The sequence below is a fragment of the Thunnus albacares genome, chromosome 15, assembly GCF_914725855.1.
Source record: "Thunnus albacares chromosome 15, fThuAlb1.1, whole genome shotgun sequence".
Classification (NCBI taxonomy): Eukaryota; Metazoa; Chordata; class Actinopteri; order Scombriformes; family Scombridae; genus Thunnus; species Thunnus albacares.
In genome coordinates, this window is record NC_058120.1 from 19,686,425 (window position 1) to 19,796,226 (window position 109,802).

The 109,802-nt window shown below is 39.3% G+C and overlaps 7 protein-coding genes across 8 annotated transcripts; 5 read left to right on the forward strand and 2 right to left on the reverse strand.

Annotated features, from left to right (window-relative positions):
• Positions 1–5,053: 5,053 nt before the first annotated feature.
• LOC122998160 (inositol-3-phosphate synthase 1-A-like) lies at positions 5,054–11,877 on the forward strand. The gene is made up of 11 exons (XM_044374888.1): positions 5,054–5,296; positions 5,626–5,750; positions 5,870–6,031; positions 6,670–6,799; positions 7,157–7,350; positions 7,469–7,618; positions 8,609–8,824; positions 9,132–9,296; positions 9,405–9,518; positions 10,454–10,671; positions 10,859–11,877. Exons 2-11 carry the CDS (start codon positions 5,637–5,639, stop codon positions 11,061–11,063), a joined length of 1,668 nt encoding a protein of 555 aa, XP_044230823.1. The 5' UTR covers positions 5,054–5,296; positions 5,626–5,636; the 3' UTR covers positions 11,064–11,877.
• Positions 11,878–13,747: 1,870 nt separating this feature from the next.
• Positions 13,748–17,037, forward strand: tpgs1 (tubulin polyglutamylase complex subunit 1). The gene is made up of 3 exons (XM_044374910.1): positions 13,748–13,842; positions 14,740–15,153; positions 16,146–17,037. Exons 2-3 carry the CDS (start codon positions 14,810–14,812, stop codon positions 16,789–16,791), a joined length of 990 nt encoding a protein of 329 aa, XP_044230845.1. The 5' UTR covers positions 13,748–13,842; positions 14,740–14,809; the 3' UTR covers positions 16,792–17,037.
• Positions 17,038–18,684: 1,647 nt separating this feature from the next.
• On the forward strand, positions 18,685–24,091 carry LOC122998166 (protein ALP1-like). Its single transcript, XM_044374898.1, has 4 exons — positions 18,685–19,110; positions 20,172–20,720; positions 20,810–20,970; positions 22,467–24,091. The coding sequence occupies exons 1-4, from the start codon at positions 18,946–18,948 to the stop codon at positions 22,897–22,899; spliced, it is 1,308 nt and encodes a 435-aa protein (XP_044230833.1). The 5' UTR covers positions 18,685–18,945; the 3' UTR covers positions 22,900–24,091.
• A 772-nt stretch (positions 24,092–24,863) lies between these two features.
• gna11b (guanine nucleotide binding protein (G protein), alpha 11b (Gq class)) lies at positions 24,864–52,994 on the forward strand. 2 transcript variants are annotated; one of them, XM_044374901.1, is made up of 8 exons: positions 24,864–25,836; positions 36,845–37,029; positions 39,437–39,591; positions 41,801–41,929; positions 42,936–43,064; positions 45,623–45,752; positions 46,035–46,188; positions 47,494–52,994. In XM_044374901.1, the coding sequence occupies exons 1-8, from the start codon at positions 25,701–25,703 to the stop codon at positions 47,682–47,684; spliced, it is 1,209 nt and encodes a 402-aa protein (XP_044230836.1). In that variant the 5' UTR covers positions 24,864–25,700; the 3' UTR covers positions 47,685–52,994. The 2 variants fall into 2 exon arrangements, with proteins under 2 accessions (XP_044230836.1, XP_044230835.1); XM_044374900.1 differs by lacking the exon at positions 41,801–41,929 and having other exon boundaries at positions 24,945–25,836.
• A 4,626-nt stretch (positions 52,995–57,620) lies between these two features.
• On the forward strand, positions 57,621–67,969 carry LOC122998181 (TLE family member 5-like). The gene is made up of 8 exons (XM_044374915.1): positions 57,621–58,055; positions 60,632–60,729; positions 61,689–61,752; positions 62,235–62,279; positions 62,384–62,446; positions 62,709–62,783; positions 63,674–63,931; positions 65,128–67,969. Exons 1-7 carry the CDS (start codon positions 58,029–58,031, stop codon positions 63,911–63,913), a joined length of 612 nt encoding a protein of 203 aa, XP_044230850.1. The 5' UTR covers positions 57,621–58,028; the 3' UTR covers positions 63,914–63,931; positions 65,128–67,969.
• A 1,784-nt stretch (positions 67,970–69,753) lies between these two features.
• LOC122998173 (phospholipid phosphatase 2-like) lies at positions 69,754–89,584 on the reverse strand. The gene is made up of 6 exons (XM_044374911.1): positions 89,246–89,584; positions 74,348–74,499; positions 73,987–74,249; positions 73,599–73,656; positions 72,463–72,639; positions 69,754–71,018 (listed from the first exon to the last, which is right to left on the reverse strand). Exons 1-6 carry the CDS (start codon positions 89,304–89,306, stop codon positions 70,869–70,871), a joined length of 861 nt encoding a protein of 286 aa, XP_044230846.1. The 5' UTR covers positions 89,307–89,584; the 3' UTR covers positions 69,754–70,868.
• A 2,247-nt stretch (positions 89,585–91,831) lies between these two features.
• LOC122998157 (interleukin-31 receptor subunit alpha) lies at positions 91,832–109,420 on the reverse strand. The gene is made up of 15 exons (XM_044374885.1): positions 108,237–109,420; positions 105,840–105,981; positions 104,094–104,253; positions 102,687–102,844; positions 102,439–102,602; positions 101,871–102,036; positions 99,750–99,832; positions 99,148–99,379; positions 98,588–98,776; positions 98,340–98,444; positions 97,369–97,515; positions 96,054–96,185; positions 95,851–95,947; positions 95,594–95,675; positions 91,832–94,125 (listed from the first exon to the last, which is right to left on the reverse strand). The coding sequence occupies exons 2-15, from the start codon at positions 105,895–105,897 to the stop codon at positions 93,400–93,402; spliced, it is 2,499 nt and encodes an 832-aa protein (XP_044230820.1). The 5' UTR covers positions 105,898–105,981; positions 108,237–109,420; the 3' UTR covers positions 91,832–93,399.
• Positions 109,421–109,802: the final 382 nt, after the last annotated feature.

Here is a 109,802-nt window from a genome sequence, read left to right on the forward strand (position 1 = left end):
AATGTCTTTAAAAGTTCTATGTTTTATATTAAAAAAATACTCTGAAAATTAATTAAGATAGTGTCATGAAACAAAACCCAAAATTAAAAGGAATAAGACTAATCAACTCAAATTGCAATTGATTAGACATGAAGTGAGACATTTGGTCAATTAGTTAGTTACAGCCAATCAGAGAAAATTCATCAAGAGCGATTTTGATACTCGATTAATAATTGAAATTATTTTTTAGATGTTTCAGTTTTTCAAATGCAAGGGTTTGCTGCTTGTCTTTGTCTTATATGATGCATGGTAACTTTGATATATTTGGCTTTTGGACTAAAAAAAAACAAGTATTGTGCATATATCACATTGGGCTATGGGAAACTGTGGTTGTTGCTTTTTTTACATTTCATACACCAGTAGATGAATCAATTAAGTAGGATAAAATCAATTATAAAGATAGATTGTTAGTTGGAGGCCCAGATTAGACCAAATGTCTAAAGAGGTGCTCCTTTATTTGGATGTATTACTCTGAAATGAAATGTCTTTTGTGGCTCTGGAGGGAGCTTTCCGTCTGTCTGAGAAAATGACCCCTGATGATGTCACCGTGTGTTATCTCAGCTTACCATATTGTACTAGACAGAAAGCATCTACTGTGGTTTACTCATATGGGAGTTACCATAATTCCCAGTTTCTGACTCATAAGCACAACTTGAACACTCAAACCTCTCCAAAAACTCTAATATATGCAACTTTGCGCCTGGAAATGTCTGAATACACAAACAAATATGGATACCTCACATCAGCCAAAAGACATGTAATTCAAAGTAATTAAAATCCAATTAAACCCCACTTCCATGAATAGAATGCTACATTATGAATGCATACAACCAACCATGTGAATGAATCTGAATATTTTCTATACCATGCATCCCAGAAGACATGAATGCAGCATAATGAAAGATGTTGTCAAGTTGCATTAAGGGAATTGTGAACCAGAGTGTTTGGAGCGTGACTCATGTTAGGGAATAAATGTGAATATCCCAGCCTCTACTGCACCAATTTTGATTGTTCTGTTTACTATTTACTATTTTTTTCATATATTTTGTGTGAGTCAGGTGTGAAAAACTGTTAAGACAAGTCAGTGGCTTAATATGTAATGAAAATATTAGCTGCAGCCCTAAACAACAGCTTTAATCCAAAAAGCAGAACTATATTACCTATATTACCAGCCTCTTTTGCCTCTTTTAGCAGGTCACCCTTAATTTTATCATGAATTTTTCATCAGGGATACACTCTATAATAATAACTGATGCCATATCTCTCCTCTACATCTTTTTAATAAAGCTGATAGGACACTAGTATTTTTTCTGTGCCTCCATGACCATTATCTCCATCATCTAAATACATTCTACACATGTTGAGGGGTCAAAGGTCAAATATCTTATGTCAGAAGAATGCAAAGGTCATGTTGCCAGTTCAGTTATCTTGTTAGTGTCACTCTGATAAGTTAGAGGAGCTCAGGCTCCAAGTGGCTGAAGCCCTCAGGCGAATGTCTAACAACATACCAGAGATAAAATGTTCTCTGTTTTTCTATGGTCTGGTCCGTAAAGGTCTGTCAAAGAGTGGAAACATACACACAGGATTCTTTTAAGCAGTCAGTTCTGTTGATATCAATATGAGTGTTCATATGAGTGTTATTTCCCTGCTCCAACTGAACTGATATTAAACAAATTATGTTGTTTTTGAAGAGAAGTTGATAATCTAAATGTCCCTGGATTATAAAATGACAATACAATGATTTCCCCTACACGCATTTTGAAACTGTTCATCTTACTAGAGCAAAACACATAAACACAAATGTTTTGGTTGTAATTGTATTCAGTGGTTAAAAAAAAATAAGTTCACCAACACAACAAAAGTTATCATAATACATCAGGTTTTTCCCACTTTTATACTCCAACATCGCAAAAACATACATGAACATTTTTGCGCTTATTATGTCTTCTGTTTGTCCTCTATCAGTTGTAATGTTCTTTTGTTGTAATCTGCACTCATGGGTGATTATATTGCACATAGTACACTGTAGGTGCTGACATGGCGACTGCTCCCCCTGTTAGTTCACCTTCATATCAGTCTGTATTTTGTGCTTAATAACCTTACTCCTTCTCCATTGAATAGTCCCAGGAAATTTAAATCCTTAGATTAAGATTATGTTGTCATTTCACCTGTCGCCCCTAGTTGAGTTTCTGTTTCCAGTCACCTGATGTTTCCACCTGCCTGCTTATGCCCATCAGCCAATCAGCTTCTCCTTGTACTGTAGGAAGTAAATTCTCTACTGCCAGTGTGCCAGATCTTCTTCTATAGACGTAGGAGTTCATGCATTTCCAGCAAGTTGTCAGTTACATGATTATTCCTATCAGCTTGTTGCTGTTTGTGAATGTGTGGCATCAAGAATAAATCAGCTTTTATTCCATCTGTCTTTCTACCGCCAGTCCTACACTTTGCTTTCCACTGTGCATACATGGAGTATAACAAACTATACAGGATAGGATTAATTAATAGGACTGCTATGTTCAGTAAAAAGTGTATTTGAAATGTTAAAGGAATATTACAGTATCAATAGAGATTTCACCTATAAAGTTCATGAGGATGTTGTAACAAATAACAAAATTGTCAAATTAATGGAAATGAGAAGTTTAAAAGAAGTTGTTGCTGACATATTAATGGAAAGCAAAGTATGTATTAAGTATCTATACAGTATTTAACATGTATACTACTACGGATTACCAGTGACCATCAGGTACCGAGCTACCAATAATGACATAATATTTCAACCATATCACCTTAATATAACTACAGTGTCAACACTCAGCTGTGCTTTTGGATGGAAACATTTGGCTCCCATATCATGAATGAAATGCTGTAGACATTGTATGCATGTCTTTTTGTCGTCCTTTCCATATGAAGAGTGGAGTCTCTAAATACATTTTTTTAGTTGTGTTGCTTCTGTATTACTCTGACATCTGCTATATATTAAGGGTGTTCACATCAGTGTTACATGAACTGTGTAATCTCTAATTTTAGGGGACCAAAAGTAGCTGGACAAATGAACATAAACCAAACCTGTGTACTACTTGGTCACAAATAATGTGTAATCAGTTGTTGTAATCTACAACCCATTGACATCAACCATCAGCCTTTTGCTTGCTTTGGGGGCTTTTTGCCTTCAGTCTGGTCTTCATCAAGTGAAACACAAGCTCAGTTGGACTGAGGTCAGATCTGATTTTTTGGCCCTAAAAACTCATTGATTGAATTGATTGCTTTGTCTGTATGTTTGAGAATGCCATTGATGCATGATCCTAAAGTTGATGGAACTATATATAAAGATGCTTGATTTCCTGCAGTGTTATCCCATTAAAGCTTAATTAAAGCATCTCCCCATCCCCTGAAGTCTGCAACCTCCTTCCAGTCACACATTAAATCCGTCACCAAATCCACCTTTTTCCACCTCGAGAACATCTCCCGACTCTGGCTGTCACTCTCTAACACTGTTGCTCACACCCTGATCCATAGCCTCATTTCAAATCGTCTGGACTACGCAATGGAGTCCTGTTCGGGGTTCCCAGTAAAACCCTGGACAGGCTCCAATATGTCCAGAACTCCGCTGCCAGGGTTCTCACCCACACCAAACCCTGGCAGCACATCACCCCCACTCTCATTCACCTACACTGGCTCCCATCTCCTACAAACTCCTCCCCCTCACCTACAAATCTCTCCACTCCCTGGCCCACCAGTACCTCTCTGACCTCCTCCACCGGCTCACACTTTTCCTCGGACTCAGGACTGCTCTCTGTCCCCCGCACCTACCAACACACTTTTGGAGACAGAGCTTTCAGCGTAGCAGCCCCCACCCTCTGGAACTCTCTCCCCTCCAAAATACGCAATGCTCCTACCCTGGTATCTTTCAAATCAGCCCTCAAAACCTACCTGTTTACTCAGGCTTTTGGCCCACAGTTGACCTGTTAACCTCTCAGTTGTTTATTATTTAAGCTCGGCTTAGTTTTCTTTTTTCTCTTCCTTTTTCTGTAAAGCGTCCTTGGGTGTTTTGAAAGGCGCTATATGAATCTAATTTATTATTATTATTATGTTCTTCACTGGAAGGGCATTTCACCATGTTTTTCTGCTATACAGCGCACCCTATAGGCACTTCACCATGTTTTTTATTCGTTAAAAGAGCACTCTTCAGGGCATCATGTTTTCTCACACCTGGGGGCGCCCTAGAGGGCATTGAATCCCTTTTTTGTCATAGAAGGAGAACCCAATTCTGCACTTCAGTATGTTAGACTTAGGGGAACCCTAAGTCACTTGAAGGGCACCCATACAGAACCTCTATCTCACCCCATCACAACAGCAACTCACAGGGCACTGCATTACATCTTGTGGAAGTTCTTTACAGGGCACTATCACATCTTCCACTGACATATAGTGGCACTGTATAGGGCACTTCATCCTGATTTATCCATAATTAACACAGTGATTACAGTACTTTGATATGTTTTCTCCTTCGTGTGGGCACCTTAGAGCAGTGGTTCTTAAACCTTTTCACATCATGGACCCCTAAACTGACAGAAACTAGACCATGGACCCCTATTTGATAAGATTTTCTCCCAGGTTCCCTCATCTGATAAGATTTTTGCTATTAGATGTTTTATTACAGAAAATGCATGAAACCCATGACCAAAAGAGTCATACATGCTGTCATTGTGTTACTTATGGATGGAATTATAGTAAAAATAAATTATTCCCCTTTTTGCTGGAGACCCCCTGGAACACCCTCAAGGTCCCCTGGGAGTCCCTGGAGCCCACTTTGAGAACCACTGCCTTAGAGGGCACCTTCGCGGTATGTTTTCCGCCAGTGTCCTGTATCATTCAGTCGAATTTAATGATTTGAACCAGAACTATCCAGGATGGAATATTTTTGTAGGACGGCCATCCCGCCCATAAGAAACCTGACGGGTCACATATAAGCCCATAACCTGCTGTTACCACGCGGCTTCAAACCTCTGCATCCTCGCGGGTTACATAAGAGGGACGAGGCACCTCATTGGCTCTTTCGACTGAAACCATCACACGAGGGAGGATAATCGTTTGTGCGCTGTCGGACCAGTCGGACGAGCAGAGTCAGAGCACCCGGTACATTTTAGACGAAAAGGACTGGATTTTCCTTATCACACAGGCCAGCACCGGTCAGCGAGACACACCAAGACTATCTTCATTCAAACGAAGTGACAAACAGACATCTTTGTACCAAAAGGTGGGGGCGTTTCCGGGTTTAGTTTTGGTTCAGAAGAGCGCGTCATTCATTTGTCAACGTATCTATTTCTCTGTATTTAATGGGATGAAATAACACTTGATGGTTTGACAGGAATTGCTAAGAAATGTTTTTTTTCAGTGAGGCATGACAAAGTTATCTCTTCCTATTTCAACATGGCATGCCGGTAGCTATTAGTTAAGTTGTGACGTGTTAGGAAATGAGCTTTACCCATCGTGCCATGTTGACATCATGGTTCACACACAGGAACTGAAAGGCAGAGGAGACAAATTTAAATATATTCTTTGTGTTTCTCTCCTATCTTGTTGCAGACTCCGCCAACATGTCAGTGAACGTTCATATCAACAGCCCTAATGTGAACTACACCGATACACATATTGTGTCTCAGTATTCCTACCAGACCACATCAGTGCACAGAGATGAGAACAAAGTCACAGTAAGTCAGTCTCTCTCACATTTTGTCTCCTAAAGCTTTGTGGAACTGTGTACACACAGGTCTATAAATGTGCTATCAGCATAATCACCCACTGACTCTGCTCCTTATGGGGATAACAGGTGACCCCCCGCACCACTGAGATGACATTTCGCACCGAGAGGCATGTGCCCCGACTGGGTGTAATGCTGGTTGGCTGGGGAGGCAACAACGGCACCACTGTCACAGCAGCTGTACTGGCGAACAAGCTCGGCATCACCTGGAAAACCAAGACTGGAGTGAAGGTGAGAAGAGACATGCCTGTACACATACAGACAGATTTCATTCATTCCAGTATGGTGTGGAAAAACAATGTGCATAGACTTGAAATTCGTGGTATTTGGGATGGTGAGTCTACATAAGAAAACCACTGGCTTCCATATAGCCACCACTTACTGTTAAGAGTACCTTTGTAGTGAAGAAGCTAAAACATGCAAAACAATGACTCTTTTTTTATAAAAAGTGCAAACTGTGTGGGGAAAAAAAGGGTCTAGATAGTGAATGAATTCATAACCAATACTATAATAGGATTTGAAAACCTGAGGCTACTATTAGGGCACTAATAGAGAATGTTCTTGTCCTATTTTATAAATAGAGCCTACTGTATATCCCCTGATACAGTGGTCGAGCCTCATTATAAGCTGGTTATGCTGACATGTTCAGTAGAGTGTTAAGAGCTTACCTAACTCTGGTCTTGAAGATTTCCCCTTATACGGATATTGTACTTTCTTACACTTCTTTGCAACTTGCACCTTCTTCTTTTCAGTTTATAGGATTTAATAGACTTATGTACTTTGTAATAAATCTGATAACTAGTAAATTCCTTAGTATTTAAAGGGAATGAAATGTGTTTTTTCTCTCCTTTCTCTCCCACATTCTTTAGAAAGCAAACTACTTCGGCTCCTTCCTTCAGGCGTCTACTGTTTGTCTAGGATCAGGGCCTGAAGGCGAGGTCAATGTGCCCTTCCGTGACCTCCTACCCATGGTGCACCCTAATGATATCATCTTTGACGGTATGGACAATTGCTACTCAGCTCAAGGTCTAACCTCCACTGAGAAGTGTGTGTATGTGGACCAGATATTATGTGAGTGCAAGTGGGAAAATGAGGTAACCGCAAGGAAATCTGACTCCAGGGCAGTTTTAGAGGGTAGAGAGTTCTTCCATAAGGAGAGGATGGTCAGAGATGGACCCTTGGGTGGCCTCTAATGCAATCTAGTCTGTTGCTTCATAAGGGAAGTGCTGTAACAGATATAAAGCTGCTACAGTCTATTCACACTATTCTAGTCACTGCCTGTTTAGTTCTGGAAGTTGAGAGATATCTCAGGATTACAGCACATTTTTTAAACTTGGAGTGTGTATGTGTTTTTAGGCTGGGATATCTCCTCAATGGATCTTGGCAGTGCGATGGAGAGAGCCCAGGTGCTCGACTGGCAGTTACAAGAGCAGCTTCAACCACACATGAGCCGCATGAAACCTAGACCGTCCATCTACAAACCAGAATTCATTGCTGCTAACCAGGAGAGTCGAGCTGACAACGTCCTCACGGGGACAATGGAAGAGCAGGTGCTGGTTAGGGTTATGACTACTGATGTCTCTCCTCTTTGTAAATGTATTCTGATTTAGATTGTGTCTTTTTTCAGATGTTATTTGTAATTTGACTGAAGAGTAAATTGTCCTGCAGGTGGAGCAGATCAGAGCTGACATAAGGGACTTCCATCAGTCGAGTGGCGTGGACAAAGTCATTGTTCTGTGGACGGCCAATACTGAGCGCTTCTGTGATATCATACCCGGGGTCAACGACACTGCAAAGAACCTGCTAGCTGCAATCAAGGTGAGAGCAGAAGCATGAAGAGCACTAAACATGCACTAAAGTAGAGCTGCAATGATTAGTCAATTAATTGATTAGTTGATTGACAGAAAATGAATCGGCAACTATTTTGATAACTGACTAATTGTTTAAGTCATTTTTACGTAAAAAAATTCAAACAATCTCTCGTTTAAAGTTCTCAAATGTGAAAATTTTCTGCTTTTCGTTGTTGGTTTTTAAATTGCTGATTGAACAAAACAAGACATTTGATGACGTCAGTTTGGGCTCCAGGAAATTGCAACAGGCATTTTTTTTTTTACTGTTATCCGAAGTTATATGGGCCAAACGAATTGATTAATTGATATAATAATCGGCAGATTAATCATCAATGAAAATAATCATTAGTTGCAGCCCTACACTAAAGTGCAAGATTTAAAGGCACAAATCCATACCTTTCAGTAGAAATCGTTTAACAAAAAGCTTTAACTGTCTTTGAAACCAACCTAACTTGTGTTGGTGGCTGGTAGTCATGAATCCCACCCTTCAACTTTAATTTCTCACTAATGCTTAGGACCAAACAGTAATCCTCCATCACATTTTGTGATTAATAAAGCTTAGAGGATGAAAAGATTAGTTCTGCAAACACACACTATGGATTTGTAAATGAAATGCCATAATGAGTCTGAAACAGTCTTAAAAAAAAAAAGCAGTTCCTTTTATATCAGAAAATTGAGCTTTGCCCCTCTTGGGTGGGTTTTTACTTTATCTACTGTCTTCAGCATGCTTGCACTGCTGTCAGCAATGATAATAGTCTATTTCACAGACCTGTGATCTTCAGCAAATAGCTCAATTTTAGATAGTCGTGAAGCCGACAGTAGAGTTGTGCTACAGGGAGATGATGTAAAGAAAGTCTTGGGGGAAATGTTGCCTTGCAAGTCAAGCTTTCTCCCTCAGTGTTATATGATGATACACTTTGTAACTGTCATTATTTCTTTTTTTCTTAACGTCCATCAGGCTGGCGCAGAGGTTTCTCCCTCCACTTTGTTTGCAGTGGCCAGTATACTGGAAGGTTGCGCCTATATCAACGGCTCTCCTCAGAACACCTTCGTCCCAGGGGCCATTGAGCTGGCTGTGGAGAAGGGGGTATTCATCGGAGGAGACGACTTCAAGTCCGGTCAGACTAAGATCAAGTCAGTGCTGGTGGACTTTCTGGTCAGCGCGGGTATCAAGGTGAGAGACCGAATGCATGGGCAGAAGGGATGGGGATCACTGAAGCAATTAACTGATATGAATTAGATTTTGTGTTATGGTTATAATATACATGAGGTCACATGAAAAGCCAAGAATAGTGACACATCAGAGCAAATGTGATGTCAAAATGGAAAAAAATGTCATCTTGCCAGTCTGTTAATTCACCAATCTATGTTGAAAGCATAAATTGGGAGTGTATTTAACAACTTGATGCGATGACAACCCTACAGTACCCTTTATTTTTCTGAGCAATGAGATTTTATTAAGCCCTCTTTCTACTTGACAGCCGACTTCCATTGTCAGCTACAATCACCTTGGAAACAACGATGGGATGAACCTGTCGGCTCCGCAGCAGTTCCGCTCCAAAGAGATCTCAAAGAGCAACGTAGTGGATGACATGGTGCAGTCCAACCCCATCCTATACCAACCTGGAGAAAAACCTGACCACTGTGTGAGTGAGAGAGAGAGAGATGCAAACACAGAAAGAGAACGAGCTCTGGATGTTCACAGAAAACAGCTGATCAGACTTCTTAATGTGTCTTCATGTGTTTTATTCCAGGTGGTGATTAAATACGTCCCCTATGTGGGTGACAGCAAGCGTGCCATGGATGAATACACCTCTGAAATAATGATGGGAGGGACCAATACAATTGCACTTCACAACACCTGTGAGGTAAGTGGACATTTAATCTGGTGCTGTAAAACATGTATTAGAAATGAGCAAAACTACTATATTAGGACAGTTTCCAATGTGAGAGTACAATCTGCTGACTGTCAGCTACAGACAACAATCAGAGCTATTGAGCTTTATCTGACAGTAGTTGTGGAGGAGGGAGGCTCAGGAGTGCCGGAGCTTACTCTTAATCCTTCTTTACATGTCTTGGAGCTAATTCAAAGAGACGCATGCGGATCGTTGACATACTTATGTCATGGCATACCTGCTTTAGCCCACCACTATTTTTACACACAAATGAACTACTATTGTGTTTATGTTTACATGCTTAATCCATAATATGGTAAATTTTGAATTAGGAAATGTCTGACTTTGGCGCCTCCTAGTTGTAGCATTAAAAAATACACAGTGGCAGACTGCAATGCGAGCCACTGAGTTGAATGGGCTGAATGCTACATAGACCACCAATTTGTGCTAATATTCACTGGGATTGTCTCATTAATCTACAAACAAAAACGTAGGCCATCAGATTCTATAATCACACAAAAAATCTACAAATAGTGTCTTTAAATAATAAATTGGGTAAATTTTGTCTTTACAGCTTCTTATTTTTCAGATGTACTATTCTAGTGATTGATGCCTCAATTTACAGTTAACTGACTACTTATTTAGTTGGTACATGGATCCAATATCAGTCAAATACTTTTATGCCACTGTGCATGTATCACTGTAGTTGGCATTAAAACCCTTTCAGGTAGGATTAGACAATGTCTGATTTATGCAATTTCTAGTAGTAGTAGTAAAAAAGACACTACCACACACTGCAATACAATTCATGCATGGGCAGAAAAACCACGTTCTAAAAATGGCATATTGTGTCTATGTCTTTAACTCCCCCCTCCTGTACTTACCACATCTTTCTTTCTTTGCAACAGGACTCTCTACTAGCCAGCCCAATCATCCTGGACCTGGTGATCCTGACAGAGCTTTGTCAGCGTGTGACTGTCCGGCCTCAGGGGGAGGAGGACTTCCAGTCCTTCCACAGCGTCTTAGCTCTGCTCTCCTTCCTCTGCAAGGCCCCACTGGTCCCATCAGGGACCCCGGTCATCAATGCCTTCTTCCGCCAGAGAGCCTCCATAGAAAACATCATGAGGTATCCAGCAGTTTCAATACAAAACAGGGGTTTCCTTTCCTTTGTATTTCTGCTATTCCCCCAAAACTTTCATTTTACATGTAACAAAAGAGCGGTGCTTTTAAGGCGGTGGACTCTACGCGTGTGAAATTCTTGTGCGTTTGCTTTAGTGACAGAGGTTGACTATGTCCCGGCTTGTCTTTTTCAGAGCGTGCCTCGGCCTTCCTCCCCAGAACCATATGCTACTGGAACACAAACTGCAGAGAGACTTCCACACAAGTACTCCACACAGTACGTACATCAACGGCAACGTACCTTCTTTGAAAAAAGTCGCCCTCACCAACGGGAACCATATATCTCTAACAAATGGCATTTGTGCACATGTCGGTGATGCGCATGTGCATTATGACTGAAAATACACTACAGCCCAAAATAGAACTGAGAAGTCATACATTTGTGAACTTGAAACCTTATAGCCGTGTTAAAAAAAACCAAAGGTCCTCATTGATCAAGCTGTCTTTGCAAAAAAACCCAATATAAAACATAGATTCCAGTGGTTTGAAAACTTTGCAGTCAACATATCATTTGCAGCGAGTGTCAATCTGTTACAAAAAGGCATCGTACAGAAAAATGTGCATGTTATAATTACAATAATGAACGGAGCAAGAGATTTACTACAGTTACCGGCCTATGTGAAGCCCATAGACAATCAGTCTCCAAATGCCATGACTTTGTATGAGGCAGGCTATTGATTTAAAATGTATTTCACAGTTTTTGTTTTTGCAAAATTAACTATGTATGAAATATTTTAAAAGATAATGCAGTTATTCCCCTTTGTGGTGCTTGTATCTTTGTATCTTCAGTTACTTTTCTATGTGCAATGCAAATGTACAGTAAGAATGTACAGTATAGTTCTTTTGATGGGTCCATATGTTTTTTAAGCAAATGTGATCTTGACCTTGCAGCTGTGAAAATGTAACGGGGAAACTACTTTATTTCTGTGAATATACAATACTCTAGCTTGATAAGTGAGGGGCATCTTCTTCAGTCACTGTTACCGTTACTATTTTGTGTTGTCACTGCCTTTTTATAGCCATGCAATGATGTGTTTGTGTGAAGCTAAATGACAGAAAAATAGGGATGTTCTAGGTTTGACTATTTTGTTATAGAGTATTATGGGCTATTTATATAGTATAATAAAACTTAACTATTGTTGTTTGACCTTAACATATCTGAGTTTGTCTATTTTAAACCTCCCTCTCCTCCTATCAAGCAATCTCATCTTCAAATATACTATATTTGCCCAAATGGGTAATAGTGGATAATATCTCTCATGCACTCATACACACAAACACTCACACACATAAAGTATTGAACCTCAGTACTTTTTTGCACCAACTGAAATGTGTCCCTATCACCAAGTAAGTCATAAAAGTGAGTTGAGTTTTCAAAATTTCTAGAGCTGCAAGTAACGATTCTGAGAGCCCACAGTGATGCCTTCAATCTGCTTGTTTTGTCTGACTTAACAGTTTAAAACCTTGTATTAGTAGTATTCAATTTACTGTCATATATGACAAATAAAAACAGAAAATCGTCACATTTGAGAAGCTAGTACCAGAGCATGGTTGCCATTTTAGCTTGAAAAAATGACTGAAACAATAAATAGATTCCCACAATATTGAATTTTCTTTCCATTGATTAATCCACTAATTGTTGCAGCTCTAATAATTTCTTCAATTATTTGACAAATTGTTGTTTCATTTATACATTTTACACAATATATTCATGTGATTATTTATTTCATAATATTGAATTATCTAATATTGAACACTGGGGTTGCATTGCCATCACACACAATTAAAACAGTCACAAACATCAAAGACTATATCAGCATGTCAAATGAATAATAAAAGGTGGAGAAGACGTACAAAACAACCAGTTGGATTACTTTTAATCTAAAAATGAAAAAAAAGAAGAAGAAATCACACTAATTTTCACCCAGTTTGGGTCAATATAGCACCAACACAATACTGGGTTAAAGTTACCCAGAAGGCCACTCAAGACAAGGGGTAGTTTGACCCAGTTATAGTGTTATTTCTACTACTTCTTCTAATCTCATTCTAAATTTACATGTCAGTTTGTTATTGTTACTTGTGTATCCTTTGAATGTCATATGCACATTGTTTTGTACAAGAAACAATACATTTGTGACAGATTTTTAGCTAAAGATCCCTGCCCCCTAAGCTCCAGACTTATGTACTTACTGTGTGACAATTTCTTTGGAAGTATGCACCACAAAAGAACATATACTAATATGTGAAAAACGTAGTGATAGTTTTAATCAATATGTGATTATAGGCATGATATGGATGTTATACAGTAACTCACAATAACACATATGCTGCCTACTTTGACCAAAACAGGCAATTCTGTGATGCACTGTATACTGTAGGCTATAATTTTATAGACAACGGCAATGATAAAGTGCAACATTCAGCATTTATTCTGCATTTAACAGAGCAGTTCTATGAGAAAACAGAACCTTTCCAGTTAAAATGTCTGCAGCAAGGGAAAAAATAAATCTGTGCCTTTAGAAATAACTCTTATCTTAATTTCTTAATCTTAACTGTGTAAACTTAAGGTTTATCCAAATTACAAAGAGATATTTCTGGCCTCTAGTGCTGTGTAGCCATACAGACAGTATTAGTTTGGGGCTCACAGCATTGAAAAATGACATTTAAAAGATTCAACAGCAATATCTCCTTCCAGAGTCATCATTACTCTCACCATTGAATAATAAATTAATGCAAAAATAGCAAATGACAACGTAATATACGTCATACCTTTATCAAAAACTGAGACCCTTTGTATTGTAATGTATTGACTACATATCCGTTAGGTGGAGTGGAGCAGAAGGACCCAAATACAGGAGATTGTAGGCAGACCAAAGCTGAAGAATAATGTCTTTATTCTAGGCTCAGGTACAGGCAAAGTAAAACTGGATAAACAGAGCAGAACAAAGTAGAGAAAACTGAACAAAGGATCCAACAAAACTGAACCGAAAACCAGGACTTAAATACAAACTGAACTAATGAAACAACAAGGAACAGGTGGCAAGATGCAAGGGCAGGCTGGGAGCTGATTGGCTGGGGAAGACACAGGGAGCAGGGCAGATCTGGAGGGAAGAGCAGGCAAACACAAAAGGCAATAGCTGCTCTGGGCTTAGTACACATCAAAAACAGAACTTCATCCATGAGCCAAAGAAAAGTCCACAATATAACCATGCACAATCCTCTTCATATATAAACTGTCATTCATTAAACTGTCTTGGAATTACATAAATATAACTTAAAGTGCACAAGTCACACTGAGCAAACACAGCAAAACAACCTCAGCACTACATCACCTACTACAAGGACTAGAAGACAGCTGCAGCTCTGAATAACATAAGTGTTTCAGTTCACTTGAAGACTTAGTTCTAATGAGAATCAAAGTAGAAAGTTTCTCAAGTGGTCCTTAAATATAATTTATAACTTCTTATCTGTCCTACTTCCTATTCAGTCCAGTCTTAAATGGGCAGAAATGTCTGAAGGCATCTAGTGGACTGGTGGAGTGACATAGAGCCATACTGGGACAGAACCATAAGTAGTGTGGAGATTGTACTGATATATTGCCATATCACCCTCCCCCTGATTGTGATGATTTACTGACATGATAAGAGCCTTAAAGTAGAGGCCCTGTTTTGAAGATAGTTTTAATTTTTTTAAATTAATTCAGTTTTGTGCTGAGGCGATATGTTGTATATTCTTGTATTCATTTGTTTTACTACACAACAAAGTATTATAGGTAGTATAATAGCATAGAAAACTGCAGACAGTACATAGATTGGGAGGAACTGGGTCATGGGGCCCATCATCTGTTTCTGCCTGGGGTACTGAGCTGTCTCCATAGCAACCAGAAAGACCCGCATAGGGGAGTGGTGCTGGTGCAGGTTTTGGAGGAAAGTCTTTTGTTTTGGGTGTTTTCAAATCTTTTTTCCCACTTTAATAACCGCATAGCTAGATAACGTTAGATCATAAATAAAAACACCGTTTCCTGTTTCCCGACCGGTCGGTAATCACTTCCGCTGCCGTTGCTGCGACACGGGACATCAACAGGAATGGCGGACAAGGAGAAACGCCGGACCGGGGTGACTCCTCCAGGGTTGCCCGAGGGGAAAGCCACAAAATCGGACAGCGACAGGGAGTTTCTGTCGCAGGCCGGTGTCGGAGAGCTGCTCCGCGGGGCGATCCTGAAGATGGTCGAGGCCAGGTCTGATGATCCCATCGGGTTCCTGGCCGACCACTTCTGCAACCTCGCCTCCGTGACAGAGACCACCGGCGGCACAGCTGGATGCGGCGATGGAGAGCATCTGATCAACGGCCCGATGAGCGCAGGCGCGCCGGAGCAGCAGCATCTCAACCGGGCTCTGTGGCACCTGCGGCTGGCGCACCACTCTCAGAGGTCTGGGTGCATTTCAGAGCCAAACCCTTTCGATACCCATATTAATATATATATAAAAACTATCAAATCCTCCTATATGAGATAATACATATATTCTTTCACCGTGCTAACCTAGTCACTTAAATAATCCAGGCTTAATTATTCAACTACTCATTATTTTGCTTATTAATGCAAATGAATGTCTGTTTTACTGAAGCTCATTCTCTCTGTTACTTTGTTGCAGCCTCCTTTTCTTGTCACTGTGAAAAACATAGTGATAGTTTTAATCAATATATGATTATAGGCACGATATGTATGCCATACAGTAACTCAGATTGTAGGCCTACATTGACCGAAACAGGCAATTCTGTAATGCACTGTGTACTGTATAATTGTATAGACAATGGCAATGATAAAGTGCAACATTCAGCATTTATTCTGCATTCAACAGAGTAGTTCTATGAGAAAGCAGAATCTTTCCAGTTAAAATGTCTGCAGCAAGGGCAACAATAACTCTGTGCCTTTAGAAATAACTCTTATCTTAATATCTTAATCTTAACTGAACTAAATTTAAGGTTTATCCAAATTACAAAAAGAGATATTTCTGGCCTCTAGTGCTGTTTAGCCATACAGACATTATTGGTTTGGGGCTCACAGCATTGAAAAATGACATTTAAAAGATTCAACAGCAACATCTCCTTCCAGAGTCATCATTTCTTTCACCATTGAATAATAAATTAACGCAAAAATAGCAAATGACAATGTAATATATGTCATACCTTTATGAAACTGAGACACTTTGTACTATAGTGTATTGACTACATATCACAGTATTATACTAGTGTGGAGACTGTACTGATAGATTGCCATATCATCCCTCCCCTGTTAAAATGTACCCATTAGTACAATGTAGTTGAGCCCACCAGAAATTAATGGGAATATAATGGAAGATGAAGTTTTCCCTGCTACACACTAACCAATGACTTGCTTTTCCTTCCTCACTCTAAACCCAGATCTGCCTTCAGCAACAACGTCCGTGTAGCCTATGACCTCCTAAACCTCACTGGCCCGCGTAGACGTCCAGATGACGTTCCTGATGGCCCCTGCACTGACAGCCCCACAGGAGGAGGAGGTGGAGGGGTAAGAGGAGGCCTCTATACACAGACTCTGCAGTGCCTGTGCAGTGAGGGCGGAGTCCCTGCCTCCACCTCCGCTCCGCTCCTCCGTCGCCTGAATTGCCAAGACCACGAGGCCGTCCCTTATGATGTCTTCCGTCACGGTGTGCTCACATGTGCGGTTTTCTCAGACTACATCCGGCAGGCTCAGAGGCTTTACGCTGAGGTGTGCTGCCCAGACGAAGGGCCTGCCTTGCGGGCACTGTGCCTGGCCGTGCTGGGGACCCTAAAGGAAGCACTGGAGACTTCACAGGGTTGTGATGCAAACTGCTGTGTTAATGCTAATACCAAAGCCAATTCCTGTCTGGAGGCCAACGTGAAGGCTATTCGCTACCTGGAGGCCAGTGCCAAGATCTCTCCCTACCAGCTGGCTCAGGCCATGTCTGGAGCACAGACGCGGGGCCTGGGTGGCAACATGGACGCAAAGGAGTTTGAGAATGCAGCAGCAGAGCTCTTCATCACTCGAGTAAAAGTCGTGTCCTAGCTTTCCTCTTTGTTTTCTCATAATTTTTGAAAGTACAGCACACTACAATATATCCTAGAATAAATAATTACCTTATGTGCACCTTCTCTTACCTCTAACTCAAATCTACTGTTGCCCAAATGAAAAGTTGCCACAAAACACTTATTGAACCCAATAATTCCATTATTTGAAGAATGGCACTCATGTAAAACATATTGTTTGTTGTCTGTTATTGAACTTATTAAAGTGGAAAAGATGAGAAATCGACATCTGCTGTGACTTAGCAAGCAGTTACTGTGCTGTGTGAAGGACAAAGAGTTCCTTGTGTAGACTCTATTTATTAGAGATAGTTTCCATTGCTGTTCAGCCCTTTGCCATGAAATGCTCTGATTAGAAAGTAACACCCTGTCCTAAATACAACAGCCCTGCAATAAATCCTACTTTTTAATCTTATAAATTTCAGGTTTTGTTGAGACTCACAGAGAGGTACTGATTCAACTCTGTGGTCTTGGATTGTATTGCATTATACCAATGGTGTTTCTCATGTTAGGTCCACCTGATAACATAAATAGTTGCCCAGTTGTATTTGAAAATCAGATACTAACCCTGTACTATCCTGATCCTGACATGTTGGGAAGCCCAATGTGAGTTTTACTTATTTCAGCTGTCTTGCATTTGTATGCCTTTATGGCTTTGCACCTCACCGTATGTTCGCTTTCTGTAGCCTATATAAGAATATTTTGAACACCAGCCATGTATTGAACATTATTTTTTAAATTTGTCATGCTATTATACGCTGCAGTTACTTGTTAGCTCTGCAAACTAATCTCAAACACTGAGCAGTTTTTGTTATTCCAAAGAATAACTGATTTTTTATGGCAATTGATAACACTGAGTACAACAAAAAATATATATTAACAAAAATCAATAGTGTATGTAAGCATATATTTGCTTTAGCAGTTTGTACATGCTGATAGTTTGTGTTTTAAGTCTTGGCAGTGCTGGTATATTTGCAACTGATTGTCCACAAACAAAGCAAAGAGCACAGTAGGCTTAATTTTCAACTACTTGAGTTTATGAGTCATGGTCATATGAGTTTAAGAGGGATGTGAATAATTAAACATGTCTGACATGTAAAACTGTGCCCGAAACATTATCTCAACCACTACTTATACTCAACTATCTTCACTACTTGTAACCACTAGATGGCAGCATCATTCTTGGTGGTTACTAAAGAGCAGACACAGACCCAAGGAACTCAGAGAGGGTGGAGTACTGGAGTTTAATATAAAAACATGAATGAACCTGTCAAATTATACAGTAGAATATAATTTTTTTGAGTTTATCAAACAGACAGGATTAAAGGATGAGTTCACAATTTTTCAAGTTTGTCTAAAAACAACGGTCAGGCTCCCACATGAACGCTGAAACAGTTTTTTCTTGCAGTAATCATTCCTCCTGTTCATACCGGCCATTAGGAGATCCTTTCATAATGCACTTACAGTGTAAGTGATGGGGGCAAAATCCACAAGCCTCATTCTGTGTATATTTAAAAGTTTATCTGAAGCTATTATGAAGCTTCAGATTTTAGTGCCAAAGTTTTTGTTTTTTTTACTACCACTGCAGCTCAACAGGGAAACCCTGTCCAAGGAAACACAAAGAGAGAATTTGATGCTAAAAAGACCATAAATGTGGCAGACGTCCACTTGATGAGACTAACTCAGACTGCTGAAGCCTCATATAAGCTTCAGATAAACTTTTAAATGCATTTTTGCACAAAATGACTGTGGACACACTGTGGATTTTATTTGTCCCCCATCACTTACACTGAAAGAGCATTTGAAGGGGATCTCTTTGTAGCCAGTATGAACAGGAGGAATGATTACAGCGAAAAAAAACTCTTTCAGTGTCCGTATGGGCACCTGACTGTTGTTTTAAGACACACTTGAAAATTTGTGAACGTATCTTTTAATGGCTTCAATCTCTGGTCAACACTCCGAAGCAAAAGGTGGCGGTAATGCGCCTAATAACGCTGGATGGCAACAACCTTTAAAGTCAAATAGAAGAAGAAGAACCCGGAAGTAGTTGGACATGGACACCAGGGTTGTTTTGAAGCATTTTTCTTCCACTATAACTTAATGTCTAGCTTGCTGCCTCCTGGTTGAACTTGTCAAAATGGAGGAAGAGGAGCAGCTGCGGTCTGTCATGTTCCTGATGACATATATGCTGCTGAAGCGCAGGAGAGACATAAACAACGCCCACATTCAGAGGCGCAGTGAGATTCAAAGACGCATCCGACATCGGCAGTACTTCTTCCAAAGGCAGAGGAGGATGCTGATGGTCAGTCCCTCCTTCTCTGTCTCACATCTGCATCTCCCCCCCAAAAAAACTTTAGACAGCTGTGATCACAGTCATATGACCAATGCTGTCTACAGCTATACATATTGCTGTTTATATTATATTAACATACAACATGCATAGAGGTTATAGTAAGAACACTTTCTGCGCGTATAATATCTAATCGCTATATTTTTGGATTGCAAAACAACATTTTCCGCTAGACTTATTCATTTTTGTCAGTCAGAGGCCTCCTAAAAATGTACATCATGTTAACACAGCTTGACCAGGTGCATTTTTACTAAGAAACAGTAAAGATAAAGTAAAGCCAAGACATAGGATTTACAGCTCTTTCCAAAAAGGGACTGATAGAATAAAAATAGCAAAAGACATGCAAATATGTTTGGACAGCTTTCCTGTTTGCACTGTGAGCAATAATAGAGATATCGTTCAGAGCTGCAACAATTAATCGATTAGTCGATTTTGATAATGTTTCACTAATGTGTCATTTTTAAAAAATAAAAAATACCAAAAATCTCTGGTTCCAGCTCCTTAAATTTGAATATTTATGGATTTATTTAGTCTGCTGTGACAATAAACTGAATATCTTTGGGTCTTTGGGTTATGGACTGTTGATTGGGAACAAAAAAGATATTTGAGGTTGCACTTTGTGCTGTGGGGAAATAGTGATTGACATTTTTCACCATTTTCTAATATTTTATAGGCCAAACAACCAATCTGTCGATTTAATTGTTAGTTGCAGTGCTAATATCATTTATTATAAGGTTATATTTTAAGGTTTATTGCATTTACATGGGTGGATCACTATGATAAAAAATGATCAGGTAGAATTTGTCCTCATAATATCTGCTGTGGCCAGAGAAATCAAACAATATTTTCCCATATAAGAGAAAACGTGTGAAATGCTGGAAATGACAAAAGCATTGTAATAAAGTCGAACAGTGGTTTTAACAAATTTTGTGAGAGTGACTAGAGGGATAAAAATTAGTGAATTAACCTAAAGAAAATCAGTTTTATTTTATTCTGGATCATCTTCTCCCCAGATGATGATAGCAGGAGGCACCCACTCCAACGTCCGCATCCGCACACGTCCCTGGACCACAACTCCAAGCACCGATTGGTGGGAGCGGGTGGTGATGACAGAATTCCAGCCCTCTGATTGGCTGGATAAGTTCCGGATGAGCCGGGAGACGTTCTTCTACCTCTGTGACAAGCTGCGGCCACGTCTGGCTCGCCAGGACACCAGCTTCCGCCTGGCGCTGCCGGTGGAGAAACGTGTAGCTGTGGCTCTGTGGCGTCTAGCATCGAACATCGAGTACCGCACCATCAGCACCCTCTTTGGTGTGGGGAAGTCCACTGTGTGCAGGTGTGTTAGAGACATGTGTCATGCCATCGTGGCGCTCCTCAGCGCTGTCTACCTGCGGCCCCCCAATGAGCAGGAGCTGGAGGATTCAGCCCAGCTATTCTTGTCCCACTGGGGCTTCCCTCACTGCGCCGCTGCTATAGTAACGCTCCACACGGCTATCATCACCCCATCAAGCAACGCGTCCGACTATGCCAACCCTGCTGGCTGGCTCTCAGTGCTGTCTCAGGTGGAGGAGGCACCTATGTATGCTTGTGTAAATACATGCCCGTTAGTTGTCCCACATCACATTTTGACTGTTTGTCTTTGGTGTTTCAGGTGGCTGTTAGTGGGCGGGGGCAATTCTGGGATGTATGTGCCAGTTTCCCAGGAGGGACGGACCCAGCTGACATCTTACAGAACTCATCCCTGTGGGCCACAGCTGCGGAAGGTGGACTGTCACCTGCCCCACCACCTATCTTCATGGGAAAACCACTTGGGTAAAGTTAAGCCAAATGCATGACAGTTTACTTACAGTAAATAACATATTTCAGACATTTAAAGATCAAGGAGAAGAACTTTTGTACACTTATAGATCGACAGGTGCGTTGGAGAAGACCATGGGCCGACTAAAGTAGAACAAAGAACTCCCGCACACTGTCTTCTTCGCTTGCAGTTATAAAAGATTTTTTGGGAATGTTTGGGGGAGTTTCTTATTTTTTATCTTCAATGTCTTCACTTACAATTAAAGATTTATTGAGAATGTTTCGGTACACAGACCTTCATCAGATGAAAGTCGGTGTACCGAAATGTTGTTCCCAATAAATCTTTAATTGTAAGTGAAGAATATATTTAAAGATAATGAGAACAACTCCCCGACACTGTCTCGCTCACAGTTGGAATATTCATTTTTATACAATGTTTCGATCTGTTTGACCTTCATCAGGTATAATACCTATTATGTTGCTTATTCCAGCAGTAAGGGAGACAATGTGTGGCCATTTTTCTAATTTTTATTCAAGTTGTGCTTTCCTCCGATGCACCTGTCTTATATTCAGGTATGCAGAGACTTTTTTCAGTTTTTAAGGATACAATATACTAATTTCTACCTTAAGGGAAGAAGTGTAGTCTTTTCCCTCCTTTCCATTTGTTTGTCGGGTTTGCATCCAGCCTTTGTCACTCATCTGTCTACCTGAAATAGCATCTAACTTAAAGGCTAGGTAACCACCATCAGTTAAATCTCTACAGTTGTTAAAGAGGACTGTAACATGATGGCTTGATGCACATAAGGTTTGAACAAGTGGGTGGTGAAAGTTAAATCTGGGACTGATATCTATTTACCATCTGTTCAAAAGGAGCAAAGTGGCGATTTAAAAGCTGTGTCATGTTTTATGGAAATGGTGTTTTGAAAGCCTTGATAATTTTGTTCATCTTGCTTAGAAATTCTCATTATAGGGAACAAATTGATATATTTTTGGATGTAATTAAACAGCTTATATTCCTGTAGTATTATAAATTTGCACACCAGACAATTTCAGCATTGATATTTCATAGGGAAACATCTTTCTCATGTTTTTTTTAATCAACAAAAAGAACAGACTATGGAAAGCTGAGGTGAAATGGCAGTTATGTTAAGTCAATCAGAAGGACTTCACATGCCTGAGTATAACAGACATTGTACCTTCATTTATTTCCAATTATACATTTAGGACATCCACACACTACACAGTTTTAAGCCTGATTATAACCCTGTTTTGCCAGTTTTTCAAAATCTTGTGGACTCTGCAATGACAAAAGGAATGAGCACACATCTTGTGGTGTACAGGCATTTGGGAATCAAATCTCTGCCTCTTAATTGAACATAAAGCCTGCGGTTGCTGTCACAATCCTATCAAACATGTTTAATTTTTACATATCTATCTACACTATCTATTCAATCTGAAAGTCTTAGTGTGTTATTTTACTCAAGTGACTGAAAACCATCTGTTGTGTGCAGGTATGTGCTGCTCGGGGAGGCCTGCTACCCGCTCCAGAGCTGGCTGATGAAGGCCTATCCTGAAGAGAAAGGCAGAAGGGCAAGTCACGCAGCGCTGACGGAGCCACAGCGCCTTTTTAATCGGCGGCTCGCCAGAGCGCTTCGTGTGTCCGAGGAGGCGCTGCTGAGGCTGAGGGCACGCTGGCAGTGCCTGAGCAAAAGGAATGACTGTGGGCTGGATGTGGTACCCACGATGATCCTGGCCTGCTGCATTCTGCACAACATGTGCGAGTCTCACGGGGACACCTTCAAGGCAGAGTGGCAGGTGGAGGTAGCCGAGGCAGAGAGCCCTCAACCCAGCCACAAGCCGCTCATCTCAACCAACATGGACCAAAGTCATGCTGAGGAGATCCGACGCCTCTTCTGTGACTACTTTGAGCAGCAGACTAATTGAGAATGGTTCTTAAACATGAGGACTAATGTTACTGAAATTCTTGTAAACATTTGTACTTGTACTATTATATTTTAGCCCCACAAGTAGCATGGCTGTCCCTTTGGGATGGCAACATAACTCTGTCGTTCAGTTATTCCAGTATTAACCAGTATCTTAATGCTAACTGTAGTCATGGCAATGTTAACATTAAATATCAAGGCATATGTAAGCCTAAATGCACCTAAAATTGAAAATGTAAAGCTTAGACTAATCCAAAAATAGAGAAAAATACACCACTCACCCAGTATCAGATTAGCTGAGGTGCTGGAGCTAAAAAATATCAAACTGAATGAAAAAAAAAAAGCATTTGCACCCTCAAATCTGTGCAAGAATCTTTTTAATTTGCGAGACCTTCTTCAAGGCATGAACAGGTATCAAGTGAACACAGCAGAATGAAGGGCTGAGCTCTCGCTGGCATAACCTCCTGTTAACATCACCCCCTCTATGAAGAGCAATCTGCTCTATGCCCTGGAACCTAAGGGAGGAAATGGGGTGTGAATGGTTATTAAAGTGACATGCTAAGGGACAGTTCATATCTTTGCGTCTTATGGAACTTTTGTGTTCAGTTGGCACAGGGGTAATTTCCATGTTTAAGAGGAGCCAGAACAGTCCATTTATGAATTAGACAATATGTTGGCTCTAACCAATTTATTATGCACGTTAGGTCCTCTTTTATAAACAAGCAGATACTGTAAAATTTGTGTATTCGATGTGCTTAGTGTGTCTTGGCTGTCTCTATAGACACTGCTGCATTCACTTGCTACCTGTTTATGCCTTGAGGAGGATATCTAACTGAAAGCTTACGCTAATAAAGATAGGCCATATCTGACCATGTAGACCTCTGCCTGTTAGGCTGAGTGAGATGTATTAAAATCATAATACATCAATAGAAAAACACATCTGATTTAGGGGGGACTATGTCAGTACTCTGCTGCCACCATCTGGTCAAATATTACATGTTTTACCCCACTTGTGGTAAGAATTAAAGAGTAGCTATATTGCCCTTTTCCCAATTTTGTATTCATCAAACAATTTTGTTTTCAATTATGTAATAACAGGCTGCTTTTTCTATTTATCATGACCCTGTGCTTGTTTTTTTGTACATTATTTGTGTAATGCACCACTGCATAAAGCTCCAAGTTTTATTTAAAGTAAGATTGGTGTACATGGTTTTCTTTTATTGATGTTTTTTATTTCCTAGTTCTTGAGCTTGTATTAGTTTCTGCATGCAACTGTAATCTAAGAGTATGACCACAAGATGTCACTGGTATCACAGTCCAAGTGCGGCCACAGACCTCGTTTATCATTCCTCTTGGTCTGATGCTTCATGCATTATACTGCAGGTTATTGATGGAGTGATGGAGAGTGCTCATTTCAACCTATTCTGCCTTGATGGACAGTTGATATTGTTGAAAGATCTTCTTCTGCAATGCAGATTATTAATTTAGCACTGATCTCAAATCCAGTGCTTAGGATTTATAGAGAAGTACAAAAAACAGCTCGTTCCCAATGCATATATAGTGACGGTTTTGCATCTCATGGACCTCTAACTTGAGCGTTCACTTGAGAGAGTCAGATCCCAACCCAAAGACCCCGCCTCGTTCAGTCAATTGGTCTGTCACAAACTTGTTTCATGCAATCCTCCGTCTGTCACTCAACACCACTGATTCTCCTCCTCCTTGCTTGGCATCACACTAGTGCGTGTGTGTGTGTATATGTGTGTGTATATGTGCGTGTATGTGCCCACCTTATTCCAGGGACGAGCCATTCTGAGAGCCAGCTGTTTGCTGTGAACTCATTTCTGGCAACAACAACAAAAAATAAAAAAGCAGCTAAACCGGCACGCATTTTTTATCCCTTCTTTCAGGCTGTGATTTTAGCTTATATACATAGATATATTCACCGTCAAAATGGTTCAGGATGTGATGGGGTGCTGTCCTGCTATCGCTAGCTAGGCGGACAAATTCCTTCAACCCAGCCTGCTGTTTCAATCACTGCGGGTTGACACAGTAGCTTAGGCGTCGTTGAGGGAGCTAGCGCCCGTAGCCGTTGCGTCTAATTTAGCCAACGTTAGCTAATGTAACGTTAGTTAGTTAAAACGGTCGCATTGCTGCGGCGTGGATAGTGCAATAACGGTTATCACTCTAACGTTGGCTTACTGGCAAGGACTACGACTTCTTTTTCAGGTGTAAACGAGCTAGCTAACATTGGTGAGACTGCACAGATATCAACTGTTAACGGGTTTGGATGTCGCGACACTGCAGTTTTCAGCCACTTTTTGGCGGATTGTGAAGCTAGAATTGGACCACAGTGACGGACGAAAAGACAGGATTGGACCGCGCAGTGACAGAGCAGAGGGTTAATGATATACACCGGCTATTGAGTGGTTAAATCTGTAACAGTTTGCAGTCATTTTAATATTAGCTGTGTTGAGAAACGGGCGGGCAGAGCATCTCGGGGAGGCCCCTACCGTCTCCTGACTCCCTCCCCTGTCCGAGTCTCCCGTGATTTGCCGAGAACACCCGGGTGAAGTCGCAGTTGTTCTCGGCCGGGGGGGACAACTTGACAGCGAGGCCCCTAGCTAGTCTCCCCTCCCCCTCCCCCCAGTCCCGTCCACTCATCCGTCCAGCCCCGACAGACCACCTCCTCCTCCTCGCCCTGAGATCGAAGCGAGGACCGGGGTTTTTTTTTCGGGAGAAGCTGAAACCGTGGGCAAGCGTTGTCGTGGTCCCGTCTTAACCGGGCTGCCACAAGCAGAGGGGATGACTCTGGAGTCCATGATGGCTTGCTGCCTGAGCGAAGAGGCGAAGGAGTCGAAACGAATCAATGCAGAAATTGACAAACAACTGCGCCGAGACAAGCGAGACTCCAGGAGAGAGCTGAAATTACTTCTTCTCGGTATGTGGCATGCTAATCCTGAAATATCTTTTTTTTATTGTCATGTCTTGTGTCGTTATATGGAAAACTAGCCTCCTTTTGGGCCTTCTTGGCAATGCTAGCAAATATGCTACGAGTTAAGGCTGCTAGCTGGGAGCCTGGTTTCAGTATGAGAAACGTTATGGCATATTTATTTTTTTCGAAATGCGTGGCTTGTTTTGTAGCTTGCTCAGTTAAAATTAGTAAACTGGCTTGTCGAGGTGCGTATCTGCATGAATTGGCCAGCCAGCGATACTGTCTCTTTATTCAAGTGTATGTATTGGCATTGGTGTGCAGACAACAGCTTATTTGGCATCGAAGTTACTAAGATGTCACCGTTTACAGGCCACCACATGCTAGTCAGTGGGCCAGTTTGATGTTATTGACTAGCCCCTCAAGCTAACCAGCCCCTGATCTGCCACCGTGGTTTCTTAGCTGATAGTGGTTAAAAGGTGAAGATGGTCTCTTGATAATAGAAGAATTAGCAGCTTTGGGGGCTGCTGTGCACTGTTGCTTTAAACCAGGTTGCATAACATTTGTACAACTGGATGGAGCTTCAGGTGCCTCAGCTAGACCTTGCTTGATTTGCATTCATTTATCAGTATTTTTTTTTTTTTAGTGTGCACCCAGTGTCACAAATCTACCCGTCCATTAGCCAAGGATACTGAGGGATTTGCCCCCTCATCTTGGAGTCTAGCTGAGTAGGTTAGCTATTTATATAGCTGGTGTGTGGGCAGGTGGGAGCTGCTGTTGAATAAGTTGGCCTGTACTGCATTGATTCATAGTTCTGTGGAAACAAAGAGGAACAATAGGGCATGTTTTATCACAAATGTACTTGCATCCCTTTCAGGAAAAATTTAATGTGTATACATGCATCTTGTAGCAGCCTAACTTCTAACTGGGTGCGTATGATGTGACCCCACCACTCAGTTAAAACAACAGATAAGTGTGAAACCTCTTTGAAGAAAAAAAAGCAGGTGTCCATTTTTAGGACAATTAGAATTATCTAGGTTGCATCCTTAGTTTCAAAACGTTTGCTCTCATTTCTCGCCCACCAAAAGCAGCCCTGGTTATTTGACATGTGTGTCTCCTTTCATTTCCCTGCTGAATACCTCAGCTCAGAGAAGTAGGCCATACCACAGCCATATTGTCGATGGGACGTATTCTATCCTGTGTCATACATTTTATCCGCCGTAAAACTCTTTTCTACCTGGCTGCCAGGGTGAGCAGGTGAAAAGGGGTGTTTGTGTTTGCGCAGAGGATATGAAATGTACTGCAGTCATATTTCTCTTGCCAGATGATGGATGAAGAGTTGATCAGTTACGTTCTATCTCCACTCTAGCTTGAGTGTCTGTTTATCACCAGTTCACTAAGTGTTTTTGTTGCTGTCTAAGTATTTCCAGTATCGGCCAGATTTTGACATCAAGTATAAAAAAAAAAACATGTAAAGTGTCAGTGTGACAGACATAAAGAAAGAAAGCAAGAGCTGCAGTCGGTCATGCTGTAAGTGGCCCATCCTGTGTGAGTTAAGGCTGTCAGTGGACGCCTGGATAAGGACGTGTAAGGCAGGATTAGTCCAGGTCTTAATAGGCTTGGTTAAACACATCCGCTGCTCAGACTTTGAGATGTCACTGACTCCTATTATCCCCTGGCATTATTCTCAGGCACCACGGCTCGCAGTGAGCTGCCTGCCTCTCCATACCTTGCTGGAGGAAGGAGATCTCTGTGTCTGAATATTTAACTATCAAGTGTATTTTAAAGGAGAGGAATATTGAGCTCGGACAGTTTGTCCATCTCAGTAGATGGTCGTGGAAGTTGGTCTGCCATTAGCTACCTCACAGTTCGGTGCATATACAGAAGATTGGTTGTTTATTTCATGTAAGCCTGCAGCCATGTACCCAACAACTCCTGTCTACGTATGCACAGTTTTAGTTGTACATAATGTGTCACTGGAGACTGCTGTAGCTTCTGTGATTAAATATTTTAGTGTGGAGGCATGAAGGTGGTGTAAGCCTATTCACATCTGGTGTTGTGATACTTGAAGATGTCTGAACTCACTATTGAATGATTGATGGAGAGCTGTCACAAAAATTTTTTTCATTATCCGTATTCCAACAATTATTTTTCGATTAATTGTAAAATGCAAGAAAATACTGGAACAATCACAAATTTCCCATCTTAAAATGGCTCATTTTCTTACCAGTAAGCTATTAAGCTTGCAATGATATAAGACAGAGAAAAGCAGCAAATCCTCCCCTTTTGTGAAGCTGAAGTTTTTTTCAAAAAAATAATGACAATGATGAATCAATTATCAAAATAGTTGCCAGTGGTCTTTCTCTCAGCTTATCGATTTAATCTGATAATTGTTTCAGATCTAGACTGATGTAGCATTCCCCCAACAGTGTTTTTATCACTAATTCAGGTCCACCCTCCTTCAGTCTCACTTTCCTTTCCTGGCAGGGTTTACTATACAGCCAGGGTGCATTGCCAGAATTGCAAAACACAAGACGAAACAACTGAGGTTTGGTTCAATTTTATGCCAGACAGAGACGTAAAGTTTCCAGACTGAGAATACAGTGCGGGTGAATGTTAGGGTTAGTTTTGTAGGTAAATGCTATAACTGCTTCAAGCTTAGCCACTTGGTCATAAAGTAACAGCACTGCCAAGGCTGCAGCAGTGCCCACAGTCTGGCTGCCTGTCACTGAGGGCCATATCAGGCCATACCGACAGCTTCCTGCTCCACAGAACAGTGGTTTGCCTCTACTTGGTCAAAACACAGTGGGCCAGGAGCTGTGGCCTTTGCTGCATCGGGTAAATGAACTGCTGGAGCGAGCGAACGGTCAGTAAAGTGAGATGGAAGGGCAAACGCTTCAGGGTTTCCCAAAGTGCTGACTGAGGTAAATTGTAAGCTCCCAGTCAAGCTGCAAGTGTACCAGTGGGCATTCACTTTTTAGGAAAATGTTGCTTCTACATGAAATCCGAGGAAGAGAATGTCTGATGGTCAGTAAAACATCCCCGGCGTTACGTCAGCATGGCATTTTTGGTCATCAGAGAATTTGTCAAGCACGGTATATGAGGGGGAAAAAAAGGGTCTGACGGGGGCAAAGTTGACTCAACTACTAAAATGTTGATGACTGCTTGATAACGCATCATCCCAGTTTAAAGGACAGTACAGTTTGCCAAAATGTTGTCACTTGAATTGTTCTTGTTGATTCTCTCTGTTCCAGCAGAACATCTTGTTACCAGGTTAAGACATCCTTTAGGCGAACAGTCTGATTGAACCAGGAAGAGGATCAGGGGTTAGGCTCAAATGTTTATTGCTGACCTTGCTTCTCTTGCCAAGCCGTCTTATTTTGATCATATATGGCAATAGGGATCTTCTAGCTCTACTCCTCACTGATTTTGTGTGTGTGTGTCTGTGAGTGAGTGAGTACGGTACTTTTTCATGCCAGTGAATGTGGAGCTATGTGGATGATCAGTCATACTGAAATCCTCTTCATCATGGTCAGATCCAACACTTATAAGTATGGAAATCATTGTGAGAAAGGCGTTGCGTATGTCTAACAACAATATACGGGCGGATGTTTTTTTTTGTTTTTTTTTACATAAACATTTTTGATAAAGATCCTGTTAGTAAGCATATGAAACCAAGATAGGTACTATGCAGTACATTTTACAGATGAAGAGAGAACTTATCAGATGTCTGCGGTGGGCAAATTATGTAATAGAGACACGTTTTCCAAATTACCTCAAACATATCCTGGTCATCTCTGTACAATCTGCAATTTCTTGTGACTTATTAGTCAGTGTACACAGATACTTGCATACTTGTGTTCAACTAATATCAGCCGATATATTTTGCCCCTGCTGATTTCACTTAAATGTCAACTTTTTCTTTGCATAGTTTTTTTTGGAGAATAGTTCAGAAAGTGTCTGAAAAAACAGATTTAAAATTGAAACACAAACAACCATGTTGTAGTTTTCTCAGCATGTGTGGTTGTAACTGTGGTTGCATCATTGTTGTGAATGAAAATGTTTTGCTACCAGACAGTATTCAGTAGGATGCTTGTAAAACTTCAGATATTATAGTAACATTAATGTCAGGAAAATCTTTTTTTCTCAGGTTAAAGTGCTTCATTTATTCACATTACTTGCATGAATGACATAATGATGTTTTTATTACCAATGTTATCCAGACCTTCTCTCTGAGCATCTTTTAGGCTAGGTAAATTAATGCTGGTTACTTTTGTTTCAGATAAAACAGATTCTGTATGTCATGAATTACATGTGAGGCCTTGGAAAAACTGCAACTACTTTGTATGATAATTAAGATTGTGTAGAAATATCTGTTATGGACACGTTACACAAAATGAAATGATAAGGTGCTGTATGTAAGATCACATCTTGGAGACTCTAATGAAGCTTGATTGCTGTTCCTGGTCGTGTTTTATTCAGTATCTGTCTCACTCTATACAATTTCCAGTAACCGGTAAGGATTATTTAAAATTTGAACCGCAAATATAATGTTTTAAAAGTCTTGCTGTCACTCCAAGTTGCTTTAGGTCAAAAGGTCACCGATCACTTCACAAATCTTGAAGTCGTAGTAAAGTAAGCACACACACAGAGTATGTTCTGCATCATTAAACACAGCCGATGTCTCCATCCAGACTCCCTCTATATTTATGCTAGTTTGCGGTAAATGCTCAGGTCTCAGACAACCTTGTAAACACTCTTTGTTTCTTCTTTTTGACATGGTGTCTTTTACACAATTCCTCATATTGCTCATAGTGCTACAGATGAACACACACACACACGCACGCACACACACGTTCCAAATGGGGTCATGGCTGGTTCTCCTGAGATATGGGGGTGAATGAGGCTAGATGGTGACTGTCCCACATACTGCTGCTACCCTGGTCCCCAGACAGGACAGGGACGTAGCTTGCCTTTCTGTTCACTGCCAGTTTCTTCCAGCCCCTCTCTGTGCTGACAGGGTGGCATGTTCATTCCTGTTTACTCCCACCAGCTGCTGTGTACAGTAAAGCCCACACTTCTCTCTGATCACACTTTCATCTTCTGTCACCTCATCTTTTAGTTTCAAGTTGGATTTGGTATGATAAGACTGTTGACATACTTTTTTTTTTTTTTTTGCAGAATGTTAGGCGTGTATTGTGGTTGTGAATTCTACAAAGGTTGGAAATCATCCAGCCACATGAATGGTCTATCGTGAGAGAAGCGTGCAAACCAAATGTGGATACATTTAAAGCAGTGTAGCAGAGATGCGTTAAGTACGGTTTCTGCCCATGTGTGGACATAAAGTGATGTTATCTCACAGAATTTCCATGATGAGATTCCCTAAAATAATTGCTATGGCTTAAGAAATAATGTCAATATCAAGGATTTGGCTGTTTTTAGTTAATAGCAGCCAAGCAGAGTGTATGTTTTTTGTAGACTAAAACACTGCTGCTGACTCCAAAATCTTTTTTAATTTTTTTTTTTTTTTTTTTTTTTTGGCTCACCCACACCCACTCGAACAGAACAGCACTCAGCACATATTCACTGGTGAACAGACAAAGCCATCCTAAGGTGGACAGATGAAGGTTTTTGAATTTGCGAGTGTGTGTATTATGCGCAGTGCATGCTATAGTATGTATATTCAATTTACAGCTCCGACACCCACACACACATCCAGCACTCATCAGAGGCAGAGAGACATCAGCACAAAGCAGCAGTGTTTTACCCGGATCCTGACAGCAAAGCAACACATGTTAAAAATCTGCAAGAGAACTGAGAGAGAAAAAGCCCTCTTTCCTGTCTCTATACGCTTGTGTGTGTGTGTGTGTTTGTTGAAGTCCTGTACTGTCTGCTCTGCATGGCCTAGGCCATTGCAAGAAAAAAAAAAAAGGGAAGAAATGGGCCATCGCAGTGGAGGTAACATGCATGCCTTGAGGTTGACCACAGGATCTGTGTGTGTCCACAGTTGGTTAGGCAGCTGGTGTGTGTGTTGTGTAGCTCCAGGCTGCCTTGGCTCAATCCCTTACTTTAGGCGCCTGAAAGAGGCTAGTTTCCAAGATTAATTTAGTGAAGGATTGAGACCCACGCTACATTTTGGTTAGCCTTGTGACTGCCTGATTCATGTAATATCCTTCCGGAGCGCTGATGATAAAATGCTAACACCTGGCTGATGGCAATTTCGAGGTTTTGATAATACTTTAACCTCTGTTATATCTATGCAAATTTTCTCTCTCTGCTGAGATTGCGCTGCCTGAAAGACAGCTAAGATAAGCCAACAATGTTCATACCAATTGACCACTACATTTGTGTGTATTTGCATGCAGGTTCGCCATGATACTCCCCATCTCATGTTCATCGAAAGCTGTCACGGGCGTTGCGGGGGGGCTGGGTTTAGCAGAGATTGCCCTGCTTGTGCACGAGGCCTTCTGTGGCCACTCGTGCCTGCATGTGAAGCCCAATGGAAGAATTATACGATACGAGCAGACAGTGTAAACAAAGCAGGCTCTGCACACACACACACGCACACAGACATAACTAGTGTGGCAACTGGGATCAACCAAAAGTGCTGTACCAAGACAGCAGTGTCAAGTACATCAGTTGTTGTGTCACAAGCTGACATCAGTCACGTTATGTAAAGGCTTATGAAAGCTAGCCTGGCAACAGAGGATACAGGTGAAGTGTTTGGCGTCTTTACATGATGGATAGCTGCTAGTATTTATATACTGTTTTTATTTCACTAGTTGTCCTTAATTTGGCTACGCAGAGCAAGTTTTAATTTTGTGCTCATTGTCGTTGGGTTAGCTTTGATTGACACTTGACGCGCTGTTCCAAGAGACACAATAAAAGACCAGTGTTGGTGTGTGGGCTGTTATAGTGTGCCTTGCACTGTTGTATTGGGGCGTAATCCAAGCTCTCTTGTCTTTTCCTATCACACTCGTTCCTACCTAGAACAGAAAGCATTATCAAACCCAAGTAGTGTGTGAGCTATTAAAAGGTGACCTCCTTTTTCTAGGTCATTACCAAAAAAGAATGGATGGATTCTAGTTATGAATATCCAAAATTCTTGACAGAGAGGGATGAGAATGGAGAGGCATATTTCTAGCCTAAGGGAGGTTAGGAGGGGTTGTGACGAAAGGGAGGGGGGCGAGTGTGTAGTTGTGGGGGAGAGTTGGTGAGGGCAAGGAAATGGTTGTGGCTCGGGCTGGTACAATCTTGGGGAGGAAAAAAGGAAGACAGAGGCTCGTAGTGTGTTGTCTGGTGAAAGAGGGACACGACAGTTAAGAGAACACAGCGGAGGGAGATCTTGTGACGGGGTCACGAGAAATAAATCAGACATTAAGCTGGAGAGTGATCCTCTTGCTCCTTAGCTGAAGCAGTCTGCAGTCACTACTAGGACACTACCACTGCAGCCCAACACAAAGAACACACTCTGTACTTGACTCCTTTTGTTAGCAACACAATTACCATTTTATTAGGCCGACTACTTTGCAGGTACCGGTCTGTGGCATTCGCTGCAATGCACTGATTCATCCAGGAGAAATGAGGAAGATAAGACCTTTTCACTGTATCATAGAGTCTGTCCAGTCTCTGTTTTCCAAAATTGGACATTTAGTTGGAGGAGAAGATGGAGGAAGGTCCTTTTCCCCTTATGGAGTGAGTGTTGAAACCCAAATTTTGCATCACAAGTTAAGGCATATCGTTCCTGCATCAACAAAGACGCAGCTATCTCTCCCAACCCTTTTACAGTCCTCTGGTAACCCCCCTATTACTGACCTCAGACCAGCTTTTCCCCCCACAAAGTCTCTGTGGAGCCGAGGCCCTTCTTCTCTGTGGTACACCAAAAGATGAAGAGCACAGAGCAAGCCTGAGGGGCTCACAGTTATATTTACTGTCTGCTACGAAAGAGAGGAGAGAGAAGGGGCGGATGGGGGGGGGGGGGGATTTAAAAAAAGAAGAAGAGAAAAAAAAAACACAGGAATGAAAAAGAGAGGGAGACAGAGGAGGGGTTGCCATGGTAACGGAAATATGGCTGCTCTTCAAAAACCTTGAATGTAGGTGGTGGTGAGATGAGTGTATGTGTGTGTTTTTTTTCCTCCTCGTCTTTCCCTTTCAGTTTGCAGATATCATGGATGTGCTGGATCCCTTTTTTGAGGAGGACTGAAATGCCATCGGCTTTTTTCTTCTTTTTTTTTTTTTTTTGGTAGCCTGAGGGTTGTCTTTCTGGCCATGTAGAACACAAGAGGGCTAGTGTGAAATGTGGGTTAGGCCCACTAGACCCCCCCCAAGCAATCACTATAGATCTCAGAAAGCTTTAAAACCGGCATTTGAGATTTTAATTTCTCCTTTGAAATAATGGATGTTTGTAGTGTGGAAAGAAGCAGAATACATGTCTTAAAGTATATACCTATGATCTTTTCTTTGCTCAGGCTCCTTACTATATATGTAAATCTGGAAACCCGACACCACTTGATAATTGCGATGATCTTACAGCCAGATATGGACTCAGGAGGGCAGAGGAGGATCACTGAAGGAATGCAGCCTTTTTGACAACAACCCCTGCTGTCACCTTTTGGCAGAGGCAGCCCAGTGTTAGATCCTGAATATAGAGCAGATTGTCTTAATTATCTTCACTCAATTAATTAGCATTTTCCCACATTACACTTTCTTTTTCCCCCCGGAAATATTTTTCGATTCGTTCTCTTTTCCAAACTCTGCGATAACTTCCTGACGTCAGGACAAAGAAGCTTTGACGTATTAGCAGTCGTAACCAGTTTAGTTAATCAACTTGGAATTTCAGTAGAGTGATTTCATAATGCGTGAAACTGACTTAGATGGTGGCCTCACATTAATCTAGTTTAGATAAAAGTAGCTATTAGACCATTACTAATGCTTCATTTTTACCGGGTTGTGCTCATTTGCCTTGCTTATCGATTAACTGGGAATTAATGATGACTAATTACACATCAAGTACAAAAACAGACTGCTGCAATGTTCAAGGATCTCTTCAACTAGCATCAAGGTTTTCTTTCATTTTTGCCTCTCATGGAGCATCTGTCTTGGGGCACTGATTTGGCTCCTTGTCATCATCTTGGCACCACTGTGGATGAGCGTGCTTTCAAAATGAGTTGTCCACTAAACAGAGGGCACAGGGACTAGCACCTAATAGGAGTTGGTAATATGGATAAAATGTTCTATCACAGTATATGTTATATTGATACACGCACAAGTTTATTGGGTGCCCCTGGCTAGAATTAATGCATTTTAATGTAGGGGTGTCATGATTATCTAAATCCACAATGCGATCTGACTTTCAATTTTATTTTATTTTCGATGTAAACTTTTTTTTTTCAGCACTGATGGCTATGTCATTGTTAGACTATTGAGTCTTGATTTTGTAAAGATCAACAGATCATTGGTTTAATGCTCTGACAACTGTCATTCACATTTTCAAATTCTTCTTTAAAAGGATAGGCCACATGGTATCACGTGTGATATAACCGCCATAGATTTTGGGAATGTACCACACTAAGGTCATATGGTCAAATTTAAATACTTTATTTAAAATGTAATAACAATAACTTAATTCATCAGGAATTTTGGAAAGAAAAAAAAAAAGAGCCACTAGATGGCAGAAGGGTACTTTACAGCAACAGTTTGAGTTTCCTCACCTGCAAAAAGCCACAAGGATTAATCCCTGCACGCTTGTGTCATAGCCAGCTGTACATAGAGAACAATGTTATTTATCCAGCTCAGAGGACGGCTTGTTTTGGTGGAAATTAGGTTTTAGCTCGTTGTCTACCTTACTACAGTAGGAAAGAGGCGTCGTTTGTGTTTAAGAATGTTTCACTTATGAGTTATTGACCCTGGACGTTTAAATCTGTCAACTTCACCAAAGGGTGTAGCATAGCCTACAAGCTGTAGTTTTTCTGTCAACAACACATTCATTGTTTACACAACTCATGGGGAAGGCAAAATGTTTCCACACCGGTGATTTCAGGGAAGCAGAAGGATTTTCCAGTTCTGTTGTCCATCATCTCCAGCAGTGGCCACGGTGTCTCAAAAAGTAACACAGCTGCAGGCTACCGGTAAGCCATGCTGTGTCATCCTTTAGATGTTGTTTATCTTTCTTCTTCGGGTGCATGCCGGACACACGCAAGTAGGCGGGCATGGAGAGAAAAATAAAATACAGGGAGAATCACCGATCCTACTTTTGATTTCGAAGGTTGAAATTGATCACTCATGTCGATCGAATTTTGATTATAGAATCGAAATTATGACACTCCTAGTTTAATGCAACAGCCCTGCTTAAATCCTACCTTCATGAAATTAAAATGCTTAGTTTTTCGCACAGTAACTGTTGTAAAGAATTCAATAGTTTATGCTCATTTTGGTAGTAGTTTGCGGTGCTGTTGAACTGTATTGTCTTATACTAAGAGGTATTCCTAATTTTTTGTTCACCCCATTTATATCAATGAGGGTGGATGAAATGTATCTTGTGATATAGTCAATTTCCTAGAAAATCAAGTAAGAAGTTGTACTCGGATTTATCCAGCAAATTAAATAGATGAAAAATCAATCAAAAGTTTGCAAAAGTCAGAGATTGAACATTACCATAACGCAGTCCTGCTAATAAGGGAATAGTAAAAATGTGGTAAAAGTGGTAAAAGTGTATTTATTGTTATTGAACAAGGAAAACAAAGGTGTCGAAGTCAAAAGAAGAAGCTGTAGAAAATTCTCTCTTCTAAACTTTTTGTGTCTCTCAGAAGGTCAAGCATGAAACTGCATCTTGGACTGAGTGGTTTTTAATGCACCTACTCAATGCAACATTACACCTCTTGTCTCTTGCGTCTTGGTTTGTATTCTAGATGTGATAACAAGCCAGGCCTTACGTGGCTCTGCAGCACCATCTCACAGCGCCCGCAGCATAACTTTACTGTCTCTTACTCGATGTCTCTGTGTTCTGTGTCCCGTTCAGGTACGGGAGAAAGTGGCAAGAGCACCTTCATCAAGCAGATGAGGATCATCCATGGAGCCGGCTACTCAGACGAAGATAAGAGAGGCTTCATCCGACTTGTTTACCAAAACATCTTCACCTCCATGCAGGCCATGATTCGTGCCACTGAGAACCTCAAGATCCCCTACAAATATGAACAGAATCGGGTAAGGACTGACCAACAGAAATAAGAGCAGGGAATGTACTTTATGTCCTGCCTGCCTTTGCTTCTACTGTACATTCATAGGACTGAAAATTAAGTAGTTACCGGTGGTGTGGGCACAATACAATTACATAATTATAGTCTATTATTGTATGTAACAGTGGTTCTCAATTCCAGTCCTCAGAGCCCTGCTGGTCTTTTATTGTGAGCCTCTAATTGAGGACTGATTTACACCTGGGATGCAAGGTGAATGTAGTCCGTTATTCAGTAGGACAGAAAATGCACGTTCCTTCAGACCAGAGTCACTGGTTTATATTATGAATGAGCAGCAGAGTCACCTAAACATTGTGACTAAAGAGCAAACACGTCATGTCAAGATATAGTAGGTGTTGAAGTTAGGCATGGTCCTACATGAACCAGATTTTTAGTTTGTCCTAGACTTCGTTAACAGATTTTAGCATACACTCTGCTTTGGTCTTATATGCTTAACAAGAAAAACTACCAAGGAAACCACGATTTCTCAAAAAAGAGCTATGTGGAAGCTGTCAATTTCAGTATTTTTCAGCTTTTGTACTTTGTGTAATTTGATTGAGGCATGTTAGATCACAATTATTGATTTCTTTGTCAAAATAAAAGCCACAGTCACAAAGTGAAGTACTTTAATAGGAATGTCTCCATTTTGCAAATAATTATCCTAACAACTAGACTATTTGATAGATTGCCATAAAATTTTTATAGACATTAAGGCTCCCCAAAGGATGAATCCCTCTGACTTTGATGATCCCCTGACTTTTACTAGTGTCAACCATGAGGTTTACATTTCTTCTTTTACTGAAATGTCTCATCAACTATTGAATGGATTGCCATGAAATTTGATACATAATTTCACGTTCAGCTCAGGAGGAATGTACTAACTTTGGTGGTCCCTTGGCTTTTTATCATCCACCATCAAGTCATACTTTGGTTTCTGACAAAATACCTGCAAAATCACATATTGTATACTAAGATGATGAACATGGTAAACATTATACCTGCTAAACATCTGCATGTTAGCAATAGGCAGTATAGACACTCTAATCTAAAAAAAGAAGAATATAGGCCTCTAGAATTACTTGTGAAGTGTAGTTAAAATGGTACAGAGGGGAACAGTCATGTATTTCCAGTTGTTGTAGTAATTTCTTAGTATGTGACCATTGAAGAAAGGTCATTGTGACGTTCAGAGAAAAGAAAATCGATGTACCTCTTATCTATTACACCGTGTAACAAATTTTCAATTGTTTTTTGTTCCTGGGTAGTAAGTGTTATTTCCTAATTGCTTATGCCTGAAAAGTACAGGAAATAGCTGTCATTCCCTTCAAACTTTGCTTTTGTGACCAGGGTAGTGATATTTTGAAATGTAACTTCTATTCTATATCTTCTATTTCCAATGGGAAAATGGGTGGATTTGCACATTTTCATTCACATAAAGTCAGAAAAAACAACATATGAATCACCAGATAAGATATTTGGGGCTTGACTCATGTAAGTGTTTTACAGTATAATCGTAAATCTTGAAAAACTACTCACTACTCATATTTTGTCACTTTTGTGTAAACATGTTCATTTTGATTCATATGGTGTTTTTTTTTTGTGACTTTATGTGAATGAAAATGTGCAAATTCATCCATTTTCCCATTGGAAATTGGTAAATTTCAAAATATCATTGTCCAGGTCACAAAAGCAAAGTTTGAAGGGAATAGCAGCCATTTTCTGTCCTTTTTAGGTATAAGCAATTAGAAAATAACTTTCAACCCAGGAACAAAACTTGTGTTACATAGTGTTATCAAATTACAGCTATGAAAAACATTGAATAGTTGGACAGTTGAAAGGCGGCGTGTCAACTTTGTGTCAAACACTGAGGAGTTTACTTTTAGTTTTCCCCCTATCGCATGTCTGTTGAACATTACATTTTTCTAAATGCTTTACAATAATTATCTGACATTTTCATATAGATCCATGTCAATTATGCTGCTCTTTTTTTAACCCATGTGTCAACATACAACCTCTTTAGCTGCAATTTTTCCCAGTTAGACCAATTGTATGTCTTAGGTTTTTCCCAGGAAAAATGTATGTTGCAGTCAATTTATCCAGCACAAATATTGTCCTTGAAATAAGTAAAATAAGGATGTGGTTAGGATCAGCCACATAGTCTAAACAGACAGTGAAGAGAACTATCTACAGATGACTCAAATGTCTTAACTGAAACTGAAAATGATATTTGAATAAATACATCTGGTTGCTTTGCACTCATTATTTCTGTCTGCCCTGTTGTCTGTGTTACTGCTCTTCTCTATTCATCATTATCCTCCATCTGGATTTTTCTCTGTTCCTCATCTCCTCTTCCTTCCCTTGTCTTGCCTTTGTCTCTCCAGTCTAATGCCATGCTGGTGAAGGAGGTGGACATTGAGAAGATAAATGGGTTTGACCACCCCTACATCGCAGCTATCAAATGCCTCTGGTCCGACCCGGGGATCCAGGAGGCCTATGACCGCCGCCGAGAGTACCAGCTCTCTGACTCCACTAAATAGTACGTCTGTCTGTCTCTCTGTATGTGTGCAGACAAGGGATGTGATGTCTGTCTTAAAAATGGTATTTGTGTGAATGTCTGATACAATCTGAGTGTGCTTATGTAATTTTTGTGTGTGTGTGTGTCTGTGATGCTAGTTTGGGAACTAATAGTTTTATTGGTGTTGCTATTAGTTCTGCGAAATGCTGAATTTGTAATGATTTGGTTTAAATTCTTGCAAATCCAAATTTACATTGATTAGACAAGAAATTAGTGCCTAATAAGTAGAGCTGCCCCCAACTAAAGGTTTATAGTCATAGTTCAAGCCAGTAGTCAACTATTCATTGCACGTTTATGATATTAATTTAGTTATTTGAATATACTGTATATTTTTGGGGCATCAAAAAGTGGTTTGAGAGAAATGCACATTAAGTTAAACATGCAGTAAGTGAGGTAATTTAGCTTCGCCACATTCCCCACGAACACTTGGATAATCCTACTTGTGCATATGACAATGTATTTATTAATTTAGGCTATCTAATCTTAGAAAAGCCATGCTGTGGCTAAAGTTAGGCTAACATTACTTATGTGTTTCAGATGATAAGTCATGTTTGAGGTCAATGAATGATAGGCAAATGTTTACCTGCAGAGTTTGCATGTCACCTTCTTGGGGTCGTCCTTTACCCTTTCGAAATAATACCACTCTTTGGATTTCCTGCCCGACATATTAACTATCTAATAACTAACTAATCCTTCCCGCGGCCAACAGACCAATGAAAACTTGGCCGACTAAGAGTCTTCTCGTTGACTAACATTTCGTTGACTTTTAGGGGGCAGTCCTACTAATAAGGTTTAGTTTGGTTTACTTTGTTCTTACCCTAATGCATTACGTGGAAATAGGTGAGTGTTTGTGTTTGTGGCAACCGTATAGACATCCAGGTTTTCAGTGCTGTGGGTGTGTCTGTGCTTTTCTTAATGTGACGGTGAACTTGCAGATACAATTTAAAGAGTCAGTTCATCAAAATCAGAAAAAACTTTTGAAAGAAAGTCAGAAAAACACATCAACATTGTTTCTGTAAAGATATGTTGCTATTGGATGGATTTTTCAAATAACTTTATTTTTTTATAATCACCTTTTTATGACAGTACAAAAAATAAGAAGGAAATGTGTAATGTCATATGTGGCAAGGAGACAGAGTGGTCTCCAGAGCACAAGACAACAGTTTTTAATGTAATGTGGGTGTGTTTGATTGTTTGTATATTGAGACAATATAATTACTTTGTGGGTGTTGTAATGTATACAGGGCAGGGTGACATACTAGCTTTTCATCCACTGGCCAAATTGGTTAACACATTTAAAAAATTTACCAACCTTTTTTTCACAGTTTAATAGTCTCCTACAAACCAGTCCACCATGGTAATTTTTCAGCAGTGTATTATGATTAATTTTTTATTAGTACACTGTGTCATTGGGGTTTCTTGAGACTTAAAGTCAGACTGAAATGGACTGGAGCTGAGACTGGGAGGCCTGATCAAGAATTTATCCCCTCCCAGCCAGTTAATAGAGAGCAGTAACGGTAATGTTGAAGCCACTATCGTGTCTCTCTTGGTCTCTGTGGGTAATGAACGTACTCTAGTATTTTTTTTAAGTGTCCACATACACACTAACCAGATATTTCTAAATTTACCTGTCTTGAATGCATAACACATAGTAATGTCCCCTCTTAGCAAGTGCTAACACAGAATATAACTGCTCTCCCAATCCACTCTGATTTAATCTAAGGTCGAGCATTGTGTTTGACGTCAGAATGTCACTACTCATGCAAGTACAATGGTAAGAAGTGTACTACAAACCACAGATTCAAAAAAAAAAAATAGCAAGGTGTACACCCATTGTGTTTGCACCTTGTTGTTTAGAGCCAAATGTGTCAGCCTCTTGTTCTGCAGTTGTTTGTGTTTGCCATAATTATATGGTAATAATGTATAACCCCAGGCTAAATGGCCTTAAGGCACTTGTCTCACTTTACAGTGCCCCCTGGTTGTAGACTTCCTGTACTACAGTTAAATGCTACTCCAGGTTTGCATTCATGAAGGTGTGCTTGCTGTGTCGAGAATGTCAATGTGATGGTTAATATGCATTTGTTTTTTTCATGTGTATGAGTGAGTGAGAAAGATACATTGAAAATGTCTTCATTTCAGTGTTATCCACAATGTTCATGTATATCTCCAGTTACCTTAGCGATATAGACCGTGTGACTGCGGAGGGATATGTTCCCACCCAGCAGGATGTGCTGAGGGTCCGTGTTCCCACCACGGGCATAATAGAGTACCCATTTGACCTGGAGAACGTCATCTTCAGGTACCCCTGTGGCACCAGGACTGCAGCATAACCATGACTAAAGGACAAAAACCACTGATGACTGTCAGGATATTAACACACTGGTTTAGAGGGGAGCTAAATGCTCTGTCATTGGTGCATAGGTTTTGATAAACTGTAGGCCAAAAAAAAAAAAAAAGACTAAATGACAGGTGTAATATTTGTACTATACCAGAAGTCAGGCATTGAAATTACAGGACAGTTACTAACCTGCAAGTGCCTTATGCACAAGCTACTTGACAAGGATAGATAGATCCAGTTGTCCCACAGAGGAAAATAAAGATACTGTTGTATTTAGATCAAATGAGCCTGAGGGCCAGGTTGGTTAACCTGATTAGAGATCAGTGGTTTGTGTTCAGAACTGTGCAGAGGTTCTGGCTCCAGGAAAAAAAAAAGGCCAGACATGCTGCACTGTGAAGCTTGTGGGGAGCAGCCACCAAATGCCAGATGAAGAAGGATTTAGGCAATGATGTCAAAGATTCTCCAGGAAGTGAATCAATTGGACACTGCTTAAAATACAGAATAATTGGAACCCTTTTTAATTTAATTGAAATAAGCTTCCTGCTTTCTTTGAAATAATACTTGTCCAAACCTTCTTTATCTTATTCCAGGTGCTGCTCTTTCTGCTGCTGAAGTCACTGCTACCACAGTCACTGACACCACCTCACTGCCTGCGACATAATCCACAACCTGCAAATTGTTAATTGAAATAGAGTCAAATGAAGCTAAAGTCACAGGTTAACGGCTAACCTCCAAAGTCTTGTGGGTTTTATGGAACGAGTGTGTTGGTGGAGCAGTGACACTGACTAACACCTTTGTGTTTCTGAGATGTGGCCTTTTCTGTGAAGCTTCCTCAACAGGACTCATCCACACTTCCTGGAATGGCAGGGGGGTTGCAATAATTGCCTGTCACGCTTTATATAACTGTTTTTCTGTCTTTTTTTTTTCTGTTTATCTCCCCCTTTTTCTCGACCGGGCCTGCCTGTAGTTATCTTTCCGATCTGGATCGTATTGCAGATTCCAACTATCTTCCCACTCAGCAGGATGTGCTCAGGGTGCGCATCCCCACCACAGGAATCATAGAGTACCCCTTCGACTTGCAAAGCATCATTTTCAGGTAGAAAGATGCCTCTTTTGGCTCAATCCCTCCATGTTATGTTGTGACATCATTAACTCTTAAGTCAACTAATGTGTTTTTGTCCTGAGCCCCAAATAAACCATATTATGTGATTTGTCCTCCCCATTAATGGAAAGAAATGATCTGTGACTTTTAATTTATCCATTTAACTTGAGTGTCTATATCCCATTTGTACTCCTCTTGACCTTTCCCTCCCTAGAAATTAAAAGTCATTACCATTATATCATCTCCTCATAGTCCTACACTTTCTCTTACCTCCTGCCACCAACAGCAATCGTACCACACATAACACAACCCCTAATGAACACAAAGTCCTACATTCTGGTGCCCGGTCTCTGTAAATGGGTCACCTCCTCTCTTCCTCCTCCTCTCCTCCTTTCCTCTCCGGCTGGCAGAAGAAACGAGGTCGTCCTCTCCGCGGTGGAGGAATGTTATTTTGGGCAGCAGGTCCTGCAGGGCCTATATTGGCCCTGGGTCTCTGTGGACCACAGTGGACTGGGCCACCACCAGGGGGCACCCTTACATTGTGAATTATAGCTGACTTGGGCAACCTTCTCAGAGACCCTGATGCACCTGGTCTGCAGGCTTGAACCTGTGTGTCCAGCGGTGCACCAAAATACCCAGGGTTAGTTAAATTGCACTGATGTCATTTATATACTAGCTTGACAAGAAAAGGACTCCTGACGTGAACGATTTTCCTGAATCAGTTGTCTCAAATGAAGGCTTAATGAAACTGGGACCTAAACTCCCCGACGAGCGAAGGGTGACCTTGTCAAGGAGAAGCTCAGGAAAGCTGAAATCTTTTGAGGATTCACACATCTAATCAGTCAGTTTTTCAGCCAGGATTGCTGTTCATAAATGGATTAAGCGAATGCCAGCCTGTCTAAATTATAAAATCAAACTTTCTATTACAATTTCAGATTAGTTCATTGTGATAGTTTATCTCTTATGAATTATATATACGTCCTACTTGTTTAGATATAAACTGCTTAGCTTGTAGCTTCCCATTAGGTGACATAGGAGGCGTCCTTCTACCATGAAAAGGATCCCGTCATCAGAGGTGCCTCCTGTATCTCTCTCTAACATCTCTCCTTTCTCATTCTTTCCAGTTTTCTTTGTCTTGTCCTCTATCCTGTGTACACGTTCCCCTCTCCATCTATTCATTTGTGCTTCATTTTATGTCCCTCCTGTTTCCCCATTTGTCCTCTCCAAGTGAGTTTCAAAACTTCCTGTTAGTTCTTGTGTGGTCACATCCATCAGAGGAGTTTTAGAAAGTCTGTCTGGTATAGAAATGAATGCATCCACGCTCACCGTATGACATGCAATGGAGCACAGATTGATCTAGTATCAGATGTAATGTTGACTCAGAAGGGGTTACAGATGAATGCCTCTCAATTTAAGCTTTTAGCTTCTATCTTTACTTTAAAACCCAAAGTTGAGCTGCACTTGTAATTGCTGTGTTTTGGTTAAGAATAAAAAGGAGGCAGAAACATAAATACTTTTCTGAGATGGGCAGGTGTTATGCAGACTTCTACAGAGAGTAGCTCGTTCAAATATGAAAAGAAACTTTTGTTTGTACACAAATCAGATTGTCATTTATCATGGCAGCTCCAAATTGATGTCAAGATTCAGATTCTTGGTTGAGTAGTGTCTTTTTTTTTTTTTGTGCCGCTTCTGTTCAGAAATGTTGGAACAGATTTTTTTTGACAACCTATGAAAATACATGATTTCCTAAACTGAGTGGCATTCATTTTAAAACTTATTCTATATTCGTCCTAAGTAGGAGGCTTTCATCTTTTCAGTGGCATGCATGACTCACTTACTCACAAGGACAAAAGCATATTCACACTTCACATTTCTTGTTTGTGTAGGGTTTTTTTTTTTTGTCACATATAGACATCTGCAAACATTTGCTCAGAGACCTTTAAAAACTTGCCATCATGGCCAAGAAGTTGTGAATCTGGTTAATCTTCTTTAGGTGTTGAATCCATCAGGAGTTAATTGTTATTTCAAACAAGTTTGATTAAAATAAAGTTCATGACCCTTCTAAAAAAGATTTTTTTTTTTTTTTTTTAATAAATCCTTCAGACCCAAAATAAACAATAGGCCTACTTCTGATGTCTCCTTACATGATAATAAAAATATGCTCTCATCAGTCCCAGGATATGAGACTGTATTTTTATTTGGGTCGTGTGCTGAAAATGTTTGAGGAAGAACTACGCTAGGAAATATCTTAAGGACTACTGGACTATATGCAAGGTTCACAGTTTAGTGCTATTGGTAAATCTTTCTCTTGATGGATTCAAAACTGTCAAAACAACAAAAATAACTCTTAAAACCTTTCCAGGACATTAGGAATATTGAGAGCTTTTGTCCTGTTTAACTCTGAGCACATATAGAGTTAATTGTGTGAATCTAGTCTTGAAAATGACAACTCAACATCAGTTAAGCTACTAAGACTCACATGCTTATGTTTTTTTTTCCCTTTCTTGCCTCTTCACTTGTTACCCTCTTCTTCACCTTCATCCTGCCATCAGGATGGTGGATGTAGGGGGTCAGAGGTCAGAGAGGAGGAAGTGGATTCACTGCTTTGAGAATGTCACTTCCATCATGTTTCTTGTGGCGCTGAGTGAGTACGACCAGGTCCTGGTGGAATCAGACAACGAGGTAAGTGGACATAAAACATAACGGCTTGTTTTTGTTTACCTTTTAGTATGCTTTGTTTTATTTTGACCTGATATCGATTAGTTAATTCACGCTCTTGCAGTACCGTATTTTGAAATATTGGTTACTTACTATGCTGCTTTAATATAAGTGTCTCCATATGTTAAAGTGTTCACAGCTAAGCCTTTTCATGTAGAGAAATACATACATCTAAATGAGATAGATACCACAGAACATTACTCTAATCACACCTCTGTTTCCCAAACCCCCTGCTCTGCACACTAGAACCGCATGGAGGAGAGTAAAGCTCTGTTCAGGACTATCATTACCTACCCCTGGTTTCAAAACTCCTCTGTCATCCTCTTCCTCAACAAGAAGGACCTGCTAGAGGAGAAGATCTCCTACTCACACTTGGTGGACTATTTCCCTGAGTTTGATGGTGAGATCATTTATGTTGTTTATGTGTTCTCCCTTATAATGTACAGTTGGCAGTCACCCTCTCTGACCGATAAATGTAGCTTATGTGGATGTTGTTTAGTGTTTTAAATGGTAGTTTGAAATAGGTTATGATGTAGTCTTTTATGTTTTTGTACAAATTAAACAAATGAGATACAACACATGAATTGGTGAGTTTTAGAAGTGCTGATAAGTAGGGCTCTGCAATTAATCCAAAAGTAACCAAAACCGACATTATTATTACAATAAATTCACTCCTTCATACAGACTGTCCACCTGCAGTTCAAAGCAGTGTAATTAACTGTATGTGTCCAGTGAAGACAAAGCGACTCAAATGTTGGAGACATGCAAACAATCTGGTACAGAAAAAAAAGTTTTTCTCTGTCATATGGGCACACTTTGGCTTTATTCAATACAACACAGGACAAAACAAAGTTAAACGGAACTGGAGTTGGAAAATAGTGGAGTAGCACAGCTTCTTTGGGAGCGTTAAATCCAGGGGGTGTGACGTGAGTGAACACTCGACAAATGCTGGACATCGAAGTGCAGTCAGGTTAGAAGTAAACTGTAAAGGTAACAGAGAATGTTAAGTATGAGCTACAGTTTACTACAAAAATAAATGCTACAGCTTTCTACTTTGGTTTACCAGCAGCTGAGTATGTTAGCATGTAAAGCCGTCACTAATGTCACTCTAAATCAGCTATTAAGATGATGAGATAACAGAAGTCATAAAAGTATTTATATTAGACCTACTTATTTTGACAGTAGCAAAATATGTTCAACAAAGCCATATTTTTCTTTGGATTTCCTGATTTAGCAAACAAATACCTAAAAGTGTACTTCTGGATATGGTAAATATGAGTAAGTCATAATCCAGGGTTTTCCGTTTATTTTTCAGTACAAATAAATGATAAGGGCTCGGTTTTGAGGTCAGAGAATCTTGTGCACAAATGTATTTAACAAGATCTTGTTTATTAATCGTTACGAAGGTGATTTTTGGTGATATCGCCTAGTCCTACTGGTCAGTATATTTTTTTTAACTCAGGACAGAGCCATGCTAGTTGTTTCCCCCTGCTTCCAGTCTGTATGCTAAGCTAAGTCTCCCTTCTAAAACTCAATACTAAACGCATAGGCATGACAGTGGAATCAATCATCTCATTTAGCTCTTGTAAAGAAAGCGAATAAGCGTATTTCTTAAATTACTGCTTACTACTCCTTTAAATAACAGCGGTTATAGGGAGAAATATATAAATGCATCCATGTGCTCTTGTCTGTCTCTATATCTAAGGTCCCCAGCGGGATGCACAGGCAGCGCGGGAGTTCATCCTCAAGATGTTTGTGGACTTAAACCCAGACAGCGACAAGATCATCTACTCTCACTTCACTTGTGCCACAGACACTGAGAACATCCGCTTTGTGTTTGCAGCTGTCAAAGACACCATCCTACAGCTCAACCTCAAAGAGTACAACCTGGTGTGAGGGCTCTCGTACGATGCACATCTCCTCCCCATTGCACAAATTCACACCTCTTTCGGAGTGTGCGATCAACTCCTCATGCATAACAGCACACCATGCCGACACACACACACACACACACATATACACACACACACACACACACGCTCCCAACCAACAGAACCCTTCCTTTGTTCTTTTTGGGTTTTTTTTTTTTTTCCCAGTACAGTACATTCACAGATCCTCCCACCTGCAAACGCCGCCCCTCTCTTTCACCAAAGCTCGCCCTCTTCCTCCTTTGCTCGGCAGCTTGTTGTGTCAGAGTCCTCGCTCCTCCCAAAGCTGCTCCGTGTCTGACTTGGCCCCGGCTGCTGACTCTGGCACATTTCATCTGGCACACAAACCTTTCACACGGGCTGTACAGTGACTGAAAGGGACTTTGGTGTTTGTGTGTGTGTGGTACGTGTGTGTGAGTGTGTGTGTGTGTGTGTGTGTGTGTGTTGCATCGACTAGCGAGGAGCTGTGTTTTGGTGGATAGCGGCATCAAACCCCCCCCCCCCCCCCCCCCCCCTCTCCCCCTTGGCCCTCTGGAGTTGATCCCAAGTGGTGTGAGATCAGATCCTCCGTCGTCTACTTTTCTGAGCTCCTGCCAGTGTGGAAGGAAGTGAACACTTGAATCTCCCCAAAACCATCTGAGGACCAGCGAGCGGCACGGTGCTCCTTTTTGAAAATCCCCCACCACAGTTTGACAGTGTTGGGACAGGATGTGAGGTCGCACACAGGACGCAAGGGGACGGGGGCCGAGGATTCTGTCTCCACCTCGCATCTATGAATGTACCCACCAGTGTGAGCATCGCAATCGCAAAAAATAGAAATATATATTATGAAGTAAATGTATATGTAAACACACTTAAGACAAAAAGCACGAGAGGGCAAGAGATAGCAAATCAAAATCTATTCATTGCTGAGATTTTTAAAATGTTTTTAATGATAGAAATTTGTTGCTACGTCTACTTCTATTTAACAAATTATGGCTAAATGGAACGGTGATAAGAAAAATCTATAAAAACTTTTAAACTTTGCATAACAAAGACATCTAAAAAAAAAAAAAGAAGCAGCTACAAATTTACTTGATAAGTATCCTTTAAACATTTCTGTGGGATTAGTTTTTTTTTGTTTTTTTTTTTTGTTTAAGTTAATCACATGGCTTCCCTCCTCCAGAGGTTTTCTGTATGGATTCACAGGGACAATCTTCCATGTGACCTCCACAGCATCTGGCTCCACTGACACACACCCACACCCTTTATTACAAAACACTCGTAGCGGGTGAGAGGACGGCGCTTTTCACACACGGGGGGCTCCACTCTGATTGGCAGGAGCAGATGTGGAAGGGGAGCGCGATGACATCAGTGTTTTTATCAGCCCACAGAGCGCCCATCTGCAGCTCGGGCTGCGAGTAGCTTATTCAACAAAATAGAAGCCGTAAATTAAACACGCCCACGCCCAGGGTGTGAATAGAATCCATGCGGTAACATCTCTGATGACGTCGCACCTGCGTCACTCAGCCGTCCAATCAGACACACTTCCTGACAGTGACATAGTCATTCATTATATCAGGATGTGCTTCTGTTTACTTTTTTTTTTTTTTTTTTTTTTACTGTATAGTCACTTTGTTTATATAAAAAAAAAAGATTGCTTGCTGTTGAGTGGTGAGAGGAAGAGGGGCTATGAACCTTTGACGGAAAACGCACTCTGAAGTCTGCAAATGTCGTTTGTGTATATTTGTTTGTAAATACATATACACAAAACACTCCTGTACAAAAACGCTCTGTGGTACACCATCTTTGGCAAAAAACAAACAAAAACAAAAAAACCAACAAAAAAAAAAAGTATCAACTTCTTTCACTAGCATACAGTTTTTTTTTTTCCTATGAATTTATGGTAGTATTGATACTGTGATAATGGATTTTGTTCACTTGATTAATAGGACTACACAGAGCTGAGTGGTGTTGAGTAAACGATCGGCAAGGAGCAATAGTCAGAGACAAGAGGTTCCTTCCAACCAGCCTCTTAAACCCTCACAACTCCACACTACTGCAACAGCTCTGGCTCCAGAGTAATACTAACTAGGGCTGGTTTAAAAAAAAAACAAAAAAAAAAACAGTATGGTGACAAGATGATTTAAGAGTAATTAAAGATTTTTTTATTTATCTAATTTATGGACCAGGTTTGAAGGTGTTGATAATTTGACTGCTTTTGATTCTGTCATGTTGAAGTGCTCCTTTTCTCATGGCGGAGCCTACTTGAGTCTGAACTGCTGTAAAAAACAAAACAAAAACAAACAAAAAAAAAAAAAAAAACGAATGTCTGGTATAGTAAGGACTTTATCTCTGCTTTCTATTTCTTATTGAGACATTTCCAGTTGTACTTGCCATCACGTCTCCATCCATGATAATACTGTTTGGTTTCTTTAGGAGCCCTCACATCTGTTTTGTTTGATTTTTAACAACAAAAAAAACAAAAAAAAAAGAAACTTGTATTTCCTCTTGGTTTATAGACGCAGCGCTGTAATGCATACCTAGAAAAATGTACAGTACGAACGTAGGTGGAATTTTTTATCAGTGATTGAAGACCTATGCGGGTCCATGCTTGCTATTTGTAATTTAACACAAAAAATTCTGTTGTTGGTTTTTTGCATTGTTAATTTCCAGTTTTTTGAGGCTTGCTTTGATAGTGCCAGTGAAGTGCAGATATACTTTTTTGGTCTTTGACCTTTTGTACAGGTGACTTATCCTTCATCCTCATTAAGGGCTATCACAGTGCATCAGGCATCAGACGGTGGGGAGTGGAGTACAGGACCACAGTGAACCAAGTCATCCACTACTAATCCTTGTTTATAAATGGAGATTACTTGTGTGTGTGTGTGCTATAAGAAGTATAGGCAAGGTGTGTGTAGAGAGTTTACCAACACTAAGCAGTTTTGTCTCTGTATTTCTTTATGTATCCGGCCCTTTCGGTGAATTGGTTGGACCCAGTATGTGGCTCTCGGACTTTCAATTATTTCTCGTTTGGTTGTTTGCATCGGTATGACAGTGTCACCTGTAATACCTCATGCAATATAGAAACACTAAAGACACTACTACCAGAATGAGTATTGCATGTTTCCCCCAGAGTATTTGAGTTGTAGCTGATAGCCAAGAAATTCTTAAAGACCATACTTGCGGCTATTTGCATGTTTTAACCCATTAACTCCAATTCTTATACTTTATTGTTGACCGTTTCTCCAGTTTAGAGATTGGATTCCTACCTTCCAGGCAGCTGCTGGTTTCTGTTCATGACAGTAAGGTCTGAAAACGTTTGGTTTTACTTTGAACTTTCTGAAGTCAGGGCTTGTTGAGGAAATGCAGCATTCAAAGTAGCTCTGACATCAGAGTATTAATCGGCTGCTGTAAATGTCGCATTAAAAGCAGCGTTTTCCTAAAGTTAAGGAATACAAACAATAAAGACGTAAAGGATAATGTGAATTTGATTTTCTGACATGAAAAACAGTGCAGTCTGGTAGCCTCCTCTGAAAGTTAAGTACTTGAACACATCATCTACTGTAGTGATGAGTTTTCACTACTCTCTGATCTCGATTATATAATTTGATAGAAGTTAACTGTACTATTTCATCCTTCTCAAGCAAAAACAAAGCAAGGAAAAGCCACTGCTCAGTGCTTTTAAATTAGTTCTCTTTAAACCTTTAGGGTGCTATCGATCAGGAACAGAAGTCCACATTTTTCTTTTTATTAAAGCATCATAACCTCACTAACTTTGTCGCTCCAGCTTAATTTCCTTAAATGACCAGAAACCAAACACTGCCTAAAAGTTGGCAAATCAATATAAACATGTACGGTCTGCTTCCATAAATACTAAGCAAGTCTGAACACTAACTTAATGGGGCTAAAATGTAAAAATGCCAGTGTGGTCTGTAACTGCCATTTTTGTCTGCTGAAAATTACACTAACCTTGTCGTGAGGAAGGCAGACAGCCAACCATTAGATGGAGACTGCTGTCATAAAGAGGGTCTGGACGGGTCGGGGCGCCAGTATTAAGTGAGTGGAAGGATATAGCAGTATGGATACCCAAGTATTTATCAGTGTTCAGATTACCTGCGTGTTGAGTGCAGCTCGCGTTAACAGAGTGACTTTTAAACTTGACTCTACAACTTCTGACACATGGTGAAGGGCTGACAGGCGGTTGTTAGTGTGGTGGTTTTGTTAGCAGCCCAGTGTTGCACAGTGTGTTTTTGACACTTTTTTTTTTTTTTTTTTTTTTTTTTAAATCTCAACAAGTATGAGCTGGGAAAGAGGGGAAGGCAAGTCTGTATGAAACTTCTCATTCTTTCATTCTTGTCCGTTTGAGCATCGACCAGGAGGGAAAGACAAGGATTGGTTTTTTCACAATAACTCTCGTATTTATTGCCTTGAATAATGAAAGCTGGTGTTTGGCATTTCTGGCCCTTCGGGGTGTGTTATGTACCTTCCTGTGGGCTTGTTTGTTGGAATAATTGGAATCTAACTTATCTTTTAGACATAAAGTTCATGCATATTCAAAATTTCAAGCTTGTACCCTTATTTTTTTGTGTGTTTGTGTTTTTTTTTTTTTTCATCTTTCTCTGTATGATAAGAAAACATTACCAGAACACTAATATTTAGGACCACTTGATTTATTTTTCCTCACTCCAATGAAACCTGAAGGTCAATTGTGTAGTGGTGTATAAAATGCTGTTTTTTTTTTTTCCTCTTTATTTTGTATGTAAACCAAATGTAAATTATGTATTATACTGAGTGTGCCAACCCCACTCTCTTTAGAGCCAGGCTCTCTCTAAGTGCCAACGCTGTGGTCATCATCAAAGGACCACCACCTGAGATGGTCCCCCTTTTTAAATAAAACACACCAGAGACTAAAAGGATAGACAATTAAGTACACACAAAGACTTTATTCTGTATTTAAGATTGAAGATTTAAAAGATAATCTGCTGTTTTTTAAGAAACTGTAATTATAATTGCATGTGCTGTTTATTTTGTGTCGGAAGTGAGGGCTTGGATGCTTTCATTGAAGCAGGGCCCTCGACGATGAAGGGGTTCCAATCAGTTGGTTATTATCGATTTATTGATTTACATAACTCTTGCCATATTTTTTTATGTGTTTCATGTATTTGTTTCAACCACTGTTGCCTGATCCTCATTCAAACATGAACATGACTTATGATCATTGCCGCCTTCTAAGAGAGAAACATAATGACAAGGTATCTGTTTTAAATTGAAATAAATTTGTTCCTATACTTGCTGATGGTGTGTGTGTTGAGTGGGTTTCATGATTCTGTGTGTTTGAAGTTGTAAGCATGTTTTTCAAATGAAGGCCCGTGTAGAGATGAAAGTCTGAGGTAGGGCTGTGACTGATGATGATTCTCATTATCATTTAATCAATTATTCTACGAATGTTTTAAAATAGTGGAGGAAAAAAAATGCATTAACAATTTCTTAAAAGGCCAGAGTAATGTTTCTAATTTGCTTGTTTAGTATGACTAACAGTCCAAAACCTTAAGACACTCAATTCACTGTCATGTATGATAAAAGAAAACAGCAAATCATCACATATGAGAAGCTGGAACCAGAAAATGTGAAACAATTATGCGATTAATAGTTGCTGATCCATTTTCTGTCAATCAATCAATCGTTGCAGCTCTAATCTGAGGTCTGAGACAGTACCTTAGCCAGCCAGACCTGTATCTTGTAGTATGTATCTAAATCTCAAAAGAAAAGGAAAAAATCAGTATTATGATTTTCTAAGATCCATAACTTCAAACTTATCGAAAAACTACTTCTAGTGGAAGCCTAGATTGATCTGATGGTGATTCTTTTTTTCCTCCAAGAAAACAAACTTGCTCCTCGTTATGTGGCATCTCAGTAGCTTTCTATTAGTTCATTTAGTTTATAGAATATCCTTCTGGGTGCAGCTATCCTGCTGTAGTGTTTTTAAGGCTACAGACTGTAGTCAGAGGTGAACAAAGTCTACTTACACTACACTTTGTATCTTCCATATTATACTGTGGCTTCAGTAGAGCGGGTTAGAGGCAACAAACAGCCACTTGGAGGCCCACAAACAAATTGGAATTGTGAGCACTTGGTTCCTTTATTTTTTTTTTTTGTCATAATTTAAGTATTCAAATATAGGCTAATGATTTTGTCATACCACCCAATAGCAACCCCAAAAGCAGAAAATTCTGGATTGCTAAATTGGGTGCTCTTGCAGTTCTTGCAGCTACATTTTGGGAGATATATTATTCTAAGATATTCTTTTAAAATATGTATATATATATATATATATATATATATATATATATATATATATGTTAGGGGAACTTTATAGAATTTTGGCATATGAGGATGCTATAACAACATCAAGAGAGTTTTGTGTGTGTGGGCAATTCTTAGTAGTAGTATCAAAAGGACAACAATGCACACCAGTATCCTCCACCCCTAACAGATCCGATCAAGGCACCCTGATTGTCTTGTTTTATGCGAAATTAAAGATCAGAATATTTTGAAAAATGCTACATAAAAAAATCAACTCAGAGGGCCTTTGAAGTTATAAAATCTTATGTTGTGTTTCTTGTTTTGTGCTAAAGTTTTTTGTTTGATTTTGATTGAGCTTAAATGTCATAAATTATGTGCATCGCATATGTACCCAGAAGCCTCCAACTTCCCAACAGCAGACTGCACATGCAGCTTTATTATAAGGCCAGAGACACAGCAGGCTGCTCCTGTGCTGAATCAATACAATCTGGCTCCATGCAGGTCAAACTTCCTGTGTGAGTCAGTCAGTTTGTGGTTTATTTGATTTAACACAATTTAGGAATATTCTCCATGTGAGCATAATATAAACGACATAATTAATGTCTTCAAACCAGATGTTGAGCTTCTGTACAGGACTAATATAAAACTTTATTCAACAATAGCACATCAGCACAAAACACGTACACAACACAATACAGTGCTGATTACAACAACAAGAAATAAGATATAAATATTTGTAAAATAAGGTTTAAAAACAAAATGTATCTATTAAATGAGACAAAAATGATTCAAAGTAAGTTAAATAATTATAAGTAATATATTAAAAAGTTAAGTTAAATTTTGTATTTCTAATAAAACCAAAGAAGTTCAACTCAGCTCATCCTTTTTTTTACATAATCTAATCGTAGAAATATAATTTATAACAATGACAATATGAGTAACAAATCTACGGTATGTGAACTTTTTTTATTTCATTCAGAAAATTCTTTATTCACAAACAGATGTTTTTAGGTTCCCAGTCCTCTTTCCATTTTTTTATGGAGTTAAACTCAATGCTTAACTCTCTTGCTCTTACAAACAATAACAAAACAACAATTTCTTAGAATATTACAGACATATATTTGATGAAACCCCCTGAGGTCACATTAATTGCCCCTTTGTCTTGCCACATAGGGGTAGTAATGACAGACCCACTATAGTTGATGCTGTAGGGTGAATTAGTGTAATGTGGGACATTTAAGCTCAAATGCATCTATCTCTTCTTCTAACAAATACTAATCAATAGGAGTGCTGTTAAATGAAACCTGGGTTGTCATGTAATTTAGATCACATGACTCCACACATGTGATGCCATAGATCGGGGCGGGGAAATCTTCCAACAGGAAGTATTTGCAGTGAAGTTCAGTCAAAGGTCAGTGATAAAAGATAAAGAGTAATTTAATGTTCAGGAAATAAATCAATCAGGTCATAAATTAAGCAATATTGCCAATTAATGTCAGATTATGTTTATTATATATTCATGCATCAAAATATGCTATAATATAGTGAATGTTTCTTTTTCTTTTTAAATTTCAGTCAAATTTTCATTATCCACTTCAGAAAATGTGGTTTGAAATGTGGGACAGCTAGTTTTACTAATGTGCAACAGTCATATATGTTCCTAAATTGGTGAAATATGCATTTAAGCACATTAAATGTGCAGTACTAATAATTATTCGTGGGTCTTAGTTTTATAATACTTAATGTTTGTTATTTTTAGGCAGATTGTAAATTATAGGCTATTATTACTCATATTTAATACATAATATAATACATTACTATATGATTTTTAACAGCAAAAACATTGTAATTACTGAAATGACCAAACATTGGCATGCACTTTGGCTAGAGATGTTTTTATTGTATGAATTAAGGTGATTTATACTTTTCAGGCTTTTCAGCCTCTGAGTGAGTGTCCCAGATTTCAGCCTGAGCTGTCCCACATTAGGAAAAGCACATAAACTGGGACTATTTGGCACAGGGAGCCCTTTTATATTTGCCATTTCTTCTCCAAATGTGATATTTACATTTCTCTTTTCTGATATGATTAGAAAACATAATGAGGATTTCAGAATGTATTTGGCTGTGGATAAAATGTGTTGGCGTCATATCAAATATTGATACTGTTCAAACTGGACTTAACATGTATATTGAACCATTCAACCTCCATTGTTACATATTTTGATTACTTATTGCACATCACATTTCATTTTTGAACTCGTCACCTTCATATATGTCATACACTTCATTTATTTGTCCAGAGTACCGTATGGATTTCCCTTGTACGAGTCAGTATTTCAATATTTCATTTCAAGTTTTGTATCCCATCACAAAACTATTAATCCATTCTGTAAATAGATTTAATTTTTAAATTAAATACTACTTTGTTTATTTCGTTATTATTACTGTTGTGCCACTTTGAGTTTCACTGTGTATGAAAAGTGCAGTAGGTACAAATTAAATGTATTGTTATTATTTTATTATTAATAAACAGATTCTGATTCTGATTCAGTGAAGTGCTAGTTGCAAAAATTATCCCACATTACTCTTATTCAGCCTACTTGTGGTGCAAATTCTCTAACAAATTTGCAGGAAAAAAAACAAAAAGCAAACAAACTGATATACAGTGAATCTGGGACTTTGGGTGCCCCAGCTGCCAGATCTGTCCTGCTGGTAATCCAGTCTTTGCTTCAGACTTCATGAGCTTTTTTTTCTTTCTTTCTTTCTTTTTTTTTCAAACAGCTTTATTGAAACAAACATACAACAAGTTTACAGAACCTTGCGTGTACAACTTGAGTCCACAATCACAAACGCACCAGGGGGACTAAAGGTTGTAATAAAATAAAGTTTAATAAAGATCTTGTAAAATTTACAGTGGTTATACATTTTAACAGCTATTTTGTTTGTACACTCAGATATTGAAGAAATGTGTTGTTTGATATGGACAGTCAGCTCTGGAAAGTTTGGCTTTTTGCTTAAGAGTTAAGATTTGTAAATGTAAAATTTGGTCAAAATAGTAAGTGAGTAAATTAATCAAGTAGAACTGCAAGCAGAGTCCTGTCGAATTCAGTGAATCCAAACAATAACTGAGGGTGGCAATGATCAGCAATAGATTGTTACAATTCACTCCACAGTTGTTTTGTATGTGGGCCAAAGATTGAAATAAATGTACCAGCGTTTCTCTGAGCTCCTCACAACTTACATCAGTGTCTTTATTGAGTTTCTGAAAATAATGATCAGTTGGATAAAACCTGTGGAACATTTTAAAGGAAATCTCTTTGCCCCTGCTCTGGGCTCCATGTGCTCGCTGCCCTGCCTGCCTGCCTGTCTTTCTGTCTGTCTGTCTGCCTGTCTGCCTGCCTGTCTGACTATCTGTCTGCCTGTTTGTCTGTCTGTCTGCCTGCCTGCCTGCCTGCCTGTTTGTCTGTCTGACTGCCTGTCTGCCTGCTTGCCTGTCTTTCTGTCTGTCTGCCTGCTTGCCTGCCTGTATGTCTGCCTGTTTGTCTGTCTGACTGCCTGTCTGCCTGCTTGCCTGCCTGCCTGTCTGTCGTGAACAGCGCTGCAGTTCAGCTCTCCGCCACACGGGGGCGCCCGCGCCTCCGCTGCTCGGTTTGTTTTCCGGGTGATGCTGCTCTTCTCTTCAAAGCAGAGGAAAGTCGGGGGCTCATGTGTCAACATCCAGGGTTTCCCCGGGGAGGCGTAACGTTAACGTTATTCCAAAAAAAACCCTGATGTCCCTCTGAAGACCCTTTTATTTTTTTGCTAGCCTATTCATCCTCGGAGGCGGCGGCTTTCCTGGCCGCGAAGACGAGAAGACGATCTTCGGCTCCTGCTGCTTTGACGCTAGCTAACGTTATTTTAAACGATGACAGAGTACAAAGTGCGAATAGCGTCTCCAATCATTTAAAAAAAATATCTGGGGACCTGTTAGCTTAGCCAGCTAGCCTGGTAATTCGGTTAAGGAAACAAGGCGAAACACACTGCTGACATGATGTTTCCTCAATCAAGGCACTCGGTAAGTTGGTTAGTTGAACTAGTTGGAAACTGAGCTGAGCTAACGTTAGCTAGCAACCGACCGACAGCTGACACTGACCTAGCACTGCTGGCTGCAGGTAGCTGACAGCTGGTCTCACAATGCCTCCACATCTCCTCACGACGTTTATACCGTTAAATCGCAGAACAGATGTCGGATTAAAGCTTTAAAAATGGCTTACCTACAAACTGTAACGCTAACCTGGCTCTGTTAAGCTCCAAACATAGTATATCGTTAGCTAGCTGTTAATCAAAACAGCTAATTGAAGTTGGTGGAGTCACTGAGAGTAAGTCAGGTGTGTTTTTCTGCTTAATTCGCTGTTTCCACTGTCAACAAACCAAACTGCAGTTAATGACAATACCTTTTGACTCAACCTTTGACTGAACAACTGGGACACCTCGTGGAAAATTATTTTATCTGTGAAATGATTTAATCTTAATTACAAATACTGCTACAAATAGTGGTCTGAATGTCAATTAACATTTTCTCAGATGTAAATGAGGCCTGAGAGGCTGCTCTAAAGCAAAATTAGACAAATATCTGCTCTTCAAGGCCAAATTAACTCTGTTCAAACTTATCATTTTAAAAGGGTAGAACAATTAAGTTATTAATTAATGGACAGCACATTAATTGGTAACCGTTTTGATAGTCTATTAATTATTGTTAGTCATTGTTAAAGCAAAATACCAAACATTATCTAGTTCCACCTTCTCAAATGTTGCTTTTCTTTTGACATCCATAACAGTAAATTGAATAATTTAGGTTTTGGACTGTTAGTTGGACAAAAAAAAGCTAATTGAAGACCTCATTGTGGGATTTGAAAACTTTTGAATGCCAGTTTTTCCACTTTTTTTTACATTTTGCTGGCAGAATGATCAATCGATTTTGAAAAGAATTAGTTGTGGCTCTAAAACACGGCTGACTAATACTATACAAATAGTGAAGTGAAGTAGTCACCGTCAACCAACAACCAGTGTGGAAAATTACATTGCAAAACCCACAGATGGAGGAAGAGCTGCACGTAGCGTGAAATAACACAGACTATGAGAAATGGCACTACTGCAAACACTCCTGCACTTGTGGTTCATGGTCATAGAAAGTTGAATGTTGGTTTAAACATGTGACTGTTGTTCCTCTTTCTGGAGTAAGGCTCTATCAGAGATCGTCCTAAAGAAACACTATAGAGTTGGCTTAAACACTGTAATTCTGTGTTAGTATTTTTCCTCTTTAAGCCTATTGATAACACACAGAATACTCACCCTGTTTTGTTGGATTTCTTTGAGGTCTGACAGATATTATTTATGTATTTTATACTAAGATTTTCATTAGATCAGACTGTGGGTTATTTTTACCATTAATCATCACGTTTATCGTCCAAAACAATCTTACAAAATAGTGAAAAAATGCCTGTCACGATTACCCAGTGCCCTCAAATAACCTGTTTTGTCTGAGCAGCATTTCAAAACCAAGATTTCATCATTTATAATGATATAAAAACATTATATAATTTTGAGAAGCAGGTAACAATGAATATTTAGTATTTTTCCTTGATAAATAACTCTAAAATGAAGTTTTAGCTGCCAATAATGTTTTTTTATCAATTAATCTGAAAAATGTATTAATCGTCTAGTATCTAATATGTTAGAAAAAAGGGAAATATGTCTACAGATTTCCTCAGCTCAAAGTTCCAGCAATTGTTTAGAATTTTTGTTTGATAAACGACTTAAAGGATTCATCGATTCCCAAATTAAATTTACTGTTGTTCAACTACTCAGTGAATCTGCTAATAATGGATTTTTGTTCTGAAACATACTAAACTTGTGCATGGTGTATTCTGGATGCAGGATGAGCTTCGACCTCTGTGTAACTGGGTGATGCTTCCTCTCTGTTTAGTCTCATAATCCCACTGGAAACCCCCCTTGCCCTTGTGCCACTTATTTAGAGAGTAATGAGGTTCAGGGCACCAGATTAAACCCAGGATTACAGTTTTGGACTGATGGTTTAAGTGTAGTCTATACATAACCGGACTTCTAATGCAGAGCCTCTAAATACCTCTCACATATGGCCAGCCAACACGGGCAAATTTTAATCTCGGCTTCTGTAAACACATTTCCTCAATCACCACATTTTGTGTTGCTGAAAGAGAAGACAGATGTTGCATATCAGCGTGTCAAAGACAGCTGTAGAAGAAATCTTTGTTTGTTTAGATAATTGCTTGATAGTTGTAGTGCGCTATTAGTCAAACATACTGCCTCCTTTTTTTTCTTTTTTTTATCTTGTTTTATGCCGTCAAACCCGGACATGAAACCCTATTAAGGCTGACCTTCATCTTCTTATCTTCTAATGTGTCTTCTCAAAGGGTTAATCTCAGAGGTTAAACTGCTATTTCTAAACAAATACAAACACACATTCATCATCAGGTTTTTTCAGCAGCAGGACACACACACACAAACACACACAAACTCAAATGTCAATGTATTTTAGGCCTCTATGTGTGTGTGTGTGTGTGTGTGTGTTTTTATGACTAATATTCATATTATTCTGTTCTTGTTTCCCAGGCATCCTCCCAGTCCAGTCAACCTCTCAAGTTCACCACTTCTGACTCCTGTGACCGCATCAAGGATGAGTTCCAGTTCCTCCAAGCACAATACCACAGGTAGACACACAACACACAGTCAAAATGATTATTTCACCTATATGCCAACACATCAGTACAGTCAGTTACCAGAAGTAGTGTCCAAAATACATTCAGTCATAAACATTTTCTCCATATTTCACAATTACAGCAACTACAATTGACTTAAAGGGATAGTTTGCATTTTTTTGAAGTGGGGTTGTATGACTATAGTCAGTGTATCACCTGCAGTTGATGGGGGTCGACACGCTCCCAGTTTGGAGAAGCAGGCAGGAGTACCAGCACGCGGCTGTGGACGGGGACAGCAGCAAAACGTATTTTAGCCACCTGAATAAAGGCCAACCTAAAAATATCATTATCAGTTTAAGTGTTCACTATGTTTAGAATATTTTCACTGCTTTACCTCGCCATCAGACAGCACTTTCCTTTGACGCTACTTTTTCTCAACTGTGGAACATTCGTATCCCGCCGTGCACCGTTTTATGCTGCAGATTCGCTGTTTGAGTCAGAAAGCATTGTTGCGGCAAGGCGAAGCGGCGAAAGTATTCTAAATATAGCGTACACTCAAACTGATAGTGATTTGTTTTTTTTTTCTAGGCGGGCCTTTATTAGTTGGTTAAAAAGCAAAAGTATTTATAGCTGTTGTGAACAGACGCACAGTTTCAGGTGCACATATCTTTCTTTGAAGGCATCTGTAGTGTCGCACTTGGTTGGACACATGAAAAGTGAGAGAAACACAAAGTCAAAGTGAAACCCAGCTTACTTTCTCACCTTCACACACCGAGTCAGAAGCTGTAAAAAAGTGGGCGTTTATGTCAGCGGTTTCGGAAAGTTACTGCAAACCAAAATATGTTGGAAAATATATGTTTTTTGTTTTATAAGAGGACATCATTATTCGTAATGGGGTTTTTTTTTAATCCAACAGACAAAATTGAGTTTTAAATTGACCTCTTCTGCTTCTTTATATTCTCTTTAACTAGTTTGAAGTTGGAGTGTGATAAACTGGCTTCTGAAAAGTCAGAGATGCAGCGTCACTATATCATGGTAAGTCTGTGAGTTGTCAGTCAGATGTGGCTTTTTATCTGTTGAATCACAGTTCCTGTAATAAACCAAAGCACTTATCAAATGGCACTGTTGAATTTTACCTTTGTTCTTTAGTGTTTTCTTCTTTTGCTGCTGACATATTTTACTGCTTCTCCTTTGCATGTGTGAAAGCACACACCACAGTGTTATTAGCAGTCATATTCGGCTTTGACTGCACTTGTATTGTGTTTTATGTTTAGTTTACTATCACCATGTGTGTCTTTTTCTTGATTTACTATTATTTGGACTAAGAAAGAGCATGAAAAGCAGCAGGTTGTCACATTAGAGAAGCTGGAACCATCAAATGTTTGACATTTTTGCTTGAAAAATGACTAATCCATCATCAAAATAATTTTATTTTGATCAACTATCAATAGACTAATTGAAACAGATGCTATAACTTCACCCACCTATAATTTTTGTCTCTTCCTCCTGTGTTACAGTACTATGAAATGTCATATGGGCTGAACATTGAAATGCATAAACAGGTAATCAAAGCCCCCAATAATCCTCCTACTAGTGTCCCAGCTGTGCTAGTGTCCTGGTCTGACCTCTTTTTTTTTTTTTTTTTTTTATCTTCTGTTTTTTTCAGGCTGAAATAGTGAAGAGACTGAATGGGATCTGTGCTCAGGTGCTGCCTTTCCTGTCACAGGAGGTAACGACACTGACATCGACCTCAGCCTGAGAGTCTTTTTTTCCTGCTGAATATACTGAGAAACAATCATGGGAGAAAGTGTTTTCCTTGACAAGCTTAATATTTATATATATATTAATATTTATCTATTAATATTATTATTATTATTATATGTGACTAGCAAATCTGAAGCGACTGACTGTTCATTTGACCTCTCTTGTTCTTCAGTTTTTACTCTGTCACTCACAAAGCTGTTTATAACCGTGTGTTGTCTTTGTTCCAGCATCAGCAGCAAGTCATGGGCGCTATAGAAAGAGCCAAGCAGGTCACACCACCTGAGATGAACTCCATCATACGGGTGAGATGCATGAATGAGTTACTGATCGCAATTCTGCTGTCTCATGTTGTAACCCCCGCCCCCACCTCCCCCCGCGCCAACGTCCACCAAACACGTCTGTGTTGCATTCTGGCACAATCGCTGCTGCTGCCAGAGACAATCCTCTGTCACTCAGACCGGTGTGGTAATATCCACCGGAGCATCATGCTTGCTCATGCTGTTTCCTCTAATCCGCTATCTTCATACACTGGGTGTATTTTTATATAATTGACAGGAATGTAATATTTAATGATTTAAAGTTCTCTATGTCACTTCTCATTCAAAGTCTGTGAAGCAGGAGAAGCACGGCTACAGTTTTCCTTCTAATATACACTCCCCAGGAAAAAAAGATACAAACTGAGACAATGTTCTGTGCTCCGTGATTAAAACCAGTCTGAACAAGTAAAGCCACAAAGTATCTGTAATTTAAAAACACATTTCTAAAAAAACCCCCGTAGAAACAGAAAACTACTGTCTTCTAAAATGCATCTTACTTGCATTAGATATTTTTTCTTCTTTTTCCTGCGATCATTAATGAGCTGCAAATGTAAATTCAACCCTTATGTAACAACAAATATCAGCAACAACTCTAAACATTATTAGAAATATGGCAGCTGAAGAAGAGCCCGCTTTTGACGCTCTTCTTCTTAAACGCTTCCTGTGGATTTGAGAACCACAGCAGTGACGTGTCGGAGCTGTAGCACAACCACAGCCGGTTAGAGCAGCGTCCCTCAATGTAGACATGATTCATCCCAGTCCATAGTCCATGCTACACAAACATCACATGACGTTTGTTTACGTGTACACGTAGAAAACTCATATAACGTATTAACTCGCTGCCTTTTTTATCGCCTGTTTGTTTGTTTTTTTAGCAACAGCTGCAGGTGCAACACCTGTCCCAGCTCCAGGGCCTGGCCCTGCCTGTGACCCCGCTGCCCCTGGGCCTCACCCCTCCCACCCTGCCCGCCGTCTCCTCCAGCTCCGGCCTGCTCTCCCTCTCCTCCATCCTGGCCAACTACTCCCACGGCCAGGCCCAGGCGGTGAAAGAGGACAAGGCCAGAGAAGCCGCGGAGAGAGCGCCCAGAGGAGAGGACGGGGATAAGTCAGACTAGTAGGAACACAGCGAGAAGGTTTGGAGGGTGGGGTGTTGTTTGGGGGTGCGGGGGTGGGGAGGGGGGGGGATAGAAAGGTAAATCTGTAACTGTAAATGGAGATTGATGTAAGTCCGGCTGCCTGTCTGCTGAGTGGTGATGTAAAAGAGTAACTGCAGGGATGATGACAAGCAAGGAGTTGAAACTTAGGAATCATTTGGATGTGCTGAGAACGAAACTGCTGAACGGCTGAAAGTGAGAGTTAAATGTTCATATTATTTAGTGGTGATAGACTCAGTTCAGGCTTCTAGACTTTAAACAGATGCTTTTTTTAGTGTAAGCCACTGTTGTTAGGCTTAACCAAGATAAATGTTTTCCCATTTGGAACGAGAGTTGAGGATGAAAAGCTAACAGCAGTCTCCCTTACATGGATCTGCCTCTCACAGGTTTATTTTTCTGACTTGTTTTTGTTATCAGATCTGTTTTTGGTGAGGTTTTTTTGGGTTTTTTTCTCACTTCCTTTTAAGTCCCGCTGGTTTTTTTTTTTTTTTTTTCCTCACTGATCCCCCATCTGCCAGTTACAGTAACATCGCTGTTCCCTCGAACTCATTTCCCTCCATTTGTAATGTACAAAAGCTCCATCACCTTTTTTCAAAGCTTCCTGAAAATGTTGACCGGAGCTGTTTGGACAGTGACGTTGTGCTTTTATGCACTTGGAGGCAAATCTTCATCTGAAATGAAATGGGATGGGGTTTTTTTTTTGTTTTTTGTTTTTTTTTGTTTTTTTTAAAGGGACATTTCGCTTGTCAGGTGTATTCAAGCCCATCAAACTTAAACCACCTGACTCTTAACCATTTTTGCTTTTTCAAATGACCAACCACTGGATGCATCCACTCAGCTGTGTACCTCAATCCCAAATGAACGGGATTTTATTCCATTGAAAACCTATAGTTTGTACAAATTGTAGTATATCCAGCTTGGGGGTTAATTTGTGTTTTCATAGGCCTAGCTGCTGCTACGCGCGCTACATGGTGTCGACCATGACTTGTCTTTAAATTACAAGAATTTAAGCTCTGAAAAAAAAAAAATTGACTTTATTTTCACATGTTGTTTTTCGTGAAGTTACCGGCTAATTAGACATTCAAAAATGTGTCTGTGTGTGCTCGAGTGAATGTGATTTGGAAAGAAGAAAACACTTGTTTAATTTAACTTCTTTTTTTTTTTTTTTCTTGAAGCACCTTTTGTATTTTCCTCGCCCTGCTTTCCTCCTGCCTTTCCCACCCCTCCCCCCGTGCTTTTCCACTCTTTAACCGACCAAGACAAACTTGAACAGGATCTAAACTTCAGAGCCAGACGGTCGTACAAGACAGACAGAGTACTGTATTTCTGCAAGTTAGCCGAGCACTTCAGTTTATACTGATACTGTATCAAGCACCTGTCTTTTTCCTGTCTTGTCTAACTTGTGCGTGACTGTCAAGGGGAAAACCTTCTCCTTTTTTTTTTCTTTTTTTTTCTTTTTATTTACGCTTATTTTGATGAAGAATGTGTCCTGGGTGAGTTGCTAAAGCTCTGTAAGCAAACAAGCGTCCCCTCAGAAAACAACACATTATAACAAGATTCTCACAGTGAGAATTTGTGCTTACGACCAAATTCTTATGTCCTGTTTCATATAAAGTTAGAGCTTCTTTTTCTTCTCTTTTTTTCTTTTTTTTTAAAGGTGTGCCCTAATTTCATACTACATACTAATTCTGTATAGTATTGACAGTATACTTTTTTTGTCTTTGATATTCAAGAAATAAATGTACTGTTTTGTACTAACAGGAAATGATACTGACAGACATCACAGAGATTTTTGAATGTCAACTTAACATGGAAAGAGAAAAATTATTCAACTTTTCGTTGTCTGATATCTCGTCTGAGCCTTCTTACCATTTTGCTTACCTTGCGAGGCAGCTGGATTCGCGAGATCACGCAAGAATCCATCTCGTCAGGCTTCAAGTTATGCGCTTGCGTTCAAACCCACAGTGGTTTGGACCAATCAGTGTCCTATGAGGAACTACTGACAGCTACGGCTGTGGTTTAGGTGTCACGACAGTGAGAAGTTAGCCCGTGATAGATGGTGATAGATGGTTCGTTCAATCACTTGCCTAGTATTTTTGAAAGTGCCTGCCCTCTTCCAAACAGTTTCCGAGGACGACTTCTCAGATGGTTGTGACCTGTGAGCAGCTCCTCCGTTTCCTTTGTGCATTAAATTGTGGGCCGAAAGTGTCCGTCATTAACAGCTCAATCAAATCAATGGATTTAGTGCACGTCCTGACAAATCTGTGTTACTGCAGATCGAATTTAAACAAAATCATATTGTGATTTGATCGTGTCTGTTGTCCAAAGTAATGACTCTGAGCAGCTGTAATTAATATTATTTTTTCGCAAAAAAGTTAATAAAGATCTGATGTAATATATAATACTTGCTATCTGGTGATATCTATTAATATTGTGACAATGATTTTTACCTTTTCACGCAGCCCTATTTGAGTACACTGAATTTTGTCACTTTTATAGTGTGAACATAGCCTCATAATCAGACTGTTTTCTATTTTTCTTTTTTTTTTTTTTTTTTAACATTAAAAATTTGTATTAGTATTTGAATTGTTAAAAAAAACCTCTTAGACGTTGGAGGTGATTTAGAGGTCACTTACATGCACGACTACTGTACAAAATTAAACAACTAGATTTTTGAGTGTGCTGTTGATCACCTATTCCCACAATGCAATGCATAAAGGAAACGGAGGAGCTGCTCAGAACAGGAAAACATAGATGCAGATCGTGCTGGAACAGCTCCGGGAACTTTTATTTTGAAAAAAAACATTTTTTTTCTGTCTTCTCTATAAGTTTCAGTGTCAATCTAAAGTCAGAGTTTAACTGACGCCCACTCTAGACCACATGTATCATTTCTTGTTAGTACAGAGCTATTAAATGTTTATTTCTTGTATACAAACTGCAGAAACGGTATACTATTAAAAATAGTACATGATGTAAGCAGTTAGTATGGAATTGGGACGCAGCGGAAATAAGTGTGTTCACATTTAAGGCAGCAGAGGGCAGCAGTGCTCTCTCATTGACCATCAGTATGACGTCACACTCACAAGACTGTCTACAAAGCTAAAAAAAAAGAGGTCTAAAGAGGTCCAGGTCAGTCTGTTGTCCTCTTTTTGTCTTTGATTCCCGACTGTGGGCCGACCATCGGTACACTGCTGTTATTCCCCTGTAATGTGACTGCTTCCCAGAGCTTTGACAACCCACCTTTAAATGTCTGAGCACGTCCGCAATCAGAGCTTACACCTTTTCTCTGTATTATTTTAAAAAGCACTTAAGTTGTGGCTCAGTGCTCTTTTTTTTTTTTTTTTGTTTTGTTTTTTTTTTTGTTCTTCTTCTTCCTGTCTGTGCTAGTGTTGGAGGGGGGGGAGGCAGCTGAAGAGTTTCCCTCCCTGGAGATGTGACTTCGATATAGAGAGTGCGAGAACAGATTTGTTAGTCTTTCACACTCTTTATGCTGACGTCCGTCTCCGTAGAAAACCTCCTTGGCAAAACTCAGACATATGAATGGTATGTGTGTTTGTTTTTGCTGTGAAGGGCCAATTTGTATACATATGAATATATCAATATACATATTTTTTAAAGCATTTTTGTATGTTTCAAAGCTGCTTTTTAACGTGTGTGTATCATGGAAGACTTTGGTGTTGTATGTGTGCATTACAAGCCTACAGTAAGAGAGGCACAATGTTGTATACCATGTCGTTTTTTCCTGTTTTTTCTCTCCCATTCTCTCAGTAGGCAGTAACACTTAACATTGTTTTCTAGGTTTGTAAATGTTTTATCCGTTTTTTTTTTTTCGTGCAAAGAAAAACCAGTTTAACGTGTTAATGAACACAGTCTCATTTTAAGATACCTGGGGCAAAAAACAAACAAAAAAAAAAGATGTAAACAAGCAACTGTGTACTCTAATGAGAATGAATCAACCTTTTAGCAGTAAGGAAGCTTCTCTGGTGCCTTACAAATAAAAGATGTGATTGAAAAGTGGTCATTTGTCTTCGGCTGGTAACTGGAAAAAGACTGAAACGACAGTCTTCTCTAGAAATAATAACATGAAAGGGCATCTGAATCATTTTAACGCTGGCTCGTTAGCTTGGATGTCATGAAATGTAGCGTTCAGGAGCCTGATAAAATGTTTAGTCTGATTCATTTCCTCAGCAGCTTGATGAAATCATTTGTGGTTAAAGGTTTGGTACTCCTACTAGTTGACTCAGATACAAGTTGGCGTTTTGAGGAATGTATTTGATTGCACTCAGTCATTAGTTAAAAACTAAAAAGCATTATAGACTTCCCTTCATATTAGTAACCTCTCATGGGATGACTCAACACTTAACCATGACATTGCCAGATATAAGTCCAAAAACGAACACTGACATGCTTTTCTTGCCATAATCATTCCTCCTGTTCATACTGAACATTAAAAGATCTCTTCATAATGCACTTACAATGTAAGTGATGCGGAACGAAACCCACAGTCCTCCTCCTGTCCAAAAAATGTATTTTAAAGTTTATTTGAAGTTAATCAAATCAAGTCTATCTTCCAAAGGTAGTGTCATTTTAGTGCCAAATGCCCTCTTTTTGTTTCTATACTTCCACTGCAGCTGAACAGGAAAACGCTGTCCGCCGAGACACAAAGGGGGAATTGTGGAAGATATCCACTTCATGTGACTAACTGCGGCTGAAACCTCACGTTATCTTCAGATAAACTTTTAAATGCATTTTTGCTCAAAACAAGGACTGTGGATTTTGTCCCCCCCCCCCATCACTTACATTGTGAGCGCGTTTGAAGGGGATCTTCTAACCGGTCAGTATGAATAGAAGCAATGATTACAGCGAGCAAAACCTGTTTCAATGTTCATACGGGACCATTATTTTAAGAATGACTTGAAAATCATGAACCTAAGGGCGTCGAAGGTTTGGTTTGTTTCATCCAAGTTACAAAAGACTTAATTGTATTTTCTAACTTAAATAGAGCAACTGCCATTACGTCAATACACTGCAGGTGAAAGGAGTTGTTTGTGGTTCTCATAGAGCTGAAGCTACATTTGATAAATTCAACATCGCTTTCCAGAATCAGTGTCCTTGTTGCTGAATAATTTGCCAGATGGGCCACTTCTTGGGTAAAAAATAGATCCAATGAAAAGCGCCCACAGTTATGTTAGATATTCTTAAGAATAAGGATCCTTAAAACTGTGATAAAGATATGAACTAAGCAGGACTCACAGTGCAGTTAAAGTTACAAGATGTATTTCAGTTCTCTGATGGTCACAATTTGTCTACCAGAGAGAATATCGACTTGGCAGATTTATCGGACTGGTGCCAGCAAGGTGTGTCAATTATCCAGAGTAACAAGAAACTTTCTCTGGAAAAACGGTAACTTTTTTCCACCGTTGCACGAAAAATGAAATTCAATCTGCCGCCACTGTGTGGGAGTGGTGGCAGAAATTTCAAAACAAAAACCATCCACATAAATAAATAAGGGTCAAAGTGAGAAAACATTTTTTGTCACAAAAAAAAGGTCACAGCTCCCTGATCTATCCAGCGTGACAACTTTGATCAAGGAAATGAAAAAAAAACCTTGTGACGTGAACAGTATCATTCCTCTCTGGCACTGAAGAATCCCACAACCGTCAAGCGGCAGGTCCAGACATGAACCCTGCGTCAGTGTGCTGTTTTCAAAAAGAACATAGCAGAGAAATAGCTCAATGATAACTGGAAAAAAAATAAACAAGTATTTGTTGTAGAAGTAAGCACTCACGTAGACAACAATATCTGGCCGGCTAATATTTATGGAGAAAACTGCACAAAAAAAAACAGACAGACTGAAGGAAAGGGATGATTACATTATATGCAGTTTCACAATAGGTTACACATGTTATAACGAGGGAAGGAAGAGGTCCATGAAGGTGTATTAAGCTCTTGACAGACTTCATCCATCCACACAGTGAAATGGTGGTTCCACCAGCACTTTAGGTACAAGGAAACTGATGTGTTGACGATGATGAATATGCGTCGTTAACTTCTCCGTTTCCATGTTCATCCTTTCTTGGATTTGAAATGCAAAAAAATGTCTGTATATATATATATATACACACACAAAAAAAATAATAAGGAAACGTCCAGAAACGATGTTGCCAACTCAAAAAGTTTCACTGTGACATCACAGCAAAGTAGTGGTAATACATTATTTAAAAGCTACACAATTTATTAGATACAGTAGTTATAATACACAATAAAAATGTTAGCACTATACATAATGTATATAGTTAGAGCAGTCCATCACTACACATGCACATTTTCTAAAAACAGTAAAATATGGAGACATCTGCAGAGAAAAATGATAAAAGTGTCAAAAGGACAGGCAGATATAATGTAGATCCAGTGTAGGTAGGAATAATAGCAACAGTTTTATCGGACTCCGAAGAGCAACAAAACATTCAACCTCCAAGGTTTTGTCATTCAAGGACAGAAAGAAGAAATCTTTGGTTGGTGGTTTTTGAATTTTCAGATCTCTTAAGCAGTCTTTGCTCGCTCCTCGGTTAAGTCACAGCACGAATTCAAACACAACAGAGAATCAAGAAAAAAAAAAAAAGATAAAAAATTCATTGCACACTGTCAGACATACCAACACACTACACATGTTTTGCATATTTTACACACACCCAAACTAAAAAGCCACATAGACCGCAGAGCTTCTGTTCCAAGGGGAGTTTTCATAGCTGTAAAATAGTCTGAGGGGAGCAGGTCTAGTCTGGATCTTGGTGTCCTGGTAGTGGTTACTGCGTTGTGGGTTGTTTTTTTTTTTTTTTCTTTTTGTTTCTTTATAAGTCACATATCCTTTGGTAACAGAGCCGTTGTTTAGAGAATATCGTGTGCTGTAATGTGCTCATACAGGTCCAGAGTAGTTGTAGTGGTTTCCGTGCTGCGAGTCCGGAGGCTGCGGGCTGGGTTTGCGCTCAAGGTGTTCGCTCTCCGCTGTGTCCGGTTGCGTGCAGAGCGGAGGGCGCTGCTTGAAGAAGTCTGACACGTATCTGACCTGAAAGAACCGAAGAAGAGGGAGCGTCAAATCTGAGCATTTAAAGTGACGACTAATACTATGTAATGAAAGCAGGAGACGTAGAGAGAGAGGAGAGCAAGGGAGACGACGCATCTCCTGCTGGATTCAAATCAGGGACATTGACTACACTGGGCTACAGAGAAGCCCCTGAAACTTAATCATTTTTAATTGTTGTGGACACTTTCATGTGTTGATTCAACTCTGGTAATGTTTGAGGCTTTATTTTGCAGTCTTTGCGTATTCATAATAAGGTGCTTTAATACAACAAAATCACAAAAACTGCCTAAAACCACAGAATGAAGTCAAACACACAAATAACTAGAGTTGTAATCTGAAAAAAAAAACTTAAAATACATATATTTTAAGTGAGGTAACATTTCTTAAATGAATACTATATTGCAGGTCAGTACATCCTAGAAGTACTTCTGTTTTTAAATAAACTTATCATCAGGGACAGGCTGACAAGGCCAGTCCAGTTTAAAGCCTCCAACCTTTTCTATCAGAATTTGTATCATAAAATCAAATTAAGTTCCTGGGGGGAAAAAAATCATTGGCAGCCGTCTGTATCCCACAATCTACTGCACGCCAGGTGATATTTAATAAGTGTTCAGGCATTCTTTCTCAAACCATAAAGTCAGGAAGTATCATGTGACTAATGAAATCAGGCATAAACTCTACTGTTTGTTCTTGTTTGTAGCCTGGACATATGAATGAATAACGAGGTGACTGATGGACGTTAATGGAAATATTTACAATGAACTTCAACACTGTTTGTAAGTTGTCAATCATATGTTTATTTACTCGTTTATGGTGTCATACACATATGAGTGCTCAGCCCGCATGCACTTATGAGACACCAAAGTGGTGAAACATTTGTCCAACATAGACAAGACAAAAAAAGCTTCTTACGTTACGTTGCAAACTAAACACTTTGTCTTCCGTATCAAGCTCTACAGATAAAATCAGCCAAACAAAAGGTTCCTTTCCTGAAACACAGCTCAAGTCTCCTATAATCATTAATCCAGGAAAACTCAAACATTTTACTAAATAGTTTAGCCCTTAAATCATCATGTAACGAGCAATAAAACATGCTTAACTCAGTGGCAAATCATGTACTTAGGAATTCCTACGGATATGAGCTACTTTGTTGGCTGTTCAAGGACAACTTCCTGCTGGTAAACTTGATTATGGATTTTACAAGTTAGCAAAGATTGTCTAAATGCACAATAAGTTTTGGTCTTTGTTGGGCTACACTGTTTCACTTGAAAGGGAGAAGGAGCAATGTCATATTAGACTTCAGCTTCTCTGAGGGAAGGGAGGTAATGTGGGATGAATCACGTAAACATCCTGCATACACAGTAGGAGCTTTATAACAGACGAACCTTTAGCCCATCTTGATTGTACAATACACTATTATACTTACAGTGAGCACAGCGATGAGGGCTCCCTGCAGCAGTCCCACCAGCACATCGCTCCAGTGGTGTTTGTAGTCAGACACGCGTGTGTATCCCACGTACAGAGAAAACGCCACCAGGAAGAACTGGATGGTGGGTCGAACCAGCCGCGTCCACTTCCCTTGCATTCGGGCCTGGACATACAGCTATACACACACATTTAAAAAAAAAAAAATTTAATTCAACTGGTTGCATACAGTATATGGATAAGTCAGGAGAGGAGTCAGCAAAGAAACACTTTTAAGGAGTTTAGGAGTTTCATGTAAACAGGTCTATATTTCAAACATAATTTAGGTTTTTAATGAGCCTCTGCTTTAACATCTAATCATATTTATTTGTACAAAAATAGATTTCTGTACTAGTTTGAACATGTACAGAAACATGGACGCTATAAGGTTTGTTTTTTTACAGTTAACCATCTGAAACCCTTTCCTTAGCCAATAACTGTATAAATTATAAGTATAATTTACCCTAAAATAAACCAAAATAACTTTTCACCAAAAAGGATTAGAGATGCATAAAAAAGTTTGACATTAGTTAAATTATAACATTATGAGAGAAAAGATTAAGGCAAAGAGATTAAAGCCACAAATCCCACAAAAGCCACTGATGTTTAACTCAGTACTCTTCCAAAACTCTTTCAAAAATGGTCATTTTAAACATAAACACATGTATTATAGTTATCTGATAAATATCTCTAACTGTTGTATTCTTATCACCATCACTTTTATTGGTTCTGATATGAAAATGTCTGCTTTTTGTGAGCAATTATACTAATTGCCATGAGAATATGTAGTTTTGTTGACTTCTGACGGACAGATTCCTGTACAGCGGCGCTGCATGGAGCTGTTAATGTGACAAATGCTTTAGCAGCTCAAAGAGACTTTCAACATCTCACTTCTTAACACTGACAAAAAGATGAACCATTGCATCTGTCATCTTTCCGGCTATTGTGCAGTGTGTAGTATTACAACAATGATGTTTTTTAAACTTCAGCTGTGCGTCTTTGTCGACCACCTCCTCCTGTTATGAGTCACTTGTGTGTGTTATCGGTAAACAGACATTTCACAGATGCAGAGTCACACGCAAACGGAGGCACACTCACCGACAGAAAAAGCATGCAGTACATCCCAAAGGATGAGTGGCCGGAGTAGAACGACAACCTGAGGAACAAAACAGAAGCAGAGGAAAAATGACTGTGTTTACTCACTTTTTTTTTTTTTTTTAAAGAGAATTTCAACCAAAGACGCAATGATGTGAGAAAGAAGGATTAATTTGTTGTCAGTTTACTACAGTGAGATGCATATTATACCTTTTACTGAAGTACATATTTATGACAAAACAAGACAATACTACACTATAACATAATTAATTCCGGTTGAATATCTAATTCAATGTTACGTAAACATTACAGTTGTCATTGTTGCATGTTTCAGTGTACATTTGTATTATTAGAGACAGTGAGAGAGAGGCGGAGCACTGAGTTACCGCACCTGGATTCAGTCACGTTGCGCATGTTGCCCGTACAGTTGATCTGCAGCATGTATCCGTTACAGACGACTGGAGCGCACACGGATAAGAAGTTTGGGCGGGGACGACCTATGGTGAACTTGGCTAGGTCGGTCAGCGACTGGCTGACGGCTCCTCCAAACAGGAAGGTGCCCACTACCTTGTAGAGAGCTGACAGGTACTGGTTGAACTGGGAGTTGGAGTGCAGACGTTTGGTGTGCACCAGGTAGGCCTCTCCTGTAGTGATCTGTGGAGTGAACAGGAAAAGAAGAGCAAATATCGCTGTTAACGATCTGCAGTGAAACATTTAAACAGAAAGATATCTTCTTGGTCAGTTTTACTCACAATGACTATGGAGCAGATGATGGTGACGGCAGCCATGGCTCCGTGGGAGATGGTGTCTCTCCTGTAGGGATAACTGATGCTCTTGTCATCACAGTAGATTCCTCGCTGGTACGGGCTGAACATCAGCGTCAGGATGGCTGAGGGCAGAGCCGCTGGAGGGCGAGAGACGACAATAATAAGATACATGTGCCAGTTTTTTTTCCATCCAAGTAGGTGCGGCAAGTGATAAAAAAAAATTTGAAAATGTTTTAACGTGCCCTATCTTGTGGTGTTAATGATCTCCAAGACTAATCGCTTTTTCCACCAAATCTCATTGGACTTTGTGAAATTTTTGAGATAGCCTGACTAAAAGATCACAAACAATATCCTGCAGGTAATTATGAGATCATATTTAAAAAAAGAAACTTCTTTTAAGCACTATGGCCTACACCGAAAACACAAACGTAACAAAAGAGAAACTGATGCAGAAAAGATATAAATCAACAATAGTACTCAAGAAATTAGAGGTGACTGTAAGATGGTGTAGATAGTGACATTACTAGAGTGGTTTTCTGTTCTTGTTTTTTTGCACATATAAAAATATATTCACATATTATAAAAAGCATTTGTTAGAAAGATTATTTGAAGCAGAAGACCTTAGTAGAGCTACTTGTAACTGCTAAGTGAATGCAGGCATTAAAACAGCCATATTGTAGTCTTTGCAGTACACAAACTGTATTTTAAGAGCTAGAAGTCCATCCTGAGAGCAGCTTAGACCCTTCAGCTTTGTGTTGACAAGTGAACCACAACACAATGAAGCGCAGCTCAGGAAACAGCTAAGAACACACTGACGTACTAATCCTTTGGCTGCGGGCAGAAGTTCCAGCTCTGCCGAGTAAATGAATTTGTCATCAGCAGGAGTTCAGTGGCAACAGCTTCACCTCTGCAGGTCGCATTAACTCTCAACAGAGGAACTGCCTGTCGCCATGGATACACACTGTGCAGAACAGCCCTGACCTTTCACATCGGGGCACCGTTTACACAGTCGAGGGCCTGGGATCTGAAGACTGGACACACACTCACATACCTAAAGAGACATGTGCAGCCCCGAATGCAAACATACGCTCACCCCTGACAGATAAAAACTGGTCTATAACCTACAGATGTTTAAAAATACATGTATTCATCTTTGTGTGTACGACAGACAGAGAAATTTGGTTTGACAGTTTCTCTATGAGTGCAAACAAAAGACTTTGAGTGGCACAGAAGCAGCGAAAGGACATAAACCTGTCTCTTAAATCTGAGCAGGACAATAGTCCAATCTACAGGGATGCGTGATGTCAGGAACTTTCTGCACTACAGCCCTTAAATAGTTTTCCTGTTTTCAAGAACTTCTTGCTGGACTGCTGAAGCTAATAAGAGAGAGGAATGGATGGAGTTTGTTGTCTTAAGCCCGAGCTGTATATTTATTGGGTAATGTCGTAGAGTGGCTCTCCACTAACAGATTGCTTCCTTCCTCCAGAGTATGTGACTCCGCCAGGCAGGACTAGATGAACTCACATGAAGACACATAAATACACAAAAGGAAAACATGTTCCAGATATATAATTTTGGGGATGTAATGTCAACATGATGTCATGCACACATATGTGGATGTCTCCTGGTCAAGAGTGTGAATTAAGTCTGAGATCATACACACTGTGGCAGCATGACAGGTGTGAACCTTTACAGCTAAAGTTTCCTCTCTTCTGCGTCATTCTACATGCAACAACATAGCACACTGTAAGCATAAGAAAGTGTGAATAAACGTAGCTTTTATGAATGCAGGAGGAAGTTTAAATATGAAACTATGGAAGGATAAAACTGGTAGATGCTGCATGAAAATAAATGCATGTTCTATATGCATGTTTTAACACTTCACTGAAGGCATCTTATACTTTGTGAAATACTGAAACCCACACGTTACTCCAAAACTCAGCCTTAGTGTCTTCAGCAACTTTGGGATTTCAAAATGAATTCAAAACAAAGCTCTCTGAGTTTATACAATGTCTGCTGACACACCATGAGCTTGTAAAAGGTGTACTGTGGGACCAGCAGAATTTAAACAATTTAAGAGCTGCCAAACAAAACATGCAACTTATTTCAACCCATCTAACCCTCAGGCAGTATTAAAGGGCAGAATCCTCCACACTATATGGGGTAAGAAGTTATTAAGCCTAGTCGTAGACTGGAGACACATTGAAAAATGTCCTTAAAGAAGACATAACATGCACATTTCCAGGTCTATATTTATATTCAGGGGCTCTACTGGAATATTTTTGCATGAATTATAGTTTAAAAAACTGCTTATTTAACTTACACTGACCCTTTATGCAGCCCCTCAGTTCAGCCTCCGTCTGAAACAGGCTGTTTTAGCTCCTGTCTCTTTAAGGCCCCCATTCCCAATGAGCCCACTCTGTTCTGATTGGTCAGTTCCCGGAAGCTGACTTCCATCAGCTCCGGAGGCTACGTGAACAAACAGTAGTAATCCGATTTTGCTTCTTGTTCTCACTCTTTACTCGAAATATAAACTCAAATACATCCGCACATGTTCGAGCCCGATTCCGATCTGAAATATGTGAGTGGACAACGTGAAAAACCTTAACAAACTTGGCACCAAAGGCTAAAGAACGGATGGCAATTTGTGGGCATGCGCCAACAACCAGACGTCATCATGAGGAGGAAGTAGAGGTAACATTGCAAACGAAGCGTTCAGAGTAGGCTGAGTCTGGGCTTTCGGCTTTCAGGGAGCATTTTTACATACATTCACCTCAAGTTTTGGAACTTTGACTATGTTTAACATAGATATCCAACATTATATCAGTATAAGAAACAAAAAACAAAAAGCATGTTATGTTCCCGTTAAGGAGTTTAAAGGTGCAAAGCATCTAAAAAGGGGAAACAAAGATTGTATACCTTTGGAGAAGCAAGACATGCAACATATTTCAACCAATCTAACTCTCAGGCAGTGTTAAAAGGTCAGAAACCTCTACATTTTATGGGCCATGAAGTGATTAAGGCTAGTCGTAGACCTGAAACAAAACAACAGAGACATGATGAAAAATATTCTTAAAGATACCCTGTGGAGTTTATGACCACTAGTAGCGCTATGAAACATTGTTTTGATGGGCGGGTCCCCGTTTTCTTTGTACCTCATGTACCGCATGTGTGCACATGCAGCATGATATACATTCCTGCCTCCAGGTTTAAGCTATTCCACAGATCAACTGGTCGGTGATGATAATGTGCCAAAAACTGCAGCAACAAGTTAGGAAAGGCAGGGAAGAATAAGACTGCAAGCTAGCAGACACGGATGTAAACAATACAGGTCGCAAGATTTTAAAAACAGATCAGCTTTGCTAATGTTTTATGAGGAAGAAATATGAACTCAACATGTTTGTTAAGCGTCTCTCACACACACACACACACACACACACACACAATATATTTTGGTGAGAAAGAAGGACTTTTTTTATTGTTAAAAAAAAACAAAAAACTTCATAGGGTACCTTTAATCTACAAGTTAGGAAAACTAGCTCATAATAATGCAAACTAGACAGTGCTGGAGACTACCGAAGGAAAAAGTCAATACAGAATAGAGGTTATATGCATATTTACAAAGCAACAGTTGATTTTGTCTATGAAGCCTGAACTGTACAAGGAAACACATCTGAAAATATTAACGATTAATATAACCAATTCAAAAACCTTACAATAGACAGTCACTTTGGGGCCATAGTTACATTTTACAGTTGTGTTTTTCTTTTTTTCCATTGACTGTCTCTTTAAGCACGTATCAGTCTGCCACACCCACTAGTTTATGTCACTACAGAACACAAGACGCATGCAGTACTTTGCCTCTTGTAACAGTAAGGAAGACAATCTACAATACCTAATGTGATATTTGTTCCTTTTTTCTGCTCAAATGCCACCAATTATCTTTAATGACAAGCAGTTACCTCATTTAAGATAATTTATTTTCCTGAAAAGGAAGCCTCCCTTTTTACTCTTCACATCTCAGAGTTCATTATTGCAGCAGGTCGAGCGTGCTCTTAGCTCCTCTTTGAACTGAGGCCCAACCATTGTTTACTCTGCAGGGTGCAAGGATAACATTTAGATAAGAGACTGCTTGTTTGACAGAAGTCTCTGGTGGCTACACACTGCCAGGGTGGAGATGTGAGTGGACAGAGTTGGGCAATGGCCTTTCAAACACACACACAATAACCACTGCTAAGCTTATTTAACAACAGAATCAGTGAGGAAGTCGATTCCCCTTCGTATCAAACATGCTCCAGCAGTCTCTGGGAGGCCAGCCCATGGAGAGCTCCTATTATCTGAGTTGGACGGGCTGTTTTTATCTGCTCTATTATTCCAGAAGGCCTGGTATGTTTTTATAGGCCCGTGCTGGTGGGGTGGTCTCCACTACCAGAGGCCTGGTTGAGCTTGGGGGAAAGGGAGAGGAGTCCGTAACTCTCCCTGAATTTACCCCAAAACTTCCAGAGCTCATTGAAACTCTTAATCAGATCATTCATGTGGCAGAACTAGCAGGAAAATGTAATATAATTATTTCTCATGAAGCAAGTTTTCTTTCTTGTTTAGTTTTATATATTGTGATAGAGAATTTTACTTCCTTCTCTCTCTGAATGTCACTTTATTAAAGTGTTCTCGATAACTGTTTCTTTCTACATACTGATTATTACTACTTTTTAAATGTATTAATTCGATGTATAGCTATGTTATGTTATGTATGTCATCTTATTCTTTGGCAACATGTTTCCAGATCAAACAAATTTTAAATCAAAAGAAAGCGGCGATAAGTACAACAGAGCTTGCCATTATTGGAGACATACTTTAAAAAAATTTAAAAAATCTTTTAAGTTTTCAATATACAGTCTGTCATAAGAAAAGAGTAAATATGGAAACATATACAGTAGATAAATAAATAAGTAAAGTAAGTAAGAATAACTAATAAATAAGTAGGAGGAAATGTAACTGAGTTTAGAAGGAAGTACATTTAGTGAATTACTGTAATAGTAATACTGAGATTGTAAAAGGAATAGTAGTAGGAATTACTGGAATAGTTCACCATTTTGGAAAATTTTCTTCCTTTTCTGAGAATTAAAGGAGAAGATTGTTATCACCTTAATGAGCTGGAGCCAGGAAGCGATTAGCTTAGCTTTGCAATGAAGACCGGAAACAGCTAGCATGGCTCTGTCCACGGTGCCGACCAGCACCTCTAAAACTAACCGATGAACATCTTGTTTGTTTGACTAAACTGAAACATAAAACTGACAATTTGTGGTTTTAGGGGGAGGAAGTTGCTGTAAAATGATTGATTTCTTGGCCAAACAACAGCCAGGCAACCAGTGGAGATCCTGCACCGAAGCGCTAGCCAGATAGCTAACCTGTTGTTCGTGTGGTTTCTTTCCAAACAACTTTCCCAAACATGAGATTTTCTAAAAATGTAAAGTTTTGTGTCTGCAAAATGTTTTAGAGAATATTTTCAGCCTGTACAACACTTACTGACTTTCCTTCTGTTCTTTCCTTCCTCCTTGCAGTCATCAGATCCTTCCTTTCATTCTTTACCTGATCTGGAATTTCCCATAATTTACTTGAAAGAAAAGCTAAAATCTAACCTAACCGTAGTCTAGTGTACTTTGACCTCATGAGCACATTTTAGTCCTAATACCTGTTGCAGGATATTTGGTTGTACTGCAGTAAATAAGTGTCCACTATTTCATCCTACTCTGACATCTTACATGAAGCTGTTGAGTTTTTGTTTGATTTATACTTTCTCCGTGAACTTTTACAGCTGCAAACAATGAAGAAATTGGCTCCAAACTCATCTAAAAAGAGACAAGCAAGACACGCACACACACACAAAAAAAGTTTCTGCTGACTTTTTGTCTTCAGTAACAAAAACGTCCACGGGAGAGATTTGAAAAGAGAAAAAAAAAAAAAAAAAAGGAAGAAGAGAAAGTATTGTTTTACGCTTTCACAATCTCTCCTGGCAAGAACGCACCCCTGATTCCACTTTGAGAAAATAAACATGATGGAATTTGGGATCAGACACAAGTACAACTTCCCCTTGACCTCTGACCCAGCGGGAAGTGGGAAGTGTTCCTGTTATTCAGCCCTTAAGATGAGTGGCTGAGGCCAACAGTGGGCCTCGGCCACTCATCTTGAGGGCTGAATAATTGAGACATTTACAGGGAACAGAACCAGTAACAGGTAACGGTGTTGGATGCAAACATTTGCTTGAGGTCTGCTGAATCTCAACAGACGACTGTGAGTGCTGTGCTGGGCGACCTCACGGTCTGTTAGCTCACAAGGATTTGCAACCGGCGTTCCACGTCACACTGGGGTGTTGCAGCAGCGGCTCAGCGCTCAGAAAACCAATATTTAACTTGTTTAAAAGACCCTTCTTTTGTGTATTTTGCCAACTTCTTTGCTCTGTCTTTCCCAGAAATTGCCTGGCAAACATTGTGTGTAGTGCTTTGGATTTTAATGATGAAGTTTCTGGGGTTTTGAGTTGGTTTTTTTTGTCTGTAATAGTGGCTATCATTGTTCATCAATTTTTTGGAAGGGTTAATCTCCTACTGAGTCCAGGCAAACTGTTGGTGGAAAGAAAGTGCTTTGCTTCCTGTTAGGCCGGGGATTTTTCCTGGGAAAGTCCTAAACGACACTGGGTGATAAAAAAGCTTTTTCTTGGTATATCCGCTGTATTTAAGTAGAAAAACACTTGTTGTATGAGAAAGCAGAGCATCACTACTTTAAACAACAACAACACTGCAGACTTTTTGTGTTGGATTGTGCCCTGTTATGAACGCATGTTTGTATTTTATTGAAGCTCTGTTATTGTTCAGATTATTGTGAATCCACAAAAGGATCGAAAGAAAGAAAAGATAGAAAGAAAGAGAAAGAAAGATAGAAAGGAAGACAGAAAGAAAGAAAGGAAGACAGAAAGAAACAGAAAGAAAGAAAGGATGGATAGAAAGTGATTGAAAGAAAGAACAAAAGATTGAAAGAAAGGATAGATAGAAAGAAAGTCAGAAAGAGAAAAAGACATAAAAAAGATAGAAAGAAAGCCCACAGCCCTACCTTACTCAAGACAAATTTTCAATGAGTTATCAGTTCATGAATTGATGAGGATATGAAACTGATGAAGAACATGGTTGGTCCTCTTGCAGATGAGCAATGAGGGGGAATCAGATTTGTCAAAAAATTCTTGAGATTATCCTTTAGAGCAAATCTAATACTCTCTAAGTTGAGGTCACCCAATGAATCACTCAGCTAACATACTGAAGGTTGTTCTGGTGTTCACCAGTGTGTTTTACTACAACACTGGTGAACCCCAGAACCACTGTGTGTAGTAAAGCTTTCAATCTGACCTTATTTCGCTTCCCGTTCGTTTTCTGTGAGGAACAGGAAACATCGGCTTCTGGTCACGAACGAACCAGCCTCTTTCACTTCATGAGTTCAGTCTCATTTAACTTTCAGAGACAAAATCCTGAGGCTCTCTGATTTTCAGTCAGCTTACGAGGAAATAAAGATGTGCACAAAAAGTACCTATGGCATAATTACATTTATCACGATGCACTGAAACCTCAGTCAGAACACTTGAAGTTTACTTTTTCCACTAGCAGAACCTGTGCAACCTTAAAGGATGGGTTGACATTTTTTTCAAGTCCGTCTTAAAACAACAGTCAGGTGCTCAAATGAATGTTGAAATAGGTTTTTCCTGAGTAGAAGGCAACACGCACACACCACTTGCTTAGTCTCTCCTGTGGTGCAGGGAATTGAAACCCCCAAAGATCCAGTTCCAAAGAAAAAGAGTCAATTCTCGCATACACTTATCACCTCAGCATTCATATATTTCAACAAAGTGTTCACATTTCCTTCACGACTGTAGGTTTTTCTTACCATAATCATTCCTCCTGTTCATGCTGACCATTAGAACATCCTTTCATAATGCACTGACAATGTAAGTGATGGGGCCTCCCTCTGTGAAACAATGGATTTAGAAGTTTATCTGAAGCTAATATGAAGCTTCAGTTGTCCAAATGAGTCAAATCTTTCAACGTTACAGTCTTTTTAGTGCCAAAGTCCCTCTTTTTGTTACTCTTCTTGCACCGCAGCTCAACAGGGAAACACAAAGGGGGAATTTGATGCTAAAAAGGACTGTAAATGTGGCAGATATCCACTTGATATGACTAACTCAGACTGCTGAAGCCACATATAATCTTCTGTAAACTTTGCATTTTTGCACAAAATGACTGTTTGGATACACTGTGGATTTTGGCCCCCATCACTTACTTTTAAAGCGCATCTGAAGGGGATCTTTTAACAGCCAGTACGAAGAAGGAAAAACCCCTTTCAATGTTCATTTGGGCACCTGACTGATGTTTTAAGACACGCTTGAGAAATTGTGAACCTGTCCTTCTGTATGAATACATCTTTTATCTTTCATTGTTGTGAAGTTTTCTGTTTTGGTCTTTCATGAAAAACTGCACTTGAATGAAAACTGAAAGAATGAGAAATCTGGCACATGTATCTCTTCATTGTATCTAACAATTTCCAACCATTTTCTATTATGAAAATTGCATTTAGAAGAAATTGCATTTGTGCAGCTTTGGTGGAGGCATTTGCTCTCTATGATTTGTATTATTTGAACCATCAACAATTAGATTTTCTGAACAATCAATCCTGCAGACCTTGGAGGCGCATATCTCACGGGAGTGTGAGCGAGGTAATGCTGAAACTGACAGTGACCTTTAACCAAAGTCAAAGAAAACAGAAATAATTCTCCTCTCTCACATTCTCGCATTAAAACCACCACAGTACTGAGAGGCCTTCTGAAACCACCAAAGAGCGTGTATTTAACTACACACACGCACACACAGAGTCTATGTACAGTAACATTTCTTATAATACTGTGTTTTACAAGCCCAAACTGCACACACAGACACACACACTTTCTCTTTAACATCTCTCTTTCATTTTCACACAGGAATGTCAGAGAGCAAAAGTCAATACTACCCACTTTACTCTGACACATATTTGGCAGAAGCAGATACTGTGTGTTTCATGTGTGTGTGTGTGTGTGTCTCAATAAAACAGATGGAGGAGCGTCTTAAACACGTCACTAATTGTTAAAACGGCACATAAATAACATTTTCCAGAGACAAACAACAACAACAACAGCTGTTTCTAGTCACTCGCTGTGTCGCCTCTGCAGCAAAACTCTTCGAATTCTTCAGTAAAATCATAAGTTTGCATGAGTGTTGCTCACAAACACTTTCATTTCCTTAGTGCTGATTCTCACCTAAAACAATTAATTTAATGTTAAGTCTTCTATAATAAACTGAATACTTTAAGATATTAGACAGCGAAGACGTCACTTTGGGCTCTAGGAACTTGTGACAAGCTGTTTTTGGTATTTATTGACGTCTTTAGACCAAATGATTACTTGATTAACCAAGAAAATGACTGATAATGATGATAATCGTCAGTTGCAGCCTGATATACATCTATATGATCAAATACATGCAACTAAATTTATAAATGCAACACTTTTTTTCTTTCCACTTGGGAAAACTGTATCTTTAGTGTTCTCCTCATGGCCTACCAGTAGGTTTACGTAGAAATTCACTGGAATTTGAAACATCTCTCATCCTTCCGTTTCATAAACCATTTTCTTCCTCTTTCGTTTACACTGGTTTACATTAACAGACGTATTTTAACTGTCTCTGTTTTACAAAGAAATACATCATGGTTTCTTCGTTGCTTCCTTCTCTGGTCATGAAATTTAAAAAAATGGGAGGTAAAAATTTTAATTATGTGAACCTCCTCCCCCATAAGTTATTAGTGCTAAAATTGATGTTGAATGTTAAAAGGCTTGAAGGTTAAAAGTGGCTCCATGTTTTGCATTACAGACTTTCTTATTGATTAAATACTGATGTGATATTACAGCCTATACTCTCAGAGTGTCAATATAAGTATGTGAAAGTGAGTCAAACACGTTCACTAAACAGTTACTGAACTGAATTTTCAGAATGACTGTTATTTGCCTTTAGGTTTTAGGGGGTTACTGTCCTGAAAGAGTTTGGCTCCTGACACCAAACTTAGGGACAAAATGATTTGCGGTCACAGACCAGATAATGAAGCAACAGTTTTAAAGACATCGACTTCTCTCACCTCTGACACGACTCAAATTTATCTCAATCTGCTGCTTTGTGTGAGAACTATTCGCATCATTATCAAACCCTCTTTTGACCCTGGCACAGACCAAAGTACTTGCATAAACACAAAAAAGGAATAACTAGAGTCATAAAAAGTAAATAAACAGCGATGGTGTAACTACGATACCAGCAAGCTCTGTAACAGCTGGGCTCGTTCTTGTTGACAGAAAGACTACAGCTCTTCATTGTCTCAAAATGTACAAACACCATTAAAAATGGGACAAACAGCATTTAAACAGCATTACAGCCGAGAGCAATGAGTTCAAACAGCTTCTTCAGATGGATTTGCTCGGCTTTACGTGGTAAACAACTGAAAACAGGTTTCTAAACAAGAGGGTGATGGTCAAACAGGACAAATCACATGACAAGACCAGATTCACAACATATTTTATTCACTTTAACTGTTGTTGCTTTTTGTGTCCACTCCATGGATGACAAAGAAAAAGAAAAAGATGGAGACTGGAGGGTAAAGTGAAACAAAAAGAGATATAAATAACAAAGCAGTTACATAAAACAGAGCAATCTGTTCTCATAAATGATAATTTTAACATTCCTGATAATTTGACTGATGCAAAATGAAACTGTAGCATGTATTTGAACTCAGAGTGTAACATCCCTCTGCTGAGGAGACATCTGTGTGTGTGTGTATGTGTGTGTTGCAAGTTGGGTTAACATCTACTAATCTGCTATCTGCAGTGGTAACAAATAATGGCAGGATGGATGTTTGACTGCAGAGGGGAAGAGGGAGAAATAAAACACTGAGCAGATTCAGAGATCAGTTACAATCTGGACATTCAGCACATTCCAGCCATATCACTCACTCACTCTCACACACATGTACACAGACACACACACACACACACACACGGTTTCCAGAAAACTTTTCTAAATGAGGGGGGATCAAACTGATGATAGTTTACTCTCCACACAGATCAACAGCAGCCCTCACAGGAGACAATACAAGCACAAAGAGGGTGGAAAAATGAAGATACAATGACATCTTGCTGGATAATAAATCAATATAATATTGATAATATTTCAGTATCATCTAGGATTTTATAATAAAGATATGTTAAAAGTTTTTTTTCAAAAAGTTTTTTTTAAAAAGGGGGACTCGAGCACCAATTTTAGAGAGATTTTGAGAAAATAATTCAGTCGTCAGAGTTATTTCAGATTGAAATTCATAACGGAAAGCCTGCGTTAAAAATGTGGCTGTATAGTTCGAAAGACGTGGACATTTACCAGGGTAGGAGGGTCTACTGAAAGACACCATCAGTCACATTATGGGAAATGTAGCATCCAGGGGTTTTGGGGCATGATACACTTCTCGGGATTAAAAGTCAGGCTTCAAATTTTCTCCCAGACCCCCCAGACTAACTCTACTACCATTACACTACCGACCATCAATATTAGGGAGTAAAAATTTTTTTTAATATAAAATCAATATAATCGGCCAATAATCTTATATATACACACAATATATACATAAACACGCATTTTTTGCAGTGATCACTCAAATATGGTTATCAAACACATGTGACAAAGATACGTAACGGAGGCATCATGGTGGTAAAATGACATCACACTGCAATGAAACAGTAAACTTCACAGCGAATTTAATGATTATCAATAACTATAAATAAAAAACAGAACAAAAACAACCTCACGTACGTATATATTAAACTTGAATTAAGAAAAAGGATCAAATATATGTAAAATGCTGCCTATATCACTTTAAAAAATATTGGCCCATACTGGACAACACATACAGTGATACCGATATATCTGTGATAGGCCGATATCGGTCGATAATATCAGCTGACCGATATATCGATCGGGCTCTGATCTGGATACAAAAGGACAGTGAATCATTTGACTCGTTTGGTCAACATGTGTGATGTTAAATCATATCACAAATGATTTCAAAAAAGTGTCACCTAAAGCAGCGATCGCGAGATAAACTTAGTAGATCATGAGATGATCGCCTGGGTAAAAATTAAGAAAAAATGAAATTCTGATGGAGACGTTGTGTTTACTTTTTTCAACTTTTCTAACATCTTTGCTTTTCTTCTTCTTCTTCCTTTTTTTTTAAAAAATCATATTTTATTTAGTTTTCTTAAGTAATCACAACAACACAGTGGTTATACAAATCAAAAGATGAAAATAAGATGAATAAATACACAAAAAATAAAGTCAAAACAAATAAACTCACAGAAAAACAAAACTAACTGACTATATATCCTCAACACCTCTAACGAGTTGTCTATTTTAAAGCCATGCAGTCACAGTTGTGACATTAGCTTTGTGAATTTTGGCTGTAGAGTGGTCGAAAAATTAAAATAAAAGATATAATCAAGCTGAGTTCTTTTACAACTGATTCTATATCAAGACCCTCCTTTAATATGGACTTTTTTAGCAACAGTTGAAAGATGCGAAAAAGATTCATTTTTGTAAGTTTGTCAGTCTCATGCTTGTTGTGTCGCCGAGTAGAAGTAAAACTGAACATTAAATCTTGTTCTTTCTTGTGAGTTACTGGATAGTTTGACCTCCTCAAACTTAATAAACATTATTCAAATGAAACAACCCAAGCAGAGAAAAATCAAACTGACTGTAGCTCTCACAACTGTTAGGCACGCAGCCTATGAAATGGGGTCACAGAGAGATTTTGCTTCATATTAAAAGGGGTCACAAGCAAAAACAGGTTGGGAACCACTGACCTAGAGCACCAATTGTGATCCTACATATCGTTATATTATAAGACATTTGTTTAAAATATGACAATATTTCAGTTTGTCAGTGCTGATTTTTTTTAGTCTATAAACAGCTTCTCAATTGGATTTAACAGAAATGATATAGATTACTATCAGGATACCGCCACAGATTGTATCATTGTCACCCACCTGTAAGTTATAAAAATGAATCAGACCGTAAATGGTTTCATTTTTCAAAAGGCTTCTGACTAACTATACACACAGCATTAAATCATCCGTCACACTTTCTCACTCGATATGGGGAAATCTTCAGTTAACAAATCATGACTCATCACTTGGTAATGATACATCACATCTCTGATTTCACAATAATAAAAAAAAAGCTGTGATGTTGAACAAGTTCCTTCTACATGAGCAATCGTTTACCGAAGGAAGGATTAAAAAGACGCCTTTAACTCTTCCAGCCCACTGACAACTTGACAGATTTTTTTCTTTTAAATAAGCTGATCAACAAGTCTAAGAAATCCTTAGAGTAAACGGATTTTGTCAGAGCTCCAAAGCTTGGACTCTTTTTTTTTCCCCCCTTCACAAAATGGACACGCAGGGCGTTGACAGTGTGCACCTTGTGAGGTATGCACACACATGAACATACATCTTGAGTGAAGAGGGGGCTGAATAGCAGACTGGTCATTATCATTCCTCCCTGTCAGTCAACAGATGGGTCCACAACTGGATGCACACATACACACACACACACAAATTCTGTAACCTTCAGTATTTCTTGCTGACTTCACAGGGACTCTATTGCAGACAATTTCTAGTTTTAACCTTATATTTCCACCCTAAAAAAAAAAGAAAAAGAAAGAAAAAACACCTCAGAATAACCACAAGACTGCATAAAACAACTTGACAACTTCTCCCTTCTTTCAGCGCCTCAACTAACTACAGCCTCTTCCTATCAGATGTGACACAAACAGCTGGAAGATGTCAAATCTGTTCGACTAATGGCTTTTTGTAGTCCCCGGAGTCCAGGGCAAGTCACAACAAGCTGTTTTGTTCACTGTACAGCATTCACACACACAAAAGGGTCTAGATTTTCCAAAACAGGATTTTAAATGTCACACAGAGAAAGATTCATTAACAATGATCTTTGCTCTTCCTCCTAACCCCAACTTTAAAAAAGAAAAAGGCCACAGGGTGCAGGAAGATAAATATGCAACAAAAAAACAAAAAAAAAAGTATGAATGTGTCCACAGAGGGGCGGGAGACAGGTATGGGTGCACACACTCACAGCCATGCTGCACTTAGTGGTCTAACACGCCAACCTGTGGGCAGTGAAAACACTAGGAATTCAAGTTGTGAGCATGTCATCGCAGATCAGCATATCATTACTTTGAAAAGCTAAAAGTGAGATAAGATAGCATCTTAACCCGAATGACTCCGGTGAAGAAATCACTGCAGTGACAGCAAGAGATCAACAACAAAAAAAAGTCCCAGCAGCATTCTTATTCAGTGTTGGGAAAGACTCCGGCTTGTTTGAACAAGATAGGGAACAATGATGACTTGCAATGTTTAATTGTACTACTGAGAATAAAAAAATCACTGCTAACTTATATGTGCATGTTTTTTTGACACAGAAGATAGTGCAAGTTCAAGAGTATGAAGTCAAACAGCAGTTCGTAACGTCTTCCAATCTTGCAGAAAGATCCATGAAGCAACAAGTGAAAGTCTATAAATCATGTGTGTTATATTTGTTGGGCAATCCCACACGTCACCGTGCAAACTTCAAGAAAGTACTTTTCCTATTTCTTTATTCAGCCACATAAAATCACGAGTTAACGCACAGCAGATGAGCTGCAGAGCCTGAAACCAATCATGTTTTCAGCCATGTTGTCAACAGGAGGAAAAAAAGAATCGTAGTCACTCACCAACAAAGACACAAAGAATATCCACCACGATTAGAATCAGCCTCTTTCCTTGCTCTGGCATGTTTCCTCCGATGCCGCCTCACTTTCATGAATAAATAAATCGCGTTTAAAAAAAAAAAAGCGCAGGACGGAGCTGTAATCTAAGAAACGCTTGGAGTTACAATGGGAAAAGTACTATCAGGATAAGTCGACCTGCTCGTTCTTCCGGCTCCGCTCCTCTGTGTACCTGTCTGTCTCTTTGTGCTGTGGTGTTTCAGGTGAGCTGCAGGGGACGCATTGCTGCGTCTGGGTCTGCCCCTTTTACGCACGGTGTAGGGGGCGCGTCTTCCAATACGGGCTGACAGGAGGAGACTGAAGGAAAAAATCCTCAACAGCCTTATCTTCCCTGCCTGGATTTGGGTAATCGAGTCCGAGCAGTGAAATAAAAATTTCCGGCTCTATCACATGGTTAACTTTTTGGGTAAAAACATAACTGATAGTCTGGAGGGAATTTTAAGAGTGGAGCTCTCAAAATGTGTGCAAACTAGTATTATCAGACTAAAAAATGATGCAAACTCTCTTGATTTTGGATCAAAGTTTTACCAAAATGGTAACTCACCCATAATGTATGACTCTTCCTTTTCAGATAGAGAGATCTTTTTGTATTTATTTCTACATCATAGAAGCTCATTTTACCAGGCAAAGCAAAAACAGATAAAATTTGGAATTATACAAGCAAAAACACTCATCGTAACTCAAAATTATGAGATACTTTGTCAAAATTTTGACTTAAAATCCCATAAATTTGATTTTAAACACAAACTGCTTTACCATCTCATAATTCTGACATTCTTAGCATCTCACAATTTTGACATAGAAGTCAAAAATGTTGACATAAAAGTGATACATTGGCTTAGTATATTGTGATTTTGACTTGAGTATGTGTCTGTATATTAGGGATGTGCAGAGAGCCCAGTATTTGTATTTGTATCTATATTTGTTGAGGCAGCAAAATTATTTGTATTTGTATTTGAATAAAAGTGGAAAGAGGCTTAAAAATCCTGTTTTTGTTTTTATTACGCTTTTAATTTTAGAAAATTAAAGTGTTACAATAAGTGTTCATGAATAAACTGCCTTACGAAGGAGGTTCCTATGAATCGGAGTCTCCCAGATCATAGGCAACTGTGCTGACTACTGAGCTAAAACTTCACTCATTGCCTCATTGCAGACAGACCTCTACTGATTTATACACTGCTAACACAGAGACGGTGCGGCGTGTAACATTTAGGGAAGAACTTCAAAGGCGTTTATTGCACTGCACTTTTCAATTATTGCCTATTTTTTACAACCTAATTTTATGGAAAGGAGAAGTGGAGCAACAGGTTATAGCGAGTCCCTTAGGAGCACTTTGCCAATGTCAGTAGCTCAGCTTTATCTCTGGGGAACACCCTCAACTCCAGGAGACATGTCCAAATTAGGAAATATGTGTTCAAGTCTCCACATAACACTTGCATAATTTGCATCCTGGACCACAGCTTCCAGACTAGTTGTGATGTCACATATCATGCTCATAGGTTCACACCTTTAACTTTAACTTTCCCCCTTCAGCAGATGCTGGTGAAAACAGTCTTCAAACTTAGTCTGCACATACATCACTCTGCACATCCAACATCACACTGACGTAACAAGAAGAAAAACACATTTTTGAGTGGAGGGGGACTTTAATGTTATCTCTGTTTTCTTTTCTTGACGGAAATGGGCTTCATAGCTCTCTATCTAAAAGCATACTTTGCATCATTTGGGGATTTTATTTTAATCTAAAATCAACACAGTGTGAATAGCCTTCAAATATGTTTTGTTCCCAGTGGGAATCAAATGCTTTAAACTGGAAATGTTAGTTCATATTACACATACTTGTTTAAAAAAAGGTTTCATATTGAATCATTTAGATTCATCATGAGTATTTTTATTTTTGTCCTAAAATTTCATCTTATTTTTACCATCTAAAAGTTTGCCTGAAGCTAATATAAAGCTTCAGTCATCCAAATGAGTCAAACCAAGTAGGCATCTTTCAACGTTACAGTCTTTTTAGTGCCAAGACTCCTGTTTTTGTTGCTATACTTCCACCGCAGCTCAACAGGGAAACACTGTCCGAGGAAACACAATTTTATGCTAAAAAGACTGTAAATGTGGCAGATATCCACTTGTTATGACTAACTCAAACTGCTGAAGCCTCATATAAACTTCTGATAAACTTCTAAATGCATTTTTGCACAAAATGACTGTGTGGATTTTGGCCCCCAATCACTTACATTGAAAGCACATCTCTTTTAATAGCCAGTATGAACAGGAGGAATGATTAGAGCGAGGAAAACCCCTGTTCAATGTTCAATTGCCTGTTGTTTTAAGACAGACTTGAAAAATTGTGAACATGTCCTTTAATGTACTTGTGCTTTTTTTGTGCAAAATGCTGGCTCTGCTCTATCAAAGTGATCCTCTCAAGTGAAAACACTTCCACCACACACACACACACACACGTTATATCGAAGAAATAAGTTGTGAAACCAAACATTAAATCATCACACAGCATTAATGTTTAATGGTGATTCATGCATTGACTGCATATTTTAAAGCTTAGACATACAAATAATGTAAATTGAAAAGAACTTCAACTCTGAAGTAAATACAGTTACAGACACTGCTGCAAAGGTGACTCATATACAGTTAATTTCCAGTTGGCATCATTTGTCAGCTATAAATGAGGTATGTGAGGGGAAGACCAACTAACTAACTTAAAAAATACAAAAAAACACAAAGAAAAAGACAGGAGCATTCGTCAATAAAACATTCTGTAATGCATTCTTGTGAACAAGTACGGTATCTCATATTTCTACGTCTTAAAAGTGATGATAAATAAAACTATAGCATATTGAGGATGGCTTTGTGAGTTAAAAAAAGACAGTGCTGTTCCCTTTGTGTGATAAGTGATGTCCACCCGACCTTCTCATAGAGGATACAATGATGAGTCCTAAAGTGTCACCTGTAATAAATCTCAGAGAACTGTGATACACAACATCAAGGGGTTTAAGGATGAGGGCAGCAGCATGCATGTAAATTACATATGCAAAACGTTGCCTGTGAGGCACTGCTTATTTCTAAAAAAGAAACATTGACAACCTTCATTTATGTACAATGTGATGAGTATAGGACCTAGTATTGATATCTGCCAATCCATACCCTTCCTTGAGATTTCAGGTGTGAATCAAGGATTAGTTCTATTTTTTACTCTGTATCTCTTAAACAGAGCGTGCTTATTTGCTAAAGAGATAAAAACACCTGTGAAATGGCTTAGGACTAATTCAGGGTCAGGAATAGCACATTGTGATTTCACTGAGAAATAAATCATGAAGAAAAGTCTCAACAGAAAATTTAAAGTCTCTCTTTACAGTCACATTAAAGGAATTGTAATTAAAGGAATAGTTTCACATTTTAGGAAAAGTATTCCCTTTCTTGCTAGAAAGTTAGATGAGAAGTCATGTCTGTAGGGTAAATATGAAGTTACAGCCATTAGCTTAGCTTAGCTTAGCACAAAGACTGGAAACAGTGGGAAACAGTCAGCCCGGCTCTGTTTGAAATAGGGCAAGCCTAGCTGTGAAAAAACAAAAAAATGGTGTATCACACTTCTGTTTTTATGCATATTAAAACAACAAGTTAATTAGTGTTAATTAATGAGCCTCCAAGAAGCTGGTAGAGTGGATTTTGTTACCTTTGAACAGAACCAGGCTAGCTGTTTTCCCCTGTTTCCAGTCTTTGTGCTAAGCTAAGCTAACTGGCTGCTGGCTGTAGCCTCATATTGAACAAGCAGATACAATAGTGGTACAGTATCTTGTTTATCTTGTAAACTAACCCTGGGCAAGAAGGCAAATAAGTATGTTTCCCAAAATGTCCAACTATTCCTTTACATTTTTTATGATATTGAACATCAAAAAAAGCCAAAATCTCCAGACTAGAAGCACAAGATCTGCTTCTGATAAATGATCCATTGATCCACAGAGTTCTAAAAAAAATAATGAAAGTTTTAATAAAAAGTAAAATTACGGTATCTATAATGAAACATTTTTTACAGATACTATAAAAAAGAAATCCAATATGTACAGTGTAACACTGGCATGAAACTAAACATTTGAGGAGATGTATGGATCACACTCCACAGGACAGTAGGAGAAATCCACAAAAACAGACTGAGGGAAAGGTGAGAAGGAGGTAGCAGGGGTGTCCGAACGGCAGTCGGGGAGAGTGAGGATGTCAGGCTGGAGCAACGGGACCGAGTCAAAGTGGCTTCTAGAAAAAGGGCGTTGGGGTGAAGTGACTTCAACTGGATGAGAAAGCAAGACAGATGAATGGAAGATGTTGTTGAAGTCCGAGAAGGAGACAGGGCTTTGATGCTGTCTCAGAAAAAAGGTTTTTACTTCATCTGTTTGAGAGGGAGGTGAATCAGATCCTATGGCCTGTATAGACACAGGCAGCTCACTGTCTTCCTCTAGCTGGAGCTTACTGTCCTTAACACTGACAGTGCTCTGCTGCCAGTAATTGGATTGGAGATATGATGGGCACAGGATGGGTGCAGGAGGAGTTTGAGAGGAGACGACACCGGAGTAAATATAAGGGCAGGAGGTGGTTGAGCTCCCGGTGTAAATCTTCTCAAATTTTTGGGTATTTTGAGGCGTTTCAGCCACCGAAACTGGGAGTGGAGAGTCCGAATGAGAGGTATATGCTTGGATATTACAGATGCCCTGATAGCTGAAGTCCTGATCCGGGTCCTGCAGATCACTTTTATCGAGCAAAATAACTTCAGAGTATTTGATTTCAGGTGTCTCTGGTACAGCAGGCTGCTTCATATTCTAGGTAGAAAAATAAAAATCAAATAAAAATCAAATTTGTTTTAGGATAATTTTTTGGATAATTTTCACCTTTTCCCTTGAAGGCTGAAAAAATAATCTTATTTCACACTGTCTGACAATATTATATGTATTCTGTGTTAGTTTGTTCCAGCTCTTTATTGAAGCTGGATGTTGTTTTCACAGAGTGAAATACTCAAACCCAGGACTTAATGTTTTTTATGGCTGCATCATTCAATCCAATGGAAATATTGTTGATGTCCTGTGCAAGATTTTACGCATTTTTCCCCAAATTCAACCTGTCAGTATTTCGTATCTTTGGGAACACCACTTTTAAAAAAAAGAAAAGAAAAAAAGAAGTAGTTCTGTGGCTTTGAACAATGTTTGGCTCCACAGCTGGAGTTTGTAATGATGACTGACCTACCAGATCAATGAGGTTTAATGTCTGAAAGGTCTTTTTTCTGCCATCTAGTGGTTGAAATTTTAACAGCGCATTGCCTGAATCCTACTGTTTCACATTCCTGTTTTGACATCAGAGATTGCCTGTCCATTAGAGTTTAGATGTTTCAAGTTTTAACTTTAATATCTAGAACTAGAAGTCATGAGCGCTCATGTGCTTACCATGTTGGTGTGTGTTACTAAATGCCACACAAGACCGAATAGATAGGGAAGACAAAAAAATAAACGCTAATGACTTCAGACAGTGTTTGCTCACTTCTGTTCAGGAGACGTTTCATTTTGGAAAATATTACTCCATGTATCTTCAATCAGACCAAATTTAATTTGGGCAACTGGGGTAAATCTACGGATTCTCAATATGCGGGGATGGGATCTTTTTTCTGTAAAAGCACAAAACAAGTTCCCTACAGTATCTTTTCTATCACTGATGGTTATAGCCATAACAGGTGACATGGTTACCATTAAAGTTTAGTAAATACAAAGCACACAAATACAAAGTGAAAAGAGTCATCAAGTGATGTAGTGTTAAACTACAAGTTGTGGGACTTCCAAGAAACAGATTTTTAAAAAAGAGTGATTCAAACAGGTCAAATCTTGATTTTTTTTTTTTAGACACTTCATGTCTCAAACACCAGAAACATGGATCCTACACCTCCCATAATGCCACTTGATACTGTCTTTTGTTAGACCCTTCATACCTGATAAATGCCCACATTTTTTAATCTATATGCTATCAGTTTGTAGCATAGGCTTTCCGTTAAAGAATTAGTCTCCAAGCTAAAGCCAAGCTAACCCTGGTGATGTCTTCATAGTTATCTTTATATTTTCCAAATCTGACAAAGCTCCTCCAAAGCAACAGAAGACATTATACAACTATTCACAGGCAGAGTAGCACTCTCCAGGACTAGTATACTGATCTAGATGTGTAAAATTGATTAGCATTAGGCAAAGATTAGCATTTGGGGGGCAAATAGACTGATCAGAGAGGGCTCAGGTGTTAAAGGTTACTTACCTCCAGAGTGGTTTTTGGGGTCCAGTGGGCCAGACTGCTATTGGAAGGATCAGGAAAATCTCGACACAACTTCTGTTTCATCCTACAAGGTTATTTGTTTGGGAAAAAAGTCATTTTATTTCATGTAATGATTATCTCACTCCAAACAGACCTAACCAGCTGTTTTTTAAGAGAAACAGTAAAACATTACACTTTGCATGTGTTTGTATATCTGTTGGTTAATGTGACATATCACTGGTGCAAGACAGAGATCTTACCTCTTATTCTGTGCCAGGCAGGCCATTAGTACCAGTACCAGTGAAGTCATCAAGACAGGAAGGACACCACCCATCACTACCGAAATTTCCTCAGAACCTTCACATACATACAGACAAAATTAATTCAAAGATATAGCCGTGTATCTACTTGGAATGCAGTGAGTCTGTGCCTATGTGTGTGTGTGTGTGTGTCCTTTCTCCACCTATGTGCACACTAGCGATCCGCCCAGCTGGTCCAGTGCCGGCGACAGTGTTGGCCTGTATGTAGATTTTGTAGTTACCGGGCGACAGATTCTTCAGAGAGTAACTGTGAACGTGACTAGGCACAAACTGCCCTGAATAAACCAGAAAAGGTACATGAGATGGACAAACTGTAACAATAGCCAAAGAAGTACAAAATGTTACAATAAAAAACTAAAATAACAACATATTTATGAGCTTTACCTCTTTTTCTCTCAGTAAGTATTAATTCTATCCTCCCAAAGGTACAAATATGATGAAAATCTTATAACGTGAGGACATTTTACTGGTCCTTCACCTCTTTATGAACATTTGACACAATCTTACAGTATACACAGTTTATATCATTTGTTAAGACTAGTCAGGCTTTATTTTAGGATTAAGGCAATCTACTGAATGGATCTCGAAACAACTGTAAACCTCAATTTTATTAAGTAAACAAACAGACTAAAGCCAAGGTAGCAGCTCTGTGAGGTTGTACAAAGGCACAGTGGTTTGACCAAAATGCTAACATGCTATCATTAAAGGGGGTTTTTAGGTAATTTTTCCTTATTCGAATCGAGAGTCTAAGGACAGAGGATGTTTTATTGCTGTAAAGATTGAGGTATTGGGCTATACAAATAAAATTGACTATCATGTTGATTTTTAGCAGGTTTACTAGTGTTCACCTGCTTAGTTTAGGATGTTAACATTTACTAATGATTTGCAGGTATTTAGTCATAAACAAAGACAAGTTAAAATTTTGTCTTGATGGTGAGACTATAGGTGATAGATCACCATAGTTCATGCTGAGAGAAATTTTGTGCAGGTCAATCCAGCAGATGTTGAGATATTTAGCTGGGTAAGTATGAATTTTGACCATCTAGTGTCGTTAGATGAAAAGTCAGGAGTTAGTAGGATTCATTCTCTGTGCAACATGGATATCTGCATCACATTTCATGGCAATCCATTTTAATAGTTGATGAGATATTTCACTAAAATATAAATGTGCCAATCTCATGGTAGTGCTTGAAGGAAAAGTCGGGGGGTCATCAAATTCAATAGGATTCATCCTCTGGGGATTATGAATAAATGTTTAAAATTTCATTGCAATCCATTAAATGGTTGTTGAGATATTTCAGTCTGGACTAAAGTGGTAGAGTGACTGACCAACAGACCATCCTTAGAGCAACACTGCTAGCATGGCTAAAAAGTTCTTTCAAATGTTTAAAATGAAATCAAATCCCCACACTCTGGCCTGCTTTGAATCAACACGCTCATATGTGTATTATCACTCACTCCTGGTTGGTTGGTTTGCAGTTGTGTAGCAGAGTGTGTAATTGCGGATGAAACCGTGACGCAGCTCCACAGGTACGGGACTCCATCTGAGCTCTACCGTGCTGCCGGAGATCCGCTGCACCTGCACTGTGGGGCCAGCTGAGGGTGCTGTGCAGGCAGACAAATAAAAACAGGAGAAGTGAAAGTTTAGATTATTTCTCTATTTTGCTACGAGTAATCTGATTAAGTTTTATTTGTTTCAACCAGCTGCAGGAATCTTGTCTTGTCTGCCAAATGAAGATAGAGACAATCTTGGCTCGTGACGATATTTATCAAGGGAAAACTCTTTTTCAATTATTACTTGACTGATATTGGTTCCTTGTAAACAAACATACATCAACAAAATTATCATGAAAACAGGATTTTTAACCATTTATTACTGTTGTTTTTGTTTTCTCGTTCTTTCTTATGCTTTGTTGCTGCATACAAAGATTTCACTTGCCAGATGATCTTCTCCAGTCTCAGAAATCATGATTGAGACTACATCAACAGTTCGGATGAGGTGATCACGTGTACATGAGGTACAACATGAAGTCATCAGCTTTTATGTTGGACTAACAGGCGTTAATCGATTCTCCAGGACAGACTGAACATAAAGAGCTTTTAATGGTGCACTCTATACAAGCTGCTGCTGGGTAGAAGAGAACAACAGTATTTACTCCTATTGAGATAACATTAGCTAGAAACTACAGCTTTTTATTTTAGAAACTTTAAAAAAAAATGAAAATCTATATTTGTGACTTGTTTTTAAAGACTTACAACTTCAGTAGGCACCAATAGGCTTGCAGCTGAGTGCCACAGACAGGGTAGGGAAGTCGGAAAGTATGACATTCTGACACACTCTGATTGCCTTAAAACAAGCATTTCACTCTTCTGAAGTTGCTTTTAGAGCTCAACATGAGATAACTCCGGTATAAAAGATCATCTCGTACCTCCTTGTCGTGTGTAAATGAGATGTGTCCCGTTCTGTCCCACACCTCGTTTACCATACAGTGCTTTGACAGAAACAGAGTAACGCTCCATTGGCTTTACTCCCTCTGAAACAACACAAAGATGAACATAAGATTGGTAACTCTCCCTTATAAACTACTGTCACAATGAATCAAAAAATAATATTTCTGTCCCTTAACTTACACTTTAAATTTGATACTTAAAGCTGTCATATGTATCGTTGGATTACCTGTGATGACGAGTACTCTGCTGGAACTATTAAGGCTTTCCCAGTGTAGGATGCTGCTGTTTTTATCTCGAACAGCAAACCACTCCACTACATAGCTGCTCACAGATTGATCAACTGGAGCCGTCCAACGCACATCCAAGTTATTGTCATCCAGTGGCTTTACAATGATTTGGCTTGGGGGCGGTGGCTCTGGAGAGAAAAGATGAACCAAAAATAATATTTCTGTTCATTTTATCTTTCATTAAAAACGTATCTTAGTTTATTCTAAATGTAAAAAAAATGATGAAAATCATATATTGAGGAATATGATTAAAATTAAATTTGCAGCACAAACATATTACACTGATCAGGGCTGATCTGCAGCATAATCAGCAGCTCTTTTGTGTTTTTATCTTCAATATCTTTTTGTAAAAGAATCATCTGAACTGTCCTAAGGGGTGCTACTTATTGTTTACAGCTGAATAAATCTGTGGAGAAACATACAGTAACAAATGCAGATGCTTCCATACAGTGCACAATGGTCACTAAGTGGTTTGATTAGTCTTGAAGTGAAGCCCTACCTGTCTCAGAAACTCCAAGGAGCCATATTCGGGCTTCTGCAGAGGTTCCTGCAGAGGTTGAGGCGGTGAGAGCACAGGAAGATCGTACAGCAGGGAGGAGCAAGCTACAGGAAGTGCACGAATTGTGCAAATCTCTGCAGCTCCTGTGATCGTTCAGGACCTGAGCACTTTCTGTCTGACAAGTCACGTTGTAAAAGAGAACTTCACCATTGGCCAGAGAGTGAGGCAAGGGCTGAAGAGTATAAATACAAACCACAAGAGATAACAGACGGCAAAGTAAAAATGAGTTTCTGTGAGATGATGGAGGTTTTAATAAAATAGCTGCATGAGCAAAGATTATATAAGAATTTATTTCCTCTTTCTCTTGCTCCAACTATCAATACGTCTCAGTTTTGGTCTCAACTTGACTCATACTGTAGCCCAATAAAATAACAATTTCAGGGAGACATAAAAACAAATTAAGGACAATTTGGAAGGAGATGGTGATTAAAAACTAATCAGATCCAAAGTTATTAAACTGTAAACTGAAGTTCAATGTGATAAAAAGAGTTTTATCATATAAACACTCATTCACACACAACGCTCGACAAGCACACACACACCTTCCAAAACAGTGAGGTTAGTCTCCATCCGGTCTTGTCAGTTTCTTTCACTTGCCTCCAGAATGCCGGTGCTTCAGATGGAGCTGGTAGATTGAAGGGATGAAAAAAAGAAAAAAAGAATTTGAAAGACACACAAAATTACAAACAGGTGGTACGCATTCTCTTTGCCAGCAGAAGAAAAAAACCTTCACACATGCCTCCTACAGCAGTGGTAATTACAATTAAAGTATGAGGTGGATATGTTTTCTCCTTGGTGTCACTAATGGCTGATGTGTGACAACAGAGGACGCAATCATGCCAGAAAAACAAATTTTTGTGACAATTGTCACAGGAAGAGAGCAATACACTGCAGTTTATTTGCGGTGGTGGTTATTACTCATCATTTGTAACACCTACAGGGTTCTGGATATTGTTAGGCTCTTCAGTGTTGCGTGGAGTGAGAGGACAGCGCCTGTGGACTGCCAGATGGGGATGGTGATCTCCATTTTTAAACAAGAAAAAGAATCTTTAGCAGTGCTAGCGACTCTGTGAGGCTGTACTTAATGTTCTCAGGTTGAAGTTCACCATCTTACAGTGTGTTAGCATGCTAACATTTGCTAATTAGCACTAAACACAAAGTACAGCTCAGGCTAATGGGAATGTCATTAGCTTTGCTTAAGTATTGGGTAAATTAAAATTTTCTCCTCACATTGTGCTAGAAAGTTTGAGGAACATGCATATATATTATAAATTTCACTTCACAAAACCAAGTCAACCTCATAGTGGCACTAGAGGAAAAATCAGAGGATCATCTACATCATTAGGATACATCGCTTAGCAACATGAATGTCTGCATAAAATTTTGTGCCAATCCATCTAGTAGATGTTGAGATATTTCACTGGATGGTAAAACTCAAAGCGTTTTTACAATACATGTCGACATTCACACACACATTCATACACTGATGGCAGAGGGTGCCATGCAAGGTGCCAGCCTTCTCATCAGGATCTAGTCACACACTCTCACACCACTGGCACAGCCATTGGGATCAATTTAGGGTTCAGTATCTTGCCCAAGGACACTTCGATATGCAGACTTGAGGAGGAAGGAATTAAACCGCCAATCTTCCGATTAGTGGACGACCTGCTCTACCTCTTGGGCCACAGCAGCCCAGAGAAAACTCTGACCTGCTGATGGGGCTAGAGGAAAAGTGAGTGGATCACCAAAGTCAGTTCAAAAGTTGCTGAGATATTTCAATCCGCACCAAAGTGGTGGACCAACTGTCAGATCAACTTTGCCATTCCTCAAGCCACACAGTTAAAAGGGGGTCTGGAGTAAGTGTTTCAGTCACTTGCACAGCTCAGCCTTGCTGGGAAAGCTTATACAAGGGTGGTGGAAAGAAGATTCTGGCCAATTGTTGATCCTCAGATTCAGGAGGAATGGTGCTCCTTTGGGTTGGAAGTGAGTTGCTGCTCAAGTATCATCAAGTTCAAGAATGTTGTTGTCTTACCATCAAGAGTGAAGGTAAGATGGAGCATGAAATCAACAGGAGGTTTGATGTAGCGTCAGCCATTGAAGTGTACTGTTGTGGTAAAGAGTGAGCTTAGCTGAAAAGCAAAACTCTGAATTTAGAGTTGCAACCCCAGCTTGAAAAAAATGAAATCACAAATACAAGCGACTAAATTTTTTTTTTTTTTTTTTTGCAGGGTGGCTGGGCTCACCCTTGGAGATAGCATGAAGAAGACCTGATAGACCCAGAAGGTTCTTGGAGGGCTGAAATATGCTTCTCCCATCTGCATGTAGGCAAATGTGCATGGTGGTTCATTCTCAGATATGTTGTGTGGCTGTTTCTTTTATACTTGTACATACTTTGAGTATAACATGTTTTTTCTTTTTAAGTTTGGAACCCACAAAAGCTACAAAAGCACAATTCCAGCTTATGGACACCTGAATATGGGTCCTCTGCTGAAGGGTAGTGTTGCCACACACAACGCCACCACAACCCCACCTTGACAATACTGAATGTGATTCCCAATTTTCATCCTCTTCTTCTTCTTCTTCTTGTCAGTATTGCTATGAACCAGCAGTGGTTTCATTATCAAATAGGAATGACTGAGACCTTCAACACTGTCTCCTCTCACCGCCCTCTCCTGTCCTTCCCTGGCGTGCGTTGCTCCACGGGCTCCAGGAGCTCGCCGGACCTCGGTAACGGTGGCGAAGCCTGACGATGTATGAGGTGTCAGGTCTGAAGAGACAAACTGTGAAGATGTAGTCTTTCACTGTCACATTACTGACCTGAACCTCAAGCTGTATGGGGAAGAGAAAAAGAAGAAAGTGAGGCGAGGTTTAACTTGTGAAGAAATGTCACATTTGTCTTCTTAAAAAGGTGCTACATGGAGTATTTTATAATTAATTAATTTTTATAGTCATTTATAAGCATTGCAATGAACCCTGGCAGCCTTTTACGTTATGTTCGATCAGATTTTTCAACATTACCAAACATGAAAAGGGTGAGCGGGAAGAGAGAGCAGGATGTCATGCAGTTTAAATTTGCAAAATTTGGTCTTAACATTGAAAAACAGCAATGCTGCTGTTTGATATTTTAAAATGCTGCAGCTGGCACCTTTACTATATGAATGACTGAATATTTTTGTGTATGTTCCTTCATGCATGCGGTTATGTGTTTGGGCATATTCTGTAGTGGCAGACCTGCCCCTGCGCTGTGAACTCAATTTGGGAATTCAGGTCTCCGGCTTTGATTTCAGAGTTTGACACAGGAAAGAGAGACCAATCACGTCCCCAGGTTAAATTCAAACACCGAGGTCTCCCTCTGACTGGCTTTACGCTGTCCAAATCCGCTGGCGGCAATATCACTGAGAAAGACAGAGAGAGAAGAGTGAGGAAGACATAAGAGAGGAACAAAGAGGGTACGAGTGGGAGAAGCACAACAGCCTCACCTTCAATCCTACCAGACTGACATCGAGGTTCTGATATTATGTCCTGGCTGAGGCCATGTGCTGTGATGGTGATGCAAAAGATAAATCTCACGGTTGAACTGTTGATCTGCGCCGTGCAGTTGGTGCCAGACGTGGTGCAGGTGAACGGTCTTGGAAGGCTGTTTGTTGTAAAGGGCTCAGTTATACAAATCCCCTCATACACATAAATGTAGAAACAAACCCGTAAACTCACATACACAAACACACACACACACAAAAAAAATGTACATCCAAGTCCCACCCATCCTCACCCCTGGGCACAACAGTCAACAACAGACATACTAACAGGTACAAAACATGCCCAAATAGATGCATCTACAACCCTACCAACACAATCACACACCCACACTCACACACACATACACACACACACACACAAATGCATTTCGTTTGCATTTGAAATACAGAGTTGCAACAAATTTTTGGGCAAAGACAAGCAGAAAATATTACCCAACCAACAGATCATGAGATGAGAACTCTGTGACTCTTATTATCTCAGTGTATGAAACCAGACATCAAGCGCGTCACACGAATGTGAGATTCAAAGCTGATTACAAAGCCAAGCACATGCTCACAGCATAAAGAATCATTATCAGACAATAAGCTGGCATAATCTCACAAACACACCCACATGCAAAAGCACAATGATTTACTATTATAGAACAGAGATGTGGCTAATCCAATTTGACTAATTAATATTTAATGTAAAATAACAAGATAGATGGATTCGTCAACAGCATGTTGGATTGAGATATTCTCTTGATCATTCTTGAGGTGAAAGGCCTTTTATCATATTCGATTTTGAAAGAAACTGTCCTAAGTGCAAGGTAGAAAAAAAGCAAAGTTAGGTTTTTTAGGGTACAGTACTACCGAGCAATGCCCAACTCTGAGAAGTTGCATGAAAAGGCTCAGCTTTCCAGGTCAAAAATACACTGAACATATCATATCAGACATCAGTGGTACATTAGACATCATCAGTTTCCTGCCATAAGCCAAGCAGTGGAAAATGCTTACACCATCTGTATTGAAATGTTCACACAACCTGCAGACATCTAAAATTGAATGTTTTTCAAGTTGAATTTCTGTCATAAGCAGACTGCATTAACACTGTTTGCAATTGCAATTCTCTCCCTATTAACTATATCCACTATGACCTCCCAACTCATTACTAATGATATAAAATTTTACAAAATGATTGGTGGCACAAACTTTCTTAAGGGACAGAACAAAAAACATGTTTGGCTGACAAACTGGAATTTGTGGAGTGAATCCATAAAACCTGCATAAACTGAAACTCAGGCATGTTTTAAATACTTGCATGTGTTTGAACATGACTTCTAACATATTAAAAGGAAAGTTATGTCTCACCCAGGCCTCTTCTGAACTTGCAGAGTGTAGTGCGTCACTGCGGTGTCTCCAGCCTCCCAGCGGCAGGTGACATTGGCTCGATGCAGGAACACACAGCCAATCAGCTGCGGGGGTCGAGGATTGGCTTGGGAGGTTGTAATGGAGAGGGCCGGATGCAGGACTGAAGGTGGAGAGAGGCTGGGTTAAGATAGGGAGATATGGCAGAGACTGCAAGTCCTCAATAAGGATGTACATGACTAACTTCAGGCTAAAGAGGAAAAAACAGGTGATGAAAGTTGGATTTTGGATTGTGCAGAATGTTTTTTTTTCCAATGGTAGAAAAAAGATTAGATGAAAGAAAAAAAGAGGATCATGGGACAGATTAGAAGGAAGATGGTGAATGACAAATCAGTGCTATGAGTCAGCTGTTACTGCACGTAAGAAGTGAAATCTTGTTTGAGCAACTTATTAAAAAACAGACCCTAGGAGAAATATATCTGAAGCCAATTTAATCAAGTAGGATGCATACAATTTGTTTTGTCAAATATTTATGAAGGGCTGCATGTGTTATTTGGCCTGAGGTTTAAACAGAAGCTCAGACAAGACTGAACAGGATGTTTGCATTGATCCAAACTTTAACGCCTTGCCTTTTCCATTACTATTATGTTTTTGTTTTTTTTTGTTTTTTTTTACTGAATTTCACTCTTGGAGTTAAACACATTTGCAATCTTACCTCACAAAGTTATTTTCCCCACTGCTTTTTTTGGCCATTTTGGGGCAGAAATCTACAATAAGCTAAACATCACACACACATTTGACATATATGGCCTACTAAAGTTGACATGGCTAACGTGTTAGCAAACAATTGTCTTTTTATGCATCCAGTAGATGCAGTGCAACATTAATTTGGAGTTGTGTTTCTGGCAATGAATGTAGTGCAAATATTCACTCTCCTTATAGTTCCCAGCTTTTGATCTTCACCAACTCTTATAAAAAATATCTCTTTAGCTGCTAAATGCTATGTTCACACCAGTGAACTTTGTCTTCCATGACGCTTAACAAGTAAGAGTGGGTTTATAAGAGCCTTTTTTCACAAAGACAGCTGCCTGCTGCTGTTGCTGAGACAAGGTTGATGGCAGCGGTGAGAGTGAATCAAAACAATAAAGTAAACTGCAAAACCAAAATAATAAGCTGAAAGATGCTAAAGGGCTCATAAGCGCTGAGGGCAGCTGCAGAGATGTGATAACTCTCCGTGTGTTTATTACTTCGAGCGACCCCTTTCACATAACACATAGTTATTTGATCCATTGTTGATATAAAACTATTGATTGGTGCAGCTTTAAATTTTAACATTTAAAATAGGCTGTCTTTACCAGAAGAATATCATTGTTAAGATTTAGTTTAAGTCTTCTCTTACAACAAATTGTAAATGTACTTTCCTGAATTTTTACACATAATTTAAAAGTGTATCCACAGTGTCAGAGCTCAGTGTTCATATTTACCAGACATATTGATGTATTGCATCTGTCAAAACCATTTAACCCAGTAGGTGAGCCACACAGTAGCCACACTAGTTGTAGTAGAAACTTCCTCCTGCTTAATATTATGTAATTTACATGATGAATCATCATGCATTTGCAAATGGTCATCTGTTTGCCATCCATCCGCTAACAGCAGTTACACAAATGTCAGCACATTATCACCACACTAGGTCTACCTCTCAGTGAGTTTACTCTGGATTAAAAATGAGAGGACACTGAACATTACCCAGGGCAAGTGCGGCCCTGAGCAGGAAGGTCCACACCACAGCCGGGATCCACTCCATGAACACCAACCAGTCTCTCCTGGCACTGCAGCTCTGCTCACTCACTTTCCCCCATCACACTGCAGTGACTAAGCAACAAGGGCTCTGCACAGTGAACACAAAAATAGGAGATGAACAGAATTTTGTGTGTATTTTTCTTATTGTCTGATGTTAAAAAGATTCACTGAGTCAGCCTCAATGGCCAAATGTACTGGTTACATTTCATAATTTCCTGAACTATAGCTGCCTGTGTTGTGGTTTTTCTGCTTGGCATTTCAACATAGGAAGAGTTTCAATGAATGAAACACTGCAGTTTATCTGGGTCAGGAAATTTGTGTGGTGGATTTGACTGTCACAAGCTCTTCCAGCAAAATGAGGCAGAATTTCAGGTCTGACCTTTTACCATTAAATGGATATTAACCTCAACTGGGTGTAGGGCTCAAATTCATCAAGAGCAGCCCCATATTTTCCACCTGTTTAAAGCCAGGGTGTGAAACATGGAACCATATATACACTGAGTTACTAGTTTAGTAGACACACCTGTGCAACCTTAAGCAATCCAACATGAAAGCCCTGCAGTAAATCGTATCTTTGTAAGGCTCATAATGTTTAGACTTAGATGAAACTGTGTCAGAGAGATGCTGATTCAACTCTCAGGTCATATTTAAGGCTTTATAGTCAATTTTGGCATAGTGATCTGCATTATGCTGAAACGTGTTTCTAATATTTTGTCCCCCTGTACATAATTGGAAATGAATTAAATGACAAACTGCTAGAAACACCTGTCAACATAATGCGTCTAACAGAACCAGTAAAAATGATTTATCTCAGTGGTATTATATATACAATGCTCACTCATATGCTGCATGTTGGATGCACTCATAAATTTACTTTAAGTATTAAGTATTAAAAAGCACCCTTTAGACAGCAGAATGGACCATGACAGAATGTCACATCATGTTATTGAATCACTGATGTATAATGTTAACAGCATTTCAATGTGGCAGCTGGTTGAGGTAATGCTAACTTTAACTATCTTAAATACTGTTGGATACTTAAATCTATAACATTACATAGGGCTGGACAATATATTTATATTATATTGATATTGTGATATGAGACTAGATATCATCTTAGATTTCGGATATTATAATGATGTCATAGTATTGTCTTTTCATGGTTTTAAAGGCTGCGTTACTGTAAAATAACGTAATTTTCTGAACTTACCAGACTGTTCTAGCTGTTCAATTATTTGGCTTAGTCATTATATACACATTACACATTATGATTATTTATCAAAAATCTCATTATGTAAATATTTTGTGCACCAATAGTCATCCCTACACTATTGTCGCAACATTGATAGCGAGGTATTTGGTCAAAAATATCGTGATACCGCACAAAACAGAAATAATGATAAATAAAGTACAGATAAATCAAAACTGTACTTGAGTTAATGTACTTAGTCCCTGTCTACCACTGATTTCCTGGAGGGATGTTACAATGGATTGCATTAGATTAAAGGCAAACCTAATAAACTGGTAACTCAGTGCAACGTACATAATTAAATATGCTGTGTATAATGTATAATATTATGTAAACCGCTTAACTGTATTATGACAACTTTCTCCTCAAATTATAAAAGGCAGAATTACAGCTGCAACTAATGATTCTTTATATTATCGACTAAACCGCCAAGTGATGTTTACTGATTAATCAATTAATTACTACATTTGAAATATCATAAAGTGTAGTAAAAATGCTCTCCAGGAGTTGCCAGAGCCCAACAGATCATGTCTGACCAACAGTTCAAACTCAGATAACTATATTCAGTTTACACAGACGTTGGAGAAGCTTGAGACAGAAAACTTTTGGCACTTTTCCTTGAAAAATGATCCAAACGATTGGTCGAATCTTAAAATTGTTGCAGATTGGTTTTCAGTTGATCAATTAATTGATAACTTGATGTTTCAGCTCTGGTTATACAATTAAAGAAAACTCTAAAAAATGAACAAACAAACAAACAACAACAAACCGTCTTTAAGAGAAATAACCAATCCAATGCAAAACAGTCTCTGGAATAAATAAATCCTACAAGCATTTATGTTCAAATTGGTTTTATCCTTTTGTCTTGTCGCTATTATTACATTAAAGTGTAGGAGAAAAGCCCATTATAGAATTAGAAAGTGATTTTTAAAGTTGGAACTATCCACCTTTGTCTATGTTTGCGTCTTTAAGAGTTAATGAGTGTATTACGCATTAAACTACCGAACTTCACAGCCTCCTGCCTCATTCAGAGTCTCACATGAAATCACACAAACATGACTGAAGAAGCTTTGAATTGAAATCCGTCCACTTACCAGTGAGAGCTCAGACAATCTCTGCGTCTCCATCAACATCGTTTAACTGAAGAGCAGCAGCCTGTCAGCGTGAAGACAAACACGTGTTCCGCCCCGGCTGCCAGTAATGCCCCGTTGTGTCCACAACGGTTTCCAAAATAGGGTTCTGGGTCCCAAGGAGGTCATCGAAATGGATGATATAGTTTCCCCTTTTATTCGGGGTAACACGCGTAAAATTCAAGCCACGAGGATCAACTTTTACAGGTTTCACTCTCACAAAGAAGGATGAAGGTCCGTGCACTGTAACTCCCTAAGATGCAGTTTATTTAGACATCCACCAGTGACGTTTCGGGCTACATGCTCTTCTTCAAGCAAACTAAACTCAAGTCTCGATCATCTTTCTTTGTTACATTGTTTCATTGGTCCAGCACCTGTGCGTGTCTGTGCACTTTCTCCAATTATAGTTGTAAAGTTTAGTCAGACACAATCTTAAATTATAGTGCATGTTTGAATCTGATTTTGAGGGGTCTTCTTAAAAAAGCAAAAAACAAAAAAAAAATCTTTTAATTCACCTTTCAAAATGTATTATTCATATATCATCATTTTACTGAAACACTGAATCAAGGGCTCTGTTACTCATGTGTACACTAATGAAACAAGACTTGCAGGATGTACAACAGGATGTGAACTGTCTCAAAGCAATTTCAGCTGCAGGGCATTTGTTTTTATTTTAATGGTCTAAATATGATGTTCCTGCAATTACATAAGTTGTCTTGTTCACAATTAGGCTACTAATGTCACACATGAGCACAACAGTAGCTATTAAAAATACATTAAACACAAACACGTGTCTTTGTGTGTGTGTGTGTGTGTGTGTGTGTGTGTGTGTGTGTGTGTGTGTGTGTGATGCATGTATGACGACATCCAACAGATTTTGATTGATACCCGCAGTTCTGAAAAGTTGGTCTTCTCCCTCTATTAACTTGTTTGAAGTTTGTAGAATTGACTTAACTGCAGAGATGTAAGCAAGTAAACAAGGTGATGTACAGTAAGGTCACATTGTTCTTCTGTTGTGTTCCCATTATGTGACAACAAACATAAGGCCTTTGTCATAATTTTACAGGTAAAAATAGCTCATAACAATAACACTCTTGGTTGAGGAGAAGGACAACAATCACTACTCTGCAGGGAACAGACATTTGGCTTCATCCCTCCTACTTTGGGCTACATTTTCGGGGCAGCGGTAGACAGAGCTGCTGTATCCGAGGTGAGGGGCTGGCAGAGCGGGCTGCTCGGCTAATGATGTATGGGTCATATCCCTCAAACAAAGCCTTCCTCTCTTTGGGACCGGACAGCTCCAGAAGTCTCTGGCTGGCAATGTAGTTTCTGGACGCTCTGGAGACGGGCCAGCACACTGAGCGCTCTCCTTCGAACTTGGGGTGGTCATTCTTAGGGGCTGAAGAGATAAAGTAATCTAAATGAGCTCTAATAGCAAATAAAAACATAGTGACATTGCAGTTAGGGTTATTACAGGTGTAATATGTAAGAAAGAAATTTTTGAATGTTTGACATTCATAAATTAACACA

Bases quoted from the DNA above. Each gene is read 5' to 3' on its own strand.
- LOC122998160 (XM_044374888.1), top strand. From the start codon at position 5,637: ATGTCAGTGAACGTTCATATCAACAGCCCTAATGTGAACTACACCGAT. The intron at 5,751-5,869 runs GTAAGTCAGTCT...TGGGGATAACAG, and splicing joins GAGATGAGAACAAAGTCACA to GTGACCCCCCGCACCACTGA. The intron at 8,825-9,131 runs GTGAGAGACCGA...TCTACTTGACAG, and splicing joins TGGTCAGCGCGGGTATCAAG to CCGACTTCCATTGTCAGCTA.
- tpgs1 (XM_044374910.1), top strand. From the start codon at position 14,810: ATGGCGGACAAGGAGAAACGCCGGACCGGGGTGACTCCTCCAGGGTTG. The intron at 15,154-16,145 runs GTCTGGGTGCAT...CTCTAAACCCAG, and splicing joins CTGGCGCACCACTCTCAGAG to ATCTGCCTTCAGCAACAACG.
- LOC122998166 (XM_044374898.1), top strand. From the start codon at position 18,946: ATGGAGGAAGAGGAGCAGCTGCGGTCTGTCATGTTCCTGATGACATAT. The intron at 19,111-20,171 runs GTCAGTCCCTCC...TCTTCTCCCCAG, and splicing joins GGCAGAGGAGGATGCTGATG to ATGATGATAGCAGGAGGCAC. The intron at 20,971-22,466 runs GTAAAGTTAAGC...TGTTGTGTGCAG, and splicing joins TTCATGGGAAAACCACTTGG to GTATGTGCTGCTCGGGGAGG.
- gna11b (XM_044374901.1), top strand. From the start codon at position 25,701: ATGACTCTGGAGTCCATGATGGCTTGCTGCCTGAGCGAAGAGGCGAAG. The intron at 37,030-39,436 runs GTAAGGACTGAC...TTGTCTCTCCAG, and splicing joins ACAAATATGAACAGAATCGG to TCTAATGCCATGCTGGTGAA. The intron at 43,065-45,622 runs GTAGAAAGATGC...TCCTGCCATCAG, and splicing joins TTGCAAAGCATCATTTTCAG to GATGGTGGATGTAGGGGGTC.
- LOC122998181 (XM_044374915.1), top strand. From the start codon at position 58,029: ATGATGTTTCCTCAATCAAGGCACTCG. The intron at 58,056-60,631 runs GTAAGTTGGTTA...CTTGTTTCCCAG, and splicing joins TTCCTCAATCAAGGCACTCG to GCATCCTCCCAGTCCAGTCA. The intron at 62,280-62,383 runs GTAATCAAAGCC...TGTTTTTTTCAG, and splicing joins ACATTGAAATGCATAAACAG to GCTGAAATAGTGAAGAGACT.
- LOC122998173 (XM_044374911.1), bottom strand. From the start codon at position 89,306: ATGCCAGAGCAAGGAAAGAGGCTGATTCTAATCGTGGTGGATATTCTT. The intron at 74,250-74,347 runs GTGAGTAAAACT...TTCACTCCACAG, and splicing joins TCATCTGCTCCATAGTCATT to ATCACTACAGGAGAGGCCTA. The intron at 73,657-73,986 runs GTGCGGTAACTC...TTTGTTCCTCAG, and splicing joins CGCAACGTGACTGAATCCAG to GTTGTCGTTCTACTCCGGCC.
- LOC122998157 (XM_044374885.1), bottom strand. From the start codon at position 105,897: ATGGAGTGGATCCCGGCTGTGGTGTGGACCTTCCTGCTCAGGGCCGCA. The intron at 102,037-102,438 runs GTCTGCCACTAC...TTCCCCATACAG, and splicing joins AGTTCACAGCGCAGGGGCAG to CTTGAGGTTCAGGTCAGTAA. The intron at 94,126-95,593 runs GTAAGTAACCTT...TTTTCTACCTAG, and splicing joins CCCCAAAAACCACTCTGGAG to AATATGAAGCAGCCTGCTGT.